Below are 144,179 nucleotides of genomic sequence, written 5' to 3'. Positions count from 1 at the left end.
AACTGCAAAGCATATATACATCTAATTATACAGAAAATCTTGTGCATCTAACCCATCAGAATGTGTGCCTGCTAACAAAGTCTAGAAGGGTAATTGATTCTTTAGGCTTGCAACTGGACAAGGGTAGGACAATACTCTTATTGACGAAGTAGTCCGACCTTATAACCTCTCTGGCTGTGACTTTTGTTCTGTCTGCTACTATCAAACATAGGAGTCTCCAAGCAGCTTTATGGGTTTTTTTGCCAGCATATTGTGCCTGTTAGGGTACTGTCTCACAGTGGCACTTTTGTCGCTACGACAGTACGATCCGTGACGTTCCAGTGATATCCATACGATATCGCAGTGTCTGACACGCAGCAGCGATCAGGGACCCTGCTGAGAATCGTACGTCGTAGCAGATCGTTTGGAACTTTCTTTCGTCGCTGGATCTCCCGCTGTCATCGCTGGATCGTTGTGTGTGACAGCGATCCAGCGATGCGTTCGCTTGTAACCAGGGTAAACATCGGGTTACTAAGCGCAGGGCCGCGCTTAGTAACCCGATGTTTACCGTGGTTACCAGCGTAAAAGTAAAAAAAAAACACTACATATTTACATTCCGGTGTCCGTCCCCCGGCGTTCTGCTTCTCCTCACTGTGAGCGCCGGCCGGCCGGAAAGCGAGCACAGCGGTGACGTCACCGCTGTGCTTTCCGGCTGGCAGACACAGTGGAGAGAAGCAGAACGCCGGGGGACAGACACCGGAATGTGAGTATGTACTGTTTTTTTTTTTTTTACTTTTACGCTGGTAACCACGGTAAACATCGGGTTACTAAGCGCGGCCCTGCGCTTAGTAACCCGATGTTTACCCTGGTTACCCGGGGACTTCGGCATCGTTGGTCGCTGGAGAGCTGACTGTGTGACAGCTCCCCAGCGACCACACAACGACTTACCAACGATCACGGCCAGGTCGTATCGCTGGTCGTGATCGTTGGTAAATCGTTTAGTGTGACAGTACCCTTAGCCTTTGTTTCCATGTCTTTAGCTCAGTTAATATTATGTATATACAGCCTACTACAACACATCAAGTCAGAAAGTGCAAATATTCTTTTATGATCTCACTTTTCACCATAATGGATTCTAGGAAAGTCTATGTTCTGATTATTTAGCCTGCATTTGGACTACAATTCTAACTTAAATATGTTCAGAAACATGCCTTAACATGATGCAATGTTTGCAGATAGCCCTAACAGGTCTAATAGTTAACCTCTGTTCGCACTTTGTACAGAGTATATATATAATTTGACATCTACAGTGCTATAGGAAAATTCTCCCACAGTATAGATGTAGGCTGATACAGCTGCGTGTACTAATAATAATAAGAATTAATAATAATTTTATTCATAAAGTGCCAACATATTCCACAGCACTTTACAATTAAGCAGGGACATGTACAAATAATAAAGAAAATACCAAGTAGTACATAGTTCAACAGTTACAGTAGAAGTAGGAGCCCTGCTCAAAAGCTTCAATCTTTATATACCATAGCTATGACTGACTCCCATTGTATTCAAAAATATGCATACAACGTGGCTTAAAGTGCAACTGTCAGTAAGATCAACCCACCTAAGGGTATTGTCACACATTGGCACTTTGATCGCTACGACGGTACGATCCATGACGTTCCAGCGATATCCATACGATCTCGCAGTGTCTGACACGCAGCAGCGATCAGGGATCCTGCTGAGAATCGTACATCGTAGCAGATCGTTTGGAACTTTCTTTCGTCACTGGATCTCCTGCTGTCATCGCTGGATCATTGTGTGTGACAGCGATCCAGCGATGCGTTCGCTTGTAACCAGGGTAAACATCAGGTTACTAAGCGCAGGGCCGCGCTTAGTAACCCGATGTTTACCGTGGTTACCAGCGTAAAAGTAAAAAAAAAACAAACAGTACATAATTACATTCCGGTGTCCGTCCCCCGGCGTTCTGCTTCTCTGCACTGTGAGCGCCGGCCGGAAAGCGAGCACAGCGGCGACGTCACCCCTGTGCTTTCCGGCTGGCGCAGACACAGTGGAGAGAAGCAGAACGCCGGGGGACAGACACCGGAATGTGAGTATGTACGGTTTGTTTTTTTTTACTTTTACGCTGGTAACCACGGTAAACATCGGGTTACTAAGCGCGGCCCTGCGCTTAGTAACCCGATGTTTACCCTGGTTACCCGGGAAATTCGGCATCGTTGGTCGCTGGAGAGCTGACTGTGTGACAGCTCCCCAGCGACCACACAACCACTTACCAACGATCACGGCCAGGTCGTATCGCTGGTCGTGATCGTTGGTAAATCGTTTAGTGTGACAGTACCCTAAGACATCTGTACAGGCATGTAGTGTAGAGTAAATCACGGCACTTATGGTGTATATGTGCCCAGTAAGATACAATGCTGTAATACAATGAATGTAAAACTTGACACTCAGAACGATTACTGATTAAAGCTTTACTTGTAGTTGCAATCCAAAAACATCATCAAATGTTTTGGTCCAAAAAGTGGACCTCCATCAGTAAGACTGTGGATATTAATTATATACTGAAGTGAGTAAATGTACAAAACCTGGTGTAACAGGCCAGATTAACCCGTGCCCACATTAAACCCAGGTATTGTTTGGCCCAGACCAGAATATACCCACGGGGATAAACTGTCCTAGACATAACTATAACTGGGGGTGTAAAATAGCCTAGGCCAAACTGTACCCCTCCAGGCTACAATATACCCCTCTATTTTATGAGTCCTTATAAATAAGATAGATTTTAGATGACATTTTTTAATAACTTAAAACTGACTTACACGGAGGGGGAAGGTACAGTATTTGTGTAATTTGCACTGGCTGTGTGTTTCGGGTCACTGTCATGCTGGAGGACCTAGCCATGACCCATCTGTTACGGATTTTCAACTCAGGACAAGGGTAGAAGGGGGAACAGCTGACTCTGTACTAGGACTAGGCTGAAACCCTACTATGGAGTGGACGACCTATTCCTTGTGAATAGACCCACCAACGTTTCCTAGGCTAAACTGGAATGAAGACCTACAGGTGGGGGGAAGGTTGTCCCTGAAGGATCTAGGGACTGGGAACAAAAACAGGTAACCTCCTAGTAGGAAAATAGAGGAAGCTGCAGAAACGAATGGAAAACCAAAAACAAAACTGGCAGAACTAGAGATCGCAGAACTGCACAATATCAAACACAGAAAGCTAACAAGGCACCAAGCCAGAACACTAGCAGATTAACACTGGGTAATAAAGGGTGATGCAATCACCTGACCTAGGACAAACCCAGCACCAGAAGAAAAAGACCAGCAGCCTGAAAACCACAACAAGATGGCAGACTGTCAAAATTAAATAGATTCTAACACCATCTTCAATGCTCTTACTGAGGGAAGGAGGTTTTGGCCAAAATCTCACGATACATGACCCCATCCATCCTCCCTTCAATACGGTGCAGGCATCTTGTCCACTTTGCAGAAAAGCACTGCAAATGTATGATGTTTCTCCCACCATGCTTCACGGTTGGGACGGTGTTCTTGGGGTTGTTCTCATCCTTCTTCTTGCTCCAAACACGAAGAGTGGAGTTGATACCAAAAAGTTTAATTTTGGTCTCATCTGACCATATGACCATCTACCATGCCTCCTTTAGATCATACAGATGGTTATTGGCAAACTTCAAACAGGCCTAGACATGTGCTGGCGTGAGCAGGGTGACCTTGCGTGCCCTACAGGGTTTTTTTATCCATGACGGCATAGTGTGTTACTAACAGTAATGTTTGAGCTTGTGGTCCAAGCTCTCGTCAGGTCATTGACCAGGTCCTCTCGTGTAGTTCTGGGCTGATTCCTGATCTTTCTCAGAATCTTCCTTACCTTACGAGGCGATATTTCGCGTGGAGACCCAAAGCGAAGAAGATTGACAGTCATCTTGTGTTTCTTCCATTTCTTAATAATTGAGCCAATAGTTGTTGCCTTCTTACCAAGCTGCTTGCCTGTTGTCCTGTAGCCCATCCCAGCAGATCTACAATTTTGTCCCCGATGTCCTTAGACAGCTCTTTGGTTTTGGCCAAGGTGGAGAGGTTGGAGTGTGATTGATTGAGTGTGTGGACAGGTGTCTTTTATACAGGTAACATGTTCAAACAGCTGCAATTAATACAGGTAATGAATGCAGAGAAGGAGGCTTCTTAAAGGAAAATTAACTGGTCTGTGAGAGCCAGAATTCTTGGTAGGTGATCAAATACTTATTTCATGCAATAAAATGATATATAATCACTTAAAAATCATACAATGTGATTTTTCTGTTTGTACCTATGATAAAAATTACAGACCTCTCCAATCTTTGTAGTTGGGAAAACTAGCAAAATCGACAGTGTATCAAATACTTTTTTTCGCCACTGTGTCTATATATCTATTCTATATATCTATCTATTCTACTCTGACTGTTCGGGCTGTGAATTTACTGTACTTGGCTGATGAAATGTCAGGTTTCCTTTGAGATGTGTGTGTAAAAATCGGACAGCAGACGCATGGCTTGTGTGCTGTGTGCTCAAACCTATTGACTTGCATTGGCAAGTGCGATAAGATTCTCGCATCCTCTCGAAGCATGCTTAGGCTACTTTCACACTTGCGTTTTTTTGAATCCGTCACAATCCGTCGTTTTTTGTGAATGCAGGATCCTGCAGAAAAATTTGCAGGATCCTGCATTTTCCCATAGACTTGTATTAGCGACGGATTGTGATGGATGGCCATCCGTTTCATCCGTCGTGCACTGGATCCGTAGTAAAATAGCGGTCCGTTGTGCCGAGAAAACGTTCATAGGAACATTTTTTGTGCACGTCGGAAAATCGGTCAGCGACGTATCCTGCGCTGCCCGTCGTCAGCTACAATGGAAGCTTATGGACGCAGGATCCGTCACTAACCGTCACACACTGGAATCCAGCGACGGATCCAGTTTTTCCACTCTGAGCATGCCCGGAAGGATTTTAAAGACCGGGAAAAAGTCTCTCTCTCTCTCTCTCTCTCTCCCTCGTCCCGGACATTTAATTTCCCGGAAATTTATTACACTGGATGCGTCACACACGTTTTCCCCCTATTTTCATGATGTCCGTCAATACGTCATTTTGCTGCACCACGACGGACAGCAGAAAACGCAAGTGTGAAAGTAGCCTTAGAACTGAGAAAAACTTTGCAGATGAGCACTGGCTCATTTGCTAACATTGCATTCTGACCAATGTGATGTTTTCTCGCATTGTACTCGTTTGATATATATGCTCGTATGAGTGCGCCCTAATTGTAAAGTGCTGTGGAATATGTTGGCACTATATAAATAAAATATGATTATTGTATGTTTTTTTATTTTAGGACTTGTTTGTATAGAAGCATATGCTTTTCAGTAGAGGTAAAAAAGTCATACTAACATAACAGCTAAATCCGTACTATTTTGGCATGCTTGGCTGATAAAGTGTATTGGAACATTACTTGGTACCTTGGGTACTTTCTAACACATAAATATATCAGTGTCAGTGCTAGCAGCTCCATTTCTCACCTGTAAGACAGATTCCTGTGTCAGTTCTGTGTGTGAAACAGGGCTAGCTGATTGATCTATTGAAATGAGCCAGTCAGCTCCCGGCCGATGCATATGTAAGGAGGAAGGTCGGGCTGCGGGCACCTGTGCTGCGCCGGTCCGGAACTGTCAAGGCTGTGTCCCAGGTTGTCCAGGGGAACGAATAGGGAACTGGACAGACCTTTTCACCCAGAAATGGGGGATGTGGCAGAGAGAAAAGCGTTCGTAGCTAAGGGCAGTTTCCCGCTGGCAGAGACTGAGGCAGACGGGGTGCGTGCACAGCATGCTCTGGCTTCCAGGGAGCAGAGGTGCGGCGGATTGCAGCTGACAACCCACGGGTGCGTAACTGGGACTGTGAGCAGAGACAGGCCCGTGGGCTCTGTTAGGCTTAGCGCCACGCTCGTGCAAAAAGATGTGGGCTGCATCAGTGTCAGACTGAAGAACATTGGGCCCACTGGAGGATTTGATTCTGAGGGCCCACCTTTCACCCCCACTGAAGAGCCCTACAGCAACTGCAAGGTTTGTACTATGAACTCCCCTGAAGGAGAAACCAGGGCCCACCGGAGGATTCTCCAGTTCTCTGGTGGGCCAATCCAACCCTGGGCTGCATACAGGATCCGGCTCTGAGGTTCCCTGTGCTGTCCCATACACCAGACACTTCATCTGATACTGGGGTTTTTTCTGCACCTGTGACTTTGGCTGCACCAGCTTATGGACTAGGGGCTCAGCAGAAGGTACTGGAGACCGAACGCTGCAGCCAGAAGATGGATCGCTAACTTTGGACCCTATTTGAGGACATTTCGCCGACAGCCACAAGGATTACAACCCTCATCGGAACATTTGCGGCTGAGGAAACCATAGAGACGATAAGTTTACTGAGTGAACTGTTACTATTTTCTTTGCTATTCTCCTTTATTCATTCCCAGTTTAACTGTTTCTCCCTGCAAGGAGTACTTTTACTGTTAAATTAAACTGTTAACCCTTGCTCTGCCTTTCTTGCGCTACTGCATCCCGCAAAATGTTTACACATAGATAGAGAAGAAAGGTTTCCCTAGTTGTATTTTGCCATCTAATTTGTCATAAATTGCATTATTTTGAATATATATCTCTGTAACCTTTGAAACATCATAGTTTTACTAACTGCACTATTTTCTATAGGTTTAACATATGAAACATGGAAATTAAATGTCAAGTAAATATGTCATAGACATCAATAAGTTTTTGGAGTCATGAACATTTACAGCTAATTTTCATTTCTGTGCTTTTGTTTTTTCCTCCCCTGCTTCAAAGAGGTGTAACCATTTTATTTTTCCATCAGGATAGCCATATGAGGGCTTGTTTTTTTTGCAAGATGAGTTGTAGCTTTTGTCGATTTCATTGACATAATACATATTAACATATAATGTACTGAAAAATACAAGAAACAAGTTCCAAATGACATGAAATGGTGAAAAAATGCAATTTTGCCCTCATTTTCCAGGTTTCGTTTTACAGCATCAATTGTGCAGTATAAATGGCCTAACAGCATTATTTTTTAGGTCAGTTTATGATTATGGCAGTAGTTCTTTTTACTGTTTCATTGTTTATTTTTAATTTCTGTTGATGGAGCTAGATGAGGATTTGTTTTTTGTACCACAACTTACACAGTTTTAGGCGCTCCCTAAAAACACATCTGTTTAGGGCGGCTTATCACAATCCCTAATCGAAGTCCTTTTTATATACCGTATTTTTCGGACTATAAGACACACCGGACCATAAGACAAACCCAAAATTTTCAGAAGGAAAATAGGGAAAAAAAATAATGTGTCAAATGGAGGTCCATCTTATAGTCAGAATTCAGCTCACCAGGGGGGGATTGGCACAGGTGGAGGAGTGGTCACAGGGGTTGTTCGTTGGTCCAGGCTGGTGCGGTGGCCTCCGGGAAATCCCGTTCCAGGCTGGTGCGGCGGTGGTGCTCTGTGGTGGTGCTCTTCTGTGGGGCGGCAGCGGTGGTGGTGCTCCTCTGTGGGGCGGCAGCGGTGGGGCTCCTCTGTGGGGCGGTGGTGCTCCTCTGTGGGGCGGCAGCGGTGGGGCTCCTCTGTGGGGCGGTGGTGCTCCTCTGTGGGGCAGCGGCGGTGGTGCTCCTCTGTGGGGCGGCGGCGGGGGTGCTCCTCTGTGGGGCGGCGGCGGGGGTGCTCCTCTGTGGGGCGGCGGCGGGGGTGCTCCTCTGTGGGGCAGCGGCAGTGGTGCTCCTGTGGGGCAGCGGCAGTGGTGCTCTGTATGGCTGGAAAAATGGCCACCGGGGCGGTGCATGCTCAGATTCAGATCTCGTTGCGGAGATCTGAATCTGAGCATGCGGTTGCCTCCGGGAAAATGGTCGCTGGGTGTGGCGCATGCTCAGATTCAGATCTCGTTGTCCATTTTCCCGGAGGTCACCGCATCGCAGCACTGGATCTGCAGAGGCCTCTGGGCTTTCACGAAATGCCGGCGGAGCCCCACCACCGAACAGAGCATCACCACCTCTGCCACCCGACAGAGGAGCACCCCCGCCGCCACCCCACAGCCGCACCAGCCTGGAAAGGGAGGCGGCATCGCCCTGCAGCGCCAGACCGGGATCGCGACCATAGTATTTGTAAGTATATTCCGACTATAAGACGCACCCCCATTTTCCCAAAACATTTTGAGGGAAAAAAAGTGCGTCTTATGGTTCGAAAAATATGGTAGCTCATTTACTATTTCTCTGAACATACTGTAATTCTCCATCAAACCTCACCGCACCCAAAAGCACAACAAATGTTGGCTGGTGACCAGCTCATGCAACCTTTATCTATCCCCCTAAGATGGCTGGACCATCATTGTAAATAAGCACCTGTACTTTGTGTCACCCCCACCTCATTGTAGATTGTAAGCTCCTACGAGCAGGTTTATCATTATTACCGCTTAATTTATTGTTTTACCTTTAACTACAGCATGAATTGTACAGCGCTGCGGAATATGTTGGCGCTATACTGTATAAATAAAGATTATTATTTCTTATCTGTCTTGTGTGGAGAAGGCTCAGCTCCTGAGCCTGTTCCATATAACTGCTCCATGATGTAATAGAAAGTCATGATAGCCCTATAATTTTAAAGGGAATCAATTTAATTTCCTCTTAATGAGCTCCCCTTCCCTTCGACCAAGGTGTGATATTATTCTATAGAAAACAACTGTAATTTAATTGTTCATTTAATCCATAGGGTTGCTGTGTATCCAACCAAAATATCCATCGGGATTCTCTTTGTAATATAGGGGTATAATTCCCTCTCTTCCCCCTGTTTTTCCCCTTTCAATAAATATAGAAAAAAAATTCTCCCCCTCATTCAACAAACCCTTTCATCCCCGTACTACCACCTTTCCTTTATCCCCCTTTATTTCATCTCATATTGGTCCGGTATTTGTGACGAAGTATTGGCTCTATACTCGGGAAATAAGGCCATTTAAAAACAGTTGATTAGGGTATACTGAAACCCTCCTTTTTTTGATAATACTGGACTGTATTTTCAGTAAAATCCAGTATGGTAGCTTCATTTTTTATGCAACTTATTGTTTTTTTTACCCATTGTGGAACATAAAGAAATATACACAATTTGGGAGAAATTAAGATACTTTGTCAATTGTACTAATATCGGATAGTCCCATAAAATTGTGGTATTCAGTTACTATAGGTGTCCCATAGGCTTTATGACACATCTCCTATTTAGGTTCTATTCGCCGGAGTGGGATGTATTTAGATACCTTTAGAACATATGCGGCGATCACGTGACTTATGAAGACAAATGCATATGGGTGTATGCGTCCTGACTGCAGGACCTAGCGGCAGGGGACCGGAAGTGACGCCACCTGGTACGCATGAGGCCCAGTGTGAACACCATGCGGTTCAGCAGCCAGAAGTGACGCAAGGAATGAGACATGCGTCGCATTGGCAAGATGCTGCGGCACATATGCCATAAGTGCAGATAGAGTTACACGCTGTAGGTCCGGATGCGGCAGTGCATGCATTCAAATGAGAGGGACCAATCAATTGGAAACCCGGATATGACGTCAGGCGCTGCATGAGTACAGGGACTACCCATCGTTCCTATATAAGGACAACAGATAGTATTTAGGGATGAAACCATTGTTCCCCAGATAGGGGCACTGACACAACTAGTCAGCCTGTTGGGCATTACTTGCCACTGCAAGTGCCCATATCAGATATTCTTCCCCTCCCCGATGAACCCCCTAAACAGAGGGAGAATACTTTGGTTTATACTGGGGTACTGCCCTTGTCAGGGCTGGAGTAATGCAGGGGCACGACAAGGAGTATTAGAGAGATTGGAACACACCCTTCCCCCTTTTTTTCTATCCCCCATTACTCAGAGATAACAATCGCCCCTCTTCTCTTCAATGGTGAATCTACAACAGAGGAGAAGAGTGAGAAACTGTGTTGGTGAGATCAAACTAATATTTTAACTTGAGCACTGTTGAACATGAGCACTTGCATTTGTGAATTTATTGTTTGTTTGTCCTGTGTACATATTGGCTGACAACCGTTTAGGTAATTATTAAAAGTTAGGTTTTAATTTATTTTTCTAATCCTGCTGAAATTTCATTTTAAAATTGCAAACTGCCATTGTAGTGAACAGTACGCTATTGTGAACAGTACATTTTGCCCAGCTCATGATTCTGGAGACATGCACCTGTTAATTAGGTGGGATCTCATCACTACAGAAATGCCAAACATGTGGGTGCTATATGCTGTTTAGGCACACTGGGGCTCAGAAGGGAGAGGGACATTTAGATTTGGGAGCGTAGAATTTGCTGAATTTCTTTTGGGGAGCAAGAAGCCATTTAGCTTTTCCAGAGCCTTTGTGCTACTAGCAATGTGGAAGCCCTATATTTCCAGTAACAGATGACGGACATGAGTGGGGACTTGCTTTTTTTGTGGATTGAATTGAAGCTTTTATTGTGAACAATTTACATAACGTTTCGGATCACATTTATCCGGCGCTCTACACTGAGCACTTACTTTGGGGTTTCTCTGAGTGACATGGTTCAGATGAAACCCCCAAGGGATCCATTCACTATACTGAGGCAGCAGATTTACTCTGGACTCTGTCTGGTTTCTGTTCAGCTGTGTCCTTTTCAGAAGTGCACAAAACTGTGGACGGCGGCAGTTTTATGCAATCCTGAAAAGACGGACACGCCGGATCACAGGTCCTATGGCATCCACAGTGCCTCCTTCTGCCTCATTATAGGGAATCTTCTGCCAGGGGTTCTGTCTGAATAACGTATTTCAGATATTTACACAGAAACCCCGGTGTAAGCGCTCAGCGCAGGATAAATGTGTGCTGAGCCTTACTGCGATCTTTGGGAGGCAGAATGAAAAAATCAACATCATGTGAAGAATTGGTTTTATTTATTTTTTATGCTGTTGATCGTGCTGTATCAGTGATTAGGCGACTTTATTTTTCGGGTTGGTGCAATTACAGCGATACCAGATTTATATCGGTTTTTATGTTTGGCTGCTGTCACACACTAAAAGACGCTTTTTATTGTGAAAACTAGTTTTTGCATCACTATATTTTGAGAGCTATAAGTTTTCCATATTTCGGCCAACGGAGTCATGTGAGGGATTGTTTTTATAGTACCATTTTTCGGGCACATGACATTTTTTGATCGCATTTTGGGAGACAGAATGAACAAAAAACAGCAATTCAGGAATCGCTTTTTGTTTTTTTTTTATACCGTTCTGCTTGTAATAAAATTGGTAAGACTGCTTTGATCTTTTGTTCTTTAGCGATACCTCAACCAACACCGACATACCATAAGGAAAAAACGTATGGATCTGCCAGTATCCATACATTTTGTTGAAAAATCGCATACAGAAAAACAACTGCGTTTTCGCATCATAGATATAATTCCTGTACAGAGGAGAGGGGGTGATCGTGTTCGATTACTCAAAAAAAGAGAATTGGAGTGGATCATGAAATTAAATACGCTAAAACCATATGGTCTTAATGTAGACTTCAAGATTAATCAGATTTTATAAAAGAATAGTGATAAGTTCAGCTATATCCTCATTGATATGACAATCCTCCTGTAAAATCTTACATGGATTTTAATTTCTTTTTCTCTTTTCAGATGTCCCAGTTTGTGAAATTAATTTTTTTTTGCAGTTTATGATGTTGATTAATAGATCTTGATATACTGTGGGAAGAGATGCATTAAATAATATTTGAGATTACACTCATCGTTTGTTGTGTATTATATTTAAAAAAAACTGTGGGCGTATACAATTGGTTTCTTGGTGTGTATGCAGGATGTGATTGACATATGGGGGGGGGGGATCTCCGCCTCCTATGTGTCTCTCTTTCCCTGTCTTGGTTCCTGACCCCTCATTTACCAATGGGGAGTTTTTGGGACTTTAACACACCATATATAGAGCTTATGCCTGAACCAATTATGTCCACTATAAATACTATGAAATAAATGAGTATAACCCTCCATTCATGGCTTTATAGCGATATTTGGCCTTTAATAAGTGACAAAAAAACTCAATCATTTTTTAGTTTGTTATACTATGCACTCTCTCCTACATATTGCTATTGCTTATATTATAATGCTGCGCAGATACAAGGTGTCAGATTTTTTTTTTTTCTGCCTGCCTGAAGTCTGTATGGCCATATACCTTTTCCAAGATGGCGCTTATGACTTCAAAGTACTATTGCACAGGTGCGGACCATAATGCTCTAGGTCCAGACTGCAGCTGCCATAGACATGTGCAGTTACAACAGGAGGACGCCGGAATCTCCAGCACCTGCTGTATTATCTTTGTAAGTGCGCGTTTTTTCTGTTTTCACAAACATGGGACACCTGAGGATATTAAATTGCTTATTAATATATTTTTAAAGTTTACCACTGTGCACTATATGGCACTTTTTTATATATAATGTATATGGTATAGATTTATCACAGTGGCACTGTTGCACTTTTTTGGTCAGATGACTATTGCTGATCTGATGTCCAAAATAACTTAATATGTTTAATTGTATACAATGAATGTTTTTTATATATACCCACCTTGTCTGTTGTCGGTTTTTTATATATACCCACACTGCTTGAAAAAGGATAAAGATATCCGAAACGTCGCCACGCCGTTCAGGCATTAAAGCCCCTTTTTTCTATTTTTTTGTGCTGTCTTTCTTTTTTTCATCTATTGCCAAAGACCATTTCAACAGTGGTTGGGAAGACGCTGCACTACAATTTGGTAATATAAGATGCTGTTCCGATTTTGAAATATATATATATATATATATATATATATATATATATATATATATATATATATACCGTATTTTCCGGCGTATAAGACGACTGGGCGTATAAGACGACCCCCCAACTTTTCCAGTTAAAATGTAAAATCTCCTTAAAAGTCGGGGGTCTTCTTATAAACCGTGTCGTCTTATAGGACCGGTAACTAATGTGCCTTTTGGGGGGGGGGGGAGTGGGCCTGATGATGACGAGGGGGCGTCTCACAGGAAAGTGAGTATCCCCCATTACCTCATTGTATCGCTGCAGCGTGGGGTCTCTGCTGGGAGCGGCGGCTGCTGCTCCTCATTGTGCAGCGTGGGTGCTGTGCTGTGGCGGCTCCTCTTCTTCAGTGTGGGGCCTCTGTGCAGCTGGGCGGCGGCTTATCTTCAGGCAGTCGGGGCTCCTCCGGTATCTCCTTAAAGCCCGGAGGCCCTGCCGGCAACTCCATCGGTGCAATGCAGTGGCCTTCAGGAACATGGCCGCTGCTCAGATTCAGATCTCGTCCCGAGATCTCGGGAGACGAGATCTGAATCTGAGCAGCGGCCATTTTCCCGGAGACAGCTCCATTGCTGCTATGCGGTGGCCCGGCCGCTGGGGGCTGCGCATGCTCAGATTCAGATCTCTGAATCTGAGCAGCGGCCATGTTCCCGGAGGCCACTGCATTGCACCGATGGAGTTGCCGGCAGGGCCTCCGGGCTTTAAGGAGATACCGGAGGAGCCCCGACTGCCTGAAGATAAGCCGCCGCCGCCGCCCAGCAGCATTGAGGCCCCACACTGAAGAAGAGGAGCCGCCGCCCCACGCACAGCACAGCAGCCGCCGCCGCTCCCAGCAGAGACCCCACGCTGCAATGATACAATGAGGTAATGGGGGATACTCACTTTCCTGTGAGACGCCCCCTCGTCGTCATCAGGCCCACTCCCCCCCCACCCACCATATACACCCGGCAATGCGATACCCGGCGTATAAGACGACCCCCGACTTTTAAGATGATTTTCAGGGGTTAAAAAGTCGTCTTATACGCCGGAAAATACGGTATATATATATATATATATATATATATATATATATATATACACACAGTACAGACCAAAAGTTTGGACACACCTTCTCATTTAAAGACTTTTCTGTATTTTCATGACTATGAAAATTGTAAATTCACACTGAAGGTATCAAAACTATGAATTAACACATGTGGAATTATATACTTAACAAAAAAGTGTGAAACAACTGAAATTATGTCTTATATTCTACGTTCTTCAAAGTAGCCACCTTTTGCTTTGATGACTACTTTTCACACTCTTGGCATTCTCTTGATGAGCTTCAAGAGGTAGTCACCGGGAATGGTTTTCGCTTCACAGGTGTGCTCTGTCATGTTTAATAAGCGGGATTTCTTGCCTTATAAATGGGGTTGGGACCATCAGTTGTGTTGTGCAGATGTCTGGTGGATACACAGCTGATAGTCCTTCTGAATAGACTGTTAGAATTTGTATTATGGCAAGAAAAAAAGCAGCTAAGTAAAGAAAAACAAGTGGCCATCATTACATTACATCAAGGTCAGTAAGTTTGAAAAATTTGGAAAACTTTGAAAGTGTCCCCAAGTGCAGTGGCAAAAACCATCAAGCGCTACAAAGAAACTGGCTCACATGAAGACCGCCCCAGGAAAGGAAGACCAAGAGTCACCTCTGCTTCTGAGGATAAGTTTATCCGAGTCACCAGCCTCAGAAATTGCAGGTTAACAGCAGCTCAGATTAGAGACCAGGTCAATGCAGCACAGAGTTCTAGCAACAGACACATCTCTACAACAACTGTTAAGAGGAGACCTTGTGCAGCAGGCCTTCATGGTAAAATAGCTGCTAGGAAACCACTGCTAAGTACAGGCAAGAAGCAGAAGAGACTTGTTTGGGCTAAAGAACACAAGGAATGGACATTAGACCAGTGGAAATCTGTGCTTTGGTCTGATGAGTCCAAATTTGAGATCTTTGGTTCCAACCACCGTGTCTTTGTGCGACGTAGAAAAGGTGAACGGATGGACTCTACATGCCTGGTTCCTACTGTGAAGCATGGAGGAGGAGGTGTGATGGTGTGGGGGTGCTTTGCTGGTGACACTGTTGGGGATTTATTCAAAATTGAAGGCATACTGAACCAGCATGGCTACCACAGCATCTTGCAGCGGCATGCTATTCCATCCGGTTTGCGTTTAGTTGGACCATCATTTATTTTTCAACAGGACAATGACCCCAAACAAACCTCCAGGCTGTGTAAGGGCTATTTGACCAAGAAGGTGTCACGCCGTTACCGGCAATAAAGGGGCAGGATGGCGTACTGGGACCCGCACCTGTCCCTGCCACTAAAATGGGGCCCTGGCTTTCCCTTATCTCAGGGGTACCTATGATGGTTAGGAGGCCTGAGCCGCCAGCGTATCCCTGTCTCCGGTGCAGGCCCTATCAGTGGCCCCCTCTCCCCCCCCCAAGGGAGGTGGACTGCACCAGTGTATTAATACAACAGTTAACAGGGTATACAGAAAAGGTAAAGGAAAACCAAACTTAGCTTAATGCGGCAGGACACAGCACAACAGGAAGAAACACCAGATTCACCGGACACAGCAGTAGAACAACAGTTCCCAGCAAGCTCCTACTCCCAGCTTGGTCGCTGAAGAATGAACTAACACCGACAGTCAGCTGATGAACCAGGTGACCTCTTAAAGGATGGAGGGAGTGGTCACCACAAACATCAGCTGACCCAGCAGCAATGCAATAACACCAGCGGCCACCAGAGGGGGAAAAACTGCATTAACCCCAGATGAGCAGAAGGGAAAAAAGGTCTTAAACTGAGGCAAACCAGATCTGCCACAAATCCAAAATTGGATCGTGACAGTACCCCCCTTTCAATGAGGGGCATCTGGACCCTCAACACTGGACCTCACCAGTAAACAGCCTACAGTGAGAAAGTCTCGATTCACCAGAGTTCACCTCCTCAGTCACCTGACCCTTAGGGTTATGGTGGACACAGCACGATGGAGATGACAACGTAGGCGGCACAAATCTCCAGAGCGCCGACCTGTGGAATGAGTTGTGTATGGGCATTACAGAGGGTAACTCCAACTGGTAAGTCTTCAGACCGACAATGGCTGACACCCGATATGGCCCGATTACCCTCGAACTCTAGATTCCAGATCCACACTTCCACCTGATCTTTTTGGTGGACACCCATATGTAATCACTCACACACAGGTCCGGACCTGAACGTTTATTTTCACGCATGCGTCTGCCACAAGATGATGAACTCTTTACAGAAGCGACAACAGAGGCGTCCCCCTGTGTCTCCAAACTCACACCCCCACAATGCACCGAGGGAACCCCCACCCTCCTCTGACCCCTCCTCCTAAGAGGTCTCTGAAATATCGGGTTAGAATGTAGTGAGGGTAGAGTCCTGCCCCTACTCCCTTCAAGCACCTCTACTGACCCCACTGGAGAAGAAGGGGTAGGTTGTAGAAGGACGGCAGAGATCGTAGCTCCCGGGCAGCAGTCCTTACATGACTGACCCCAGCTGACTACTTCTCTGGACTGCCAGTCTATGACCAGGTTGTGTTTTCTCAACCAAGGGAGACCTAAGACAATGGGAGTTGGTATGCTCTCCAAGACGTAGCATGACAGGGACTCTTCATGACAAGCCCCTATAGGCAGATGTATATTGTCTACGACTTGGGTAATGCTCCCCTGGCTGAGCGAGACAGAGTCAATGGCCTGAACGCTTAGGGGTCTAGCTAGCGACCTACTCATCAGGCCATGGGTCTGGACAAAATGAGCATCCACCAAATTGACTCCTGCTCCACTGTCCACAAGCACCGGAATATTCTCAGTTTCCCCACCTACAACCACCTCAGCAGGTAAGGTACACTGTGTTATGACCCCAATGGCGAGGGTCTCAGAGGAACGTGGAAGTCTGCAGAATACAAAAATCCAGCTCATAGGGCAGTGGTAACTGGGTTGACCATATATCTACTCCTAACGCCAACACTAGAAGTAGCCGGGGATCATTCCTACGTTGATTCTAGATGACACGCGCCAGCCGGAGAATCTAGCTACCCCTAGTAGAGGAAAACAAAGACCTTTCTTGCCTCCAGAGAAGGGGACCCCAAAGCTGGATAGAAGCCCCCCACAAATAATGACGGTGAGGTAAGAGGAAATGACAAACACAGAAATGAACCAGGTTTAGCACAGAGAGGCCCGCTTACTGATAGCAGAATAAAGAAAGGTAACTTATATGGTCAACAAAAACCCTATCAAAATCCACACTGGAAATTCAAGAACCCCCGAACCGTCTAACGGTCCGGGGGGAGAACACCAGCCCCCTAGAGCTTCCAGCAAAGGTCAGGATGTAGATTTGGAACAAGCTGGACAAAAATACAAAACCAAAACAAATAGCAAAAAGCAAAAGGCAGACTTAGCTGATATAACTGGAACCAGGATCAGTAGACAAGAGCACAGCAGACTAGCTCTGATAACTACGTTGCCAGGCATTGAACTGAAGGTCCAGGGAGCTTATATAGCAACACCCCTAACTAACGACCCAGGTGCGGATAAAAGGAATGACAGAAAAACCAGAGTCAAAAAACTAGTAACCACTAGAGGGAGCAAAAAGCAAATTCACAACACACTGAGACGAGAAAATGGAGGAAATATACACTCCCTGGTCGCTTTCTTCCACACAACCAGGGGGACGCGGCTTTTTAGATGGAACATGTTTCTTGGGGCGAGCTGGGCAGACATTGATAAAATGACCAGTCTGCCCACAGTAAAAACATGCCCCCACACCACGGCGAACCCCAGACAACCCTTTTTGGGAAGCAACTCCTCCCACCTGCATGGGTTCGTCCACCTGGTCAGGTGTGTCCTCCTCCCTAGCAAGGACTACCGGGGGCACATTTGGTGTATGCCTCTCCCTCAAACGTCTATCCACCCGGATGGCAAGGGACATGGCGGCCTCCAACGACTTGGGGGCGGCCTACTGTACCAGAGTATCTTGCAACCTAGGGGACAGACCCTGCACAAAATGACTCCTAAGGGCCGGATCATTCCACTGTGTGTCAGTGGCCCACCTCCTGAACTCTGAACAGTAGTCGTCCACCGGCCGACCCCCCTGCTTGATCTTGCGGAGTCGGGATTCCGCCAAGGAGACGCCGTCCGGGTCACCATATACCAGCGCCAAAGCTGCAAAAAACTCATCCACTGACCGTAGAGATGGAGAACCGGTCGGAAGGGAGAAGGCCCAGGATTGGGGATCACCTTTAAGAAGGGAAACTATGATTCCCACCCGTTGTTCCTCACTCCCTGATGAACGAGGGCAGAGCCTGAAGTATAAGTTGCAGGTCTCCTTATAAACCAAAAATGTATCTCTCCCTCCAGAGAACCTATCTGGGAGAGCCTGTACCTGAGCCGAGGCCCAAAACCCCAACAATTGCTGCAGCTGCTACACCACCTCACCACGCAGCACCTTACACTCATCGGTGAGAGTCTGCAGTAATTGGGCAAAGGCCTGCATTTGGGCCATGGCTCACCAGAAAAAATGTGACGGTCGGTGTTAATGTCACGCCGTTACCGGCAATAAAGGGGCAGGACGGCGTACTGGAACCCGCACCTGTCCCTGCCACTAAAATGGGGCCCTGGCTTTCCCTTATCTCAGGGGTACCTATGATGGTTAGGAGGCCTGAGCTGCCAGCGTATCCCTGTTTCCTGTGCAGGCCCTATCAGTGGCCCCCGCTCCCCCCCAAGGGAGGTGGACTGCACCAGTGTATTAATACAACAGTTAACAGGGTATACAGAAAAGATAAAGGAAAACCAAACTTAGCTTAATGCTCCAGGACACAGCACAACAGGAAGAAACACCAGATTCACTGGACACAGCAGTAGAACAACAGTTCCCAGCAAGCTCCTACTCCCAGCTTGGTCGCTGAAGAATGAACTAACACCGACAGTCAGCTGATGAACCAGGTGACCTCTTAAAGGATGGAGGGAGTGGTCACCACAAACATCAGCTGACCCAGCAGCAATGCAATAACACCAGCGGCCACCAGAGGGGGAAAAGCTGCATTAACCCCAGATGACCAGAAAGGAAAAAAGGTCTTAAAGGGAACCTGTCACCCCGTTTTTTCCGTATGAGATAAAAATACTGTTAAATAGGGCCTGAGCTGTGCATTACAATAGTGTATTTTGTGGACCCCGATTCCCCACCTATGCTGCCGAAATACGTTACCAAAGTAGCTGTTTTCGCCTGTCAATCAGGCTGGTCTGGTCAAAAGGGCGTGGTGTCTTCCCCCAGATCTTGCTTAGTTTTCCGTTGGTGGCGTAGTGGTGTGCGCATGCCCAAGGTCCCAAATCCACTGCACAGGGGAGTGAAAAGATTGCGATATGCTGTATTTCATTGGTGATCGGTGGGCGCGGCCATCTTCCTTTGGCCGCGCGTGCACAGAAGCGGCGCTCTGCTGGCCGCGGCTTCAGGAAAATGGCCGCGGGATGCCGCGTGTGCGCAGATGGAGATCTGTCATGATCTCAATGGCAAGAGATCATAGCATCAGCATATATAGGAACTAGCTCTTGGAAGATGGAAACTGAGCTGACCATGAACTAAACCTAACGCACAACTAGCAGTGGCCGGGTAGCATGCCTACGTTGATTCTAGATGCCCAGCACCAGCCGGAGGACTAAATAAAACTAGCAGAGGAAAATATTAGTCCTAGCTCACCTCTAGAGAAATACCCCGAAAGGAGACAGAGGGCCCCCACATGTATTGGCGGTGAATCAAGATGAAATAACAAACGTAGTATGAAAATAGGTTTAGCAAATTTGAGGTCCACTTACTACATAGCAGAAGACAGAAAGGACACTTTCATGGTCAGCTAAAAACCCTATCAAAACACCATCCAGAAATTACTTTAAAACTCTGGCATTAACTCATAACACCAGAGTGGCAATTCCTGTTCACAAGAGCTTTCCAGACACAGTAACGAAACTACAGCTGTGAACTGGAACAAAAATGCAAAAACAAACATGGACAAGAGTCCAACTTATCTAGTAGTTGTCTAGGAGCAGGAACAAGCACAGAGAGGCTTCTGATAACATTGTTGACCGGCAAGCAACTAACAGAGCAGCAAGGTTATATAGCGACTCCCACATCTTGATGGGAACAGGTGAACAGAGAAGATGAAGACACCAGTTCAATTCCACCAGTAGCCACCGGGGGAGCCCAGAATCCAAATTCACAACAGAGATCGCGGCGGCCATTTTCCTGAAGCAGAGTTCGCATCTCGGCTTCAGGAAAATGGCCACCGCGATCTCCATCTGCGCACGCGCTGCATCCCGCGGCCATTTTCCTGAAGCCGCGGCCAGCAGAGCGCCGCTTCTGCGCACGCACGGCCAAAGGAAGATGGCCGCGCCCACCGATCACCAATGAAATACAGCACATCGCGATCTTTTCACTCCCCTGTGACGTGGATTTGGGACCTTGGGCATGCGCACACCACTACGCCACCAACGGAAAACTAAGCAAGATCTGGGGGAAGACACCACGCCCTTTTGACCAGACCAGCCTGATTGACAGGCGAAAACGACTACTTTGGTAACGTATTTCGGCAGCATAGGTGGGGAATCGGGGTCCACAAAATACACTATTGTCCAGCACAGCTCAGGCCCTATTTAACAGTATTTTTTATCTCATACGGAAAAAACGGGGTGACAGGTTCCCTTTAAACTGAGGCAAACCAGATCTGCCACAAATCCAAAATTGGATCGTGACAGAAGGAGAGTGATGGGGTGCTACGCCAGATGACCTGGCCTCCACAGTCACCAGACCTGAACCCAATCGACATGGTTTGGGGTGAGCTGGACCGCAGAGTGAAGGCAAAAGGGCAAACAATTGCTAAACATCTCTGGGAACTCCTTCAAGATTGTTGAAAGACCATTCCCGGTGACTACCTCTTGAAGCTCATCAAGAGAATGCCAAGAGTGTGCAAAGCAGTCATCAAAGCAAAAGGTGGCTACTTTGAAGAACCTAGAATATAAGACATAATTTCATTTTTTTCACACTTTTTTGTTAAGCATGTACGTAATTCCACATGTGTTAATTCATAGTTTTGATGCTTTCAGTGTGAATGTACAATTTTCATAGTCATGAAAATATAGAAAAATCTTTAAATTAGAAGGTGTGTCCAAACTTTTGGTCTGTACTGTATCTGTATATGTATGTATATATATATATATATATATATATATATATATATATATACTGGAGCAGTATTGTGGCTTGTTATGCGGGACAACATGATGTTTCAGCAGTACCATTTTTATTAACATCTGTCTTTTTATCGCGTTTTATTGCACTTTTTGTTCGGCGGTATGATGATAAAGCATTTTTTTTTGCCTCGTTTTTTATTTATTTTTTTACGGTGTTCACTGAAGGGGTTAACTCGTGGGAATGTTTTATAGAATGTGTCATTACAGATGCAGTGGTACCAAATATGTGTACTTTTATTGTTTTTTTATTTACGGTACATAAATAAATGTATTAATTGGAAAAATATTTATTTCTTTATTTTTCCTTATTTAGGGATTTTTAAAAATATTTTTACACTTTGTAATATTTTTTTTACATTGTCCCAGGATGGGAGATTAGTGTATTACATCAAATCGCTGATCTGACACTCTGCACTGCAGAGCATCAGATCAGGATCTGACAGGCAGGGAAGGATGCATGTCAGCCCCTGAGAAGCCACCTTCCCTGCTGGACCCGGAAGGACCCCGCCGCCATCTTGTGGCCGGGGGTCTCCATGGAGACCATCAGGATAACGCAATTGCATCGCGTTGTCCTGATGGAAGCGCACAGGGAGCCCCCTCACTGCACGATGCCCCTCTATGTTGCTGTGACTACTGACAGCGGCATCAGAGGAGTTAAATGCCCGCGATCGGTGCTAGCACCGATCGTGGGCATTGCTGCGGGGTGTGAGCTGTCACATACTGTACAGCTGACACCTGCACCAGATTGCCACAACGCTCCGAGTGAGGCCGCGCGATCGGTGCGCCGTACTAGTACAGCTGTTTGCAGGAACGCAATTCCCACAGAGTAGTACTAATATGGCGCATGTCGGGAAGGGGTTAATATATCCTATCTGAGAAATGTGCTTCTTTCTCCTCCAAGACTGATCATTCATTCTCAAAATTCTCAATTCCTGCGTAAAATCTGTATTCAGTGAAGATAGATTGTTACACTATTGAGATAGACTCTCATCAGTAGTAACTGTAATCTCCTATGTACAGTAGGTGGGAGGAGGATGGGCTCTGCCTCTAGCTCCTACTCTTTCCCTCTACATAGAATCTTATCAGCACCAACTGCTATCTCCTATCTCAGTAATGTAACAATCGGTTTTCACTGAATACAGATTTTATCCAGGAATTGAGAATAGGAAAAATGAATGATCAGTCCTGGCAGAGAGAATCAGATTTCTCTGATAAGATATATTACATAGATCCTTATTTTCATGTGTACCACTGATTTACAAAATACAAATTAAAACGACAGTTACTGACCCAATCTACTGACTGGCTATACTTTCTTCTGCCATGCCTAACTTTCCTTATACAATGCCAGAGAATAGGATAGGGCCAGGACTTTATACAATATCTACCTTATCTGAATGTTATCCTAATCTTTGTTTGTCTATTGAACTTTCACATACAGACATATTCATCACATACAGTTTCTTTTACTCTAAAGGCCCATTTAACTGGACCATTAAATGACTGCCAATCGACTATATGCTATACTATATCAATTGTTCTGGGTCTCAACTATATGTGTTGAGACACAGAACAATTGATAATAAAGATCACCCTGTGAGCAAAGACTATTGTTATTATCGGCAGCAGGTCACCAAGATGATGTGCTGCAGAGTACAATGATTTTAATGCCACCATGATTTATCCAATCATCTGACGAACATACGTTTTTCTAAGGGTACCGTCTCACAAAACGATTTACCAACGATCACGACCAGCGATACGACCTGGCTGTGATCGTTGGTAAGTCGTTGTGTGATCGCTGGGGAGCTGTCACACAGACAGCTCTCCAGCGACCAACGATGCCGAGGTCCCCGGGTAACCAGGGTAAACATCGGGTTACTAAGCGCAGAGCCACGCTTAGTAACCCGATGTTTACCCTGGTTACCGTCGTAAATGTTAAAAAAAACAAACAGTACATACTCACATTCCGGTGTCCGTCAGGTCCCTTGCCGTCTGCTTCCCGCACTGACTGACTGCCGGCCGTAAAGTGAAAGCAGATCACAGCGGTCCTGCGCTTAGTAACCCGATGTTTACCCTGGTTACAAGCGAACGCATCGTTGGATCGCTGTCACACACACCGATCCAACGATGACAGCGGGAGATCCAGCGACGAAAGAAAGTTCCAAACGATCTGCTACGACGTACGATTCTCAGCAGGGTCCCTGATCGCTGCTGCGTGTCAGACACAGCGATATCGTATGGATATCGCTGGAACGTCAAGGATCGTACCATCGTAGCGACAAAAGTGCCACTGTGAGACGGTACCCTAAGTCTTCGGGTGATTGCCAGAATGTTTGCACAAGTGATAAGAACTCTAATGAAGCTTGTTCCAGATTATCGTCTCATCTAAATGACCATAACCGTTATGCCCAGAACAACCCAAAACTGACTGATCACACTCATATCACTGCACGCTGTTATAGCTGCTACAGAACTTAATGACTCCAGCTACTCGCTGAAGCCTGATATGTAGCCACCATAGCCTAAAAGTTAAAACATGTAAACATGGGGATTTCATCATATTAAGGCCGGCGTCACACTCGGCGTAAGACAATACGGTCCGTATTTTACGGCCGTAATACGGCCGAAATACGGTGAAATGTTCCCAAAATAGTGATCCGTAGGCAGGGTGTGTCAGCGTATTTTGCGCATGGCATCCTCCGTATGTAATCCGTATGGCATCCGTACTGCGAGATTTTCGCGCAGGCTTGCAAAACCGACATCTAATGGATTTATGTGCTCAAATGTTCATTAAAACATATATACAGTATATATATATATATATGTCATTGAGACACATATATATATATTCTGTATTTAGATTTCATTCTGCGCGATATCTGTGAACAGCCGGTAATTCAATTGCCGGCTTTTCATTTCTCCTGCACAAACCCGACAGGATATGAGACATGATTACATACAGTAAACCATCTCATATCCCCCTTTTTTTTGCATATTCCACACTACTGATGTTAGTAGTGTGTATGTGCAAAATTTCAGCGCTGTAGCTGCTAAAATAAAGGGTTAAATGGCGGAAAAAATTGGCGTGGGCTCCCGCGCAATTTTCTCCGCCAGAGCGGTAAAGCCAGTGACTGAGGGCAGATATTAATAGCCAGGAGAGGGTCCATGGTTATTGGCCCCCCCGTGGCTACAAACATCTGCCCCCAGCCACCCCAGAAAAGGCACATCTGGAAGATGCGCCTATTCTGGCACTTGGCCACTCTCTTCCCACTCCCTGTAGCGGTGGGATATGGGGTAATGAAGGGTTAATGCCACCTTGCTATTGTAAGGTGACATTAAGCCAGATTAATAATGGAGAGGCGTCAATTATGTCACCTATCCATTATTAATCCAATTGTAGGAAAGGGTTAAAAAACACACACACACATGATTAAAAAGGATTTTAATGAAATAAACACAGCGGTTGTTGTAATAATTTATTGTTCTCTCAAATCCATTTGCAGTCCCTCGCTTGGCAACATAATAAACGCACAAGATACATACCTTCTGATGTACTGTCAGGTCCAACGATGTAATCCATCTGAAGGGGTTAACTAATATTACAAGCAGGAGCCCTGCTATAATGCAGCTGTGCTCCGTGCTTGTAGTTCCCCTGCGAATGAATGAAATGTAGGTCATTGACCTACATTTCATTCATTCGCGGTGAGGCGCCCTCTGGTGGATGTTCTCATGAACTGCAGCCTGGGAACTTTTTCCCACGCTCCAGGTCATATGAGGACATCCACCAGGGGGCGCATCACCGTGAATGAATGAAATGTAGGTCAATGACCTACATTTCATTCATTCGCAGGGGAATTACAAGCACGGAGCACAGCTGCATTATAGCAGGGCTCCTGCTTGTAATATTAGTTAACCCCTTCAGATGGATTACATCGTTGGACCTGACAGTACATCAGAAGGTATGTATCTTGTGCGTTTATTATGTTGCCAAGCGAGGGACTGCAAATGGATTTGAGAGAGCAATAAATTATTACAACAACCGCTGTGTTTATTTCATTAAAATCCTTTTTAATCATGTGTGTGTGTGTTTTTTAACCCTTTCCTACAATTGGATTAATAATGGATAGGTGTCATAATTGACGCCTCTCCATTATTAATCTGGCTTAATGTCACCTTCCAATAGCAAGGTGGCATTAACCCTTCATTACCCCATATCCCACCGCTACAGGGAGTGGGAAGAGAGTGGCCAAGTGCCAGAATAGGCACATCTTCCAGATGTGCCTTTTCTGGGGTGGCTGGGGGCAGATGTTTTTAGCCACGGGGGGGCCAAAAACCATGGACCCTCTCCTGGCTATTAATATCTGCCCTCAGTCACTGGCTTTACCGCTCTGGCGGAGAAAATTGCGCGGGAGCCCACGCCAATTTTTTCCGCCATTTAACCCTTTATTTTAGCAGCTACAGCGCTGAAATTTTGCACATACACACTACTAACATTAGTAGTGTGGAATATGCAAAAAAAAGGGGGATATGAGATGGTTTACTGTATGTAAACCATGTCTCATATCCTGTCGGGTTTGTGCAGGAGAAATGAAAAGCCGGCAATTGAATTACCGACTTTTCACTAACAGCGCTGCGTATTTCTCGCAAGTCACACTGCTGGTCCGTGTGGAATCCGTATTTTTCTCGCCCCCATAGACTTTCATTGGCGATTTTTTTGCGCAGTACGCTGACAAACGCAGCATGCTGCGATTTTGTACGGCCGTAGAAAGCCGTATAATACTGAACCGTAATATACGGCTAATAGGAGCAGCCCCATTGAGAATAATTGTGCCGTATGTTATGCGAGTTTTACGGACGTAGTTTCTGCGCTCTTACGTCCGTAAAACTCGCCAGTGTGACGCCGGCCTTATGCACATCCAGGCTTGGACTGGTCCACAGGGGAACAGGAAAATCCTCCGGTAGGCACCTGTGAAGGAGTGCTAATGAGTAGTGCTATTACATTTGATTCACAATTTGCAGAAAAGGTATAATCTAATCATTTATTAAACAATCTAGCCAAATTAATATTACATAGAAGTAAAATTAAATTTGTGTACTAGGGTCAGGTTATTTTTGCATGCACCTGAACAGTGGACCCCATGAATCAATTTTACTGGTGTGCCTTTGTCAACCCAGTCCAAAACTGTGTACATCTGTCAGGTTCCCTATGCTCCACTATCTAAGGACAGCACTCAACAACACAGTGCAGATGTGAGCTTAAGGAATTGAACTTTTGAAATACTGCCATTTTCAGACTATAGGACATACAATGCCAGACCCCCTTATCACTTTCTTAACCCCTTTCTGACATTAGACGTACTATCCCGTCGAGGTGGTATGGGCCCGTATGACCACCGACGGGATAGTACGTATAACGCGATCAGCCGCGCTCACGGGAGAAGCGCGGCCGATCGCGGCCAGGTGTCAGCTGACTATCACAGCTGAAATCCGGCACTATGTGCCAGGAGTGGTCACAGACCGCTCCTGGCACATTAACCCCAGGAACACTGCGATCAAACATGATCGCAGCGTTCCAGCGGCATAGGGAAGCATCGCGCAGGGAGGGGGCTCCCGGCGTGCTTCCCTGAGACCCTTGGAGGAACGCGATGTTATCGCATTGCTCCGAGCGTCTCCTCCGTCCTCACTGCAGGCCCCGGATCCAAGATGGCCGCGGGGCTCCTTCCGGGTCCTGCAGGCTTGCAAGTGCCTGCTCAGAGCAGGCACCTGCAAGCCTCCTGCAGTGCCTGTCAGATTGCTGATCTGACACAGTGCACTGCAAAGTGTCAGATCAGCGATCTGACACTATAACATGATGTCCCACACTGGGACAAAGTAAAAAAAAAAATATTTAAATGTGTAAAAAAAAAAAAAAAAAAAAAAAATCCTAAATAAATAAATTAAAAAAATATATTGTTCCAATAAATACATCTCTTTATGTAAATAAAAAAACAAAACAATTAAAGTACACATATTTAGTATCGCCGCGTCCGTAACGACCCGACCTATAAAACTGTCCCACTAGTTAACCCCTTCAGTGAACACCATAAAAAAAAAAAAAAAAGTCAAAAAACAATGCTTTATCATACCGCTGAACAAAAAGTGGAATAACACACAATCAAAAAGGCGGATATAAATAAACATTGTACCGCCGAAAACGTCATCTTGTCCAGCAAAAAAAAAACAAGCTGCCATATGTTAGGAGTTGAGTTCCCGACGCTGCACAGGGGGAATCTCGAACCATGTCTGCTGCGGTCTCCCATTCTGCATCAGCCGCAGTGGAGCCTGCTCAGCGGAGATGTCGCTCCCAGCGTCTCACTGAATCTGGTACTGTGCAAAGGGTTACTGCTGCCTCTCCAGGCTCTGCTATTGTACCCTGCACTGGTCTGCGGCGAGCAGGCTTTTCTGGGACTAAAGTCCTGCTTTGCACACACTGAGCATGCCCAGGGTAAGATCTCTCAATGGAGATCAAGGGTCACATGCCCAGGTATTGCAGCAACTTCCATTGGTCCTCCAGGAAGGTCATGTACCTGATCAAGTTCTGTGGAAGTCTTCCATTGGTCCTTCTCGGAAGGTCCTGAAGTTGCTGCAGCCATAAAAGGTTCTCATGACCGCACGGCCATGCGCTAGTATCAAATATATACGAGCTCAGCACCAGTGTGGTCGTGTGTGTGGTCAGGGACCCGGCTGAAATAAGCCCATAGAATGCTGGCACCTCCGGCGAGGAGTTTCTTATGTGTGAATTCAGGGCTGGCTAATAGCCATTAGAATTCCGACTCCACCGGAGAGGAGCTGCGTGTTTGGTTCAGACTGCATGACCACTGTCGGCTCAACTCTGTAGCTATGTCTCCTGTAAGCTAAACAGGGCACAGCGTTCTCTTTTCTACGAGCTCTGTGAAGTAACAGAGTTCGTTTATTCTAATTTACTTCACCGCCTTGCTTAGCAGCAGGTACTTTCCTGCACGGTGGATCCCGGGTTGCGAACGCACCTATCTCACCTAATAAATATATTCGGTGCGTTCCGCCAACCCTAACACCATACAGCATCATCAGCAAAAAAATAAAAAAGTTATAGCCCTCAGAATAAAGCGATGCAAAAATAATTATTTTTCTATAAAATAGCTTTTATTGTATAAAAGCGCCAAAACATAAAAAATGATATAAATGAGGTATTGCTGTATTCATACTGACCCAAAGAATAAAACTGCTTTATCAATTTTACCAAACGCGGAACGGTATAAACGCCCCCCAAAAGAAATTCACAAATTGCAGATTTTTGATCATTCTGCCTAATAAAAATCAGAATAAAAAGTGATCAAAAAATGTCATGTGTCCGAAAATTATGCCAATAAAAATGTCAACTCGTCCCACAAAAACCAAGACCTCACATGACTCTGTGGACCAAAATATGGAAAAATTATAGCTCTCGGAATGTGGTAATGCAAAAAAATATTGTTTGCAATAAAAAGCGTCTTTTAGTGTGTGACAGCTTTCAATCATAAAAACCCAACATAAAAACCCGCTATAAATAGTAATTTAAACCCCCCCCCATTATCACCGCCTTAGTTAGGGAAAAATAATTTATTTCCATTTTCCCATTAGGGTTAGGGTTGGAGCTAAAGTTAGGGTTGGGGCTAAAGTTAGGGTTAGGGTTGGGGCTAAAGTTAGGGTTAGGGTTGGGGCTAAAGTTAGGGTTGGGGCTAAAGTTAGGGTTGGGGCTAGAGTTGGGGTTAGGGTTTGCATTACGTATACGGTTGGGTTAGGGGTGTGTTGGGGTTAGGGGTGTGGTTAGGGTTGGGATTAGGGTTAGGGGTGTGGTTAGGGTTGGGATTAGGCTTAGGGGTGTGTTGGGGTTAGGGTTGAAGTTAAAATTGGGAGGTTTCCACTGTTTAGGCACACCAGGGGCTCTGCAAATGCAACATGATGTCTGATCTCAATCCATACAATTCTGCGTTGAAAAAGTAAAACGGTGCTCCTTTCCTTAAAAGCGCTGCCGAGCACCCAAACAGTGGTTTGCCCCCACATATGGGATATCAGTGTACTCAGGACAAATTGGACAATAACTTTTGGGGTCTAATTTCTCCTGTTACACATAGGAATATACAAAACTGGGGGCTAAAAAAATCAATTTTGTGGAAAAAAAAGAGATTTTTTATTTTCACGGGTCTGCGTTATAAACTTTAATGAAACACTTGGGGGTTCAAAGTGATCACCACAATCTAGATAAGTTCCTTGGGCATCTAGTTTCCAATATGGGGTCACTTGTGGGGGGTTTCTATTGTTTAGGTACATCAGGGGCTCTGCAAACGCAACGTGACGCCCACAGACCATTCCATCAAAGTCTGCATTCCAAAACGCCACTTCTTCCCTTCCGAGCTCTGCCATGCGCCCAAACAGTAGTTTTCTCCCACATATGGGGTATCAGCGTACTCAGGACAAATTGGACAACAACTTTTGGGGTCCAATTTCTCTTGATACGCTTGGGAAAATACAAAACTGGGGGCTAAAACATCATTTTTGTGGAAAAAAAATATTTTATTTTCACGGCTTTGCGTTATAAACTTAAGTGAAGCACTTTGGGGTTCAAAGTGCCCATCACACATCTAGAGAAGTTCCTTGGGGGGTCTAGTTTCCAAAATGGGGTCACTTGTGGGGGGTTTCTACTGTTTAGGTACATCAGGGGCTCTGCAAACGCAACGTGACGCCGGCAGACCATTCCATCAAAGTCTGCATTCCAAAACGCCACTTCTTCCCTTCCGAGCTCTGCCATGCGCCCAAACAGTAGTCTTCTCCCACATATGGGGTATCAGCGTACTCAGGACAAATTGGACAATGACTTTTGGGGTCCAATTTCTCCTGTTACCCTTGGTTGGGAAAATACAATACTGGGGGCTAAAAAATCATTTTTGTGGAAAAAAAAAGATTTTTTATTTTCACGGCTCTACATTATAAACTTCTGTGAAGAGCTTGGGGGTTCAAAGTGCTCACCACATATCTAGATAAGTTCCTTAGGGGATCTACTTTCCGAAATGGGGCCACTTTTGGGGGGTTTCCTCTGTTTAGGCACATCAGGGGCTCTCCAAACGAGACATGGTGTCCCATCTCAATTCCAGCCAATTTTGCAATGAAAAGTCAAATGGCGCTCCTTCCCTTCAGAGCTCTGCCATGCGCTCAAACAGTGGTTACTCCCACATATGGGGTATCGGCGTACTCAGTACAAATTGTACAACAACTTTTGGGGTCCAATTTCTCCTGTTACCCTTGGTAAAATAAAACAAATTGGATCAGAAGTAAATTTTTTGTGAAAAAAAGTTAAATGTTCATTTTTTTTTAAACATTCCAAAAATTCCTGTGAAACACCAGAAGGGTTAATAAACTTCTTTAATGTGGTTTTGAGCTCCTTGAGGGGTGCAGTTTTTAGAATGGTGTCACACTGTTAGGGCTAGCGGAACGCACCAAATAATTAGAGAGATGGTATAAGGTGCGTTCGCAGCCCGGGGTCCACCGTGCAGAGATGGATCCTGCTGCTGAGTAATGACGGACTATATGGTGGTACACTGAGGATACACACACGGGTTAACTTCACCCTGTATGAAAGAAGCGAACCCTGTTGCGTCACAGGGCCACGGTACCGCACAAAGAGCGCAAGCCAGGAGTCACAGAACTCAATTCCAAGACTCAGGATTAGAGTTCGTCTAGACCACTTGCGCTTCGCATCTACTGGGTGTCAGAGTATAACTTAAAAAATAATTTTTATGCACAAGAGTGCAGGCAGTGCCACTCTGGCGGATGCCACTACCCACCCGGACTTGGGTCAGGAAAGCGCTCTAATAGCGCACGGCGCCGCACTGGCGGTCACAGCAATAGACGCTGTATCGTGTGTACTGATGGCTCTGTTGGGCACTAGATAGCAAACATCCACCTTACGCGAGCAGTCAAACACAAGGGAGGGGATGATTAATGAGCGACTTTCACACATCAACACACACACGTTTTCAAGTATACACTAGCGCATGGCCGAGTAGCCATGTGAACCTTTTATAGCAGCAGTGCTACAAGACCTTCCAGATGGTCCAATAGGAGCCGCAACAGGACCTGAGCATGTGACCCCTGACCTCCAATGGGTCAGTATCAGCCTGAGCCAGACGCTGAGACCGACATCTCCGCTGAGCTGGCTCCACTGCGGCTGGAAAAGAATGGGAAACTGCAGCGGAGATGGTTCGAGATTTCCCCTGTGCATAAGCGGGAACTCGACACCTAACACACACTTGGGTATTTTCTATCATATAGACCCCTCAAAGTGACTTCAAATGTGATGTGGTCCCTAAAAAAAATTGTGTTGTAGAAATTGCTGGTCAATTTTTAACCCCTTATAACTCCCTAACAAAAAAAAATGTTGGTTCCAAAATTGTGCTGATGTAAAGTAGACAAGTGGGAAATGTTACTTATTAAGTATTTTGTGTGACATATCTCTGTGATTTAAGGGCATGAAAATTCAAATTTGGAAAATCGCGAAATTTTCGCCAAATTTCCATTTTTCTCACAAATAAACTCAAGTAATGTCAAGGAAATTTTACCACTATCATGAAGTACAATATGTCATGAGAAAATATTGTCAGAATCACTGGGATCCGTTGAAGCGTTCCAGAGTTATAACCTCATAAAGGGACAGTGGTCAGAATTGTAAAAATTGGCCCGGTCATTAACATGAAAACCACCCTTGGGGTAAAGGGGTTAAAGGGGTTGGCTACTGGTGGACAACCCCTTGTTATTGACCCCAGGATGTTGCATAGATTAAAAAAAATCTATTTAAAAAAGACTTATGCTTACTTCTCAGTCCTGTCTTCTGACATAATCATGTCTCTATACTTACCTTCCCCGCTAATCTCCTGACATAAATGCCACATGACCACTGCAGCCAATTAGTGACCACTAATCAGTTGCAGCCTTCACAATTACATTCAAGTGGAAAAACTGTGTTTCCTCTGTTAGGCCGGCGTCACACTGGCGTTTTAAACAGACCAATGTTAAGCTATGGGGCAGCTCCCACCAGCCAATTTTTGTCGGCCGTTTTCCTCGGTCCGAGACAATCGCAGCATGCTGCGATTGTCTCAGACCGAGGAAAACTCTCGGCTCACTTGCACCCATATAAGCCTATAGGTGCGAGTGAGACAACGCACATCACTTGGATGTCATCCGAGTGATGTGCGTTATAAGTGGACGCCAGCAATGGAGGAGATGGAGAAATTCATTTCTCCGCCTCCTCCGCAGCTGTGCTCCGATCCTCCCTGTGCGAGAGAATCGGAGCACAGACGCATGACACAGGAGCCGAGTGTCATTAGCATATCGCATCCTATGCTCTTGCATCCGATGCAATATGCCAGTGTGACTCCGGCCGTAGGATGGAAAAGTCAAAGCTACAGCAAATCAGCAATCTATGATTGGCTGCAGTGGTCATAATATTGGTTATGCCAGGATAAAGGCGGGGGACACAGGACTGAAGGCAGAAGGTCGACGCCGATCTGGGAGGTAATTATAGATTTTATTTAAACTTATGCAGAACCCTGGTGCCATTATTAAGGGTTGTCCATAAGTATTTCAAAGAGCACTCATAAAGTGCTCTGCCTAACCAATGAAAGAACTGTCTCCATCTCCGACACTGAAATGTTTGATGAAACCAGGACAGAGAAAGAAGCTGAATGTGGACATGTAAGTTGAGTGCTGCTCTCCCATATCCATGGTGTCTGAATCATTAGGACCTGCTGGTGGGCTCCATCTAGCTCACTTTTGAGACCGAGCTAACTGGAGCTGCAGGTGAGAAATAAGGCCCTGGACCAATCGCAAATGGAAGCCAGTTCTTGAAGAAGCTGCAGTAGCCGAGGGCACATCAGTGATACAATACTTATTTCTAGGGAGGACTGTAGTAAATGATAGCATGGCTGTGCAGAGGTGGTTTTGTGCCATAGACAGTTCCCCGTGCTTAGTTGTAATTCTATGACCTTCGTAAACTATGCTTTCCATGGGATCTGTGCCCGGCTCTGTGCACGTCTATCTGCTCAGCACCTCTCGGGGGTGGCAGTAAGTGCTGAGTGATCTTGGGGGTCTTGGCCCTCAAAAATATGTTTGTAATTATAAGGCCACTGAAATATAAAAAAGTTTTGAAAGGTTTAGTTACTCTTTAAGTCTCTCCTTACAGTAAATCATTAATGTACGGTAATCATGGAAAAGTACATAAGACCAAGATAAGTGTCTCACCCTCTATTCTATGCTGCCCTCTGATCATTGGAAAACTAAGAAAGCTGCTTTAAGTAGAAAGTACAAACCAACAAGTCCAAGGTATTCAAGTTCTATATAAAGATTTCTGTTACTAAGCTAAGGTGTAAAAATGTCTGCAATAATAAAAAATAAAATAGATGCAATAATAGATTGAAGAATAAACTAGCTCAGCCATGTATGCAGTTTTACCAGAGGGCAAAATGGCCTAATTATTGTTTAATATGGCCACAAATATGGCTGAGGTGTCCAAAAACTTGATCAGTCAGATCCTGTTAGTGTAGTTACAAGATGACTAACAGAGGCCTTTACAGACTATGCGAGTAGTTCTTTTAAATTTAATGCCGTGACAAATAAACATAATGTTAATCCTTCATCATGAAGTCATCACATCAGATCTGCTCTGAACATTGCGAGAACAATAATAACCAAGTATGGACCAAAGAGAGAAGCTCTACACATGAGGTCAGTACTTCTATGGTGGCTTAAAGGGGTTAGCTCAAGTTCCTAAATAAATACTAAAGTAACTTTTGACAGTTACCTAGGTAAGATGTTTGCATGGCTCGCAGGTTCTAATCTTTATAGCCTGCAGATCTGGCCAGCTTTGGTCTTCTGATGCTTCTTCAATGCTGCAAAGGCAAAGCTGCCTCTGCTAGCAGCATGTTTGGTGCAGCCATGCCGCTGGTCAGAATCTTTAGGAGCACGCTGGCCCTGTCTACTAGGATGCCAGGGAGTGGTGAGCTCCTGAAAACCGAAGAGTAGACAACCCCTTAAAGGAGAGTACACTACCAATACACATTAAGGCCGGTTTCACACGTCAGTGGCTCCGGGACGTCTGGTGACAGTTTTCTCACGTACCGGAGACACTGACTCACGTAGACACATTAAAATAAATGTGTCTCTGCACATGTCAGCGTGTTTTCATGGACTGTGTGTCCGTTTGAAAAACACGGAGACATGTCAGTGTTCGTGGGAGCGCACGGATCACACGGACCCATTAAAGTCAATGGGTCCGTGTAAACACGTACCGCACACGGATGCTGTCCGTGTGCCGCCCGTGTGCTGACTGAGGACCACACGGACAGTGCAGGAGACAGCGCTAGAGTTAAGCGCTGTCTCCAGCGTGTGGTGCTGAAGCCGCCATTCATTCCTTCTCCCCAGCAGTGTTCACTGGGGAGAAGAAATGAAAAATCATGTTTTTTTATTTTTTTTGTTTTTAAAATAAAGTTCCCGGTCACCTCTCGCCTCCCACCCCCTGTGCGCCCACCCACTGGCATTAAAATACTCACCCAGCTCCCGCGATGCTTCCTCTCAGTGCCGCAGCTTGTCCTGTATGTCCCATAGGGGTGGAGCCGCATATTCATCATTGTAATGAGCGGTACCACGTGACCGCTCATATAGGACAAGCTGCGGCGCTGAGCGGAAGCATCGCGGGAGCTGGGTGAGTATTTTAATGCCAGCGGGCGGGCGCACAGGGGGTAGGAGGCGGGAGGTGACCGGGAACTTTATTTTAAAAACAAAAAAAATAAAAAAAACATGATTTTTCATTCCTTCTCTCCAGCGAACGCTGCTGGGGAGAAGGAATGAATGGCGGCTTCAGCACCACACGCAGGGTGGACAGCGCTTACTGTAGTGCTGTCTCCTGCACGGTCCGTGTGGTACTCAGTCGGCACACGGGCGGCCGACGGCTGCCGCATGTGTGCCACACTGTTGTGCCACGTGAGCTCACGGACACGGATAACTCCGGTACCGATTTTTCCGGTACCGGAATTATCTGGACGTGTGAGACTGGCCTAAAGTATGGTATGTCGCTGATTGAACAATCATTTAATGACCGTATTGCTGTCACAGTCTTACACACTTTAGTCGCTCATCCAGGCCATAAATGTTTTGTGACTTCAGGCAACAAACCAACAATCTTTCTTGGACTATTATTAATGGGCAAATGATCCTTCTTTTAACAAAGGATAAATTACCGTAAGGGTACGTGTCCACGATCAGGATGGCCGGCGGTTTCGTCGTAGCGGCAAACCCGCTCGGCGCTAAGCCCCGCCCCCTTCTGGGACGCTATGATGCCGTATGTGTTCATTGCACACATCCGGGATCATCGCACCCCACACATAGGGCCCTGTGTTATTCCTTGCGGCGGCGCAGCGGCGCCGCAAGGAACACGGACATGCTGCGATCTTAAAAGACGCACAGCATGTCCGGAGTCGCAGTGCCGATGGATGCGTGTTACCACGCATAGTGGAGATGGGATTTCATAAAATCCCCTCCACTATGCTGGAACATCTGGACGCTGCGTGTTTGACTCTGCGGCCCCACGCAGCGTCAAACATGCAGCGTTTCCTGAACGTGGACACACACCCTAATTCTCTTTCTCTACAGCTTAATATAAGATGACATTAGCAACATTTTCTGTGAACTGTAAAATTATGATCATTACAATAATTTCAAAACAATCATAGACACAATAAATATTTTTAACTGAAAAAAGCCCCAGGACAGTGCAAAAAAGGGTCCTGGAATTTCTGGACAGCTGTCCACCCTGTTTGAGGTCCTCGTGAGGTTTGTAACACCTTCACCCCCTTGGGATTTGCCATTTTCGTTTTTCGCTCCACTTCTTTTATTTTTTTGTCAATATAGCCATATGAGGGCTTGTTTTTTTTGCGGAATGAGTTTTATTTTTGAGTGACACCATTGATTCAACCACAAAGTGTACTGGGAAATGAGAAAAACAGTGAAATTGCAAATAATTTTTTTGAGGGGGGGTTATTTACCAAGTTCACCAAATGCTAAAGCTGAGTTGACAATATGATTCTCCAGGTCAGTACGAGTACGCAGACACCAAACATGTATAGGTTTATTTTTATTTAATTAGTGAAAAAAAAATATTGCCATATTCTGAGACCCGCAATGCCTCCATTTGGGATCTGGGGCAAGGTGATGGCTATTTTTTGTGCGCAGAGTTGATGTTTTATTGATACCATTTTGGGGTAGATCTGATGTTTTGATTGCCTATTATTGCATTTTACTGCAATGTTGCAGCAACGAAGACAACCCAAATTTTGGAGTTCTGATTTTTTTTTCTCGTTACACCATTTACCAATTGGATTAATTTACTTTATATTTTGATAGATCTGACATTTCAGAAAGCAGCAATTCTAGATACATGTGTATTTTTTTTATTCTGAATGGGGCAAAGGGAGGTTATTTGAACTATTTAGTTTAAATTTTTTTAATATTTTGATCAGATCAGCTGTGGTGTGCAGGGAAAGATGCGGGCTCAGCGTCAGACCCCGCATGAAATTCAGGGACATGACTTTGGACGTGTCTATACATCCAAGGTCATGAAGGGGTTCAATAGACCCTGACACCTTCTGCCCAATCTGTAGGCAGCATGTATCAAGCACTACTGTATGACCTCAGCCAGGTATGTCTTTGTGCGTATAGGCAGATACCTGTCAATCAAGGGCAGCAGGTGAGGAGAAGCCGCTGGGGACCAACCTGTCCAACTAGTCTACAGCACGGTCTCAGTCACAGATTGCTTTTAAAGTATGTTTGCATTTCAGAGTCAGAAATATTTGGCTGTGTTCATACAGCCAGTGCCTGATACATGATGCCCGTAGATTGGGCAGCATGTATCAGGTTCGTTTTAATTTGATGCAGGCACCATGGACACTTGTCAGACCATTCTGTTCACAAAACATATCTGCATCTGCAGTTTGAGGGGCACAACCCAAATCATTTCTTTCCCGGGAACTTGATAGTCAAGAATCATTTCACACCACCAGGAATAAACACTAAAAATGCATGAAATTATAATAAAGAGCATGATAATGCATATAAGATTTGTATGCATGTGCCTGATGTTTTTCGATATGTGCTGTAATATGACACCAACCACATTGTTGTAAAATATCGTGTATAATTTATACCTTGACCATACCAACCCATGTTTTGCTTTAAGGCACCATTCACGTTTACTATTGTAATGATAGGTTATGTGTTTATTATTCATCTACGTATTTTGGCCACAAGCATCATCTTAAATTCCTATCTAATTGCACCTTTCCCGTGAACGAGATGGCAAAAATGTTAATCACCTTAATACATAGTTCATTATTTATGAATAGCAAAGTGCACACCTTGACATACTGCCCGCATTCTTCTTACATGTCTGGTACCATGATCACATTTTTACCTTCTCGACATTTATAGATACTACTGTTGTGTATCTGTAAAGATTGAAAACTTAATCCTGAAAGTTATTTCTTAGCAAAGCTTCAGAATTACTGAGTGGAACTAAATCCTTCCATTGTGTTCCTCTTGATATATGAGCTGCACACTGGTCCTAAAACTGGAAACCATTTGACGAGGTTTTTAGGCTTCTCTGATAGGAATCCAATCAGTTCAGCTTCCATACTGAACATCAGTTTTAGGACTCACATCCACTATTTTATAATTGTTTTTAAAAGCATATAAAAAGCACTATGAGTTTCCCGCTATTTTCATAGTTTTATTTTAAAATACTATAAAGAAGTCCAAGGGTAATGCCACACAAAAAATAAAATATCAAAGAACATTGTACCACAAGCAAGCCACAAAAAAAACTATGAAGAAAAAAACAAACTGTTTATTTACTTTCAGTAATTTGCTAATGCTTGTCCACAGCTTTTTTTTTTAACAAAACAAGTAAAATGCTTTTAGAAAAGGCTAATTAAAACAAAATGAAAAAAATGCTACATAAAAAAAAAAAAAAAGAAAGAAAGAAAATCGCCGGTAAATGTAACTTCTTGAGTGACCTTCTTCTGTTGAGTTCTGAAAAATACCATATGGTGGCTCATTGTTTCTCAGAAAACGAGATTGCAAATAACATACAGTAGCTCCTCCTGGTACATAAATAAGCAGTTGCTTAAAAAGGCTTGTACAGGATGAGACAAACATGGAAGCTTTCTTCATAAAACAGTACTGCACCTGTTCATAGGTCATGTGCGACATTGCAGCTTAGTCCCTTTCACTTTAATGAGGTAGGGAGAAGGAGGAAGGACAGGAGTCACAGTGTCTGCCAGACAGCAACCATGATTTTCTACTAAAACGTAAAAATCAAAATGAGTGCAATCTCATACTGTAAGTGCTAAAACAAATACCGTGGAGGAAATTTATAGTATGGTAAGTTGGTGGAAATGCTGCAAATAGCATATTATGCCATGATACATTTTGCGCTAAGTGTGACACGATAGAAGACCTCATTCAGATATTTTCACATTCCGAAAACATATTTAGATTTTTGCCAGTGTTTTGGATGTTTCATCAGCATTTAGTCAAGTGTCAGTTTTTACCATCAGTGTTTGGTCAGTGTCAGTTTTTACCATCAGTGTTAGTTTTTACCATCAGTGTTTGGTCCCGTGTGTCAGTTTTTACCATCAGTGTTTAGTCCGTGTGTCAGTTTTTACCACCAGCGTTTGGTCAGTGTCAGTTTTTACCACCAGGGTTTGGTCAGTGTCAGTTTTTACCACCAGGGTTTGGTCAGTGTCAGTTTTTACCATCAGGGTTTAGACAGTGTCAGTTTTTACCACCAGGGTTTGGTTAGTGTCAGTTTTTACCATCAGGGTTTGGTCAGTGTCAGTTTATACCATCGGTGTTTGATCAGTGTCAGTTTTTACCATCGGTGTTTGATCAGTGTCAGTTTTTACCATCAGTGTTTGATCAGTGTCAGTTTTTACCATCAGTGTTTGATCAGTGTCAGTTTTTACCATCAGTGTTTGATCAGTGTCAGTTTTTACCATCAGTGTTTGATCAGTGTGAGTTTTTACCATCAGGGTTTGGTTAGTGTGAGTTTTTACCATCAATGTTTGGTGTCAAATTTTACCATCAGTGTTTGATCAGTGTCAGTTTATACCATCAGGGTTTGGTCAGTGTCAGTTTTTACCATCAGCGTTTGGTCGGAGTCAGTTTTTACCATCAGGGTTCGGTCGGTGTGGGTTTTTACCATCAGGGTTTGGTCAGTGTCAGTTTTACCATCAGGGTTTGGTCGGTGTCAGTTTTTACCATCAGCGTTTGGTCAGTTTCAGTTTTACCATCAGGGTTTGGTCGGTGTCAGTTTTTACCATCAGCGTTTGGTCCGTGTGTCAGTTTTTACCATCAGTGTTTGATCAGTATCAGTTTTCACCATCAGGGTTTGGTCGGTGTCAGTTTTTGCCATCAGTGTTTGGTCAGTGTCAGTTTTTATGCCATGAGTGTTTGGTCGGTGTCATTTTTTACCATCAGTGTTTGGTCAATGTCAGTTTTATCATCAGATTTTTATATATGAAAAACTATGTATTACAAAACTTTTCCTATCCATTGCAATGTTAACCATGGACATGTACACAGAAAATAAACTGATGCTCTGTATGGTGTGTGATTTTCACAGATTGTATGGGAAATTTTGATCCATGAAAAATGGACACATCTCTGTGATTTTTTTGTGTGCAGACATATGGTACGCAAAAATACACAAAAATGTGAATGGCACCATAGACTTGAATGGGCATGTGCTCTAACTGTAAATAGCACAGATAGAACTCGCAGGTGAAAAATTGACATCTGAATGATGCCTTAGCTCAATTCTCAGTGACTTCCTCCCTGTCTTTTGCCACACCTTATATTTCTGGGCATCTATTCTGCATTTCCTCAACCACATTTTCACGTTTATGACTTCATCAAGGCCTACAGTTGCATTCAAAATTATTCAACCTCTACTGCAAATTTTTATTGAAAAACTGTATAAACTTTCTGTTGTTTAAAATAAACTTATAAAACAAGTACAATTTAAATAGTATAACACAACTAATATAAGAAGTGTTTTTTCCAAATTCACTATAAAATACCACTTTTAGGAACTACTGCAGTCTCAGAATTATTCACCCCCCTCAATAGCATCCCCCATAAGGGCACACATTTCCAAATCAGTTATCGTCTCAAGCACACTTGATAAAACGAATCAAGAGCTTCTTCATCAATTGTTGGAGGTGTGGTTAATAAAAAAAAAAAACACATCAAATACCTGGACTTTTTGCATTGGTGCGAATAAAAACCTTAATTATACTCTCCGGATCTCATCCTTTCCATGAGTGCAGCGCGACACATCATGATAATCTCCACTATGGCAAACTGCTATCTGGATGATGCTCTACTCTGACCACAAAGCTGCAGTTGTGCACTTACACAACCTTACAGGTGAATGCTACCATCACTTACACCCCATTTTGTTAATTTCGGTACAACCCTATCTGCGCTCCTCTGTCCCATCCAGATCTTCCTTAAAGGGCTCATTTCCACTGGCGAGGAAAACGGACGAGTGCAATCCGATAAAAAATCGGATTGCACTCGGACCAATGTTATTCAATAGGTGTCTTTTCATTTGCGATTTTTTTCTCAGCCGAAATCGGACTGAGAAAAAAATCGCAGCATGCTGTGATTTGCTGCGAGTCTCGGACGAGACTCGCCAATGCAAGTCAATGGGTGCGAGAAAAAAATCGCACAGCACTCGCACCATGCGAGTTCTGTCCGATTTTTACGCACCGGTGTCCTTTGAAAAGCAGGTAATTCAGCGCGGTGTACAGTAAAATCACACTGACAGGTTAGAATAGAGTAGATATATACACATAGAATAGGTATATATACATATATATATATGTCAGTGAGACACCTATATATGTATATTTATATTTAATGCAGCACAAGATAGCATTAAAGCCGCTAATTCAATTACCGGCTTTTCATTTCTCCTTCCCAAACCCGACAGGATATGAGACATGGTTTACATACAGTAAACCATGTCATATCCCCCCTTTTTTTGCATATTCCACACTACTAATGTTAGTAGTGTGTATGTGCAAAATTTCGGCGCTGTAGCTATTAAATTTAAGGGTTAAATCGCTGAAAAAATTGGCGTGGGCTCCCGCGCAATTTTCTCCGCCAGAGTAGTAAAGCCAGTGACTGAGGGCAGATATTAATAGCCTAGAGAGGGTCCATGGTTATTGGCCCCCCCTGGCTACAAACATCTGCCCCCAGCCACCCCAGAAAAGGCACATCTGGAAGATGCGCCTATTCTGGCACTTGGCCACTCTCTTCCCACTCGCGTGTAGCGGTGGGATATGGGGTAATGAAGGGTTAATGCCACCTTGCTATTGTAAGGTGACATAAAGCCAGGTTAATAATGGAGAGGCGTCAATTATGACACCTATCCATTATTAATCAAATTGTATGAAAGGGTTAAAAAAACACACACACATGATTAAAAAGTATTTTAATGAAATAAACACACAGGTTGTTTTAATATTTTATTGCTCTCTCAATCCATGTGATGACCCTCGCTTGGAAAAATAATAAACCAACAATATACATACCTTCAGATGACCTGTCACGTCCCACGAGGTAATCCATCTGAAGGGGTTAAAATATTTTACAAGCAGGAGCCCTGCTAATGCAGCTGTGCTCGTGCTTGTAAGCCCCGGGGCATGAAGGAAATGTAGGTCAATGACCTATAGTTACCTTCAGTCACGGTGATGCGCCCCCTGGTGGATGTCCTCATGAACAGCAGCCTGGGAACTTTTTCTCACGCTCAAGGTCATATGAGGACAACCAGCAGGGGGCGCATCACCGCGACTGAAGGTAACTATAGGTCATTGACCTACATTTCCTTCATTCCCCGGGGCTTACAAGCACGAGCACAGCTGCATTATAGCAGGGCTCCTGCTTGTAAAATATTTTAACCCCTTCAGATGGATTACCTCGTGGGACGTGACAGGTCATCCGAAGGTATGTATATTGTTGGTTTATTATTTTTCCAAGCGAGGGTCTTCACATGGATTGAGAGAGCAATAAAATATTAAAACAACCTGTGTGTTTATTTCATTAAAATACTTTTTAATCATGTGTGTGTGTTTTTTTAACCCTTTCATACAATTGGATTAATAAGGGATAGGTATCATAATTGACGCCTCTCCATTATTAACCTGGCTTAATGTCACCTTACAATAGCAAGGTGGCATTAACCCTTCATTACCCCATATCCCACCGCTACACGCGAGTGGGAAGAGAGTGGCCAAGTGCCAGAATAGGCGCATCTTCCAGATGTGCCTTTTCTGGGTTGGCTGGGGGAGGATGTTTGTAGCCAGGGGGGGCCAATAACCATGGACCCTCTCCTGGCTATTAATATCTGCCCTCAGTCACTGGCTTTACTACTCTGGCGGAGAAAATTGCGCGGGAGCCCACGCCAATTTTTTCCGCGATTTAACCCTTAAATTTAATAGCTACAGCGCCGAAATTTTGCACATACACACTACTAACATTAGTAGTATGGAATATGCAAAAAAAAGGGGGATATGAGATGGTTTACTGTATGTAAACCATGTCTCATATCCTGTCGGGTTGGGGAAGGAGAAATGAAAAGCCGGCAATTGAATTAGCGGCTTTAATGCTATCTTGCGCTGCATTAAATATAAATATACATATATAGGTGTCTCACTGACATATATATATGTATATATACCTATTGTATGTGTATATATCTACTCTATTCTAACCTGTCAGTGTGATTTTACTGTACACAGCACTGATTTGCCGGCTTTTCAAAGGACACCGGTGCGTACAAATCGGACAGTAATACGGATGTCATACGGATGATGCGATTAAAAATCGCATTGCACTCGCATTGCACTCGCATGACACTTGCATGACAATCGCATACGTTACATCCGTTTTTTCGGTCCAGATTACGGACCGATTTGTCTCTCGCCAGTGGAAATGAGCCCAAAGACCCATTTACACTCAGCAATTGGCAGCACAAAGTGACTGCTGATCCGCTACTTGTTTGTTGATCTGTGCTTGTTTAACAGCCTATTTACACAAGCTGATCCAGCTTCTGGTGAGCACTGAATGATCTGTAACAAGGACTGTGTGCTGCCGAGAACGTTCATCGTGCAAATCAAAAGATTACTTAAAATAGGCTCGTTTGTCGGGTGATCAGCAACCAGTTTAGGCCGCACGATTATCTTGAAACGAGCGTCCTTGTGTGGCTGTCAATTATTTTCCTTTTATTTTAAATTCTAGTGGGTTGTAGTGGGTATGTAAAGAGAACTTAGGAAATTTGCTAAGCTAGTAATAGAACGCTACTGGACATTCGATATAAGTCAGCTGAACCTCTGGATTTCAGTGGGATCTGCCAACCATCTACTGTTTATGGGGGCCTCTCGACTTCTCAACTGTCCCCTAACAGATTATGTTGGAGGAACACAAGTATCAGAAGGTTGGAATTCAAGTGCCTGATTCTTTTGTTCTGTGAGGTGATAAGTTGCCTCCAATTGATTCTAGCAGCAGGTCTCTCATAGAAAACACAGCAACTCTCAGCCAACAGGTATGGTATCTAATGTAGCCAGCTTTTTTTTCCCCAATGTGGAGCTTACTTTTTGCCACATGGTTTTTTTTGCCTTCCTCTGGATCAACATGTTAGGGCATGTTAGGTTAGGCTATGGGTTGAACTAGATGGACTTAAAGGCTTCGTTCAACCTTAATAACAATGTTACTATGTTACTAAATTATACTTGCCCAAAATTGTTGCACTTAGGCTACTTTCACACTAGCGTTGGGCTCGGCCCGTCGCAGTGCGTCGGGCCGAGGTTACCGACGCTAGCGTTGTGTAAGCCGCACAACGGGGGCAGCGGATGCATTTTTCCAGCGCATCCGCTGCCCCATTGTGAGGTGCGGGGAGGTGGGGGCAGACCGTCGGCGGCAAAAAACATTACATGTAGCGTTTTTTTGTGCCGACGGTCCGCCACAACACGGCGCAACCGTCGCACGACGGTTGCGACGTGTGTCAATCCGTCGCAATACGTCGCGTAATGTTAGCCAATGGAGAAAAAACGCATCCTGCAAGCACTTTTGCAGGATGCGTTTTTTCTGCAAAACGACGCATTGTGACGGATTGCAGTTAACGCTAGTGTGAAAGTAGCCTTAATTGCTTCCCTTTTGTTACCCATCACAAAGGTTGTGAGCAAACTACAGTAAACTTATAGTTATGAACTTATGAGTGCCACATAATTCTGCCAGATTAGGAATTTTGGCTGTGTCAATTGTGATTTGTTTTCTCCTCTTCATGGATACAATTGACCAATAGCTCACAGATAATCTTGAGTGAATGGTCACCAGACACAGATTATCCAACAAAATATGCTCATAGAAAACCCGAAAAAAGCAACCCTATATACATGTTTGGGATGTTGATTGTCATGAATTTTGAAATAAATCTTGGTGCAAAATCTAATAAGAAATCTGCGTCAACTCCAACACGTATGAATGAAGCCTGATACAACAGCTTGAGATGTTTAATGGCACAACATGACTGCTGCCATGTTGTTTTTCTGCTTTTTGACTGTCAGGAATATCAACACAGCATTGAGGGGAACAGCTGAGTGTGTATGACAGTCAGGTTGCTAGCCACGCATTGCATAACAACTGGACTTATTAACAGGGCTGTCAGGCAAGGTCTCCCTGAAAACCAGTCTGTCTCAAATTACTCAGGTCTTCAGCTGAAGGTGGCCTATTCCTGAGTGCGGGGAAAGAACAAGATGTTTTTTCGTAAATATAGGGGCTTTCTTACTAAGAACATGTAGCAAAATAATATGACAGACGTATTTGATCACAGTTGTTAGGTGTCGAGTTCCAGCCGCTGCACAGGGGGAATCTCGAGCCATCTCCGCTGTGGTCTCCCATTCTCCTCCAGCCGCAGTAGAGCCTGCTCAGCAGAGGCATCGGTCCCAACATCTTGCTCGAGCTGATACTGTGCAGCTAGGTACTGCTGTCCTTCCAGGCTCAGCCATTGTAACCAGTACTGATCAGCGGCGAGCAGGCGTCCCTGGGACTAAGTCCTGCTTTTCTTCTTCTGAGCATGCCCAAGGGATGACCTCTCATTGGAGGTCGGGGGTCACATGCTCAGGTCCTGTAGTAGCTCCTATTGGACCACTAGGAAGGTCCTGGAGAGCTTCCGCTATAAAAGGTTTGCATGGCCGCACGGCCATGCGCTAGTATAAACTTATTATTGTGTGTGTGTGGATGTATACCTGTCGATGGATGAAAGCTCCGAATCATTCCCATCCCTAGTGTTGTTGACTGTTCACGAATGGTGGAAGCTACCTAGCGCCTGACAGTGCTATTCCGCACAGCTAGCACACGATACAGCGTCTGATAGCAGTGACCGCCAGTGCGGCGCCATGCGCTAATAGAGCACTTTCCTGACCCAAGTCTGGGTGGTTAGTGGCGTCCGCCAGAGTGGCACTGCACGCACTCTTGTGCAGAAAATTATTAGTTCTGTTTATCCCTGACACCCCAGTTACGGTGTCGAGCGCAAGAAGTCTAGAGTCCCTGAGTCTTGGGACAGAGCTCTGTGACTCTTTGTGCAGTACCACGGCCCTGTGACGCAACAGGGTTCGCTTCCTTCATACTGGGTGGAGCTAACCCGTGTGTGTATCCACATTATACCGCCATATAGTCCATCATTACTCAGCAGCAGGTTCCATCTCTGCACGGTGGACCCCGGTCTGCGAACGCACCTTATACCATCTTTATAATTGTTTGGTGCATTCCGCTAGCCCTAACATTATACTAGCGCCAGGGTCTGGCTAGTAATGGCGGACGAACAGCGACTGCAGTGGTACATCCAGCAGCTGGAGGGCAGGTTGGCGGCTCTCGAGCACAAAACCTCGGCTGTGGATGTTACCACAGTAGCTGTTCAGGCTGCTAGCGTGGCTGCAGCTAGTTTGTCCACTGCCACCCCTGTTCCGACCTTATCCCGCTGCCAGATATGTACTCTGGTGATAGCAAGTCATGCAGGGGATTCATGAACCAGTGTGTGCGAAACATCTTGAGCTTCTGGCTGCACGTTTCCCCTCAGAGAGGGCTAAGGTGGGATTCATAATGTCTCTCTTGTCGGACAGGGCGTTGGAGTGGGCTACACCGCTGTGGGAGCGTGACGATCATGTGGTGCAGAGTGCTCTGTGGTTCCTGAGCACTCTGAAACAGGTCTTTTTGGGACTTCAAGTCACCCATGATACGGCGCTCCAACTGCTGGCACTGACACAGGGCTCATCCTTGGTCAGCCATTTTTTCGCCCACTTCCGGACTTTAGCATCTGAGCTGGGGTGGCCGGATAAAGCCCTCATCCCTGTATTTTGAAGGGGGCTGGCTGACCTGTGAAGGACGCTCTGGCCACTAGGGAGATTCCCACCACACTGGAGGAGTTAATAGCTGTATCAACTTGCATCGACCTTCGTTTTAACGAGCGAAGGTTGAAGCGAGCCCAGTGTAGGCAGAGGTTTCGGCTGGCTCCCACCTTTGCCATACCTCAGGAATCTCGGGTCCAGGCATCTAAGCCACATGAGGCCATGGAGATGTCATGAGCGGGATCTAAGTTTCAGAACGCTCGTGCACTCAAGGTCTGTCAAGTCTGCCGGCGGTCAGGACATCTTGCCTCCAGATGTTCCCAGCGGTTGGGAAAACGTCATTGTCTAGTGGATGTAGGAGGTACACTAGACACGGCGACGTTTTCCTCCAAACTGTCCTTCAAAGGGACAATCACCTTTGGCCCGCCCACTCTTACAGTCGAGCTATGTGTGGTTTCCGGGGCGGAGGGGAATTTTATGTCCTCTGCCTTTGCCCAATGCCACGCAATACCCCTGGTGATTCTCGCCAAGCTGGTGACTGTACGAGTGGTGAATGGGTCGACTCTGCCCTCACAAATAACATACCAGACCATCCCATTTACTTTATCCATGTCTCCATCCCATCAGGAGATTATTTCCCTGCTAGTCATTCCCGAAGGAATTGATGAGGTTCTGTTAGGGATACCATGGCTACGCTACCACTCTCCTCATATAGAGTGGTCCTCTGGGAGAATTCTGGGATGGAGTGAATCTTGTGAGGGTAGATGTCTGAGGGAGTGCATTCAGGTTGCTACTACTGAGGTACCCGCTGATCTTTCTTCTCTCCCCAAGCACTATTGGCCCTATGTGTTCTTCAAGAGGGCTGTGGAGACCCTTCCACCCCATCGCCCCTATGACTGTCCTATTGACCTCTTGCATGGTGCAGAGCCTCCCCGGGGTCGAGTCTATCCCCTATCTCTCCTGGAGACAGAGGCGATGACCCAATACATTCAGGAGAATCTGGAAAGAGGATTCATTAGGAAGTCAGTGTCATCTGTAGGGATGGGGTTCTTCTTCGTGCAGAAGAACGGAGAACTACGTCCATGCATAGATTACAGGGGTTTTAACGCAATCACCGTTAAGAACAAATACCCTCTGCCTCTGATATCTGATCTATTCGATAGGTTGCCGGGAGCGAGGATACTTGCTAAGCTTGATCTGCGGGGTGCTTACAACCTGATTCGCATCCGTGAGGGGGACGAATGGAAGATGGCATTTAACACCAGGGACGGGCATTTTGAATACCTGGTGATGCCCTTCGGGCTCTGTAATGCTCCTGCCATTTTCCAAGACTTTATGAATGATATCTTTCAGGATATGCTCACCACCTCGGTCGTAGTCTATCTGGATGATATTCTCATCTACTCTCCAGATATAGACTGCCACCGGAGAGATGTTTGCAAAGTCTTCGACCTCCTATGGGCAAACTCCCTCTATGCCAAGTTGGAGAAGTGTGTGTTTGAGCAGGAGTCCTTGCCTTTCCTTGGCTATATCATCTCCACCCAGGGATTGGCTATGGATCCTGCCAAGTTACAGGCTGTGATGGACTGGCAGGAACCCTATTTTCTCAAAGCGGTGCAGCGCTTTATGGGGTTCATTACTATTATCGCCAGTTCATTCCCCACTTCTCAACTTTGGTAGCTCCCTTGGTAGCCCTCACCAAGAAGGGAGCAAATCACAAATTGTTGTCGGAGGAGGTCTCCAAGGCCTTCCTCTCTATTAAGTTTCATTTTGCTAGCGCACCCCTCTTACATCGCCCCGATGTAGATAAACCATTTATAATGGAGGTGGATGCCTTATCTGTCGGTGCTGGAGCAGTCCTCTTCCAAAAGGATGCTCAAGGTCGGAAGCATCCTTGCTTCTTTTTCTACAAGACCTTCACACCAGCAGAGAGGAATTATTCCATCGAGGACAGGGAGTTGCTAGCTATGAAGTTGGCCTTCTCAGAGTGGAGACACCTCCTGGAGGGGGCTCATTTTCCCTTCCAAGTGTATACCGACCCAAAAAATTTGCTTTATTTACAGACTGCCCAGAAGCTAAACTCTCCCCAGGCTAGATGGTCCTTGTTCTTCTCCCACTTCCACTTCACCCTCCATTATCTTTCCAGAAGAACATCCGTGCTGACGCTCTCTCCCGCTCCGTAGTGTCAATAGAGAAGGAGGAGGAGCCTCGGGCTAATTGTCCCTTCGGAGAGCCTGAGGACCATGGCCCCAGTTTCGCTAGAGTCTCTGCTCCCGGGCAAGACCTTTGTGCCATCTAATTTGCGACAAGAGGTTCTCTCTTGGGCTCACTCGTCCAGGGTGGGTGGACACTTTGGGACCAAGAGGACATCTGAGCTTCTGGCGAGGACGTACTTGTGGCCGCATATGACCCGTGACATCGGAGACTATATTCAGGCATGTGTCTCCAGCGGCAAGAATAAGTCTCCTCGACAACGGCCTGCTGGGCTACTTTACCCACTGCCGGTGGCGGACAGGCCCTGGGAAATGGTTGGGATGGACTTTGTGGTGGGATTACCCAAGTCCCGTAGCTGCACCATTATTTGGGTAGTCATTGACCATTTTTCCAAAATGGTGCACTTGGTGCCTCTTCCACGACTACCTTCTGCACGGGCCTTGATGGTGTTGTTTATTAAGCATGTTTTCCACCTACATGGTATGCCAGACAAAATTGTCAGTGATTGGGGTCCCCAGTTTGCATCTCAGTTCTGGAGAGAGCTTTGTCATCTTCTCAGCATCGAGCTGAATCTCTCTTCAGCATACCATCCTGAGACGAATGGGTTGGTAGAGAGGGCCAACCAGACCCTGGTCACATACCTGCGACATTTTGTCTCAGCCAAGCAGGATAATTGGGCATCCTTGCTACCATGGGCGGAGTTTGTGCTGAACAACGCCGTAGCTGACTCCGCTGGGCAGACCTCATTCCTCCTTAATTATGGCCAGCATCCGCGGGTTCCTGTACCCATGCCCGTGTCTTCCGCCGACTCCAGGGTGGCAGACTGGGCTGTAGAGGCACGAGACATTTGGGACCGCACACAGGATGCTATCCGGGCCCCCAAGGAGAGAATAAGGGTCTCCGACGATGCACATCGGCGGCCCGCTCCGACCTTTGCTCCTGGCGATTTAGTGTGGCTCTCCGCCCGTAACATCAGGCTGCGAGTTGAGTCCACTAAGTCCTCGCTACCTAGGTCCCTTCAAGGTCCTGGAACAGGTTAATCCTGTGGTCTACTGTCTGGCCCTTCCTCCATGCCTAGGCATCACTGACACCTTTCATGTGTCCCTCCTAAAGCCCGTCCACATGTCCCGGTTTTCCGAGTCATCTGCCGGGACATCGGGCTCGTCTACGGACGAATACGAGGTGAATGCCATCATGGGGTATAAGGTGGTATGTGGCAAAAAATTCTATTTGGTGGATTGGAAGGGTCATGGCCCAGAGAACAGGTCCTGGGAGCCTGTTGAGCACATTCGGGCTCCGCAGCTCATTGCTGACTTCGAGCGTAGCGAGGCCCAAGGAGGGGGTAATGTTAGTTGTCGAGTTCCCGCCGCTGCACAGGGGGAATCTCGAACCATCTCCGCTGCGGTCTCCCATTCTCCTCCAGCTGCAGTGGAGCCTGCTCAGCAGAGACGTCGGTCCCAGCATCTGGCTCGAGCTGATACTGTGTGGCTGGTTACTGCTGTCCTTCCAGGCTCAGCCATTGCAACCAGTACTGATCAGCGGCGAGCAGGCGTCCCTGGGACTAAGTCCTGCTTTTCTTCTTCTGAGCATGCACAAGGGACGACCATTGGAAGTTGGGGGTCACATGCTCAGGTCCTGTAGCAGCTCCTATTGGACCACTAGGAAGGTCCTGGAGAGCTTCCGCTATAAAAGGTTTGCATGGCCGCACGGCCATGCGCTAGTATAAACTTATTATTGTGTGTGTGTGCATGTATGCCTGTCGATGGATGAAAGCTCCGAATCATTCCCATTCCTAGTGTTAACTGCTCGCGAATGGTGGAAGCTACCTAGCGTCTGACAGTGCTATCCCGCACAGCAAGCACACGATACAGCGTCTGATAGCAGTGACCGCCAGTGCGGCGCCATGCGCTAATAGAGCGCTTTCCTGACCCAAGTCAGGGTGGTTAGTAGCGTCCGCCAGAGCGGCACTGCACGCACTCTTGTGCAGAAAATTATTTGTTCTGTTTATCTCTGACAGCCCAGTAGCGTTGTCGAGCACAAGAGGTCTAGAGGAACTCTTTCCCTGAGTCTTGGGACAGAGTTCTGTGACTCTTTGCTTGCGCTCTTTGTGCGGTACCACAGCCCGGGATTAGCTTCATACCGGGTGAAGCTAATCCTTGTGTGTATCCACATTATACCGCCGTATAGTCCGTCATTACTCAGCAGCAGGTTCCATCTCTGCACGGTGGACCCCGGGCTACGAATGCACCTTATACTATCCTTATAATTATTTTGGTGTGTTCCGCTAGCCCTAACAACAGTGATCCCAAAAAAGGGTGACCTGTCCACCCTTTCTGTTGAAAATGTCTCTTTATTATACAGTGTGGGCCATTTATATGGATACACCTGGGTGGGCCATTTATAAAGTTGCATTCAAAAATGTCTGACTTCAAAATGGCCGCCATGGTGACCACCCATCTTGAAAAGTTTTCCCCCTCCCATATACTAATGTGCCACAAACAGGAAGTTGATATCACCAACCATTCCCATTTTATTTAGGTGTATCCATATAAATGGCCCACCCTGTAATCTAAGGAAAATACAAGACATCAGAGCACTTGCTTACACTGTTCTACATATTTTCAAAAGTTGTCAGGTTCAGTTATGGAATGAGCCATTTATTTATGATTTTGACTTCTGAATTCAAATCTGACAATGAAAATTTGTAGTTGGCTCTTGTTTCTATGATAGCAAAGAGTTTTCATTTTACTGCTACATATAACTAATGTATAAAAGTTTCAATACTTTGAAATATTATTTTTGCAAATATAAAAATGCAGAATATTTTGTTATGCCAATTTTCTGATATTTATTTAGAGGAAATTTAGCAACAATTCAATTAACTAAAACATGTCTAAACACTATTACAAATTATAAACAATTACAGAAATTGCTCTACAAAATTTGGTCCTCCTTCAGTGACAACTTTTTTGCTTGTCTCTTGCATCCCTGCATCGGATCATCTCTTACTATAATTGTCCAACAGTAATCGCCAAGTATTGATGGATTCCATTTTCCTTGATATCTTTTCTCCACAGCTGCAATATCTTGGGAAAATCTCTCACTGTGCTCGACGCTCACTGCTCTGCAGTTTGGTGGAAAAAGTCTAGATGCGAATGTAAGAAATGAATACCTAAAAACATTTTACATCCAAGATCCTTATATGTTTTGAGATTTTCCACCAACTTCATCAACAATCATAGTTATCTGCGTTTGAGTTGCCCCAAAAATTAGTTACCACTAATGCGAATGCTACCCATGCAGCCTATTCCTTGCCCTGCAACAAACAGAGAGACTCCTCATCTTGAAGAAGCTTACGAATCTGAAATCCAATAAAGACTCCTTCTTTTATCTTTGCTTTACTCAACCTTGGAAATTTATCAATAAGACATTTGAATGCTTCTGCATTTTTATTCATTGCCTTTACAAAGTTCTTCATTACGCCCAACTTGATATGCAATGGTGGTTAACAAAATCTTATGTGGGTCAACAAGTGCTGGATGCAAGACATTTTTACTCCCTCGCTGAAGAGAATGTCAGAGAGGTAAGTCTATTACTGCAGTGATATTCTCTTGCACACCTATCTCACACAGAAAACAGCAGCACTTTGTGTGTCCACCCTGGAAACCAAGCGCTTTCACTGAGTTTTCCATGTAAATCTCTAAAATACCTGATTCAGACGGAACCCCCAGCAGAAGATTCCCTAAAATGAAGCAAATGGGGACACTGTACCGCATCTGGCCTTTGATCCGGCGGTGTCTGTCTTTTTAAGCACAGTCAGCCACAGTTTTGTGCACCTCTGAAAAGAAGGACATCACTGAACAGAGGCCAGATGGAGTCCAGGTAACTATGTTGCCTTTTTATAGTGAATGAGTCCCCTCAGGGGTTTCATCTGAATCACATCACTGGGGGATTTAGATGGAAACCCAATGCACAGTAAGTGCTCAGCATAGAGCGCAGGATAAATGTGATCTGAAATGTTATGTAAAATGTTCCAAATAAAAGATTCAACTCATTCCACAAAAAAAAGTCCCTACTCAGCTCCGTCATCTGTTAATGGAAATATAGGGGGCTTTCACGTTACTAGTAGCACAAAGGCTCTGGAAAAGCACTATGGCTCCTCGTCCCCCCAAAAGAAATCCAGTGAATTCTGTGGTCCCAAATCCAAATGATCCCTTCCTTTCTGTGCCCCAGTGTGCCTAAACCACATATAGTATATATGTTTGGTATTTCTATAGTGAAGAGAGCCTGCCTAATTTACGAGGTGTATGTCTCCAGAATCACAAGCTGGGCACTACAAAGTACTGGGCACTACAATGGCATATTTTTAATTTTCACTCAGCAACATCCACTGCTGCTTGTTTCTGGAAAACACTCAAAGAGTCAAAATCGTCACTACACCTGTATATAAATTCACAGAGGTGTGTAATTTCCAAAATTAGGTCACTTGAGGGGTGATTCTACTCTTCCTGCACTTAAGGGCTCTGTAATATTCTATGATAATTTGTTCTCTTGAGAGTCAAATAGCACTCAGTTCCTCCCAAGTCTCGCCGGCTAAGCGGTACTGTACAGCCACATGCAGGGAATTTCCACATTCAGCAGATATTGTGTGACAAAGTTTTGTGCCATATTTACCCATTTCCCCATGTGAAAATGCAATTTTTTTTTTTGTGGTAAAAATGTATTTTTTTTTTCACTGCCCAATGGTATAAAATTGTATGACACACCTGTGGTGTTAATATGATCACTGGACCCTTACGTGAATTCATTGAGAGGTGTAGTTTGTAAAATGAGATCTTTCATGGGAGGTTCTGTTGTTCTGGCACCTCAGGGGCTCTACAAATGTGACATGTCATCCTCAAACCATTCCACCAAAATCTGAACTACAATATGGTGCTCCTTCCCTTCTGAGCTTTGCACTGTGCTTCAAAAGTAGTTTTTGACCACAAATGGAGTATTCGCGTACTCAGGAGACATTGAGTAATAAATTGTATGGTCCATTTCCTCCTTTTATCCCTTTTGAAAATGGAAAACTTGGGGCCAAATCAACATTTTAGTGGAAAATTTTTCCAATGACTCAACCCAATGTTAAACAGTTCAGTGAATTGCCTAAGGGTTAAAAAAGCTCACTACACCACTAGATGAATTCCTCGAGCAGTGTAGTTTCAAAAATGGGCTCACTTGTGGGGTTTGTTCTGTTTTGGCATGTCAAGGATTCTTCAAATGTGACATGGTATCCGCAACCTATTCCAGCCAAAATTGAGCTCCAGAATTCCGTTTGGAGACCTGCCGTACAGTAGCGTAGCTACCGGGGGCAAAGGGTGCGGGCGCCCCGGGCCCGGTGCTCTGAGGGGGCCCACCCGGAGCTACGCTACTGTAACTGTGTCGGTGTATGCAGCGCACCGATAGTTACATTCTGGTGCAAAGCAGGGAGATTCGATTTCCCTGCTCTGCCGCTGTGCAGCCCCTGAGCAGGCGGGGAGCCCGATGCCAGCAGTGGCCCCCCCGCCATCATCGGAAGATCAGCTGTACCAGCATTTAGCGGATACAGCTGATTGCATTGATTGGAGAAGGAGTGCTGCGCTCCTTCTCCCATCATCTCCTTGTCAGTGTCGGCGTCTGACGTCGCCGACACTGACAGTGGGCGTGATGACGTCACTGCCCGGCGCCCGCTGTCAGGAGATCAGCCGGAGCAGCACAGGAACCAGGAAGAAGAGAGGTATTTTATTTTTTTATGGAGGGGCTGCCTTATTACAGGGTCTGCCTATGGGACGGCTGCCTTATTACAGGGTCTGCCTATGGAGGGGCTGCCTTATTACAGGGTCTGCCTATGGGGGAGATGCCTTATTACAGGGTCTGACTATGGGGCTGCCTTATTATAGGGTCTGACTATAGGGGTGCTGCCTTATTACAGGTTCTGCCTATGGGGGTGCTGCCTTATTACAGGGTCTGACTATGGGGGTGCTGACTTATCACAGGGTCTGAATAAGGGGGCTGCCTTATCACAGGGTCTGGCTATGGGGGTGCTGCCTTATTACAGGGTCTGATTATGGGGGCTGCCTTATTAGAGTTTGACTATGGGGGTGCTGCCTTATTACAGGGTCTGACTATGGGGGCTGCCTTTTTAGTCTGACTATGGGGGTGCTGCCTTATTACAGGGTCTGACTATGGGGGCTGCCTTATTATAGGGTCTGCCTATGGGGGTGCTGCCTTATTACAGGGTCTGACTATGGGGGGCTGCCTTATTACAGGGTCTGACTATGGGGGCTGCCTTATTACAGTCTGACTATGGGGGTGCTGCCTCATTACAGGGTCTGCCTATGGGGGTTGCCTTTTTACAGGGTCTGACTATGGGAGTGCTGCCTTATTACAGGGTCTGACTAAGGGGGGTGCCTTATTACAGAGTCTGACTATGGGGTGCTGCCTTATTACAGGCTCTGACTATGGGGGCTGCCTAATTACAAAGTCTGACTCTGGGGGTGCTGCCTTATTACAGGGTCTGACTATGGGGGCTGCCTTATTACAGAGTCTGACTATGGGGGTGCTGCCTCATTACAGGGTCTGACTATGGGGGTGCTGCCTTATTACAGGGTCTGACTATGGGGGCTGCCTTATTACAGGGTCTGACTATGGGGGGGCTGCCTTATTACAGGGTCTGACTATGGGGGCTGCCTTATTATAGGGTCTGACTATGGGGGTGCTGCCTTATTACAGGGTCTGACTATGGGGGCTGCCTTATTACAGAGTCTGACTATGGGGGTGCTGCCTCATTACAGGGTCTGACTATGGGGGTGCTGCCTTATTACAGGGTCTGACTATGGGGGCTGCCTTATTACAGGGTCTGACTATGGGGGGGCTGCCTTATTACAGGGTCTGACTATGGGGGCTGCCTTATTATAGGGTCTGACTATGGGGGTGCTGCCTTATTACAGGGTCTGACAATGGGGGCTGCCTTATTACAGTCTGACTATGGGGGTGCTGCCTTATTACAGGGTCTGCCTATGGGGGCTGCCTTTTTACAAGGTCTGACTATGGGGGTGCTGCCTTATTACAGGGTCTGACTAAGGGGGCTGCCTTATTATAGGGTCTGACTATGGGGGTGCTGCCTTATTACAGGGTCTGCCGCCTTATTACAGGGTCTGCCTATGGGGGTGCTTCCTTATTACAGAGTCTGCCTATAGGTGCAGTAATAGGGACACATACGGCAGCAGCGGCTCAGTATTTGGGTGTTAGGAGCAGTAATAGGGACACATACTGTAGCAGCGGCTCAGTATTGGGGTATCAGGTGTAGTAATAGGGACACATACGGCAGGAGAGACTCAGTATTTAGGTATCAGGGGCAGTAATAGGGACACATACGGCAGCAGCGGCTCAGTATTGGGGTATCCGGGGCCGTAATAGGGACACATACGGCAGCAGCGGCTCAGTATTGGGGTATCGGGCAGTAATAGCGACACATACGGCAGCAGCAGCTCAGTATTGGGGTATCAGGTGCAGTAATAGGGACACATACGGCAGCAGCGGCTCAGTATTGGGGTATCAGGTTCAGTGATAGGGACACGTACAGCAGCAGCAGCTCAGTATTGGGGTATCAGGTGCAGTAATAGGGACACATACGGCAGCAGCGGCTCAGTATTGGGGTATCAGGGGCAGTAATAGGGACACATACGGCAGCAGCGGCTCAGTATTGGGGTATCCGGGGCAGTAATAGGGACACATACGGCAGCAGCGGCTCCTTATTGGAGTATCGGGCAGTAATAGGGACACATACGGCAGCAGCGGCTCAGTATTGGGTATCAGGTTCAGTAATAGGGACACATACGGCAGCAGCGGCTCAGTATTGGGGTATTAGGAGCAGTAATAGGGACACATACGGCAGCAGCAGCAGCAGCTCAGTATTGGGGTATCAGGTGCAGTAATAGGGACACGTACGGCAGCAGCGGCTCAGTATTGCGGTATCAGGTGCAGTAATAAGGACACATACGGCAGCAGCGGCTCAGTATTTGGGTATCAGGTGTAGGAATAGGGACACATACGGCAGCAGCGGCTCAGTATTGGGGTATCAGGGGCAGTAATAGGGGCACATACGGCAGCAGCAGCTCAGTATTGGGGTATCAGGTGCAGTAATAGGGACACATACGGCAGCAGTGGCTCAGTATTGGGGTATCAGCAGGATGAGGAGTTTGTGCAGGTTGGGAATAGATGGTGATGGGGCTGGAATGTGAGAAGTGAAATGTGTCTTTGTTGTATTCTCTGCAGACGAGTCGAGGCTGGAAGAAGTTGTCATGTCGGTCTGGGCCAGATGGAAAAGACGGGAAAAATGAACGACTCCATCAGAGAACGTCAGCGGTAAGTCATTATCTGTAACTGTGCTGTGATCTCTTATATGTCCTGCAGGGCTGGTATCTACCACTGACGATATGGCTGTAATATCCATGTTGGTCTTTATATAGAGATTATCTTCAGTAACAGCGCGGTCATCTGCTGAGGTTCTCCTCCACTATTACGGTGCGTCACCCAGCTGTAATCAAGGTTACCTGGTTAGGGGCCCACTCATAAGCTTCGCCTCCCCCTGAACCAAAACCCTAGCCACGCCTCTCCTGCCATGTGTCCAAACAGTAAGGTTCCACCACATATGGGGTATGATAAAACTCAGAAGAAATCACACAACAGATTTTGGGGTCTTTTTTCTCCTGTTAACCTTGTGAAAAAAAATTGGGGGCTAAAGCAACATTTTTGAGGGAAAATGTATTTTTCATTTTCACGGTTCAAAGTTATAAACTTCTGGGAAGCACCTGTGGGTTCAAGGTGCTCACCACAAATCTAGATAAGTTCATTGAGGGGTGTAGTTTCCAAAATAGTGTTAAGTTTACACTGGTTACACTGTTTGGGCTCTGGAAACATGACATGGTGTCCACTATCTATGCCATCCAATTTTGCACTCCATAAGTCAATTGGTGACCCTTTTCTGCCGTGCCCTCAAACAGTAGTTTCCCACCACATATGGGGTATCAGTGTAGTCAGAAGTTTATCATTCTTAGGCCAGCGTCACACTAGAGAGTTTTACGGACGTATGAGAGGCGCAAAAACTTCGCATTGCACACGGACCAATGATTTTCTATGGGGCAGCTCCTATCTGCCGCATACTTCGCAGCTGTATTTTACAGGCTGAGAAAATCGCAGCATGCTGCGTTTGTCAGCGTATTACGCAAAAAAATCCGCCAATGAAAGTCTATGGGGCGAGAAAAATACGGATTACACACGAACCAACAGTGTGACTTGCGAGAAATACGCCCTGGTGTTCTAGAGAAAAGCCGGCAATTCAGTGCGGTGTACAGTAAAATCACACTGACAGGTTAGAATAGATCAAATAAATGTCTACACATAGTATAGGTATATATATATATATATATATATATATATATATATATATCAGTGAGACACATATATATATATATATTTCATATAGTGCTAGATAGCATAAAAGCCGGTAATTCAATTGCCGGCTTTTGCTATCTCCTTATCAAACCCGACAGGATATGAAACATGGTTTACATACAGTAAACCATTTCATATCTCTTTTTTTTTTTTTGCATATTCCTTGCTAATAATGTTAGTAGTGTGTGTGTGCAAAATTTGGGGGATCTAGCTGTTAAAATAAAGGGTTAAATCACGGAAAAAACTGGCATGGGCTCCTGCGCAATTTTCTCCACCAGAGTGGGAACGCCAGTGACTGGGGGCAGATATTAATAGCCTAGAGAGGGACCATGGTTATTGCCCCCCCCCCCCCAGCTAAAAACATCGGCCCCCAGCCACCCCAGAAAAGGCACATCTGTAAAATGCGCCTATTCTGGCACTTAGCCACTCTCTTCCCACTCCCCTGTAGCGGTGGGATATGGGGTAATAAGGGGGTTAATGGCACCTTGCTATTATAAGGTGACATTAAGCCTGGTTAATAATGGAGAGGTGTCAATGAGACACCTATCCATTATTAATCCAATAATATTAAAGGGTTAATAATACACACACAATAAGAATAAAGTATTTTATTGAAATAAAAACACACAAGGAGTTGTAAAATCTTTATTATACACTTAATCCACCTGAAGACCCTCGTTCTATAAAAGAAAAAAGCAATAATATCCCATACCTTTCCAGCGTTCAGTCACGTCACACGCTGTAAATCCATCAGAAGGGGTTAAATAATTTTACAAGCAGGAGCTCTGCTAATGCAGCTGTGCTCCTGGCTGTAAAATCTGGGGAATGAATGGAATGCAGGGGAACATAGCATTGTAGACTTGCGGTGCTGCGCCCCCTGCTGGTATAAACTCATATGAACTCGAGCGTGAGAAAATAGGAAAATTGCCACTAGAACTAGAGTTCATATGAGTTTATACCAGCAGGGGGCGCAGCACCGCAAGTCTACAATGCTACATTCCCCTGCATTCCATTTATTCCCCAGATTTTACAGCCAGGATCACACTGCATTAGCAGAGCTCCTGCTTGTAAAATTATTTAACCCCTTCTGATGGATTTACAGCGGGGGACGTGACTGAGCGCTGGAAAGGTATGGGATATTGTTGCTTTTTTCTTTTTTTTCTTTTACAGAACGAGGGTCTTCAGGTGGATTAAGTGTATAATAAAAATTTTACAACCCCTTGTGTTTTTATTTAAATAAAATACTTTATTCTTATTGCGTGTGTATTATTAACCCTTTAATATTATTGGATTAATAATGGATAGGTGTCTTATTGACGCCTCTGCATTATTACCCTGGCTTAATGTCACCTTACAATAGCAAGGCAACATTAACCCTTTATTACCCCATATCCCACCGCTACAGGGGAGTGGGAAGAGAGGCTAAGGCTACGTTCACATTAGCGTTAAGCTAATGTGCGTCGGGTTTGCGTCGGCGACGCAGCGGCGACGCATGCGTCATGCGCCCCTATACTTAACATGGGGGACGCATGCGGTTTTTTTTGTTGCGTTGTGCGACACATGCGTCTTTTTTGCCGCAAGCATCGGACCAAGAAAACGCAACAAGTTGCATTTTTCTTGCGTCCGATTTTCGGCAAAAACCGACGCATGCGTCGCAAAACGCAGCGTTTTTGCGTGCGTTTTGACGCGTTTTTGCGTGCGTTGTGCATTGCGTCGCCGACGCAGCGGCGCACAACGCTAGTGTGAACGTAGCCTAAGTGCCCATCTTACAGATGTGCCTTTTCTGGGGTGGCTGGGGGCAGATGTTTTTAGCTGGGGGAGGGGGGCAATAACCATGGTCCCTCTCTAGGGTATTAATATCTGCCCTCAGTCACTGGCTTTCTCACTCTGGCTGAGAAAATTGCACAGGAGCCCACGCCAGTTTTTTCCGTGAATTAACCCTTTATTTTTAAAAGCTAGAGCCCCCAAATTTTGCACACACACACACTACTAACATTATTAGTGAGGAATATGCAAAAAAAAAAAAAAAAAAGGGATATGAAATGGTTTACTGTATGTAAACCATGTCTCATATCCTGTCGGGTTTGATAAGGAGATAGCAAAAGTCGGCAATTGAATTACCGGCTTTTATGTTATCTAGCGCTATATGAAATATAAATATATGTATATATGTGTCTCACTGATATAGAGATAGATATATAGATATATGTAGACTAGATGGTGGCCCGATTCTAACGCATTGGGTATTCTAGAATATGCATGTCCACGTAGTACATTGCCCAGTCACGTAGTATATTACCCAGCCACGTAGTATATTGCCCAGCCACGTAGTATATTGCCCAGCCACGTAGTATATTGCCCAGCCACGTAGTATATTGCCCAGCCACGTAGTATATTGCCCAGCCACGTAGTATATTGCCCAGCCACGTAGTATATTGCCCAGCCACGTAGTATATTGCCCAGCCACGTAGTATATTGCCCAGTAGCGTAGTATATTGCCCAGCTACGTAGTATTTTGCCCAGCCACGTAGTATATTGCCCAGCCACGTAGTATACAGCACAGAGCCACATAGTATACACACTTAAGATAAAAAATAAACATATACTCACCTTCCGAAGGCCCTTTGAAGTCCTGGCCCTGTGTGCGGTGCACGGTCCCAGGGTTGGTATGAGCGCAGGACTTGTGATGACGTCGCGGTCACATGACCGTGACGTCATGGCAGGTCCTTCTCGCAGGACCTGTGATGACGTCGCGGTCACATGACCGTGACGTCATGGCAGGTCCTTCTCACATACCATCCTTGCCACCGGAACCTGCCGCTTGCATGGAGCGGTCACCGGAGCGTTGCGAGAAGCGGGAAAGGCGGCGGAAGGTGAGTATATAATGATTTTTAATTTTTTTTATTATTTTTAACATTAGATCTTTTTACTATTGACGCTGCATAGGCAGCATCAATAGTAAAAACTTGGTCACACGGGGTTAATAGCGGCGGTAATGGAGTGAGTTACCCGCAGCATAACACGGTCCGTTACCGCTGGCATTAACCCTGTGTGAGCGGTGACTGCGGGGAGTATGGAGCGGGCGCCGGGCACTGACTGCAGGGGAGTAGGGAGGGACTAATCGGACTGTGGCCGTCACTGATTGGTCGCGGCAGCCATGACAGGCAGCTGGCGAGACCAATCAGCGACTTGGATTCCATGACAGAGGCCGCGACCAATGAATATCTGTGACAGACAGACAGAAGTGACCCTTAGACAATTATATAGTAGATAGATATATATATATACACTGTATATATGTTTTCAGGAATATTTGAGCCCATGGATCCATTATATGTCTATTTTGCAAGGTTGCGAGAAAAAAACCGCAGTACGGATGCCATACGGATTACATACGGAGGATGACATGCGTAAAATACGCAGCCACACCCTGCCTATGGATGACATACGGATCACTGTTTTGGGTTCATTTCTGCGTATTACGCCTGTAAAAAACGGACCGTATTTCCCTACGCTGAGTGTGACGCCGGCCTTAGTTTGTATGTATTTTGTGCTTGTATTTTGTATGTAACCCCTTCTCATGTACCGCACGATGGAATCACTGGTGCTATATAAATAATAATAATAACACAGTGCATTTTCTCCTGTTACTCTTGTGAAAATAAAAAATTTGGAGCTAAAGCAACATTTTCGTGGAAAAAAGTTAAATTTCCATTTATTCCTTCCACATTGCTTTAATTCCAGTGAAACCCTTAAAGGGTTAATAAACTTATTGAATGTTGTTTTGAGCATTTTGAGGAGTACAGTTTTTAAAATAGTGTTACTTTTGGGTATTTTCTGTCACAAAATCACTGCAAATGTGAGGTGGTCCCTAAAAAAAATTGGTTTTGTAAATTTTGTTAGAAAAATTAGGAAATGCTGATAAATTTTAAACCCTTCTAACTTCCTAACAAAAAAAATTATGTTTAAAAAATTGTTGATGCAAAGTAGATACTGTATGTGGGCTTATTATTTTTTCCCATTTTCCAGTACATTGTACGGTAGGTAACATGGATGTGTCACTCAAAGCTCCAACTCATCTAATACGGTGACGTGGACAGGAAAATAACAAAAGAAGGTGAGGAAAAAACGAAAGAGCAAAGATGAACCATGGAAGGGGTTAATGCCCACTATACCCGTGCAGGGAGTGGCGTTTACACCTGTGGACTCCGGTGCGGGTGATAACTACAGAAGTGGGGACGTGTGCGCTGGTCTCTCGCCGCCGCAGTACCCGGCACAGCCGCCGGCACTCAGGACCGGAGCGTGCAGCGGCTGCATGTAATTCTATGCTGCTGACGCTCCTCTCCCGAGTGCCGGCGGCAGTGCCGGGTATTGATGCGAGTTTCTCACATTGTACTCGCAATTGTGACACCAGCGTAATGTAAAAAAAACCGGACCAGCTACTGAACATATGAACGAGGCCTTATGTGAGGCGCCCTGAACTCTGCATCCCCGTGACCCAGCACAATACCACCACTCAGACCGCAGCCTCCCAGCAGCACCTGGCACGCATGCGCAGCCCATCACTCTAGCTTCTGTGACCGTGCACTATAGCCCTGAGCCTCAGTGTGCCGCCTCCGTGTAGAAGGTGCATACATCCTTTATCTGCGCCAGGCGCAGCGCTGTGGGCCCCGCTCACTGCTCGTAGCACCGAAGGGTTCTCACGGCCTCGTTACCACGGCAACGCGGTTCCTGGCGGAGCCTCAAGTGCCAGAGGAAGTGACGACGGGGGATTGGCTGTTGTTGGGACACGTGACCCGTCGGGCTGCAGCATAGACAGTGTTGTGACAGTCGGGAGACAGTGAGGAGGTGGTGGGGTCAGCGGGTGACAGCAGGCGGCTGTGCGGACCCTCGCTGACAAGTTGATGAGTGGAGGCTCCCGACTCCTCTGTAACTTCCCATGTCCCAGGGGGGCGCTCATGGTCCGGGCAGTGGCCCTTCGCAGTGAGGCCAGGGGGAGAGGAGGACAGGCGGGGGCCCCACAGTGCCGGGCAGGGGAGATGGTGCAGCGGATCGAGCCTTGGGAAGGCATTGGGCAGAGGCTGGCTTACATGTAGCGGGAGGGGAGACGATGCCGGGAGAGGGAGGATGGCAGTGGGATTAGCCGGGTGGGGGAAGCGGGGCCGGGGCACCGAGGTTAGCACCGAGGATAGCACCGAGGTTGGCGGGCGGCGGGGTTACCCCGAGGGGCGGCACTGAGGCCCTGTGACCGATCCTTCCAGCCGCCAGTGACCCGATTGATCGGCGCCCTTGCTGATCGCTTATTGATTAACTGGAGTGACAATGTGTCAGCTGTGACCTGGCGGGGAGGAGGAGGAGGGGGCAGGAATCAGCTGTGCGGATGGCAGGGTCCGCCTTGTAGGCACTAACCAGACGAGCAGCGTCTGGCGGTGACCCTATCGGGTGCGTCACCCGCCGATCGCACAGCCCGCGGCTCCCCTGTCTGTGTGTGATGAGCGCTGCCCGCAGTGTATAAATAGGCTGGGAAGGGGCAGTGTGGGCACAGGGGGCAGCTGTCTGCTGGGCACAGGCCTGCACCGATGTGCGACTGCTCCTAACAAAAGTGCCCCCCACAGAGGAGGAGGAGGACGAGCCGGCATGAAGGCCTCCTGTGACACCGCCGAGAGGATGAAGCCAGACAGAGGTAATCAGCATTGTCTGCGGCTGGCGAGGAGGCTCCCCTGCTCCAGCACTGTCTGGGCTCTGGGCCCCCAACCCTACTACTCCTCTTGTCTCTGTGCCCCCCAGGATTTCTCTCCCCCCAGTATTGATGTCTCTGTGCCCCCCATCCCTAGTACTCTTGTCTCTATGCCCCCTGAGTATTGTCTCTGTGCCCCCAAACCCCCAGTATTGTTGTTGTCCCTGTGCCCCCCAGTATTTCTCTCCCCTCAGTACTCCTCTTGTCTGTGCCCCCCAGTATTTCTCTCCCACCAATACTCTTGTCTTTGTTCCCCCAGTATTGTTGTTGTCTCTGTGCCCCCCTCTCCCCATATTGCTCTCGTCTCTGTGCCCCCAGTACTCATCTTGTCTGTATGCCCCCTTGTCCTAATAGTGCTCCCCCAAGTACTGCCCTACTCTATACTGTGCCCCCTTCTCCCAACATTGCTCTTGTCTGTGTGCCCCCCCCCAGTATTGTTGTTGTCTTTGGGCCCCCTTTTCTTAATATTGCTCTCCCCCAGTACTCCTCTACTCTCTGTGCTCCCCCCAGTATTTTTCCCATCTGTGTCCCCCTCCTCAGTATTGCTCTAGTCTCAGTGCCCCCCTATGCTTGCTGTCTCTATGCCCCCCCCCTTTTTCCCAGTATTGCTCGCCTTTGTGCTCCAGCCCCCCTATATGGTTGCTGTCCTTGTGCCCCCCCATTCCCTTCTCTGTAGCATTGCTCCTGTCTGTGTGCCTTTCTCCCCAGAATTGCTCTTGTCTCTGTGCCCCCCGGTTCTCCGGGTCTGTATGTGGTCTGGCAGTCGCACACTTCCCCCGGCTGATCCTGTGCCTATGAGCTTACAGTCAGCTGGACATGGCAGCATTAGTGGTGCACGTCTACACCTGCTGCCATGTGAGTCAGTGGCATCTGGGTGCTGGGCACCTAGTACATGGGCACGGTCTCCTGCCTGGGCCTTCATCCTTCCCTTTGTCTCCACTCCTGACTGTGCACAGTGTACAGTAATGGTTTATGACTCCATTGTAGTCCCACATTATCTCCTGCTGTCCCTTCCTGTGGATAGAATGTCACCTAACATGAAGGACAGCGTATACATATATACATGGCTATATCCTCCTTGTATGCGATGTACCCCGATCCCCAGTACGGTGTCGCGGTAGCAGTGTCTGGCTTTGTCCTGTGGCTTGTATACCTCAAGCGTTTATTATGTATTTTTGTTTATTGTAAATAAGCTTTCTTTGTCTTTTCCACATTAAACACAAACAATGGTGCAGCAGCAGACCCCAGTGTGACTGTCTGGGCTGGTGCAGTGCTATGTCTGTACACCCCCAGATTTCAGCCTGTAACTCTGGGCACACATTGTAATGATTAGTGTCAGTGCAGGTTCCCCAGAACAGTCGGGCTTTTCTTTATAGGGTGTCGGGTTACTTGTGATTGAGATGCCAGGCAGGGAAGAGTTAAGCCAATGAATAGCTGAGCTGGCAGGTTGTGTAGTATTCTGAGGAGCAGCTGATCTGTACAAAAGCAAGCTTGTCTTGGGTGGAATATAGATCCTATTACAGCCTGAAGAGTTGTATCTCCCCAAGCTTCCACTCCAGAAATAACCCGGTGTTTACACTGGAGCGGCTCCTGTGCCCGGATCACGGAGTGGACTGTTATATGGCAGCACACAATGGCTCGTGACCACTTTATCAGCGCTGGTATAGCTTGGTTTTGTGCGATCTTTCTATCCGGAGCACTGCAGTCAGACTCCCTTTGTCTGTGCTGCATTCCATCACATAATGGTGTTTAGGACATTGGTTATGAGTAAATGAAAATAGACAGAACTGACAGCATTAAAGAAATGTTACATCCCAGTGTGAATATTTATGCACCATTCGTTTTATTGTCTTGTAGGACGTGTCGCTCAGCAATAAGTGCAGGCTTTTTGCTGTCCAGTTGTGCTGCAGCCCAGCGTCTCCTCTGGACTTATTCAGAGGAACTTATTAATAGTGTCGCTCTATAAATATTCCGGGTAACATGACCAGAACATGTAAACTTCCTTACCTAATAATTCTGGCCTATATTAGGCAGCGGTTGATATTAGGCTGGCCTACCTTGGCTCGCTTTGGTGAGGTTGTGCATTCACTCTTTTTGTCTGTTTAGACGAGCCAATTTCGTCCTGTTAACGAGTGATAAAAAACTATATATTAGATTGGTGGTTGTTTATACAGGGCAAGGAACACTGACGGGAGCAGTGACTGTTCGTACTATTGTTCTGTCCACAAACAACTTCATGTTTTTGGCAAAAGATCCCGTTTACTCAGTGATGTGCTGATTTTTATACCAACCTACACAATCCAATCACTGGCATGTGTACAAGGGCCAATAAAGGTGTTCTTGTGAACGGTAGCACGTTGTTGGCTTGTCTAAATGTCATCTTTGCCTCAAAGAAAAAAATAAAACCTCCATGTGTGCATACCCTTAGAATTGAACATCTGTAATTTTGTCATCAAGCGTTCAGAACTTTCAAAAGCTGAAGGCATTTCTTTGTGTATCCAAGGTTGTATTTATTATTATTATTATTATTATTATTATTGCGCCATTTATTGCATGGCGCTTTACACGTGAGGAGGGGTATATATATATATATAAAAAAAAAAAACAAGTAGAATAATATTAATCAATACAGGTCACGACTGGTACAGGAGGAGCAAAGACCCTGACCACGAGGGCTCACAATCTACAAGGGATGGATGAGGATGCAATAGGTGAGGGTAGAGCTGGTCGTGCAGTGGTTTGGTGGATCGGTGGTTACTGCAGGTTGTAGGCTTGTCGGATGAGGTGGGTCTTCAGGTTCCTTTTGAAGGTTTCCATGGTAGGCGAGAGTCTGATATGTTGTGGTAGAGCGTTCCATAGGAGGGGGGATGCGCGTGTCAATCAATCTAAGACCGGACTGCAATGCACAAACTGGCTTTGGGTCTCCCCACTCCAGGGTGATGGCATCATGTGTGTCTATGAGGCTTTAACGCTCAGATCAGCCTACATGCATTATGGTCTGATCTCGGACCTGTTTGCACCGTAAAGGTTCACTCACACTAACGTATAACAGGGCCGAGTGCTGTGCAATCATTTTTCAGATAGCACTCGGCCCAATGTTATACTATGGGGCAGTGCAGATCAGCGATTATTTCCTCATGCCGATTTGGCATTAGAACAATCACAACATGCTGTGAGTTCATCTGATCGGACCACATGCACCAATGCAAGTCTATGTGTGCATGTGAGACATCGGACTGCACAGGGATGACATAAGCCAAGACCGGCAATGGAGGAAAGGGAGAAATTACCGTACTTTCTCTGTCTCCTCCACATCTGTGCTATGGTTCTCTCATGCGAGAAGATCGGAGCACAGAGGATGAACACTCGTCTCACGTTTGCAGCCAGTGTCTGACTGGGTTGCCAAGGGCCCACCAGTAACACTGACTTTGGGGGGCCAACTATTAACCTGCATACAAATATTACACTACCCTCGTTCACAAACGTCCCTATATCGCTATATAATAATGAACGGGGTAGTTTGGTTAATGAATGATGAGATGCTGCTTTTACTGTACAGAGTGAATCAAGTGAATTATGCTAAGTACTGCCCATACAGTGAGGTTGGGGGCCCATCGGGGGATTCCTATGCTTGTCCTATGGGCCAATCCGAGCCTGTTTGCAGCAGAACAGGAGGCAAGTGTCATTAGCATTTCGCATCTGATGTGATACGCTATTGGGATTCCAGCATAAAATTGATGTTCTTCAGCACAAAGATGGCATTTTATGTGTTTTAAATCATAGCGTCATACAAGATAAGTCGGCTGAAATTATTATTTATTATAGCGCCATTTATTCCATGGCGCTTTACATGTGAGGAGGGGTATACATAATAAAAACAAGTACAATAATCTTGAACAATACAAGTCACAACTGGTACAGGAGGAGAGAGGACCCTGCCCATGAGGACTCACAATCTACAAAGGATGGGTGAGGATACAGTAGGTGAGGGTATAGCTGGTCGTGCAGCGGTTTGGTCGATCGGTGGTTACCGCAGGTTGTAGGCTTGCTGGAAGAGGTGGGTCTTCAGGTTCTTTTTGAAGGTTTCGATGGTAGGCGAGAGTCTGATGTGTTGCGGTAGAGAGTTCCAGAGTAGGGGTGATACGCGAAAGAAATCTTGTATGCGATTGTGGGAAGAGGAGATAAGAGGGGAGTAGAGAAGGAGATCTTGTGAGGATCTGAGGTTGCGTGCAGGAAAGTACCGGGAGACGAGGTCACAGGTGTATGGAGCGACACGGTGGCGCAGTGGTTAGCACAGCAGCCTTGCAGCACTGGAGTCCTGGGTTCTAATTCCACCTTGGACAACATCTGCAAAGAGTTTGTATGTTTTCTCCGTGTTTGCGTGGGTTTCCTCCGGGTTCTCTGGTTTCCTCCCACATTCCAAAGACATACTGATAGGGAATTTAGATTGTGAGCCCCATCGGGCACAACGATGATAATGTGTGCAAACTGTAAAGCGCTGCGTAATATGTTAGCGCTATATAAAAATAAAGATTATTATTATGGAGGACAGAGGTTGTGGATGGCCTTGTATGTCATGGTTAGGCTTTTGTACTGGAGTCTCTGGGTAATGGGGAGCCAGTGAAGGGATTGATAGAGGGGAGAGGCCGGGGAATAGTGGGGGGACAGGTGGATTAGTCGGGCAGCAGAGTTTAGAATAGATTGGAGGGGTGCGAGAGTGTTAGAGGGGAGGCCACAGAGCAGGAGGTTGCAGTAGTCGAGGCGGGAGATGATGAGGGCATGGACTAGGGTTTTTGCAGATTCTTGGTTTAGGAATGTACGGATCCGTGAAATATTTTTGAGTTGAAGGCGGCAGGAAATGGAAAGGGCTTGGATATGCGGTTTGAAGAAGAGATCAGTGTCAAGGATTACCCCGAGGCAGCGAGCTTGTGGGACTGGGGAGAGTGGGCAGCCGTTTACTGTCATGGATAGGTTCGCTGGGGGGGTCGCGTGAGATGGGAGGGGGGGGGGGGGAAAGACAATGAATTCTGTTTTGTCCATGTTAAGTTTTAGAAATCTCTGAAATGTCTGACTTGTATGCAAATTAATTTTTGCGATGATAATTGTTAGTCACTTTTACATGAGTCCATTTTTGCTTTTTCCATATGCATACATATGTGGTGTCTGCTTTCTGAATTTGAGGCAATCATTTGGAGGTTTCCAAACTAAAACCTAGTAAAAATGGGTTGGATTTGGGCCCTGTTACTGCTTTCCATGTACTTTAGCCCTTTTCTGATAAAGTAATATATAAGCGACATATGCTATTTATTGATTTACTAGATGGTGGCCCGATTCTAACGTATCGGGTATTCTAGAATATGCATGCACACGTAGTATATTGCACAGCCCACGTAGTATAATGCACAGCCCACGTAGTATATTGCACAGAGCCACGTAGTATATTGCACAGAGCCACGTAGTATATTGCACAGAGCCACGTAGTATATTGCACAGAGCCACGTAGTATATTGCACAGAGCCACGTAGTATACCGCAAAGAGCCACGTAGTATATTGCCCAGCCACGTATGTCACAGGTTAAAAAAAATAAATAAACATATACTCACTTTCCGAGGGCCTCTTGTAGTCCTGTCGCCTGTGTGCTGTGCACGCGGCAGCTTCCGGTCCCAGGGTTGGTATGAGCGCAGGACCTATGATGATGTCGCTGTCACATGACCGTGACGTCATGGCAGGTCCTTCTCGCATAGCATCCTTAGCACCGGAACCTGCAGGCGCGAGCGCATCGGACTACGGAAGGTGAGAATAGCAGGGTTTTTTTTTTAATTATTTTTAACATTAGATCTTTTTACTATTGATGCTGCATAGGCTGCATCAATAGTAAAAACTTGGTGACACAGGGTTAATAGCGGCGGTAACGGGGTGCGTAACCCGCGGCATAACGCGGTCCGTTACCGCTGGCATTAACCCTGTGTGAGCGGTGACTGACTGACTGGAGGGGAGTATGCGGGCGCCTGGCACTGACTGCAGGGGAGTAGGGAGGGACTAATCAGACTGTGCCCACCGCTGATTGGTCGCGGCAGCCATGACAGGCAGCTGGCGAGACCAATCAGCGACGCGGGATTTCCGTGACGGAAGTTGCCGACAGAAAGACGGAAGTACCCCTTAGACAAATATAAATATATATATATATATAATTTTTTTTTTTTTTGCTCACTTAGGCTAGGTTCACATTTGCGTTCAGGAGGGCTGTGGGTTGCTGCGTTCATCCTCCCTGAAGCTCCGCCCAGGCTTCACCTACTTCTGTATGCATCCTGCGTACCTATCTTTAACATTGGGTACACAGAGACATGCTTTGTATGCGGATGCACCCGCATGTGGTGATTTGGAGCCCTCCTACTCTGCACTCATTACCTGTATTAATTGCACCTGTTTGAACTCATTACCTGTATAAAAGACACCTAAACACAATCACACTCCAACCTCTCCACCATGGCCAAGGCCAAAGACCTGTCTAAGGGTATGTGCACAAGCTGCGGATTTTGCTGCAGATCCGCAGCGGATTGGCAGCAGTTTTCCATGCGTTTACAGTACCATGTAAACCTATGGAAAACAAAATCCGCAGTGCACATGCTGTAGAAAATACCGCGCGCAAACACAGCGTTGTTTATTCCGCAGCATGTCAATTTTTTTGTGCGGATTCCACAGTGGTTTACACCTGCTGCTTAATAGGAATTCGCGCAAGAACCGCGGTAAATCCGCAGTACGGATTTCCTGTGGATTACCAAAATCAGTGCGGAAGAATCCACACACCATTCCGCAATGTGTGCACATAACCTAAAGACACCAGGGACAATAGGCAAGCAGCTTGGTGAAAAGGCAACAATTGTTGGAGCAATTATTAAAAATTATAAGAAACACAAGATGACTGTCAATCTTCCTTGGTCTGGGCTCCATACAAGATCTCATTTTGTGGGGTAAGGATGATTCTGAGAAAGATCAGGCATAGGCCCAAAACTACACAGGAGGACCTGATCAATGACCTGAAGAGAGCTGGGACCACAGTCTCAAACATTAGCGTTAGTAACACACTACGGAGTCATGGATTAAAATCCTACAAGACATGCAAGGTCCGCTGTTCACGCCAGCACATGTCCATGCCCACTTAGTTTACCAATGACTATCTGGATGATCCAGAGGAGGTATGGAAGAAGGTCATGAGGTCAGATGAGACCAAAATAGAACTTTTTGGTATCCACTCCACTCGCCCTGTTTGGAGGAAGAGGGATGAGTACAACTCCCAAGAACACCATCCCAACCGTGAAGCATAATGTAGGCAACCTCATTCTTTGGAGGTACTTTTCTAGAAAGGGGACAGGACGACTGGACTGTATTGAAGGGAAGATGGATGGGGCATATAGCATGAGATTTTGGGCAATAACCTCCTTCCCTCAGTAAGGGCATTGAAGATGGGTCATGGCCGGTTCTTCCAGCATGACAGTGACCTGAAACACAGCCAGAGCAGCTAAGGAGTGGCTTCGTAAGAAGCATTTCAAAGTCCTGGAGTGGATTAGCCAGTCTCCAGACCTGAACCCAATAGAAAATCCTTGGAGGGAGCTGAAACTCAATGTTGCCCAGCGACAGCCCCGAAATCTAAAATTATATGGAGGTGTGGGCCAAAATCTCTACTGCAGTGTGTGCAATCTTGATCAAGAACTGCAGGAAATATCTGATGTCTGTAATGCAAAGAAAGGTTTCTGTACCAAATATTAAGTACTGTTTTTCTATTGTATCAAATAATTATTTCATGCAATAAAATGCAAATTAATTATTTCAAATTCATACAATGTGATTTTTTTCTTTTCTTTTTAAGATTGTCTCTCACAGTTGAAATGTACCTATGATAAAAATTACAGACCTCTCCATTTTTTTGTAAGTGGGAAAACTTGCAAAAGCGTCAGTGTATCAAATACTTATTTTCCCCTAGTAGCGCCGACATAGTCAGTTGTTGGCAGTTATTTCTTGCTCTGCTGCCCTGTAGCTCATGCCAGCAGTACTGCTCAGGTGTTAAGTCGAATACAGGCTTTCGTTGTGGCCTAGCACTGGATGTAGGTAATGTTTGGTAAGTCATAGTTTTATGTAGATTTAGTTTGACTAGACTTTCTCTGGTAATTTACTAAATGTTTTAGACGGAGTACGGGCTGGACGCATGTCTCCTGACCCAAACTCAACACCTCATCTATACCTGAGACTGTTGGGTAAGGAGACCAAGCGCCAGTCTGTGGACCTAGGCACATACTCAAACCGTAGTTTAATGGATATCTGAATGAGGCCTAGGAACCCATTTAGATGGTTGCTAGTTAGTTTGGACCTTTTGTAAATATCTCTTTTAAAACATGTTTACTACATCAACTCCTAATGGGCTGTTCCCATCATGGTATAGTGATATGAAATCACTTAATAAATGGGTTCAAGCCTTTAAACCCCCCCCCCCCCCCCACTAAGCTTAAAGGGAACTTGACAGGAGATCCATGCTGCCCAAACCACAGGCAACATGAATCAGACACTGGTCGCATTACTGCAGCCGTGTGTATTGGTCTTTGAAACGCTGGTGCGGACCAGAGAAGGCATACTTTGAAAAGCCGGCCAGAGCCCCTGTGTCTTGGACGACTAGTCAAAGAGGCAGCTGCTTCTTGCTCCGCTCCATTAGACTGACACATATCGCTATGCACACACGGAGAGAACCTGTGTGTCCATGGGAGAGGGGAAGGGAAAAGCCACCTGTGACCCTCCTCAGAGTAGTCATCCAAGACTCCTAGTCCCAGGTCCGCCTTTCAAAGTATGGTATGTTCTCTCTGAAATGCTTCAACATAACATGGGGAAAATAAGTATTTGATACACTGATCATTTTGTAGGTTTTCCCACCTACAAAGAATGGAGAGGTCTGTAATTTTTATCGTAGGTGCTTTTCAACTGTGAGAGACAGAATCTTAAAACAAAAAGAAAAATCACATTGCATGATTTTTAGATAATTAATTTGCATTTTCTTGCATGAACTAAGTATTCGATACAGTAGAAAAGCAGAACTAAATATTTGGTACAGAAACCTTTGTTTGCAATTGCAGAGATCAGACGTTTCCTGTAGTTTTTGACCAAGGTTGCACACACTGCAGCAGGGATTTTATATTACTCCTCCATACAGATCTTATCCAGATCTTTCCGGTTTTGGGGCTGTCGCTGGGCAATGTTGAGTTTCAGCTCCCTCCAAAGATTTTCTGTTTGGTTCATGACTGGAGACTGGCTGGGCTGCTCCAGGACCTTGAAATGCTTTTTATGGAGCCACTCCTTGGTTGTCTTGGCTGTGTTTCGGGTCACTGTCATGCTGAAGACCCAGCCACGACTCCTCTTCAACGCTCTTACTGAGGGAAGGAAGTTGTTAGACAAAATCTCATGATACATGACCCCATCCATCTTCCCTTCAATAAGTTGCTGTCATCCTGTCCCCTTTGCAGAAAAACACCCCCAAAATGTTTTTCCCACCATGCTTCACATTCTTGGGGTTGTACTCATCCATCTTCTTCCTCCAAACACAGGGAGTGGAGTTGAGACCTAAATAGACCTTTTGGGTTTCATCTGATCACATGACCTTCTCCCATACCTCCTCTGGATCATCCAGATGGTCATTGGCAAACTTCAATCAGGCCTAGACATATGCTGGCGTGAGCAGGGAGACCTTGCGTGCCCTGCAGGATTTTAACCCATGACAGCGTATTGTGTTACTAATGGTAATGTTTGAGACTGTGGTCCCAGCTAGCTTCAGGTCATTGAGCAGGTCCTCCCGTGTAGTTCTGGGCTGATTCCTGACCTTTCTCAGAAACATTCGTTCTCCAAGAGGTGAAATCCTGCATGCAGCCCCAGACTGAGGAAGACTGACAGTCATCTTGTGTTTCTTCCATTCTCTAATAATTGTGCCAACAATTGTTGCTTTCTCAACAAGCTGCCTGCCTATTGTCCTGTAGCCTATCTCATCCTCGTGCAGGTCTACAATTTTCTCTGGTATCCCTAGACAGCTCTTTGGTCTTGGCCATGGTGGAGAGGTTGGAGTGTGATTGAGTGTGTGGACAGGTGTTTTTCATACAGGTAACGAGTTCAAACAGGCGCAATTAATACAGGTTACGAGTGCAGAGTAGGAGGGCTTTTAAAAAAAACAAAAAAAACAAAAAACCTACCCGGTCTGTGAGGGCCAGAATGTTTACTGGTTGGTAGGTGACCAAATACTTATTTCATGCAATAAAATGCAATTTAATTATGTACAAATTAGACAATGGGATTCTGTTTTGTTTTTCTAAGATTCTGTGTCTCACAGTTGAAACTTACCTATGATAACAATGACAAACTTCTCCATTCTATGTAGGTGGGAAAACTTGCAAAATCGGCAGTGTATCAAATAACTTTTTCCCGAGTGTATATGGCTGCAATAATGCTCTTTGTGTTTGATTTATACTGTCCCCCCCAGGATGCTGTATGAGGCCGGGGCCACACTCAGCGTAGGGAAATACGGTCCGTATTTTACATGCGTAATACGCAGAAATGTTCCCAAAATAGTGATCCGTAGGCAGGGTGTGGCAGCGTATTTTGCGCATGTAAACCTCCGTATGGCATCCGTACAGCGAGATTTTCTCGCCGGCTTGCAAAACGGACATACAATGGATCCATGGGCTGAAATATTCATGAAAATATATGTGTGCGTGTGTGTATATATATATATATATACTGTGTATATATATATATATATATACTGTGTATGTGTATATATATATATATATATATATATATATATATATATATATATATATATATATATATATATATATATATATATATATATATATATATATATATATATACTGTATATATATTTAATACAGTGCTAGATAGCTTAAAAGCCGGTAATTCAATTGCCGGCTTTTGCCATCTCCTTCCAAAACCCGACAGGATATGAGACATGGTTTACATACGGTAAACCATTTCATATCCCTTATTTTTTTACATATTCCCCATTAGTAATGTTCCAAGTGTCTGTGTGCAAAATTTTGGGGCTCTAGCTGTTAAAATAAAGTGTTAAATCACGGAAAAAATTGGCGTGGGCTCCTGCGCAATTTTCTCCGCCAGAGTGGGAAAGCCGGTGACTGAGGGCAAATATTAATAGCATAGAGAGGGTCCATGGTTATTGGCCCCCCTGGCTAAAAACATCTGCCCCCAGCCACCCCAGAAGAGGCACATCTGTAAGATGCGCCTGTTCTGGCACTTAGCCTCTCTCTTCCCACTCCCCTGTAGCGCTGGGATATGGGGTAATGAAGGGTTAATGTCACCTTGCTATTGTAAGGTGACATTAAGCCAGGTTAATAATGGAGAGGTGTCAATTATGACACCTATCCATTATTAATCCAATAGTACGAAATGGTTAATAAGACACACACACATTATTAAAAAGTATTTTAATGAAATAAAGACACATGGTGTTTTAATATTTTATTATACTCTTAATCCTCCTGAAGACCCTTGTCACCTGAAACAAAGTTAAAAAAACAAACAACAACATTTCATACCTTCCGTCGTTCAGTCTTGTCCCATGCTGTAAATCCTTCTGAAGGGGTTAAATCATTTTACACCCAGGAGGTCTGCTAATGCAGCTGTGCTCCTGACTGTAAAACTTGGTGAATGAATAGAATGCAGGGGAACGTACTGTAGTTACCTCGAGTCGCGGTGATGCGCCCTCTGCTAGATGAACTCATATGAACTCGAGCGTGGGAAAATATTCTGAAAAGTCCCCACGCTCGAGTTCATATGAGTTTGGACCTGGAGGATGTTTGGACCTGGAGGTAGACACATGTGATGTCGAAACATGTCGTCCATAAGGGATTGAATGTATGCAATATTGTAACTGAAGAAATCTGGAACTTTTTAATGTAAAAATAAAAGGTATATTTTACTCTACCATTGGACTGATCGCTGGAGAAACAAGAAGTTTTTTCTTTACATGTGTGGATTTGTCCCAATCCGTTTTTCGTGCGAACTGTAACCACAGGTTGGATGTATTCCAGTTTCTTCAAAGCGGTAAGCTGGTTTTGCCAAATTTGCCAAAAACTTATATCCATCTTCCTAAATTGGGCAGTTCTTTAAATATCAGACACTCACCTTGTACTTACTGGAGAGAAGGAGTTAATTGCCTAACATTTTGGGCGCTGGACTCATTCCCCCCACTTCTCTTGGAAGCTGAGCCCTCTTATAAAGGGTCTTTATTTTGCTTTCTCCCTGTGAGCTTTGCTAATTACAAGCACCCAATGGCTGAGCCCCATGGCTGCGCTGTGCCCACCTCCTCCCCCTACTTGGAGATAATTCTGAATGTTTTCTTTCCATCAGCCTGCATATTTAACATAGATCTGCTGAAAATAGCACAGACCTTGGGTTCTGATCTTCAAGGATTCTTTCTAAGTGTGTAGGTTTTCTGGTTTAGTCAGTGTTGGTAGATGTGGTCCTCTGGTAACTAAACACTCGGGGCTTGGGCTGTTGTTACAGGGAAACATATGACTGTTGCATCACAGTGAGATTTTTCTCATGGCTTCATGTAACTTTTTGTTCATTGTTCTGACTCCCCAATTTCCTGATTCCTGTGCTCGCTGAGTGTTTGTTACTATGTGACGTCAATAGCCGAGGAGCAGCAGCCAGTAGGTCACTGATTTTTGACCGATGTTACAAATCGATTTTGTGCTTGGAAGAATCTGGACAGAAAACCTTCAGCATGGGCTGTTGTGTACAAGGCTTTCATGTAGAAGACGAGGCCAGGGGCCGAGCCGCAGCTTCTCACAATGCTCCAGGATTTCCTGTGTGTCTGCATACAAGCGTCAGATACCTAGTCCTGTGCAGTGATGGGGCCTTGAGCATTTGTCTCCATTTTCTATACTATTTCGCCACCCCTTATACACCGCCTTCACTCACACTAGTCCCTCTCCCCATTAGTGCTCAGACTATAATCTGATTACTGGAGTCGGTGGTGCTAGGACTATGGACCCACCGGTGTGTTACTGCGATATGTGCGGAAGCTGCTGACACATGGCTGGAAAATACAAATCCATGCAAATAAAATACCCGCTATCCACACTACGTCTGACCCGCTGCAAGTGTATGACAAGCAACCATATGCCACACACTGATCAGCCTGGGCAGGTATTTAAAGTGCTGCGGAACTGATGGCGCTATATAAACGAGTAAAGTAAATATTAGGATGAGCATTTTGAGTCCAGCAATTGATTGAAATAGTTAATGAGTCTTAGGGTATGTTTCCACGGTCAGGAAACGCTGCTTGTTTGACGCTGCGCAGAGCTGCAGCGTCAAACATGCAGCGTCCAGATGTTCCAGCATAGTGGAGGGGATTTTATGAAATCCCGTCTCCACTATGCGTGGAAACCCGCACGCGGCGGCCCTGCGACTCCGGACATGCTGCGCGTCTTTTCAGATCGCAGCATGTCCGTACACCTTGCGGGGACGCAGCGTCCCCGCAAGGCATATCACAGGGCGCTATGGGAGAGAGCGATCATCCCGGATGTGAAGAGTTAACACATCCGGCATGATCGCGTCCCAGAAAGGGCGATACCGCCGGCCATCCTGACCGTGGAAACATAGCCTTAGGGTATGTGTCCACGTTCAGGAAACGCTGCGTTTTTCCGCAGCGTCAAAAACGCAGCGTCCAGATGTTACAGCATAGTGGAGGGGATTTCATGAAATCCAGACTCCACTATGCGTTAAACGCATGCGTTTTTGCCGCGAAAACGCATGCGCGGTGCGTTTTTTCAAAACGCAGCATGTTGCTACAATGAGCAAAACACGCAGGAACAACGCAGGTGACCTGCCAGTGACCTCAGGTGCAGTTTTGGTCAGGATTTTACTTGCATAAAATCCTGACCAAAGCCTGAAGCAAACCTGAACGTGGACACATACCCTTAGGGTATGTTTCCACTGTCAGGATGGCCGGCGGTATCGCCGCAGCGGCGAAGCCGCTTGGCGCTAAGCCCCGCCCCCTTTCTGGGACGCGATCATGCCGGATGTGTTAACTCCACATCCGGGATGATTGCTCTCTCCCATAGGGCCCTGTGATATGCCTTGCGGGGACGCTGCGTCCCCACAAGGTGTACGGACATGCTGCGCGATCTGAAAAGACGCGCAGCATGTCCGTAGTCGCAGGGCCGCCGCATGCAGGTTTCCACGCATAGTGGAGACGGAATTTCATAAAATCCCCTCCACTATGCTGGAACATCTGGACGCTGCTTGTTTGACGCTGCAGCTCTGCGCAGCGTCAAACAAGCAGCGTTTCCTGACCGTGGAAACATACCCTTAGAGTCTCCTCCTCCTCTCCAGCCTGACTGTCATCTGCAGCTTATACCGCGCAGCGCGAGATCCCCGCAGCAGGACGCTGAGGACCTGTCCATAAAGGCTTGATGGGCAGAGAACGCGTTACTTTTTCATAAAGCATTAAGGTAAATACACCAGCCTCATCAGGTGTAGGATTCATGTGTGGGTTGTCTCTATTTGACAGATGATGACATGGTGGAGTTTTGGGCGCTGACTTGAGTATGTTACAGTTCAATACCTGATCCTTCTGTTCCTAGAAGAGAGAATCTGCAGCGCCTTACTCATCTCCCCCACAATGGACACAAGCATGCTCTGCCAGGTCAAACGCGCATGTATATGGGTCTATGGAGGGGTTGGGAAAGATGGCTTTTGGCTGATAATTAGCTAAGGTGTACTTACTATTTTGTGGAATGAAACCTGTGCTTAATGGCAGCCAATAACATTTTTCTTAGTAGCCTTGAAGCCGAACACACAAGAAAATGTTTTCACTTGAATATGCAGGGTGTCCTTGTACGGAAGCAGATGAACGTTTCATGGAACCCCTTCATGATAAATGTCTGAGTTCCACAAGACAAATGCTGCGTCTTACTGCGCGTACAATGTCGCCGTTCTCGGCAGCACGTTTGGGTACACAGGACGATGTGCTGCCGGTATAAACCATCCAGTCAAACAACCTAGGAGGATTCAGCTTGTTGGTTATGGGGTGATTACTGCCATTCATGCCTGTAGCCGGCAAGAGAACGTTCTAAGCACTACTCGTTATCCATTCTGAGCGCCCGTATTTCTAGTTCTTGTAGTAATGCTATTATTGATGATTGATAAACATTTACTGATTCAGCTTTTTTATTTATTTTTTGCCTCCAAAATGCAGTGTAGTGTGTTTTATGGGATTTTTCTTATTTTTGCTTAGACAATATATACAAATTGCCAATGAAAATGCCATGAAAAGTACAGCGAAAGGCTATGGTTCGCCATACACAATCGATGGCTGTTGGCCGAACAATGCTTCGACTGACCGCCATCTTGGAGGACTCTCTCATGCACGAGCGCTGAGTAAGCCGCCAGGTGACATGTGGGGCGGTGGCTTATCTCAGGGCGATCGACATCTCTCCCGACCATCAGTCGGCCGGCGCCCCCACACACAGACCTTCGGCTGACCTCTGTCGATATCGGTACAGCAAAGTGAATTAGATCCTGAAGTCTCATGTGCACCCTGCTTATTTCTGATCACCATCATTAATTTCACTAGTGATCATTTGCGATGGGTGAAATTGGCCTTTTTGTCCAACTTCTGTCTTTACACTCCAGGAAGCTGTGATGAATGGTTTGTTGGGGTCCTCACTCTGGAGCTAATTCAGCTGTGGCCTAATGGCGACTACTGGCGTCACATGAAGAGGTTGTGCAGCAGCCCTGCTTTCCACAACAGGGCCAGAACAATGGGCAGATGTAGGCCCCTCATCTCTCCGACACTTATGGCATACTACATATGACACAAATGTGTAAGGAGGGAATAAGCCTTTAACATCCTATTATTCTTCATGGCAGAGCTTCTGACTGAGGCCGAGTAACATAAATGTGAAGAGCGCCTTTATCGTTTCCTGTAGAGCCGCCCTGCTCGGTGTACTCCCTGGTAACAGGCCCTCACGGGTTTATTATGTTAGGACTTTGGTGGATGTTCTTTCTTCATATCCTGAAGTGGAGCAGTCTCCAGCTGAGGAGACACAAACGGCTCTGCGGCTGCCTGAGGAGCAGGAAACCACAGCAGCCATGTCTGTCGGAGGACGCCCTGTCCAATCAGAAAGCTCAGTGTGTTGCTATGTGCATTTTATTCTCTGCCTCCTTTGTGAATGTCTTGGAGCAGAAGATGCTGAGCTCCGCACAGGGCACTGTTGTGTGCTATGGTAACACAACAAAGGTGTGCGCTGTGTGGGAAGTATGCGTTACCTTTTACTCCGCAGTGTGCAGACGATGATCGCTCATGCTCATCAGCACAGGCCATTCCTGGAAAGAAACTGGAGAAAATTCGTTCCTAACAATAGTATGTGTAATATCAGCTCTCCTGGAGAAGGGTAGAACACTCACTTGGGAGGATAAGTAATCTGGGCGAGCGCAAAATAAAGAGCTAGTGTGGCATCCGCTACAATGCCTATGGCCTGATGTCACTGCGGATTGTAAGACTAGGTTCCCACCGTGCGCGTTTGGTGCGGTCATGACATTGCCTTTTTACCGCTTACATCTTATACAGCCAAGTTTCTGGGATTTACAGAGATCTCGTACCCACCATGCGGTTTTTTTTTTTTTTTTTTTTCTTTATACAAGATCCTTGTTTCTTGAGGGTATGTGCACATGATGGTTCTATTTTTTTTCCAGATGGATTCCTCCTATAATCGACCTGAAAAAGTGCCACAAAACCACGTAAAAAATTAACATCTTGCACAACAAAAACGACATTGCTGTGCTCATGTTCAGGGTTTATTATTATTTTTTTTTTTTTACTTTTTATTTAATCTCTTCAGGGTTCGGAAACAGTGAATCCATTAAAATAAGTAGCAGGTGCATTTCTCCATTAGGAAATTTCTCACTCATTATATATACCGCTAGGTTAAATATATTGAAAAAAGATGTCAGCAGCAGTTCTGCCGCAAAACCAGCGGCGTTGTGGCTTCAGAAAAAGACCGCTAGGCTTATTCTGAATTGCCTTTCCTATGAAAACCCAAAACCTGAACCAGGTGGTGGTGAGACTGACCGCTTCAAAGTGTCAAAGTCCTGTGCACACTACCTCCCCCGTAATGTTGATCATTACAATCCACTTTGAATGTGTAATGTTTAATTTCCCCTGCGATGGCGCTGCAGGGATATTGAACAGTTAGGCCATATGCACACGTTGCGGAAAGTGGTGTGGATTTTTCCGGACTGATTTTGGTAAATCCACAGGTAAACCGCACTGTGGAATTACCGCGGATTTACCGCGTTTTTTTTTTTTTTTGCGGATTTCACCTGCGGTTTAACACCTGCGGATTCCTGTTATGGAACAGGTGTAAACCGCTGCGGAATCCGCACAAAAAATTGACATGCTGCGGAATAAACCGCTCTATTTCCACACGTTTTGTTCCGCAGCATGTGCACTGCGGATTTTGTTTTCCATAGGTTTACATGGTACTGTAAACGCATGGAAAACTGCTGTGAATCCGCAGCATCAAATCCACAACGTGTACACATAGCCTTACTGTCAGGTTTGAGTGTAGATCCCAGAAGAGGGACACTTTGTGATTAGCTTATTATTTCGGGACCCTTCTAAGGGTATGTTTCCACGGTCAGTAGACGCTGTATACATCCGCAGCGTCCAACCCACAGCAGCCACTTGTTACAGCATAGTGGCGGGTATTTTATGAAATCCCATCTCCACTATTCATGCACAGACACCCGCGGCTTCCCTGCGTAGACCCACATGTGTCACGTCTTTCCAGACCGCAGCATGTCTATTTAGCTTGCATAGATGCTCAGTCTCCACAAGATAAATATCACCAGTCCAATGTATAGGACGCGGTGATTCTGCACGGTTCAATGAACACATAAGGAATCACCGCGCGTACAAATGCCGGCAGCGCTTTGGACACAGCACATGTCCGCTCCGTCCAAAGCGCTGCCGTATCCTGGACATGGAAACAACCCTAAGAAGTAGGGATTGTGCCCAGTGGAGACTTCAGCTCCCTTCTCTGCATCTCCCATTCCCATTCAGCTTTGTGCCGCGCTTCCTGCCAGGTCCTATTGTGCAGTGCTGGAAAGTTGTGCGTTTCTGTATGACTCTCGTGTCCTTTGCAGCAGACAGGAAGGCTTCTTCTGTATAGCGTGCAGACAGCTCACACTTAGATCAGGACCAGAAGTCGTTTGGAAATAAAAATAGCATTTTTCCAACCCATTCCCACTTAATCCTCACCTGCCAATTTACTACAATATATATATTTTATTTTTACCGTACACATCTGTTTTGTTTTTAGTTATTGGGTGACAATGACCACTAATAGATATGCCATTACAACTCCCATAGGGGTTGTCGCCCAGCTTTCCCAAACTTCTGCATGGCAGAGCTGGCTACTTGTAGGGACACTACTGTCCTGTGATCATTGCACTGAATCTTTCCAGGCCAGGCTCCTGTAATAATGCTGATTCTTGTGGTGCGGGCCTCGCTGTGCCGTGATGAATGTGGTTATGTGAACTAGCTAGAACTGGCCTGGAAATGCTACTGCGCTGACTGCTTAGCTGGATTAGAGATGATGCTGAAGGTGGCGTCGGATAGATCCTCACACATAACTATCCTTTTCTTCAGATTGTTTCTTATCAGGTGGAATTCTGGACTATCAATATAAAATGGTGATCTGCAGATATGTGTATTAGAGCGTTGTACCCTACATCCTTGTATATTTAGAAGGGAACAAAGACGGTCGTAATGCGGGTCATTCAGGGCCGCTGCCCTTGGCTCAGCCACGGAGGGGACGCACAGCTGCTCAGCCAGCCTAAATGGGGAATCTGGCACTTTCTGCAAAATCAGGGGACAGCAGCTCATTCAGGGCAAGGGCAGCCAGTTCTGCTTCCTAAACCCTGTTGTGTAAGTAATGCAATATCCTAGTCCTGTGCTCATCAGTAAAATACTTGGGGGTGAAATGATCTGCGTGCCATTGATAACCCTATTTCCTTCTATAATTGACTATTAGCGGTGTTGTAGCTCTGATTCTGATACATGTTGTGAATGTAACATCCAAAACTAGGTTGTCCCTCACCACACAGCCTGATAAAACAGCACGTAGACAGTGATGACACATCACATCTGGGACTGTACTGTATCATAATATTATACTGTGCTGCACTACATTTACACAAATTGGAGCTACATTATGAGACTAAACTGCTCACAAAGGTACCTTCACACTAAACAGCTTTACAACGAGAACGACGACGATCCGTGACGTTGCAGCGTCCTGGATAGCGATGTCGTTGTGTTTGACACGCAGCAGCGATCTGGATCCCGCTGTGATATCGCTGATCGGAGCTAGAAGTCCAGAACTTTATTTGGTCGTCAGATCGGCGTTTATCGTCGTGTTTGACAGCAAAAGCAACGATGTCAGCAATGTTAAATATGGAGAGAACGATAAGTGCGTCACCGCTACGTCTCAGGATCGCTCCTGCATCGTTGTGGAGCTGCTGTGTTTGACGTCTCTACAGCGATGTAAACAGCGACGCTGCAGCGATCGGCTCGTTGTCTATATCGCTGCAGCGTCGCTGAGTGTGACGGTACCTAAAGTCTGTAACAATACATATTGTGTGCTGCTCAAAAGTGGTTCAGTATGGCGCAGGCAGCAAAGTCCAAGAGCGAGGATATCGGTCATACATCACACCCTCAGCTCTGCACTATATGATGAGGGGCACCAATAAGCAAGTCGTGTTTCTGAAGGTGGGCTTTCAGTAGTATTGCTGCTGGTATTCCTTCACGTGCTTTTTGCTTTTTCCGCTTCTGTTGTGGCGCGGCGGTGTCCTTGCTTGCACTATTGATTACACAGGACCTACTGTGTCTTGTCATCCATAACTTGCCTGCTCAGTCTTAATTGCTTACATGAACAAACGGTCCAGGCAAAGATGGATTATCCTAGGCTGTGCATAACTCTAATAATGCTCTGAGCAGGCAATTTCTTACTCTGAAGTTATTTTATAAACTTTTCAGAATATCTGCCGACTATATTGCTCTTGTATTTCAGCTTAAGCTGCCCAGATATAGGTGTGATGTTAGCAGTGTTCCCGTAGTAGTTAAGCCCCCATACACATTAGACCATGGATGTCAAACTCTGGAAAATTCTCAGCTGATTCTAGCCCGTAGTGTCACTACATTTGGCTTACGAAAAAATATCAACTGTCTACTAGAGCTGGCCTGCCAGTAGTCAGCGCATGCGCCGCTAATACTACAAATCCCACCTTTCCAGTCTGGCAGGATCCCTGGTTACTCCAAGGCTCTTTACAACATGCCCCATCAGAGGTGTCAAACTGCATTCCTCGAGGGCCGCCAACAGGTCATGTTTTCAGGATTTCCTTAGCATTCCACAAGGTGCTGGAATCATTCTGTGCAGGTGATTAAATTATCACCTGTGCAATACAAGGAAATCCTGAAAACATGACCTGTTGGCGGCCCTCGAGGAATGCAGTTTGACACCTCTGCGCCCCATAGTAACGCACTGCCCGAACTGACGCACTTCCTGACCGGCCTTCACCTGAGCCGGAAGCTCCCTCCTCCTCCTCCATCAGCGTGTGCTCCCGTACTCCTCAGCGCTACTACCCTCTGTCCCCTCCACTAGCCGGGCACACATATGGTATTGGGCCAGGGTCTTCATGCCATGATTTATTTTATGGCTCGATTTGGTCATGTATTTTCCATTCTGTATTTTGTACATTGCTATTCTTTCCCTCTGTATTGAGACTTTACCCTTTCTGTCCACTCCCTACCATCTTGACCCTGCCAATATTATTGTTTCCGTGCTGTTTATGTACTATTGATCTCTGCTTTCTTATATTTTTTCTATTTGAGGCACCACATCCTTTGGATCCCATGTATACTGCCATCTAACTTCCCCACAACCCTAACTTCTCCTGCAGTATTTGGGTTTTCCCTACCTTATGCAGATTCCTTTTCTATCCCCCTTCTTCTCTCTTTTTTTTTTTTTTTTGAGATTTTTATTTCTTGACATGTCTTAATCCCGTTTATGGGAATTTCTCCATTTTATCATTATTTATTGTCTATGTTGTTCAGCACTTTCTTATACCTTCTAATTTTTGGCCACCAACTTTGTCCAGGTTTGAAATTTTGTCCTACTCTGTATTTTGTGTTTGACATCCCTGCAGTAGACTGTCAGCCAACTCCGCCAATATCTATGGGGTCTGACAGTCTAATGTGTATGGGAACCCCAGAATATTTGTCGGGGAGAAATGTTAATCCAGCATGTTAGATTTTGGCCTTCCAATTGTATGGTCTCCTGGAGATATGCTGTCGCCAGGCAGTGGTCTCGTAAAGGACACAGGAACACTTGGCTGAACGAGCTATCCCGTATTAGGGAGATCCATTCCAGACGAGATGATTATCATTCGGTTGACAGCCATCTAATATGTATGGCGTGCCTTAAACAGTGTACAACCATCTTTCAGTCACACACCCTTTTTCAGGATCTCTACTTTTCAATTAATTGAAATATTGTGTGCCTTCAGAAGTCAACACTGGTCCTGAGATAGAGCTTTCACAGCTGCCACGTCATAGTGCGGAGCAATTGTCAATTACAGATCGATCATCATGAGGAAGTCCGGGCTGCGGCTGCTCTCGCTTCCTCTTGATGTTCGATTTCTGTGGAAACAGTGACGACAACACTGATTGGGGGCCATGCTCGCGTATTCTAACACTGCTGGAACGGCGTGGGCAAGGGAGGGAAGTATACTGTTTTTATCTTGTTGGCACCAAACATTTAGATCAAGAAGGGGTTGTCCTAGTATTGAAGAACCCCATTGTAAGTCATTTTTCTTTTGTCTTGGATATGTTTACCTATTAATTTTAATTATTTTTTTGTGCCAAATTCTTCAACTCGTCCAGGAATCCCGTGCAAAGATCTTTATTTCAGTCTTTTAAACTTTTTTTTTTTTTTACAACTTTTTAGCACAAAGTCACACGTTTCGCAAAATTGTGCAAAAATTGCATTGTGTACATAAAATTACTCCAAAGGGGGACAGGAATACATTTGTGAAAAGTTTTGTGACTCATCCAAAACAACTTAGAAGTGATGAAACTGGTGAAAACCTTGAAATCACGACCATATACATTGGACGAGTGCAATCAAATTAAAAGAATGTTTTGCATGCGGACCAATGATATCCATTGAGGCAGTGCTGATCATCCTTTTTTTTTTTTTTTTCTCACCTGTATTCAGCTTGAGGAAAAAAAATCACTCCATGCAGTGATTTCACTCCGAAATCATATGGATGCGAGAAAAGAATCTGATACCATCAGAGTGGCATCGAAATTATTTATTTTTTTATGGATACATTGCAGTTAAAGAAGGCATGACTAGGTCTGCTTCAGGTACAAATAAAATAATCTAAACTAGAATCACATGGAATGTTTTTAAAGGGGTTTTCCAGGACAGGCATAAATTGTGGCAGTGACTCTATCATGTTGATCTTAAGTGTGTGTAATATACAAACTGTAAGGATGCTCCCTCGTGAAAAAAAAATTACTAGCTGATATGTGAGAAACCCTTAAGCTCGGGTCGCTACCGCATTTTCTCTCACCCGAGAGAATCTGGACGATTATGGAAATGATACTGATCAGTGTGCTTCAATTTTCTCAGATGACGTCTAAGTGCAGTCAGATTTTCATGGACTGTCATAGTCTCACCCGAGTGCAGTGTGATGATTTTCACGGACTCCTTGACATGCATGGTTGGCTACGGTCCAATAAGTGCATCCAACTCTGACATGCTGCTACTATCTTTATCCTCAGACCAGCTCAGTCCGAGAAAAATATTGGACACTAGATTTTGGCCCGATTCTAACGCATCGGGTATTCTAGAATATGCATGTCCACGGAGTATATTGCCCAGCCCACGGAGTATATTGCCCAGAGCCACGGAGTATATAGCACAGAGCCACGGAGTATATAGCACAGAGCCACGGAGTATATAGCACAGAGCCACGGAGTATATAGCACAGAGCCACGGAGTATATAGCACAGAGCCACGGAGTATATAGCACAGAGCCACGGAGTATATAGCACAGAGCCACGGAGTATATAGCACAGAGCCACGGAGTATATAGCACAGAGCCACGGAGTATATAGCACAGAGCCACGGAGTATATAGCACAGAGCCACGGAGTATATAGCACAGAGCCACGGAGTATATAGCACAGAGCCACGGAGTATATAGCACAGAGCCACGGAGTATATAGCACAGAGCCACGGAGTATATAGCACAGAGCCACGGAGTATATAGCACAGAGCCACGGAGTATATAGCACAGAGCCACGGAGTATATAGCACAGAGCCACGGAGTATATAGCACAGAGCCACGGAGTATATAGCACAGAGCCACGGAGTATATAGCACAGCTACGTAGGCCCACGTAGTATATAGCAATGTTGGCACTATATGCGTGGTTAAAAAAGAATTAAAATAAAAAATAAACATATGCTCGCCTTCCGAAGGCCCCTTGAAGTCCTGGCGCCTGGTATGAGTGCAGGACCTGTGATGACGTCGCGATCACATGACCGTGACGTCCTGGCAGGTCCTCGCATAGCATCCTTGGCACTGGAACCTGCCGCTTGCACTGCCGAGGACAGCGCGCCACGTCGGAGGGTGAGAATAACGCTTTTTTTTATTATTATTATTTGTAACATTAGATCTTTTTACTATTGATGCTGCATATGCAGCATCAATAGTAAAAAGTTGGTCACACAGGGTTAATAGCTGCGTTAACGGAGTGCGTTACACCGCGATCCATGAACGCTGGCATTAACCCTGTGTGAGCGCTCAGCGCTGACTGCAGGGCAGTAAAGCAGCGGCCATTTCGCTGCCAGACTATGGCCGTCGCTGATTGGTCGTGGCAAAACGCCCAATCAGCGACTTGGTTTCCATGACAGACAGAGGCCGCGACCAATGAATATCCCAGACAGACAGACGGACGGACGGAAGTGACCCTTAGACAGTTATATAGTAGATGTGCACAGCCTCATAGAATAACATTGGCCCAAATGCGATCCCCTTATTTTTCTGATCGCACTCCGACCGAAAATACGGTCATATGCCTGAGCCTCCCTCGAAAACAATCCTCACATTGGATCAAACCATACACGCGTCTGTCCATCGAGCCGGGTAGATGTGTGGGGTACAATTTACATTTGCATAGTAACACACACTTGTGCTCTCTCTCGCGCGCCCACTCTCTTGCGCGCCCACTCTTGTCATGAGAACATCATTTTTATAGTGGGTATTTATACAAAATATGGCCAAATTAAGGGCTAAAACCAAAATACCCAATTTAGCTAGAGCTTTCTGTGTGATGCAGGATTACCACCACTGCCTTATATACAGGTTGGCAGGGAGAAAGTTTATCTAACCTTAAATTTGTGTCTATATTTTGTTTTCTTTTTGGCTTGTAGATGTGTATGCTTTTCCATTACACACCTTGTAACTCCAGATCCTCCTGCCGCTAACAGTGTGTTTTACTGTGTAAATGCCTCAGGGAATGAAGTGAGTGGATTAATTACTTCACTCCCAATCCATCCATAGTATCCACAATTATGAGACTTCATGCCCCAGCTGCACTCTAATCTCCAGTGGAGAATTAGTGCAGCTTGTGAGGTTAATGCCTCTCTGCCCTGTTTATCGCATTTCTCTTCTCCATAGAACTTGCCTTTCCATTATCTTTCCCTTCAGCGACACTTTGCTGCTCATTTCCTTTCCCCCTCCCATTCCTGTTTGCAGCCTGAATATAACAGCGCCCGCTCTGCACTTTCTATATGTTTAGATGTTTTTAAATATTTAATCATGTAGTAATTGTGTACAGACATGAGGTGCGATATTTCACTTTCTGTAGTAGTTTTGAGTGGCTGTGCAGCCATACTGTCTAGTATGTGTGTGTGTATGGGCTGTAATGCAGCGCTATCATATGTGCTGACCTAGTGCACCGCTGTTTTATGAGCGCCTGTGAGACTGGGGCACAGCTGTAGGATTTGCAGTTCCCCATGAGTGTGCTGAGCATTTACCAGGACTATAAATGACACATGATGGTTCCTGGATCTCACTACAGATTTTGTAAGGGAGCCAGAGTGATGTGACCAAAACAGTGCAATTACCGTTAGGGTATGTTCCCACATTCAGGGATTGCGGATTTGATGCTGCGTACTTATGCATCATGGCGGATGGGATTCCTAGAATCGTGTGTGTGCGCCTGCGGATCACCCACGGACACTGTAATCAATAGAATGTATTGGATGCCGTAAATCCGCATGGTTCAGTGAACACATGCGGATTTACCTGCGTCCAATAGATGGCAGCAGCGAACGTACGCCGCATCTAAAGCGCTGCTCATTTTGGGTCATGGGAACATAGCCTTAGGAGGATTAAATGAGCACCGATTAGCTAAGACGAGGCCACTTTTGCTGCATTTTATTTTAATAATAATAAATAATCTTTTTTTTATATAGCGCTAACATATTCCGCAGCGCTTTACAGTTTGCACACATTATCATCATTGTCCCCGATAGGGCTCACAATCTAAATTCCCTATCAGTATGTCTTTGCGTGGGTTTCCTCTGGGTACTCCGGTTTCCTCCCACATTCCAAACACAGGGAGAACATACAGACTCCTTGGTGGAACTTGAACCCGGGACCCCAGCACTGCAAGGCTGCAGTGCTAAAGGCCCATTGTGTGTAAATGCCACTAGGCCAGTATTAGGGTATGTTCACACACAGAGTATTTGGTGTGTCAAATACGCAGCATTTTACAGTACCAAAAAAATATCAACATGAACTAGAAAACAAAGGTGCAATTATAGATGAGGGGCTAAAGCGTAACTTTTAATATACTAAAGCCATCAGCTAATAGACAACTTGTATAAACATCTAACCTCAGGCAGCGAAAATCACTGTGTAAGGGTACCGTCTCACAGTGGCACTTTGGTCGCTACGATGGCACAATCCGTGACGTTCCAGCGTTATCCATACGATCTCGCTGTGTCTGACATGCTACTGCGATCAGGGACCCCGCTGAGAATCGTACGTCGTAGCAGATCGTTTGAAACTTTCTTTCGTCGTCAAGCGTCCCGCTGTGGCATGATCGCATCGTGTAACAAAGGTGTACACGATATTGTATACGATGTAATGGGTGGAGGAGCTTGATACGTAGGAGCGCCAAATTCTCCACCTCCTGTGTGCTGATTGGGCGGTACAATACTGTGCGCTCATTCGACAGACGTGGTACTATTGTTCCCGGCCGATAAAACAGCGGCTCTCGAGCGTTGTATTCTTTTCTCTCCAACCAATGCGCTCACAGTAACCAACGGCCAATCGGCACATTACAGGTGTAGTTAGCTAGCAGCACAACACGCCCCTCGTGAACAACGTCACGCATAGATTATGCAAAATGTGCTCTGAATTGTGAGAGCACCTCCTGTGTGACATGCCCGTATGACTGTCCCGTACGACTTCTACATCGCAAATACGTCATGAAATTATCGCTCCAGCGCCGTGCATTGCGAAGTGTGACCGCAGTCTACGACGCTGGAGCGACGCTGGAGCGTCACGGATCGTGCCGTCGTAGCGACCAAAGTGCCACTGTGAGACGGTACCTTAATTCAGTCGGAATAATGAGTCCTCATATCCAATGAGGTACTGTGCAAAAGTAGCACAATATAAGCGATATATTATGGAATAATCTCACCGTATGTCCTTAGTGGGGTCCTAATAATATGAATCCAGGTTAACGATCCCTTCTATAGAAAAGGGGGGGCCCAGTCACAGTAACGCCGCACCATACCCGCATGTGGTTTATACAGGCATCATCGCCAAGTTCATACCAGGCATGCCGTCTGTGTTGTGGCATTTATTTCAGCCCTTGCGGCTGACACTTTCCCCTGTCCGGTTTTCATCTCCCCTGAAGTCCATAGATGAAACGCGTTGGGGGTACCGTAGGACATATGATTGTCTGATCCCTGGAAGAAAACTGCGGGTATTGTTGCTTTTCTGTGACTGAGCCCCCCTTCTTCTTTCCTATAAAAGGGATCGTTTACCTGGATTCTTATTTTTGGGACCCCACTAAGCACCTAGGGTGAGATTGTGCCATAATATACCATATCTCTTATCTGTCTGTGTTACTTCTGCACAGTCCCTCATTGGATATGGGGACTCATTATTCCGATTGAATTACACAGTGATATTTGCTGCCTGACGTTAGATGTTTATAGACGTTGTCTATTAGCCTATGGATTTTTATCTTCCATAAGTATGTTAAATTGTTTTAGCCCCCTAGATTTACAGTACCAGCATAATCAATGATATTTTTGAAGTCTCATACAGTTTTTTTCCCCCTGCTCTTATTTTAAGCCCTGCTGCATTTGTCGGAGACGCAGCTTGTCAATTCTTTCAGTATTTTTCTAGTGCTTTTCACCCATTCAAATGAACGGAGGATAAAAAAAAGACAAAACACTCGTATTGTACAGGGCATTTTTGCTGCATGGGTTTTTCTGGTGCAATGGGGAAAAAATGTGAACATACCCTTAAGGTTTTGTCAAAATATAATGTAAAACTGGTCCTTCCATCTGTTGGCTCTTGATAAGTTATCTTATACTATTCGGACCCCTTACAGGGAATGACTGTTCATCGGTGCAGCACAGTGGGTCCCATCATTTATATACACCTTCCCCCACCTCCTTCTAACTTGATTGACAGCTCTGGCTTCATAGAGCTAGAGACATGGAAGCCAAGCGGGTGAGAGGGTGTCGTTAAATGTTTGGCTCCGCCATGATTTACCGAGCGCCTGTGTGGTTTGAACAGTCGTTCTGTGCTGACAGTCCCTTTAAGGCCCTGGTTACACGGTATTCCTCTGCACCGCTCTATCTACCCCACCGGTAGCGTGTCCTTCTGTTTGTGGAGCAGGGAGGGTGGCATAAATGGCTGTCACATGTGCTCTGTGCCTGGTTGATGGCTTTACTCCATAATCAATACTGGATGGACTTTGACTACGGTGTGTGTCTGCACTTCGCTCTCCCAATAGGGGTTATGTTCGTATTTTGGGCTCGGCATTGCATTTTAATGAGCAAAGTTTTACTGCCCCTCTCCTAGCTCTTATACAGGCCACTTTCTCCTACTTCTTTCTGTCTGACAAGTCCCCTTGTGAAACCCTATAAAGAGCGCTCTGTTTTCACCCTGAACCTGTGTATGGTCTTTACAGTAGAAGCAACCATCTGTTGTTTGTAGAGGCACAGAAGGGGTTAAGCCACAGGCAGCCTTCTGCCCCCAGGTAACAGATGGGTTAACCAGGCCTGTGCAGCATTTTCCATTATTTGTGTAATGAGTGACCCGTTCTGTGCTGTATATGACCGTGTTCACACCTTCGCCAGATCTGAGGGCATTTCCCATAAAACCCGAGCAGTTGGGATTGGTTTGTCGCTCGCTCCCAGCACGGTTCTGCAGGTTTCTATACAAGACATCTTTGTAGGTGACATCTGATATATTGCGCTCTTTATGGAGAACATTCCCATATCTGTGAGCTGGAAACGTCTGCAGTCTTTTATCACTGAAAAATCGAGCACCTGGGCCTGAAAACCTGCTGGCCCTGTGCCATCCTTACATCCTCCCTGGCACCGCATGCTCAATACTATGCCAACATTGGAGACCAGTTGGGAAAGCACTGGAACCCGCTGCCTGTTTTTTTTTTTTTTTTCTCCAGTTTTACAAACTTTCTGAGAAAGTAAAGAAAACTGCGTGTGTGAATGAGACCTTACAATGAAGGACTTTGCATTGCTGTAAGGCTGCTCACATGTCATGTATCTCTTTTAAGCTGCATAAAAAAAATCTGCACTTTTTTTTTTTTTTCACCCAAATATAATAAAAAAAACTTGCAGCAATGTTTTTTTTTTTTTTTTTTTTAAATATACACTGAAGTTTGTAGGAAGCAGATCATGACGGATGGTCATCCGTTCTGTCCTCCATTAGCAGATCCGTCACTGCACACAAGAACATGAGGTGTTCAGAGAAACCTCGAATAAAAAAAATCACATTTTTTTTCTCTCCGTTTGGACCTGACTTTTTTTTCTACACTGGATCCATTACAGATGACATGTGAATATAGCGTAAGCCCTAGAAATCAATATCTGATGCAACGCCTGAGTAATGGTCACTCTCCGTGTGGTCCTCTCTGCTCCAATGTAGAAATTGCAGCACTTTTCTAAGAGTCTGTCCACACTGACATGGCCTGGTAGGCAGTGGAAATGTCACCATGGATTTACGTGTGAAAAATCTGCTATATAACACCGTGCCAGTGAGGTTCATCCAGCGCTACCAAATAGTAACCAGCATTATGGACACTTATGCTTGGGTTTTCACACTTTGCAAGGCCAAATCATCAGCAAATCTTTATTTAACAACATTCATACACCTGAGTTTCTATGAAATTCAAGGTGTCACTTGGTTCTCCCCACCCCCGTTTTTCCCCCTTTCTGGATTCTATGGACATCTGCATGATGGCAAACACATTGAGATTGTAAATCCTCAGCCCTCTTCCTATGTAAATAAAGATGTCCTCGCATTTAGATTGGCCGTCCTGTGGAAGTGATGCCCCTCCTGTACTACTAAAGCTCAGAGCTGCACGTCCCTCCACCTTACAGGATGGCTCCAGGTGCTGAGACCAGTAAGTTTCCTTTCCATGGTATTTCTATCACTAATGCAGCATGAGTAAGGTAATGGTCAGTGCTTGTAGGATCCTTGTAATGCAGAACAGGCTGTGTGACGCTATCATGGCTCATCCCTGGAGATGGAGAACCTGCAGGTCATCCTAGAACTACCAAAAGCCCTAAAACCAGTCTGAGATTACAAGATTATATTGAAATAAGATACCGTACTCTCTTTTTTTTTTTTTTCTTTAATTCAATATAATCTTGTAATCTCAGACTGGTTTTAGGGCTTTCTGTAGTTCTAGGATGACCTGCAGGTTCTCTAACCAGTGGCTTTGGTTCCTGTGATTACTTTTCTCGCACTGACCATTGCTGCTAGTAGTTTAGGGATGTTACTTTATGCTTCTGAGTAGCCTCTGCACAGCTGTACACATTTGCCATCAATTCATCAAAATATATATATTTTTTTTTCATGCCAGTCTTGATGAGGGCCTGGGGTGGAGTGCGAGGCTCCTGATTAATTAAGAGGCTTGTTCTTCCTAATGAATCACGCGAGGCGTGAAGTGGGGTACACATCCATGTGCACCTCTCTCAAATCTTACCCCAGTCAGAGACTATAGTAAAATTTGTAGCAGAAGGAATTCCGCCTCTTGATATGGGGTTGACAAACGGCAGTCACCTCACCCCCTTCCTGTCCCAGCTTCTCCCACTTTGTTGGAGCAGGGCAAAATTAGTGTGAAAATACCGAAGTCTTGGGCTGTGCCCAAATTTTGCTACTTTTTAAAGCTTTTTACTCCACAATCTTGGCATAAAAGTTTTGCTCAGCTGGGGCCCGAGTGCCTGTAGGTGCATATGAGGTACGCATAGTCTCTGCCGTATAGTGCCTCCATAGGTACAGTATAGGCCTGGAGATTTGTTAGCCCCATACGTGTAATCCATGTGGCACTAACCATAAATATGTTCACTTTGCGTTTGAGTGTCGGCAGGCACTGCTGCATTATGTGCATTTTTTTTTATCTTAATGGGTAAAATAAAACACTGACAGAGGGTACTTACATGGCCATTACCTTAGCTGTGTGTACAGGCACTAATTCCCCTTTTATTTTAGTAGTATGTCTCCAACTGCACTCACTGCGCTAGGCTTATAGAGGGGTTGTCCCACAGTTACAACTTTTGATCTATCCTGTGCGATTGGTGGAGAATCCCACAGCTGAGATGTCCCAACGTTTACAGGAACTGGGTCCTGTGTCCCCTATTTAGATGGCGTGGTGGTCATGCATGTACACCATATCTTTCTTCATATCATTGTACTGACAAATGGCCCTGAATCATCATTAGAATTTTTCTTGAAATCACTTTCCTTCTTTGTCTTGTGGTATTCGCTTCAATTCTTGGCAGCAAATTCTTCAAAATGGAATACGCAATTTATGAAGTCCCAACTGATAAATTGGGCAATAACATCTGGAAGCGTTTAATTCAATTCCACCCACCACGTGGAAGCAAAGTGGGTGCAAACAATAAAAATCACAACTATGGCGCAATGACCTATGATGAATCGGGGCCATAGGGTACCAGCAATGTACGGCATTTGCCCATTTAGTCCCGTGCGAGTTTATCATTGCTTAGATTGTCCAACCAGTTGTTGCTGCCTCTGCATCACAGTAAGGCTACTTTCACACTAGCGTCGGGAACAACCCGTCGCTGTGCGTCGGGCCGACGTTCCCGACGCTAGCGTGGTCTCCGCCGCACAACGGGGGCAGCGGATGCATTTTTCCCACGCATCCGCTGCCCCATTGTGAGGTGCGGGGAAGTGCGGGGAGGTGGGGGCGGAGTTCCGGCCGCGCATGCGCGGTCGGAAAAAGCGGACCGTCGGGAGCAAAAAAACGTTACATGTAACGTTTTTTTTTCCCGACGGTCCGCTACCACACGCCCAAGCGTCGCAAAACGGACGCAACGTTTTGCAATGCGTCGCAAATGCGTCGCTAATGTTAGTCTATGACGAAAAAACGTATCCAGCAAGAACTTTTGCTGGATGCGTATTTTCGGCAAAACGACGCATTTGCGACGTATTGCAGTTAACGCTAGTGTGAAACTAGCCTAAGACTACTGGAAGAATGATAATGAATCTGATATTTATAAATGGCTTTCTTTGTTTTAATGACCACCCACTTTCTGCAGAACTTTGGTCCATTAGAAACTTAAAGCACTTTGTATCTCGTTGTTAATAATGCAGCGGAAAGTTCCTGCGGCTTTTATGAAGCGGCTGCTCAGCTGGTGACTGGACGTGCGTCAATGACTATATGGGAACTCAGCCCCAGTAATGACATGGAATGGCCTACAAGCCACTGATTGTAATTGGGCTTCCTGCTGGATATTGTGGCCGCTGTTGTGATGTGACTCGTATCTACAACGTTCTGCCTCCCAGTTACACCAGTAAATGTGAATCGTGCTCTGTGTAGGATGAATGACGTCGTCATGTGTCACCTCCATGACTTGCCTCCACCACTGCGCTATTATTCCTCCCATAGGCTTCACCCGAGTTGGACATTTGATTTATTGCAATGAATGAAGCATTATATAAATGTTGTCATAAATGTAAACCTGTAACAGAGCAGGGAGTCCTATTGTGTCCAGCCATAGGAGCTGGAGCCCTGTGTAATAATGTGAGCTGTCCGGGCAGCTGCCGCTTCGTCTGCTGGTGATTGTTACTGTACGCGCTCCAGGACAATGAGATCTCTGTAGTTCCTTAGGAATTCTTCATAAAGCAACAAATGATTCCACCCCAGTGCGTCAGTATGCATAACATTTACCAGCTGAGGGGGGACCTTTAACTATTCATATGTGGGAGGTTCTCCTTCCTATTTGCATTTCTCTGCTGGATCCTTCTCTTAAGTCTGCCATACACATTAGATGGGCGACACTCGAACAATGCTTCAGCCAGCCATTTAACTGACAGCCATCTCCACCGACTTGCCCTTATACAGGAGCGCTTGTTTGGCTGAGAAAGCAGCAGATTGGTACATCAACCAGCGGTATATCTCCGTAAGAAGAATGCGATCTGCAGACCGAAGTGGGACGTGCGCTATCAGCCTCTCTCCCGACCATCAGCTGAATATACATTTTTGCCTTATAATACAAAGGAAACGTGTCATCTTTAACTTCAGGCCTTTTAGAGATCATTTCATCTTCATCTTGCTTAACTGTTCACAATAACAGTAATTTTGACCAGGGGTGCCCAGACTTTTACATGCCACTGTATGCGGATCTTTTCTTCAAAGTTTGGCAAAATGTCATGGGATTTGTATTGATGGGAAAAGCGGTCTTTCCTTGACCCAAGCTTGAGTGCCTGCTGTGTAACACTTGGCTATTGATCCTGGTGTTTGTGGAGGGTTTACCCAACAGTACAAACCCTGCAGGCGACCCAAGTATATGCGCAATGACAAAGGCCGCAGTCAGCACTGCTTTCACCATGATCTCCAAATGCTAATGCCTGTGATTTTTATCTCCTTGTAAGATAACATTTACTTTGCATTAACATTTGACCTTAAACAGGCCCTTTTAACCCCCATATACACGTTGATGATGGGGTCTGCTGCCTTCACAGAAACGCAAGGACTGTAACATCTAAAAGTTCAGTTAGAATTTTACGTTGGTGAAATCGGGTCACTAAAATGTTGCGGTGTCACTAGTATTCCTGACGCTCTCGTCTGTAAAATGACAAAACACATGGTCTGATTGCTTTCTGGCGGTAATTCAGCTTCTGATCCGTCTGTGGATTTCCAGCCTTGCTAGGTATAGATGAAGTAATACCAGATGTTTGGTTACAGTAGTAATGCCAGGAACATATTTGGGGTGTGCAGGCTTTACAATAGTACAATGTGGATGGAAAAGTCCTGCTTTCTCAGTTTTGCCACTTTTGATCATGCTGGATCCTGTTAACCTTATGTTTTCTGATTCTCGTAGATTCGCTGGATGAGTTCTTTGAGTATGAGGCTGAGGATTTCCTGGCGTATCTGGCGTTGCTGATTACAGAAGGTCGCACTCCTGAGCATTCGGTGAAAGGCAGGACAGAAGGTCTCCATTGCCCTCCAGCCAAATCGAGTCAGCCTGGGGCCAGTAAGCATGAATGCAGTGATAAGGTGGCGCAGGTAAGACTCAATGCAGGTGGCCAGGGTGTGTCTTCTTTATTAGGCTATATTCAGACTGCAGTGTTGGATCAGCACTTAAAGGGGTTGTCCAGTACTATTGTTGGCCTATCCTTAGAGTAGGTTATTATTACCAGGTTGGGGACTTCTGACGCACCTCACCCCCACGATCAACTGTTTCTTGGTGCCGGCAGCAGTCGGGAGCGCTTTGTTGCGGAGCTGATTAGAATGAATAGGGGTGAATCTGCAACACCCTACTGTACAGCGCTGTGCCACTCCACAACTGATCACATCCGGCTGACACTAGGACAGCTCATCAGTGGGGGGCTGGCTTTTGCACCCCCATCAATTATTGATTACATATCATTAGGATATGCCATCAATATTAAAGTACCAGACAACTCCTTTAAGCCATAACCAGTAAAGAATCGTGATCATGGCAAATATGTAATGGATTACTCTATATACCACAATTACTATTTTAAATCCATTCTCTTGATTCTGGCTGATAAAAAGTACATGTGACACAGATGGGCATCAAAGATCAGTGAAGATAACCTACTTGTTGGCTATAAAGCCTCCATTTTACATGCCAGTATTTGTACAACTAGCATATTCAGCTGGTTCAGGGAAAGGATTAGTTCATTTCGACCAGCAATTGGCCAATGAACCTTTCTAATTGTCAAAACCTTGATCTGGGGTGTTGTATTTTTTAGGACTGTAGTAATCACTGGTTGGATCAACCAAACCCATTATTGGCAGGTGCAGTTTGTCAATGACTACTAAAGGTACCTTCACACGAAGCGACGCTGCAGCGATAGCGACAACGATGTCGATCGCTGCAGCGTCGCTGTTTGGTCGCTGGAGAGCTGTCACACAGACCGCTCTCCAGCGATCAACTATGCCGAGGTCCCCTGGTAACCAGGGTAAACATCGGGTAACTAAGCGCAGGGCCGCGCTTAGTAACCCGATGTTTACCCTGGTTACCAGCGTAAAATCTAAAAAAAACAAACAGCACATACTTACATTCACGTCCCCCTGCATCCACTTCCTGACTGACTGAGCGCCGTACAGTGAGAGCAGAGCGGTGACGTCACCGCTGTGCTGCTTTCACTTTCACTTTGCGGCGCTGAGTCAGAGGAGGAAGCAGACTGCAGGGGACGCAATGTGAGTATGTGCTGTTTGTTTTTTTTACATTTTACGCTAGTAACCAGGGTAAACATCGGGTAACTAAGCGCGGCCCTGCGCTTAGTAACCCGATGTTTACCCTGGTTACCAGTGTAAAATATCGCTGGTATCGTTGCTTTTGCTTTCAAACACAACGATACACAGCGATCGGACGACCAAATAAAGTTCTGGACTTTATTCAGCGACCAGCGACATCACAGCAGGATCCTGATCGCTGCTGCGTGTCAAACGAAACGATATCGCTAGCGAGGACGCTGCAACGTCACGGATTGCTAGCGATATCGTTATAATGTCGTTTCGTGTGAAGGTACCTTTAGACCTCACAATTGATTGTTCGTCGGCCTGTTTTCATCTCCTATTTGCTAGAGGTTATCACTGTCCCAACGCTTATGATCCGTAGAGTCGAACAAAGCTGTTTGTAGAAGAGGGATGTCCTGTCCCAACCCCAACAAACAGGAAGTTGTGTGACAGGTGGGCTGTTCGCTCTTGAAGATAGGTGTGGGGATAACCCCCTTTAAATATTTAAAGATCTTTTCTTAATGCTAGGATCCAATCCTTCTCTCTATTAACCCTTGAGATATTTTGATTATGGGATAGCCACTATAAATATTTTGTGAATCCCCAGAACAGCTCACCACATAAAACTAATGTGACCATGTGCATCGGCTATGACTGCATTCTCCAAGCCAAAGCATGCAGCAGCACTCTGTGTGCACCAAGATGTATGCAAATATCAAAGTTGTAGATTTTAAATGGTTATTTTAAAATATAACATTTATCTTCATGCACAGTCTGCTGCTTTATTCTTTGATATATATATATATTCAGATATACTTTTTTGTGGTGGCTTCTGGATAGTAAATCTGTCTGCTGTGCTTTCATAGTTAAAGAAACAATATGTATATGCATATTGGACAGGTCTGTCCCTATATGTGCACACAGGGAGAGACCTGTCACTGGCAGCGGCTAGTAGGAAGCCACCAGGGACCCTGTTGACTAGTCTCCCCATTACACTAGGTTTATCTCCGAAACACTCCAGCTTTATAGAGCTCCTCATTTATGCAACCCTCAGCTGTCGGCTTTAGCAAGGTTGGTTATCAAGAATAGAGTGGTCCACACGCCGTAGTATTTAATTTTTAACCCCTTTCTGACCTCGGACGGGATAGTACGTCCGAGGTCAGATCCCCTGCTTTGATGTGGGCTCCGGCGGTGAGCCCACATCAAAGCCGCGACATGTCAGCTGTTTTGAACAGCTGACATGTGCGCACAATTGCGGCGAGTGGAATCGCGATCCATCCGTCGCTATTAACTACAGTAGTTAAATGCCGCTGAGAAACGCTGACAGCGGCATTTAACTACCACTTCTGGCTGCGCGGCCGGAAATGCGTGCATCGACCACCCCCGTCACATGATCGGGGGTCAACGATGCGTCAGGATAGTATAGAGGTCCTTGAGACCTTGAAACTCCAAAATTACGTTTTTTTTGATCGCTGTGACATTGCATTAAAATGCAATAACGGGCGATCAAAAGAACGTATCTGCAGCAATATGGTATCATTAAAAACGTCAGCTCGGCATGCAAAAAATAAGCCCCTACCTGACCCCAGATCACGAAAAATGGAGACGCTACCGGTGTCGGAAAATGGCACAATTATTTTTTTTTATTTATTTATTTTTTTAAAGCAAAGTTTGGAATTTTTTTTTCACCACTTGGATAAAAAATAACCTAGACATATTTGGTGTCTATGAACTCGTACTGACCTGGTGAATCATAATGGCTGGTCAGTTTTAGCATTTAGTGAACCTAGCAAAAAAGCCAAACAAAAAACACGCATGGGATTGCACTTTTTTTTTGCAATTTCACCGCACTTGCAATTTTTTTTCCCTTTTCTAGTACACGACATGGTAAAACCAATGATTTCGTTCAATAGTACAACTCGTCCCGCAAAAAATAAGCCCTCACATGGCCATATTGACGGAAAAATAAAAAAGTTATGGCTCTGGGAAGGAGGGGAGTGAAAAACGAACACGGAAAAGCAGAAAATCCCAAGGTCATGAAGGAGTTAAATAAGTAATAATAATAATAAAAAAACAACCAGCCAAGCTGAAGCAGATCGCTGGGGGCTAGTATTCTCAGTCTGGTAAGGTGCCATGGATATTGCCCCCGCCTCAGCTTAAAAATAGCCAGCCCAGAAAAGGCACATCGATTAGATGCGACAATTCTGGCGCTTTGCCCTGCTCTTCCCACTTGAACTGTAGCGGTGCCAAGTGGGGTTAATATTTGTGGGGTTGATGTCACCTTTGTATTGTCTGACATCAAGCCCACAGCTTATTAATGGAGAGGAGTCTATAAGACACCTAACCATTAATAATACTATATTTGTATTGTAAATGAACACACACCCAGAATAAAGTCTTTTATTTGAAATAAAACAAAAGACACGTTCCTTTTTTATTTAAAAGTAACAAACACAGTTAGGTGAGTATAACGCACATTCTATTGAAGTCCTCGTCATGCTGAACTGCAGTGAACTCACTGACTTTTTCCTCACAGTGCTGAGGTTACCGCAGTTCAGCCTGGCTGGAACGCAGCCTCAATGACCCATGGTAACCTCAATGAGGTCACTGATGCTGCAGCCGCAGCAGCTCGTACCTCAGTGGTTCTCAGTCTGGACAGTTGCATCTTCGCACCGTCCAGGTTGAAAATTCCCAGACATGGATTACGGCATAGAACAGAACAACTTTTTTATTTTTGTTTTATTACAGGTGATGAAGGCTTCAGTGGTCTGGGTGTTAAGTAAATATAACTTTGTTATTTTTAAATAAAAAAGGATAAGTCTGTTTTGTTTTTATTTCAAATAAAGGACTTTATTCTGGCTCTCTGTTTATTTACAATACAACTATAGGGTTAGTAATGTCTTATAGACGCCTCTCAATACAATACAAAGGTGACATCAACCCCACAAATATGAACCCCACTTTCCACTGCAACAGGGCGAGTGGAAAAGCCGGGCAAAGCAATAGATGTGCCTTTTCTGGGAGGCTGAGTGGGGCCCAATATCTATGACGGCCTTACCAGCCTGAGAATACCAGCCTCCTGCTGTCTACTTTAACTTGGCTGGTTGTCACAAAGTAGGGGGATCCCACGCCATTTAAAAATAAATAAATAAATATTTAACTATTTATATAACAGTGTGGGGGCCCCTCTATTCTTGATAACCAACTTTGCTAAAGCTGACAGCTGAGGGATGAAGCCCGCAGCTGACAGTTTTGCCTGGCTGGTTATCAAAACTACAGCGGAACGCCATGTCATTTTTTTATTATTATTTATAGCTCAGGCGGCGGCTGATGAATACTTCCTGATCTTGCTGGTATCAGCTGAATACAGCTCTCAACATCGTCCCCTGCTAGCGCTGAACACAGAGCAAGCAGGGGAGAATAATGACAGCTGTTATCAGCACCCAGCACTGGGGAACAGCATGAACAGTACTGCTGATTCCCAGGTGCCAGTACGTATGGTACTAATGCAGCACACTGTTGCCACACGTATGCCACAAGTATTACACACACAGACACTGATATCTCTTGTACTAGTTTTTCCAGTATTGTAAATATTAGGACGTGTGAAAGAGCCCTTATGGTGACATTTTATTTATTTATAAGTAATGTGTTATATATTTAAATCATGTTTTTATCAATCATTTTGTGAAAAAAATTTAGTTTACTTTTCTATTGGAATCCTTTTAAAAATATTGCAGTCTTCATGTAATTGTCTGGAAGATGTGGCTGTAGATCACCACTCTCATGATACAGTAATGAAAAATTATGTTCCTGACAATTTATTGTCAGCTGCCATAAAGCGCACACATCCTGTTACACAACTATAAAAACAATCTGCTAAGGAAATGTTTATCTCCAATATGATTGCAAAAAAGTTTTTTTTCCCCATTAGAAATGTCTGCAACTTTAAAAATTACAAATATATTATGATTTTTTTTCTTTTAGGGCATGTGCACACAACGTCTTTTTCCACCATAGAAGACTGAGCATGTTACTTCTTAACCATTTAAGGATTCAGAAACCGTAAAGCGTTTAAAAGTAGTAGCACAAGACGGAAGTTGTGCACAGCACTGTGGTTCTTGTATTGCTGTGCACTTTTTCGGACGTTGCGTGCACATACCTTAGCACACTTCTATTTCATTCTAAAAGCATAAATAAAAAAGACAACATATTCTCTAATAAGCTCTTCCAAAAAATGACGCAGCAGATTATCCTCCTACACTTGACTCTTCAGTTCTTATGTGTAGTCCAAATACTAAATTGCATTTTTTTTTTGTGTTTTTTAGTGCCGGCAAGCCAGAAAAACCAGGTCTGAGGTCACCCTGTTGTGGAGAAATAATATTCCCATCATGGTTGAGGTGATGCTGCTTCCCGACTGCTGTTACAGTGATGAAGCATCTGGCACGGAAGTGAATGATTTCAATGATCCTGCCATGAAGCAAGATGCCCTTTTGCTGGAGAGGTGGACGCTGGAGCCGGTGCCCAGACAGTACGTTCCCTTTTCCTGAAGTGATCTGTGTACATTGTTCTTGTAGGGTTGAGCGTGGATGTGCATTGAGGTCTTTATTTATGTTGGTTTGCTTTTCATTGCCAGGCACCCCCAGGAAATAGATTAAATATCACGCCGGCTACTTTCTTCCTAAGCTCCCATTGTGTTTGTTACATTTAGATCTGTGGACGTTTCACCTATTTTAGTGAACACCTAAATGAAGTCTTGTCTTCTAAGTAATTCAAGGTTTTTAAATGTCTACTGGACGACTCTTGCTTCTCTTCTGATCTCAACGTCCATTTCATTGAGCTAACGATAGAATATTTCATAACTGGTTTGCTATAGATAACCATTTTTAACACTTCTATTAGTTAAAGGGACATATTGGAAAAGCAAATATTTTTTATTTTTTAAAACATTTTTTAGTAAGTGGAAGCCTCTCTGCGGATGCCTGCCATCACTGCTATGGCAATGTAGTATTACCTACTGCTTATTAAAGGAAATATATATTGCAAAAAAAGAGCTATAAGCTTAAATGTAACAATTTATTAATACTTCTTATATAGAGTACAAAAATACATAAAATTCAAAAAGATGGGAAGACAGTAAATAACCTCGCAGCACAAACACAATATGACAAAGTGAATGGGACACCTATAGCTGCATACAAAATACTCCACATATAACAGGCACAATAGTCAGGAATATGTAAGCAAATATACAAACGTCACCATAAACCTATATTATGTTATATTATATAGGCTCATACCCATAATTAGAAGTATAAACAGTCTGCAAGGTTACAGAAGAACAGACCCCAACGCTCGTTTCGCGTTTTCATTGCTTCCTCAGGGGGTCTGGTAAATTTAATCCATTTGACAGGACCTTAAGTATTTTCGGCCCCAATACCGTGATTGAGACGTTGACCAACAGATTAAAGTAGGCGGCACATGCATGCCCCGCCGCACACACCCACCAATCACAACCCAGGCCATCAAGGTGTCATCACGCAGGAGCGAGGGCGTGTCACCATGGCTTTCGAGCATACGCGAGCATCATAGGGATGTCGCACGCCCACATCAATACTCACAGGTTTGCATGATAATGTATCAAGCACCAACGTATATAAGCCCCTATTGTACCGTACAGAGGAATATAAAGTGCTCAATGCTTGAAAGGTGCTTATTACCATAAACAAGGGGGCAAAGAATATACATTTATAAATGTATTGTAAATCTTCTTTTAATCTTTCCATGCCATTCTTTATATTAAAAAAAAAAATCCTGAAATGTTGCCGTTTTCACTTCAGTGAGCCTCCCAATAGTCTGCCTTTTCCTGTTCTGTGTAGATCACTTCTCAGCAGTCATGTCATCACAGCCGGGATTACAATGAATGGTGGCACCTCCATACTCTACATATTCATAACTCGGAGTCATACCCTAGCTGAAGGAAGAGGGATCTCTATATACAGTGACAGTAAAATAGGTTTAGTGGCTTAAAAATAATGCTCTTTATTACCATTACTAAATATTTGTGTTTTTTTTGTTTTTTATTCTACAGGAGTGGAGACCGTTTCATCGAAGAGAAGACTCTCTTGTTGGCTGTCCGTTCATTTGTTTTCTTTTCTCAGTTAAGCGCCTGGTTAAGTGTCTCGCATGGAGCTGTACCCCGAAACATTATCTACCGGTGAGCTGGCCTCTCTAAAAACTTAAACTAGCTATTTGTTTTTTAAATGGCTAATTTTTTTTTTTTTCCAAAAGTGCTTCATATTCAGTATAGGGCAGACAACGGCTTCCCTCTCTGTTTCCTCTTTACTCTTGTGCAATTATTCTACATAGTAGGGAATTGCATGTATGCAGTTATTGAATTGAGTTCCTTGTATCCCTACAACTTAATCCATACAATGTTACTCATTAGTCCTGCAATATTTAGTTCCTAGAATTCTGATTTTAATTTCATAGCAATTTATAGTTTTGCACTTTTACCAAACCTCTGGTAGAAGACATGTTAGCAGGACGTGGTGGTTTTCTCCTTTCTTGTTTGCCTTTCTCAATAGCTGAGGCAGTTGTCTCCTTATTGTTGACTTAACAACCTTAACTGTCACATGGGGTGCTAACATGTACCTAAAATCCACACTGAGGATAAATATGGTAAAGCCTGTTGATTTTTGTTAATGATCCTACACATGAAAATAAAACACCCTCTTAATTAAAAAGAAACTTCAATTAATATGCCAATTTATAATTTTATTGTACCATAGCAAAGTTTCCCTAATACCACGTGGGCTTAAATTTAGCCGCTTGTAGTATGCATTTCATTGACAAATTCCCAAAACCGCATTTTGCATTCTGAGTGTAGACACTGATACATGGACTGGCTGCAGATCTCGAATTCGATAGCCTCAGATATGCCTATAATGCCGCTGTGTTGGGGTCAAGAGACCGATGGCTGGTCCGTGCATCATAGTCCATACTCGAAACACAAAGTGCTGATCTGTGAATCCGGCCTTAATCAAACTTTTCCAGAACTTGACTATTCGAGCCTGATGCAAAAAAACCTCTGTGATGATCTCTGAAATACATCTCCTACTTCACTCTATTGACCCAAGAAGGTAGATGAATTGCAGGGGGCATGTTGCGTCTCATGAAGAACTGGTAGGTGCGTCATTAATTGCGTCATTTTTAGATTTTTAGAAGCACTGTACTAAACAATACAGTCCGTGGCTGATCTGCAAGGTAAATGTTTTGCATATGACTGGGTCCTAATGTGACTTAAGAGAAGACCTTGCCCTAACCATGAGAATACCTTTTCAATCTCTTCTATCTTGTGTGTTTTCTACAGAGTGAGTGCAGCTGATGGTGAGCTCCAGTGGAATTTTACTCATTCACCAACTGAACATGTGTTTCCCGTCCCCAATGTGTCTCACAACGTGGCCTTGAAAGTCAGTGTCCAGTCATTGCCTAGACAATCCAGTTATCCGGTGTTGAACTGCAGCATCCACAGTAGTTTTGGCTTCTATGAAAAGAGATTTTCTTCACATGAGCAGATTGGTCCTCCACCTCGAGAAAATCAAGAGAGTGGCCAGCAGAATGCGCCCAGTTCTCAGCATACATGTAGCAAGCAGACTTGGACTGTTGGATCTGATGGACTACTGCAGGCGAGAACGAGTCTTAGCATGAATCTTACTCTCCCTGGTAGAAACGTTAAGTTAATTTCTGGATGTGGCAATAGCTGTGACGTTGGAACATCACCATCTAAAATTCAGTGTTTCAGTATAAGTGATCCTAAAACAAGCCTACAAGGCTCACCTGTCAGAAACTTTAAATCCTTATCTTTGGTTGACATGCCCCTCAATTCCCCCATACACCAGCCACCAGAGACCAATCCTTTAATAGGCTCCCTAATCCAGGAACGTCAAGAAGTCATAGCAAGAATTGCACAGCACTTGCTGCAGTGTGATCAGACAACATCACACATAACTAGTCGCTCCTTTAAATTGCACGACCCCAACCCCTTGAGCTCCAAAATATTCAGAAACCCATGTGAAGATGAAAGCTTCAATAGGAATGAAACACCTGTTTTATATGCACCCACTTCAGATTTGACTCTCACCTCTGAAACCAGTGACAGAAAACTAAAAGCTGCTACAGAAACACCCATAACTTCCTCCCGACATAGTCCTGATGGTAGATCCTCTCCGAAACCACAAGCTAGACGGAAACTAGTTCTAGTTCAAGCTCATGAACCCATTTCAAACATATATCAACACACAGTAAATAAACCAAGCCCACCAGCTTTCTCATTGTCCAGCAAGGAAAATCTATTCATGTCCCCTGATAGGGGAGACTTAACATACAGTGAACAGACTGAAAAGTGTGTCAGCAAAGGAACGTTACATCACCTCTCAAATCATAGCACCTCGAACATCCATACCATCAGCTACAAACAGGCCAACGCCACTGAGAACAGGAGTAGTGACAGCATCCATCTTGATAACCGCAAAAACTGTTCTCGAAGCGCTGTGGCATTTAAAACCTGTAGTGTTTCTCAAACACTAGAACCGAAATGTACAGAGATCAACGCAAGGAAAGCACAAGGGACTGATCATACCAATCAACTTCACAGCATTGAAAATTATGTTATAAAGGACAGAGACAGTCAGAAGGTTAAAGAGACCCAGGAGAAGCAGAAGCCAACTCGTGATGAGAATGAGGATCCAGCAAAATGTGACTGTGGTGCACAAGAACAGGGCAGAAGCATTGGGAGCTGTCCGAGATGTGAGCGGCTGAAGTTCATAGACCAAGCGGTACGTATATATATGGTACATTCTTAGAGAGGTTATCCACTGCTCGGACTATCCCTTTTCAAAATGGTATATTCACCAGTTGAAAATGCATTTGTCTCCACTTCTCGCATGGAGTAACAATCAGCGGGAGCGAAGTGTCTGATATTTTCATTTAACACTTAGAAATGTAGTATTTAAGAATGGTTGACCGAATAGCGGACAGCCCTCTTTAGCTGGCCATACATAACCAATAGCTGTTGTCAAAAAGGCTGCTCCTCCGACCGCTGTCTCTTCTGACTCCATACACAGCCAGACATTTGTGTTTTCAATGCATAGAAGGGAGAATGAAGCTGTCCGATAGCTCTTGTGGGGGTGTACATCCTAGGGGAGGAAAGGATTGGGAGGTCTCCATACATATTAGATATTCATCCGATAGTGATTGATTCAGCCATGTGTAAAAGGCACCTGTCATTGATCATGGTATTTGATCTGCAGGCAGAATGTTATACATCAATGTGAGCTAATGAGATTGATGTACATTTTTTAGGGGGGGGGGGGATATATGTCGGTAAAATGTGCATTTTATTCATTTGCTTCCCTGGTGTTTGTATGTCTTGGATTCCGGTGGGCAGTCCTCTTCAGGGATTGATAATGTTTCCTGTATGACTGCATGTAGACATACCTTTCAGTCCCTGAGTAGGACAGTCCACTGGACTTTTGGAGACAAATGTTAGGGTTTTCAATGCATAACATTCATGATATACTGAATCTTTTCCAACAACCCTATGTGCCATTCTGCTCTGCTTTTCCTTTTCTACACCATCCTGTCCACACATTGGACTACCTGTACAATATGACAGGTCCCCGTTAATCTAATGTGTATTGTAACCTATAAAACATGTTTATTAACAAATGCATACTAGCTTTTTATCAGGTATTTATGGTAGGGCTATCATCACCGCTATTACAGTGCCTTGCGAAAGTATTCGGCTCCCTCGAACTTTTCAACCTTTTCCCACATATCACACTTCACAAAAAATTTACATTTGGTATCTTTATGTTTGAAGAATCAACAACAAATGGAACACAATTGTGAAGTTGAACGAAATTTATTGGTTATTTTAAATTTTTGTGGAAATGCAAAAACTGAAAAGTGGGGCGTGCAATATTATTCGGCCCCTTTACTTTCAGTGCAGCAAACTCACTCCAGAAGTTCATTGTGGATCTCTGAATGATCCAGTGTTGTCCTAAATGCCTAATGATGATAAATATAATCCACCTGTGTGTAATCAAGTCTCCATATAAATGCACCTGCTCTGTGATAGTCTCAGGGTTCTGTTTGAAGCACAGAGCGCATCATGAAGACCAAGGAACACAACAGGCAGGTCCGTGATACTGTTGTGGAGAAGTTTAAAACTGGATTTGGATACAAAATGATTTCCAAAACTTTAAACATCCCAAGGAGCACTGTGCAAGCGATCATATTGAAATGGAAGGAGTATCATACCACTGCAAATCTACCAAGACCCGGCCGTCCCTCTAAACTTTCATCTCAAACAAGGAGAAGACTGATCAGAGATGCAGCCAAGAGGCCCATGATCACTCTGGATGAACTGCAGAGATCTACAGCTGAGGTGGGACAGTCTGTCCATAGGACAACAATCAGTCATACACTGCACAAATCTGGTCTTTATGGAAGAGTGGCAAGAAGAAAGCCATTTCTCAAAGATATTCATAAAAAGTGTTGTTTAAAGTTTGCAACAAGCCACCTGGGAGACACACCAAACATGTGGAAGAAGGTGCTCTGGTCAAATGAAACCAAAATCGAACTTTTTGGCAACAATGCTAAACGATATGTTGGGCGTAAAGGCAACACAGCTCATCACCCTGAACACACCGTCCCTACTGTCAAACATAATGGAGGCAGCATCATGGTTTGGGCCTGCTTTTCTTCAGCAGGGACAGGGAAGATGGTTAAAATTGATGGGAAGATAGATGGAGCCAAATACAGGACCATTCTTGAAGAAAACCTGTTGGAGTCTGCAAAAGACCTGAGACTGGGATGGAGATTTGTCTTCCAACAAGGCAATGATCCCAAACATAAAGCAAAATCTACAATGGAATGGTTCACAAATAAATGTATCCAGGTGTTAGACTGGCCAAGTCAAAGTCCAGACCTCAATCCAATTGAGAATCTGTGGAAAGAGCTGAAAACTGCTGTTCACAAACGATCTCCATCAAACCTCACTGAGCTCTAGCTGTTTGCCAAGGAATAAATGGGCAAGAATTTCAGTCTCTCGATGTACAAAACTGATAGAGACATACCCCAAGCGACTTGCAGCTGTAATCGCAGCAAAAGGTGGCGCAACAAAGTATTAAGTTAAAGGGGCTGAATAATATTGCACGCCCCACTTTTCAGTTTTTGAATTTCCACAAAAATTAAAAATAACCAATAAATGTCGTTCAACTTCACAACTGTGTTCCACTTGTTGTTGATTCTTTAACAAAAATTTACATTTGGTATCTTTATGTTTGAAGCATGATATGTGGGAAAAGGTTGAAAAGTCCCACGGGGCCGAATACCGAGTACTTTTGCAAGGCACTGTATGTATGCAAATACACCCAAAATGCTTTGTTTTGTTTAGAGCTTATATGGACATATGTTCCTATGGTAACAGACTACTAAGAAACTGTAGTCTGAACTTAAGTCATATTACCATCTGTCCCCAAATTGTTGCTAACCTACTAAATATGAATTAGTAAGAATTCAGGGACAGATAGAAGGCCATATGACTGCTGGACCTGACTGCAAAGTGTTTTTTCTTCTTTGTTACCATGGAAATACAAATAGGTGCTGTGTACCTGATCCTTACAGTAACACTACATTGTATGGCTGGGCACAACCTTTCCTGACGGTAACTGCAGATCTCTATGGTTTTGGAAGTTAGAATCCTTTGCAGTATAGTTTGTTGCTATGTGATAACTCTTAAAAGGACTCTCTGCGCAGAATGACTGTTAAAACCAAGTACAGGCACTCGGTGCATCATGGCGGGGCAGACATTTACCATAACTTCACTTTCCCACCTGCTTGTTTTCCCTCAATCTCAACACCCCTTTTCTTTGACTGCTGCGCTGGCTTGATAGAGGTTGGCAAAACATGGAAAACAAGCAGGTGTAGTTAAGTTTGGCCACATCATGGTGCACTGAGCGCCTGTACTTGGTTTAAACAGTCATTCTGTGCTGACCGAGTCCTTTTAAGGGTCTGTAGAGACTGTCTTGGTGTTGGATAGTTGGCTATATTGTGGTCACCCTGGGAAATTGCAGCAAAAACACTTGGCTGTGTAAGAAGTCTTTGAACACTAGAAGGAGTAAAGCCCGCATTTCACAGTATTTATTTTTGTGTTTGAGCGAACGTGCTCGGATATGGTGAAAAGGTACCCGATGGTATTAGTACATATATCCTCTAAATTATAATGTACTGAGGTACTGCTATATAAAGTTTAACAATAGTGATGAGTGAGCATGTCTCGCGGCTATTAGCCGCAATAATACAGGGATTGTCGAACAAACAGGCAATCCCTACATGCGTTGCGTCGAACATCTGTGAGACATGCAGCCTCGGGGACTCGAACATATTATTCGAGCATGCTGAAGTCACTCTGCTAGCACACGAGCATGCTCGCTCATCACTATTGTTAATCTGTATGTAGCAGGGCCTCAGTACATTATAATTTAGAGGGTATATGTACTAATACCATTGGGTATTAGAGTGAAATGCTAATTAAAAACTCAGATTGTGTGCTCTATATAAATACTAATCATACAGGACCAAACGTAATATTTACTGAGCTATATCCAGCTCATCAAATATGTATCAATACAACATAGGCTTTGAGTATTGTGTTTGTATATAGATGTTTACAAAGCTCAGTATGACATGCTGTCTTCTGTGTTCCCAGAAGTTTGTTCCTCTACGACCTTCAAATAATTGGAAGAAAAAGGGTTTTCACTCTCTTGATGGGATCTCTACCAAGGCCTTTCACCCTTGCACAGGTTTACCTTTACTCTCCAGTCCGGTAAGTTCGTTCTTGATTTTTCATGTGACCACAAACTTTGTGCCTACAGCCGTACTACTGTTAGATACAACTAGTGTGGTGGTGTGTAAAACCTATACAGATAATATCACATTGTCAAAACTGTCAAAAGTTCACACAAACATCTCAATAGTAGTAAAAGCCCTGAATATCTATACAAAATAATGGTGTCTTGCACCCACTGGTTTGGTGACATTTGTCTGAGGCTTGGATTAATGCTGGACTAGCACTAGTGGCATAGTAAAAAACATGGCACTTGTAGTGAAGTCGGAGAAGTTGATTTTTTATGTTTGAATAACTTATTTGAAGTGCAGGCAATCCAAAAGGTTAGACGTTTCGGTCAAGCGACCTTTATCAGTATAGCCGCACATGAGCAAAAATAAATAAATGTGTACCGTATATTATTCTTAATGCAAAATCCACAAATCAAATGAAGTATATACAAATTAAAGTCCAATAAGCATGCAAAACAATCCATAATGGATATATATAGACTGAGAATGTGTAGGCTGAGAAATCCATAGAGCCCATATAATGTTAGATGTGGTACATCAATAGTAATAATACACGAATGTTGGCTTCAGAGGTACAATACAACAGGAGCTTTTAGTCAGAGGTGTCATTGTATAGCAAGAGAAATGAAGAAAAAGAATCTGCTTCCAAGCCCCAGGCGCCTGTGGCCAAATTGGATGTAAATGCATTGGTATAGTGAAGGAGCCAAGAAGCCGTGTAAAATAAAGCCATATAACAGAGCAACGCGTAACTTACCGGACTGCAAGTGTCAGAACGAATGTAATGACGCTGTGGGAGAGCAGTGCGATTACGGGAAGCGTCGGGGATGCACGGGGCGGGCTGTTTAGAAAGCCGAATGCCGGAAGTGGCTCTGTCACATGGGATGGTGCGTTCGGTTGTGGCCATCGGCGTTATGGTAACTAGGCGATATGGAAACGGCTGAATGCCGCTGTGAAGACAATAGACTGGCTCCATCGGAGGGTGTGCAGGAGGAGGCTGAGTGTGATATTGGAGCAATGCAGACATGACGGTGAAAGAAGGCAGGTGGATAGGAAGTGGATTGGACACAGAGATTCACTTGACAAGTTGGTGGATGAACAAGAGTGAACCAGCAATAAAGTGTGAGCACATGTTAATGGATCTGTGAAAGAGCCAAAGTGTTAATAAGCTACAAACAATACTGATCAGCAACATCAGCAAATAAAGTATATGGCAAGCCTATAAAGCAAACAACAAGTCTTGCTAAAATACATAGATGTCTCATACAAACGCTATGGTCAACAGCGGTTTGTATTCCAATATGTAAGTTATAAAGTTAAAAGGCATGAACTATATAAAAATGTCCAAAGGGGGAGAAGAAAGAGGTTAATGTTATGAGGAGAGGAAAGCTCCCTACTCAGACCTTTTGGAGATAATGATTGTACTTCATGGATCCAAAATGCCTCCCGTAGTTTGAGGAGGCATTGTCAGCAGGGCTGTGGAGTCGGTAGCCAAACCTCCGACTCCTCAATTTCCCTGACTCCCGACTCCAAGCACTAGTCACTACTGAGCATGTGCATAAAGTGCAGCACAGATTCATCTCAGCTCCCACCCCACAGCACTGGTCACTACTGAGCATGTGCATAAAGTGCAGCACAGATTCATCTCAGCTAAAAGGCGAGATCCTTAGATCAGGAACAGAACAGACATTTATAGGACATTTCATAACTTTCCCAAATTCTTATGAAAACGTTTACAGCTCATCCTGCATTGTACTACTGCACCCAATGTATTATATATATTTTAGAAGATGATCCATTTTATTCAGACTCCACGACTGACTCCACATCCCTAGTTGTCTGTCACCCCCACGTCATGGCTCCGGAACATGCTCTAAGTCCTGGAATCAGAGTTAGGAGACCAAATGGCCTTGAGTGTGGAATTGATAGCCAAAGATTATTGTATCTGATAGTAGTTTTAAGCTTAGGGTACCGTCACACATTGAAATTTCCATCGCTACGACGTTACGATTCGTGACGTTCTAGCGATATCGTTACGATATCGCAGTGTCTGACACGCAGCAGCGATCAGGGATCCTGCTGAGAATCGTACGTCGTAGCAGATCGTATGGAACTTTCTTTCGTCGCTTGATCACCCGCTGACATCGCTGGATCGTTGTGTGTGACAGCGATCCAGCGATGTCTTCGCTTGTAACCAGGGTAAACATCGGGTAACTAAGCGCAGGGCTGCGCTTAGTAACCCGATGTTTACCCTGGTTACAAGCGTAAACGTAAAAAAACAAACCGTACATGCTCACCCGTCGGTGTCCTTCAGGTCCCTTGCTGTCTGCTTCCTGCTCTGAGTGCCGGCCGGAAAGTGAGAGCAGATCACAGCGGTGCTGCGATCTGCTCTCACTGTACGGCTGCACTCAGAGCAGGAAGCAGACGGCAAGGGACCTGAAGGACACCGACGGGTGAGCATGTACGGTTTGTTTTTTTACGTTTACGCTTGTAACCAGGGTAAAAATCGGGTTACTAAGCGCGGCCCTGCGCTTAGTTACCCGATGTTTACCCTGGTTACCCGGGGACTTCGGCATCGCTCCAGCGCCGTGATTGCAACGTGTGACCGCAGTCTACGACGCTGGAGCGATGATTATACGACGCTGCGACGTCACGAATCGTGCCGTCGCAGCGATGAAAATTTCAATGTGTGACGGTACCCTTAGACTTTTTCTTTATTTCTTTTGCTATACAATGACCCCTACGACTGTAAGCTCCTGTTGTATTGTACTTCTTATGCCAACATTCATGTATTATTACTATTGATATGCCACATCTAACATTGTATGGGCTCTATTGATTACTGGTGCCACTCATTTGTCAGTCTATTTATATCCATTATGGATTGCTTTCCATGCATATTGGACTTTAGTTTATTTAGACTTCATTAAATTTGTGGATTTTGTATTATTAGTAATTTATTTTATTTATTTTTTTCTATTCTGATGAAGTTCGCTTGACCAAAACCAGGATTGTCTTCACTTAAAATAAATGATTCAAACATAAAAAATTGTGTTCTCTGACTTCATGAATGCCAAGGTTTTTTTCACGACTTCACAAGGGATAGGACCCTACTTGTGCACCATGCATAGTTGTAGCACGGCACTCCTATCAGCACTAGTGGCACACTGTGTTTCCTAGACCAGTAGACTTCTGTAGAGAAACTTGTGATTTAAAGTTGATACAAATCAATTTGCAGGACCTGGTTCATCAGCCATGTCCCTAATCTGTGTTTGTTGGATGGCTGCTCTGAAAACGACAGCATCACAAGCTCTTCTTTTGATTAGCCAGGCTCGCACTACTTCAGATGTGTGTCTCGCCACAATTATGATGTCGTACCAGGCCGGCTGATCAAAAGAGGAGCTGGGGATGCCGTCAGGTCACAGATTATTGACGTGGTCGATGAACTGGGTCCTGCAAATCAATTCACACTAAATGTAATTGAGATGTATGTCCAATTATTACTATGCAGGAAGAGGCCCGCGTTGATGACCTAAATTTCGTGTAAATGTATGATGCAAAAACTTGTCATTGTATTAGAGCAAGATAGTTTAGTGTCTTGTTCTTATTGGCCGCCTAGATAAATGGCTATATGTACAGTTCCTTCTATTTATGAAAGGTGGTTCTGGAACCTAGACCGTCCCGAGCATGGAGATGGGCTAGATGAACATTCTGCTGTTGTGTGCGGCACACGTCTCCGCTCTGCCATGTGTAATGCCACTGTAGGTCTACCAGATGACAGAACGTGTTTTTTATCTAGGTACCACAAAGAAAGAGCCAGTCAGGGTATTTTGATCTGGACACTTCCTTACTGCAATTCAAAGTTCTATCCACAAAGAGGTATTAATTCAGTATTTTCCCATTTTCCCCATTTGTTTGTATATGTTATTCTGTTGGTAGAATTATTGTAGCTGTATTTCTGTAGATAAAATGAATAGGGCCCTAAGCCTTTACATTATAGCTTTTACATCAGAATTCTGTCCCAAAAAGCTTTGTAAAGTTACAAAAGTTTGTTGCAAATTGAGGGGCGTTCCAAAATTTTGGGACACTTTGTGTTCTTACTTTGTTTTTGCCCAGCTCCAACAAAATGAGCCGAGGTGGGATGGGGCAAATTAATGATGAGCAACTGTGTTCTTTAACGCCACAAATTTTTACTCCAGTCACAGACTGGGGAAGACATGTGGCGAGGCGCACCCCACATTTCGGATGCTACAGATTTATTAAGACTATTGCGCCTCTTATTGATTCAGGAGTGTTTTACTCCAGAAATCCTCCTTGTCAAGGTCAACGACAAACACTGGTGTCGCTGAAGTAGAGTCTATGGATTTATTACATGCGCAAAAAGAAGAAACTGGACATAACTCGCCAATGGCATTTATCAGAAATAGAGATGCATACGCCAAGAATATGGGGAATAGCCAGACTCCCCTCGAGAAACGGCTGTTTCGCATCTTTTCAATGTTTCTTCTTGCCAGAGGAGGTGTCAGAAAACCTGTGCACCTCTGTTATTGGCTACAGCTCTTGTGTTTTATACATGCTTATGAAAGAACTGATTACTTCGATGGGTATTGTCAACCTTCTTATTCTTGAAAGTGTTAGTATTTACCCCATCTTTTCATGGGACCTATTTTGAATGCTCCAGCACCAATGCTTTTCTGGTCCCTATTTGTTTTCCTGGAGCGATTTATGTGGTGGCATCCATGGGACCTCAGCAGTGGGCCCATTCTATCGCCACTGGAGCCAATTTTAGGCTGCTGTGGTCAGCTTCCTGGAGCGTTGACATTTCATACATCCTTGTGAAAATATAGCCTATGACGTACTAAGAAACGCTAATCTGTTAACATGGCCAAAACCTTCTGAATCCTGACACTGTCTCAGGGTCATTCAATATAAGATTGCTATATCCCACTGCTCAAACTGCAACCATCGATGGTGAAAGTGGTGGGCAAAAATCCAGGAGGTCTGGATGTCTGCAGATTGTTCTCACAGCTCTTGGTCTCCGAACAACCATATCCACTATTAGCTATTATGTAGCTGCGCCACGTTGCCATCTTATATCATGTAGCCACAAGTCATCGTGAATCCCAGCCATAAGGTGACATGCCACTTGATTGACTGAACATGATGATGTTGACCTGTTCATTTACTTTTAACAGGCAACGTCACTGTGAGAAAACAGAAGATGGTGTAGAGTTCACAGACAGACAGCTAAGTTGCAGTGCTCCGCCGGCCCCTTGTCTGAGCCTTCTTGGAAACTTTGAGGTATTTAATTTATATATCCTAATTAGCAATGACATTTTTTTTTTACCACTTTAGAGGAGGACTGCACAACCTACAGCCTGGGGGGCTACATGCAGGCCATAGTGCCATTTTGCCCGGTCTCCAGCCATCTGGATACAGAATAGTTTGTTTGTATCTGGCGCTCACTTGCAGTTTCCATGTTTAGAAGAGGGATGTGTAATTACTATGTAACCATCTTTGACCCCATTCTCCTGACAAATGGGGAAAGCAGAGTTAGAAGTAACCCCTCACCATTGTAGTGTGAATGGTGACTGTAGCCGCATCGACACGACTATATGAATGAAAGCTGGCGGCTCCCTAGAGACATGGAGGTAATGTTTTCCCTGGTGCAGCGATCAGTGTCAGATTGCCTTTAAGGCTTAAAGGGTTTATTAGCTGCTCTATTTGTATGTCACTTGTATATAGTTCTATTAGTTGTGCCTCTCAATGACTAAATCCCATTACCCGTCTTCCTTGATCACCTTCAGGAGTCCGTCTTGAATTATCGATTGGAGCCTCTGGGCACAGTTAAAGGTTTTACAGCAGACGTTGGTGCAAGTGGTGTATTCTGTCCAACCCACATGACGTTGCCTGTCAGAGTTTCGTTCTTCAGTGTTTCAGAGGACAATGCTCCGTCCCCTTACATGGTAAAGAGCGCGCTTTCTCTAAAAACTCTATTTTAACCCTAAACAGTTGATTTTTCTGCTACGATACATAGAAACTTCATGGAAAAGGATTTAAGGACTATAAAAAATATAGAAGTTAATTAGATAATGCCAATAAATAAAATCCAAGATAATAAAAAAACATGGTAAAAAATAAATCCGCACAGATGGCATAACACATCATGGATCCATAAGTGTCTACAACGAGGGGTCACATATGAGACCGTGCCTGTTGTGGTGGGCCGAACCAATATCCAGAAATTAATTCTGCTCAATATTAATATAGAATTATTTAATATTAATTTTTTCACTTAATATTGAGCAGAATTAAGTATGCTGACATTACTGCATGAACCCACACAGCCCCCTACATGCCATAAGTCCCAACACACAACCCCCTACATACCGTGGGAGCCCTCACATAGCCTCTTATATAGCGTATGAACTCCCATATAGCTTTATATATACAGGATGAGCCCCCACATAGCCTCCTGTATATAGTATGCCCCCTATAGCGCCTCCTGTGTGCATTAACACGAAAGTGTCCACTTATCTAAAGGGAATGGCACTTCAAATCAATTGTAGCAACCCATTATGGTACTTAATAACACCAGAGATTTTGAAAAGATCCATGATATTAAAATTAATATAACTTTATTAATTTTTCTTAAAGAATAAATAAATAAATACAAACAACACAGTTTTAAAATAAAAGCGTGCCTCGCAGGGGAGCACCACATAAACTATATGATAAACATTTAATAGAGTAAAAAACTGCAATATGAGGTAGGGAAATATGATCGGCCAGTGTAATTAGGTGGTATAATTAAAATAACTAAGCTAAATATAGGGTACTATGTGGACATATTTATGCAATGTAATATGCTATTAGTCCTATTACCCAGTATAATGCCTGTATGTAAGTCTCCTAATAAACAAGATATATTACTGCCGGTATATACATCAGGTAAAATTGTCTCCACAGCCAGACGGGGGTGTGGGGAAACCACTCTGCTACATTTCAGGTAAACTTTAATGAGTTTAACATTTTAGGATAATTTTAAGTTTTCTCACCTCACTGTTGGGCATCAGCCGTCTGGCTGTAGAGGCAATTTGCAGTTTTTTACTCTATTAAATGTTTATCATATATGCTAATAGTTTGTGGCGCTCCCCTGTGAGGCACTCTGTTATATTAAAACTGTGTTGTTTTTTTAAGAACAATTATTAATGAAGTTATATTTAATTTATTATTATGGTTCTCTTCAGAATCTCTGGTGTTAAGTAGCAGAATGGGTTGCTGCATTCTGTATACAGTATCAGCCCCTGCAGCTCCTCCTGTATGGAGTATGAGTAGCCTCCTGTATGCAGTGAGACCCCCGCAGTGCCCCCTGTGTGCAGTGTGAGTAGCCCCCTGTGTGCAGTGTGAGTAGCCCCCTGTGTGCAGTGTGAGTAGCCCCCTGTGTGCAGTGTGAGTAGCCCCCTGTGTGCAGTGTGAGTAGCCCCCTGTGTGCAGTGTGAGTAGCCCCCTGTGTGCAGTGTGAGTAGCCCCCTGTGTGCAGTGTGAGTAGCCCCCTGGGTGCAGTGTGAGTAGCCCCCTGGGTGCAGTGTGAGTAGCCCCCTGGGTGCAGTGTGAGTAGCCCCCTGGGTGCAGTGTGAGTAGCCCCCTGGGTGCAGTGTGAGTAGCCCCCTGTGTGCAGTGTGAGTAGCCCCCTGGGTGCAGTGTGAGTAGCCCCCTGGGTGCAGTGTGAGTAGCCCCCTGGGTGCAGTGTGAGTAGCCCCCTGGGTGCAGTGTGAGTAGCCCCGTGGGTACAGTGAGTGTAGCCCCCTGGGTACTGTGTGAACCCCTCAGCGCCTCTTGCAGACATGCAAACATCCCATACACACATGGGGAAAAACCATCCTCGCTCCCTTCCCCCTGTACTGTGCTCCGGTGCACTGACTCTCCACTCAGCTGACATCATGAAGTAACCGTCATCGCATCACATTGCTCCTTTACACACGCTGATCAGTAGATAAAGGAGCCAGCAGCTCCATCTTCCACCAATATAATCACTGCTGTCTGCAACCCAAAGATGCGGATCATGGTGACATTTGGCGGCCGACAGCGCGGTGTGACCTGTGGGCCACAGTTTCAGCCCTTTGACTGTTTCGGTCTGTTGGCCGGACTGGAACAGCCAGAGGGACGGATGTGTCCCATGGGCTGCAGTTTGCCCAGCTCCGGTATATAACATGTTTTCAAACCAAATAATACAAGTAGAATGAGCAAACGATTGATACAATTCACACTTGTAATTTAGTGTTTACATCCATCTTTTCACACTTTGTATTATCTATATATAATCATCTTGTCCGCGACCAATCAGCGACGGGCACAGTCCAGCCGCAAATTCACCCCTTCCTACTCTGTCAGTGCCCCCTCCAGTCAGCGCTCACACAGGGTTAATGGCTGCATTACACCGCGTTATGCCGCGGTGTAACGCAGTCCGTTACCGCTGCTATTAACCCTGTGTGACCAACATTTTACTATTGATGCTGCCTATGCAGCATCAATAGTAAAAAGATCTAATGTTAAAAATAAAAAAAATCATTATATACTCACCGTCCGGCGCCTTTCCCGCTCCTCGCGATGCTCCGGGCCATGCATTGCGGTCTCACGAGATGATGACGACGTAGCGGTCTCGCGAGACCGCTACGTCATCATCTCACGAGACCACAATGCATTCTTGGGACCGGAGCGTCGCGAGGAGCATCGCTAAACGCCTCGCCTGGATCCGGGGGCCAACAGAAGTTGAGTATATAACTATTTTTTATTTTAATTTTTTTTTTTTTTTTAACAGGGATATGGTGCCCACATTGCTATATACTGCGTGGGCTGTGTTATATACTACGTCTCTGTGCTATATACGACGTGGGCTGTGCTATATACTACATCGCTGTGCTATATACTACGTGGGCTGTGTTGTATACTGCATCTTTGTGCTATATACTACGTGGGCTGTACAGTATATTACGTGGCTGGGCAATATACTACGTGGCTGTGTTATATACTCCGTGAGCTGGGCTATATACTCCGTGAGCTGGGCTATATACTCCGTGAGCTGGGCTATATACTCCGTGAGCTGGGCTATATACTCCGTGAGCTGGGCTATATACTCCGTGAGCTGGGCTATATACTCCGTGGGCCGTGTTGTACGCCGCGTGGGCCGTGTTGTACGCCGCGTGGGCCGTGTTGTGCGCCGCGTGGGCCGTGTTGTGCGCCGCGTGGGCCGTGTTGTGCGCCGCGTGGGCCGTGTTGTGCGCCGCGTGGGCCGTGTTGTGCGCCGCGTGGGCCGTGTTGTGCGCCGCGTGGGCCGTGTTGTGCGCCGCGTGGGCCGTGGTATATTTCTCTGCTATATCTGTGCATCATGAATCGTGGTATGTGTTAAAGAGGGGGCCCACTGAGACTCTTTCGCCCGGGGCCCTCAAAAACCTGGAGCAGGCCCTGGCTACACTGATTGTGGGGTCAATCAGGGACAGGCGCAGTCCGGCCGCAAATTGGCGCGGAATTTGAAGCATGCTTCACTAATTGGTCATGCCCGGCCGGCCGAATCCTGTGTATAAATTGCATTATTCTGAAAATGTCAAAAATAAACTACATACATAGTCTAGAATACCAACTAGTATATAATATTCAGCTTGGAATTTGTTATATTTTACCTTCAGGGATCTATGATGTTTCTCCTGTGTGGATTCAGTATTTAGCAATGTTTTTTCAATGCTCTTGGAATATTTTTTTTTTTTTTTTTTAATGGACAATATCTAAAACTTAAAAAAAAAAAAAATTACCTAATCCTCCTGTTAGTTCATGCTTGTTTGCCTATGGGGGTTGTTTTTATAAACAGGCGACTCAAGATAACAAACCTATAACACAGCAGGATTACCTGGAAGGGCAACTCTGTATTCGCACCACACATGAGATTGGGTAACTTTTTGGCTAGGACTCCACAACCTCGATGGTTCTCTATTGAGAAGAGTCTCCTCACAATCCCAAGAATTTCTCACATGGGCAATTAGCAGGAGTTTCTTATGTTTTTTTTCACCCATAACAAAACATTGGTGTCTCTCAACAATCGTGTGGATTTTTGTTTTGTCGCATTGTATGATCAAAGACTAATCTAACACCATTTACCTGCTGCGTGGAATGCCCTTATGATTTTGAGATTTTTCTATATGATGATTATATATTTTTTATCTTAGGGTAACATCACACTGGAATCTCTTGGCAAAAGGGGATATCGCATACCTCCATCTGGAACGATTCAAGTGGTATGTACAGATGTATATACTATCTAAACTGCAAAACAAGCGATAGGTACCATATTTGTAAGATCAACCTTGGTTGAACTTTCTATTTTCATTTGGTTTTGCTGACCATCTAATGTATATGGCCGATATCGGGGTGATGGTGGGGGGGATAAGGAATGGACAGGTTGCATTTCTGTAGCTGATTATTTTCCTCTTCCCTTGAGAACCAGAACATGTATTTGTATGGGAGAGTTCAGGATGAATGGCTGTACAAGTTTCAGCCAATGGCTATGTTACATTTGTGGTCATTTGTGGAAATATGTAGAAACTTTTCAATATTGGTTACTGTCAAGAAAGCTGATCATAATTCTTAATCATATAGCTCGCCTGTAATGAGACAGTCTTTATTGTAATCTGCACTGTCTGCTCACCTGGGCATTTTCCCGTATGAGCCCCAAACTGAAATGATGGATTATTATTTGTGGGGGGAGTTTATGCCTCCGAGTAGCACAATGGAGTTTGACCAGGAGGCATGCAAGCTTTTTGGATATGGCTCTTGATGGGTGAACATCAACCCTATAATGCCTGCCCAATTTTTCATTTTTGTGCCTATATTTTTTTTTCCTCCTTTTTTTCCAAGATCCATAACATTATTATTATTCTATCAACATAGCCATATGATGACTTTTTTTTTTTTTTCTGAAGTTGTACTTTTCAATGTCCTCATTAATTTCCCTAGATTAATGTACTAAACAAAAAAGAAAAAATAATAAGTGTAATAAAATGGAGAAGACGATGATAAAATGCAATTCTACCATGATTTTTGGTGGTTTGTTTTCACGGTGTTCATTACATGTTAAAAATTACCTAGCAATCCTTATCTGATGATGACCCATGTTTTGGGATTAAAAGTTATAATTTTTCAGGATTGCCAACAATAATAATAAAAAAACCTGTGCTTTTTATATATCTTTGATTTTCTACTTTATCATAGAGTGCCAAGTATTTAAAAATTTTGCTTGAGCCCTTCCTTTTTATATACGGGTGCTGTATATCCACAACACTATATAATCGTTTAGTTCCCTTAGGGGACCTGAAGATAATCTGATTGCTTACTGTACGGCAATGCCACAGTGTTAGTATACAGTGAAAGTCTGTCTCCTCAGCGCGTGTCTAAGCTTCATTGCAGGCGTAAGCTAGCAGTGACGGGGCTCACAGCAGGCACCAGGCTGCAGTGGTAACCTTTGGGTTCCCTGCGATCTCATCGTGTGACCTCCTGAGAGTCGCTGCCAGACTACTCCAGACGTGGCTTATTTCCAGTGAGAACAAAAGGATCAACCATTAAAATCTCAGTTTGGATCCTTCTCTCTCCCGACGTCATTTGTCGAGGGGAGTTGGCAGGCCCCTATACAACTTAGACTTGTCAAACCGATAACGGCGGGTTAAAGTGACTTCAGTCTAGTTTGCAGTTTGACACTGAAGTCCACAACAATTCTTGTTATTGTGTTGATTTGTTGTGTTTCTTTAAACTATTTTTGGATTAAGGTCACATATGTAACATCATTTTCTTTGCATTTTAGACCTTATTTAATCCAAACAAGACTGTGGTGAAGATGTTTGTGGTAAAATATAACCTGCAAGAAATGCCACCCAATCACCAGACATTCCTGCGGCAGAGAACATTTTCTGTTCCTGGGAAGCGAGATAAGAAAGTGACAGTCCCAGAGAACATCATGAGGGCAGAAGAGCGGACACTGCGCTACCTCATCCACCTGAGGTAACATGAACTTCCTCTGCAAAGCTATTTACCACCAGTTTATCCCAACTGGAAGTACAAATCTATTTTAAATTTATATCTATTTATTAGGTTTTTGTATCCCACACTGATCTAATCTATGTAATGTTGAGGTAATCTAGAATAGATCCATACCTGTGATCAATCTGTGATTCCACTGCAGAGAAATCCTGTTTTGATTAATAAGTGCAGGAGGCCGGCCCTGAACTTCCATCTATCTGGCCTTTCTCACTCGCTTCCCACTGGCCACCATCCTTCTGTCAGTAAGTGAAAGGACACTCTTCTGTGACCTGCTTTCCTGGCTGAGATGTTGCACGTGTGCGGTCATACCCAAAGATGGCGCATGTGTAGATCAATGGTTCTCGCAGTGTCGTCAAGAACTTGCTGTGCATGCACCACACTCAGGAAGGTCTGCGCAGATCTCGCTTAAGAATTGTTAGCAAAAAATTGCAATCGGGATTTCACTGCAACAGAATCAAGAAATCCTATAATCCATGTTGGGCTGCTGTAATTCAGAATAAATCCATACCGTTTGTCATCAGCTGGGAATACAAAAGTCTGCTGACAGGTTTCCTTTAACAAAAACTAAGCACATGAAACCCACCCAAAGCATCTTTAATCAAAAATTAAAGGGGTTTTCCCACTAACAAAAGTTCATTTCTCCTTCGCCACATTGGGGGACACAGGACCCTGGGTGTTATGCTGCTGTCACTAGGAGGCTGACACTAAGTTGAGACAAAAAAGAGTTAGCTCCTCCCCTGCAGTATACACCCTCATGCTGGCTTCCAGAGACCCAGTTCAAGCTTAGTGTCCGTAGGAGGCACACTGGATTTAAACCTTCTTTTCTGGACGAAGGGGCGACGGATTCGTTCATGTTCCGATCTCCCCGAACCAACAACAGGCGAGCACGGGTGTTTAACCTCTCCGTATCCTCTCCTGCGACGTGGGATGCCACTACCTGAGCTGACTTTTGGGGCGACAGGCCCCTTCAAGGGCACCGATCTCCCCCCTCCCTTATCAGACGAGCACTGGAGTGTCACCTCCAGTATCCTCTTCTGCAGCCAGGCCTTATTGCCGGACATCTGCCCTGCCCACCAGGTCTCACCCTCGGCTGTTCAGAGGCACTCTTCCACTGTGGCGTCCGTGCAGCCCCCACTGCATCACCACTGAAAAAGCGGATGATGGAAGGAGGCGGACGTTTCCTCTCCACCCCCCTTTAACCCCTTCACCCCCAAGGGTGGTTTGCACGTTACTGACCGGGCCAATTTTTACAATTCTGACCACTGTCCCTTTATGAGGTTATAACTCTGGAACGCTTCAACGGATCTTGGCGATTCTGACATTGTTTTCTCGTGACATATTGTACTTCATGATAGTGGTAAAATTTCTTTGATATTACCTGCGTTTATTTGCGAAAAAAATGGAAATTTGGCGAAAATTTTTAAAATTTAGCAATTTTGCAACTTTGAATTTTTATGCCCTTAAATCACAGAGATATGTCACACAAAATACTTAATAAGTAACATTTCCCACATGTCTACTTTACATCAGCACAATTTTGGAACCAAATTTTTTTTTTGTTAGGGAGTTATAAGGGTTAAAAGTTGACCAGCAATTTCTCATTTTTACAACACCATTTTTTTTTAGGGACCACATCTCATTTGAAGTCATTTTGAGGGGTCTATATGATAGAAAATACCCAAGTGTGACACCATTCTAAAAACTGCACCCCTCAAGGTGCTCAAAACCATATTCAAGAAGTTTATTAACCCTTCTGGTGCTTCACAGGAATTTTTGGAATGTTTAAATAAAAATGAACATTTAACTTTTTTTCACAAAAAATTTACTTCAGCTCCAATTTGTTTTATTTTACCAAGGGTAACAGGAGAAAATGGACCCCAAAAGTTGTTGTACAATTTGTCCTGAGTACGCCGATACCCCATATGTGGGGGTAAACCACTGTTTGTGCGCATGACCGAGCTCGGAAGCGAAGGAGCGCCATTTGACTTTTCAATGCAAAATTGACTGGAATTGAGATGGGACGCCATGTTGCGTTTGGGGAGCCCCTGATGTGCCTAAACATTGAAACCCCCCACAAGTGACACCATTTTGGAAAGTAGACTCCCTAAGGAACTTATCTAGAGGTGTGGTGAGCACTTTGACCCACCAAGTGCTTCACAGAAGTTTATAATGCAGAGCCGTAAAAATAAAACAAAAATTTTTTCCCACAAAAATTATTTTTTTAGCCCTCAGTTTTGTATTTTCCCGAGGGTAACAGGAGAAATTGGACCCCAAAAGTTGTTGTCCAATTTGTCGTGAGTGCGCTGATACCCCATATGTGGGGGGGAACCACCGTTTGGACGCATGGAAGGGCTCGGAAGTGAAGGAGCGCCATTTGGAATGCAGACTTAGATGGAATGGTCTGCAGGCGTCACATTGCGTTTGCAGAGCCCCTAATGTACCTAAACAGTAGAAACCCCCCACAAGTGACACCATGTTGGAAAGTAGACCCCCTAAGGAACTTATCTAGATGTGTGGTGAGCGCTTTGACCCACCAAGGGCTTCACAGAAGTTTACAATGCAGAGCCGTAAAAATAAAACTAAAATTTTTTCCCACAAAAATTATTTTTCAGCCCCCAGTTTTGTATTTTCCCGAGGGTAACAGGAGAAATTGGACCCCAAAAGTTGTTGTCCAATTTGTCCTGAGTGCGCTGATACCCCATATGTTGGGGTAAACCCCTGTTTGGGCACACGGGAAAGCTCGGAAGGGAAGGAGCACCGTTTTACTTTTTCAACGCAGAATTGGCTGGAATTGAGATCGGACGCCATGTCGCGTTTGGAGAGCCCCTGATGTGCCGAAACAGTGGAAACCCCCCAATTATAACTGAAACCCTAATCCAAACACACCCCTAACCCTAATCCCAACAGTAACCCTAACCACTCCTCTAACCCAGACACACCCCTAACCCTAATCCCAACCCTATTCCCAACCGTAAATGTAATCTAAACCCTAACCGTAACTTTAGCCCCAACCCTAACTGTAGCCTTAACCCTAGCTCCAACCCTAGCCCTAATGGGAAAATGGAAATAAATACATTTTTTTTTTTTCCCTAACTAAGGGGGTGATGAAGGGGGGTTTGATTTACTTTTATAGCGAGTTTTTTAGCGGATTTTTATGATTGGCAGCTGTCACACACTGAAAGACGCTTTTCATTGCAAAAAATATTTTTTGCGTTACCACATTTTGAGAGCTATAAATTTTCCATATTTTGGTCCACAGAGTCATGTGAGGTCTTGTTTTTTGCGGGACGAGTTGACGTTTTTATTGGTAACATTTTCGGACATGTGACAGTTTTTGATCGCTTTTTATTCCGATTTTTGTGAGGCAGAATGACCAAAAACCAGCTATTCATGAATTTCTTTTGGGTGAGGCGTTTATACCGTTCCGCGTTTGGTAAAATTGGTAAGCAGTTTTATTCTTCGGGTCAGTACGATTACAGTGATACCTCATTTATATTATTTTTTTATGTTTTGGCGCTTTTATATGATAAAAACTATTTTATGGAAAAAATAATTATTTTTGCATCGCTTTATTCTCAGGACTATAATTTTTTTATTTTTTTGCTGATCATGCTGTATGGCGGCTCGTTATTTGCGGGACAAGATGACGCTTTCAGCGGTACCATGGTTATTTATATCTGTCTTTTTGATCGCGTGTTATTCCACTTTTTGTTCGGCGGTATGATAATAAAGCGTTGTTTTTTGCCTCGGGTTTTTTTTTTTTATCTTACGGTGTTTACTGAAGGGGTTAACTAGTGGGCCAGTTTTATAGGTCGGGTCGTTACGGACGCGGCGATACTAAATACGTGTACTTTGATTGTTTTTTTTATTTTATTTAGATAAAGAAATGTATTTATGGGAATAATATATATATTTTTTTTTCATTATTTTGGAATATTTTTTTTTTTTTTTTACACATTTGGAAATTTTTTTTTTTACTTTTTGACTTTGCCCCAGGGGGGGACAATACAGATCGGTGATCTGCCAGTTTGCATAGCACTCTGACAGATCACCGATCTGAGAGAAGTGCAGGCTGCTTCACAGTGCCTGCTCTGAGCAGGCTTCTGTGAAGCCACCTCCCTCCCTGCAGGACCCGGATCCGTGGCCATCTTGGATCCGGGTCTGGAGCCGGCAGGGAGGGAGGTAAGACCCTCGCAGCAACGCGATCACATCACGTTGCTGCGGGGGGCTCAGGGAAGCCCGCAGGGAACCCCCTCCCTGTGCGATGCTTCCCTGCACCGCCGGCACATCGCGATCATGTTTGATCGCGGTGTGCCGGGGGTTAATGTGCCGGGAGCGGTCCGTGACCGCTCCTGGCACATAGTGCCGGATGTCAGCTGCGATAGGCAGCTGACACTCGGCCGCGCTCCCCCCGTGAGCGCCGCCGATCGCGCTGGACGTACTATCCCGTCCGTGGTCATGGGGGCCCACCCCACCTCGACGGGATAGTACGTCTGATGTCAGGAAGGGGTTAAAGGGGATGGTGGATGGAGGCTCCCCTAACCCTGCACTGTCCTTTCTACCTGGAGTCACTTCAGCAGGCTGGTAAGGAGACCCGACGTTTTCAGGCCGGCGGTCCGCCCCTCCCCCTCAATATGGGTAAGCGCAGATAAGGGGTCGTGTTTTCCGGCGTTTTGGGGAGGGCTCCATGGCGGTAAGGGCTCTGCGACGTCTTTCCGGTGGTCCGCGGGTGCGCGCAGGCCGAAGCCGAAAATTTAGTCCCCGGCTTCGGCCTAGTACAGGCCGCATCCCGATAAGCCCCGCCTACGCTCGCGTCATTCTTGCGGCTCCGCCTCCGGTCCTGGCGCTTCTCGCTCCCTGCGAGACTGCCCCACAAACTCTCGGCAGCCATCTTCCCTCTGCACAGCAGCGCCGGCCGGCTTCTTCCACACGCCAGCAGCTCTGGAGGTTCTTTTCCACGCCACCTATCCAACTTGCGGGGCACAGGACCTGGGTAAGGAGTTGGCACTTAGTGCTTCCCTGCAGCGTTACCCCTCAGCTTCCACTAGCAGCCTCTTTTTTTTTTCTCATATTGGGGTACAGCATGTCACAGTCAAGAGTTAAAAAGGCCACTAAGGTACACACCACCTTTTTTACTGCGTGTACCACCTGCCAGGCTCCTCTCCCTCGGCCTCAAAGCTCCCCTCTCTGCCCTGCCTGTGATGCCCAATGTTCTCAGGAGCCCTCCGCTGCTACTGACCCCAGTGTACCTAGCCCCCCTGAGTGGGCCGCGTCACTGTCTCAATCCATGGCTAAGCTAGCCAAAGCGATTGAATCCCTTCATGACCCCTCTGGGGAGCGGGGCGTTCGTTTTCCTGGGTTAAGAGACCCCTCTATAACAGGGGAATCATCGGCCAGCAGGGGCCGCTCTCTCCCGAAAGAGGTACGACCATCCAAAAAACGGATCCGCACTACCTCTCCCAAGCATTCACCACGCCATTCAGCCTCTGGTAGCTCCACTTCTCGCTCGCCCTCTCCAGGGGCTCGAAGCGATCACGACTCTGAGTATGAGTCTGAGGCATCCCTGGACCCGGATTCTCCGGAGTTCCGTTCAACTGTTGACTCCCTCATTGAGGCTGTCAATCACGCGTTAAAGGTTGACGATGACCCTAATTCAGCTCCGGATCACGCAGTTTCCTTTACGAGAACCAAGCGATCCCATAAGGTGTTCGCCTCCCATCCAGACTTCCTAGAGATAGTTCGGCGGCACATGGAGCGACCTTATAAACGCTCTATGGGTAAAAAGGCCCTGGAATCAAAGTATCCCTTCTCCGCAGATCTGGTCAAAGATTGGACGGAACCACCGCTGGTAGATCCTCCGGTATCGCGTTTGGCTACCAAAACGCTTTTATCAGTACCTGACGGGGCTTCAATCAAAAATCCGACAGAACGCCAGCTAGATTCTCTGGCGCGGTCAGTGTATGAAGCCTCAGGTTCCTCCCTATCTCCCTCCTTCACTGCGGCATGGGTCGCCAAAGCAATGGTTTTCTGGGCAGATGCCCTTGCAAAATCCTTTCAGGACCAGGCTCTTCCGTCTGAGGCGGCGGACCTCGCCAAACAAATTGCTATGGCTGCAGATTATGTGATGTACGCGTCATTAGACGCAGCGGACTGTGCGGCAACCGCGGCTTCAAACGCCATCACCATCAGGAGAGCTATTTGGCTTAGAGAGTGGCATGCGGATTCCTCCTTAAAAAAGTCTGATTTCCCTTCCCTTTCAGAGCGGGCGTCTGTTTGGAGAAAAATTGGACCAGCTTATTTCTGATGCTACAGGAGGGAAAAGCAAGTTCCTCCCTTAACACAGGCCTAAAGCTGCCTTTCAGCGCCAACAGCATTTTCGTTTTCGCCCCTTTCGCAGTAGCCCTTTCTGGTCCAACTCCACAGCATCGTCCAGATCTGATCGATCTACACGCACAGACAGAGACTCTCGGCCTTCTTACAGACCGAATCAGTCCTGGCGAGGAAAACCTAGACCACCCAGAACCAGAGGTTCCAGGCCTTCCAGATTTCCTTCACAATGACTCGGGGGGGCATTCCAGTCGACACCACTGAGGTAGGCGGACGCCTGCTTCTTTTTTGACACGTCTGGCTTTCCGTCATTCACGACGAATGGGTCAGAGACCTAGTGTCTTCTGGTTACAAAATAGAATTCTCCGCCTCCCCTCCGGCACGTTTTTTCCCCTCTCGTCTCCCAAGTTCGGGAGCTCAGTCTCACGCTCTTCACTGCACCATCGAATCCCTCCGCCAAAACGGGGTCATCGTTCCGGTTCTGGAACACGAGAGATTCAGAGGTTTTTACTCTTCGCCGTGCCAAAAAAGGACGGGACGGTGCGCCCCATTTTGGACCTGAAGCTCCTAAACAAGTACGTAAAAGTACGGCACTTCAGGATGGAATCCCTCCAGTCGGTCATCTCCTCGTTGGAGAGAGGCGAGTTCCTAGCATCAATAGACATCAAAGATGCTTATCTTCATATCCCAATCTTTCCGCCACATTAAAGGTTCCTCCGTTTCGCCATCCTAGAGGACCATTTTCAATTCACGGCCTTACCCTTCGGTCTTGCCACTGTGCCCAGGGTATTCACGAAGGTCATGGCGGCTGTCATGGCCATTCTACACTCCCGGGGAGTGGTCATGTTGCCATACTTAGACGACCTTCTGGTCAAAGGTCCGTCTTATCATGGCTGCGAAGACAGCGGCCGCATTACGGTGGATTCCCTTTCGCGCCTGGGCTGGTTAATCAACTTGGACAAGTCCTTCCCTGTTCCAGCTCGTCGGATCTCTTTCCTAGGCATGATCCTGGACACGTCCAAAGGGCTGGTTTTACTTCCTTGGTCCAAGGCCCAAGCGCTTCAGCAGGGAGCCCGGACGCTCTGTCGCCCTTGTCCGCAGTCCATTCAGTTTGCCATGAAGATCCTGGGGAAGATGGTGGCCGCAATGGAAGCGGTCCCCTTCGCTCAACTGCATCTCCGTCCCCTCCAACAGGCCCTGCTAGACAATTGGGACAGGAGTCCCTTAACTCTCGACCGGCCATGTCCTCTGACCCTGCGGATCAGGCAAGCGCTGAAATGGTGGACTTTGGAATCATCTCTCAACCAGGGGAGGTCTTTTCTCCCGATCCATTGGCTGGTGGTGACTACCAATGCCAGTCTCCTCGGTTAGGGAGCGTTGTTTCGCCGCCACACTGCCCAGGGGCGTTGGACGATTCGGGAGTCGAAACTCCCAATAAACATCTTGGAGATCCGAGCTATCAGATTGGCCCTGAGACGCTTTCACTTCCTGCTTGCGGGTCACCCAATCCGAATTCAATAGGACAACGTAACAGCGGTGGCGTACATAAACCATCAGGGGGGTACCCGCAGCAGGGCGACGATGGAGGAAGTCTCCCACATTCTCCGTTGGGCCGAGACCAACCACTCCACCATTTCTGCAGTGCACATTCCAGGCGTCGAGGACTGGGCGGCGGACTTTCTCAGCCGTCAGGGTCTCGCCTCGGTGGAGTGGGAACTCCATCCAGAGGTTTTTCAACAAATCTGCTTTCGCTGGGGAACTCCGGACGTGGACCTGATGGGATCCAGACTGAATGCCAAGGTCCCCAACTTCATAGCACGTTCTCGGGATCCCCGGGCCATCGGGGTGGATGCACTGATATCCCCATGGCACCGTTTCCAATTCCCGTACGTGTTCCCTCCACTTCCCTTGTTGCCGAAAGTGATCTGAAAAATCAAGATGGAGGGGGGTTCCGGTGATTCTTATCGCCCCGGATTGGCCACGTTGCGTATGGTATGCGGAGCTCGTTCATCTCGTATCCGACGTCCACTGGCGGTTACTAGACCGCCCAGATCTGCTTCGCCAAGGGCTGATCTTCCACCAGAGCTCAGGGGCCCTACGTTTAACGGCGTGGCTGTTGAAACCTGGATCCTAACTCAAGCAGGTTTCTCCCAGCAGGTCATCGCCACCATGATCAGCGCTCGCAAGACGTCTTCGCTCGCATCTATCACCGCACCTGGAAAGCCTTCTTCTCATGGTGCAGGCTCCGCGGTCGCCCTCCTCTCGTTTTTTTCCATTCCCTCCATTCTGGAATTTCTCCAGTCCGGCTTGGATTCCGGCCTGGCGCTCAGTTCCCTCATCAAGGGTCAGATCTCCGCGTTATCGGTGTTGTTCCAGCGTAAGATTGCTGCTAACTTGCAAGTCAGGACCTTTTATTCAAGGGGTCTCCCACGTGGTACCCCCCTACAGAATGCCGTTAGAGACCTGAGATCTCAATTTGGTCCTAAGCGTCCTTCAGGAATCTCCGTTTGAACCTCTGCAGGATGTCTCGCTGACCATCCTCTCCTGGAAGGTTGCCTTCCTTGTCGCAGTAACATCTATCAGGCGCTTCTCGGAGTTGGCCGCACTATCCTGCCGGGCGCCTTTCCTTTCCTTCCACCAGGACAAAGTAGTCCTACGCCCATCTCTGTTTTTTTTTTCTCCCTAAGGTGGTTTCATCCTTCCACCTTAATGAAGACATCATTCTTCCCTCCTTCTGCCCTCAGCCGAGACATAGGGTCGAAAAGGCCCTTCACACCTTGGACGTGGTACGGGCCCTCAGGAGGTACGTTTCTAGGACTGCTCCCTTCCGCAAGTCGGACTCCCTCTTTGTCCTCCTGGAGGGTCACAGGAAGGGTTCAGCCGCGTCTAAGGCCACGATAGCCAGATGGATCCGATCGGCTATCCAAGAATCTTATCGGGTCAGGGGCAGACCTATCCCGGCGGGGATTAGGGCACACTCTACTCGGTCGATGGGTGCTTCCTGGGCCATTCGGCACCAGGCAACGGCGGAGCAAGGCCGCAACATGGTCTAGCCTGCATACTTTCACAAAGCACTACAATGTCTACACTCTATCTTCCGCAGACGCGGCCCTTGGCAGACGTATTCTGCAGGCGGCCGTTGTGCATTTATAGTCAGATGGTACACAGAGTTATTTGGTTATATTGTTCCCCACCCAGGGACTGCTTTGGGACGTCCCATGGTCCTGTGACCCCCAATGTGGCGAAGGAGAAATAGGGATTTTTGTGTACTCACCGTAAAATCCTTTTCTCCGAGCCACTCATTGGGGGACACAGCACCCACCCTGTTAGCCTTATGGCTCGTTACCTTTTTGGTTCTTAACTTTCTCTGACATGTTATACTCTAATGTTATGTAATGTATTGTTATTAATCTCCTACTGCTTTTGCACTGAACTGGGTCTCTGGAAGCCAGCATGAGGGTGTATACTGCAGGGGAGGAGCTAACTCTTTTTGTCTCAACTTAGTGTCAGCCTCCTAGTGACAGCAGCATAACACCCATGGTCCGGTGTCCCCCAATCAGTGGCTCGGAGAAAAGGATTTTACGGTGAGTACACAAAAATCCCTATTTTAATCAATAGATCTTGGAATAATAAGTTCCACAATTGGATATGTTTAAATAAAATGTTCCTGTGCTGATATAATCTTATAAATGTGCCCTTGCTGTGTACTGTGTAATGGCTGTGTCTGACCGTACAGGAACATGGTCTGATCACACCACAGCTAATGGACGCACTAAAGTATAAAGACATTACAACATGGGATTGAGGCTGATTCTTTCTGTGAAGTAAAAAATTGTTTAAAACCAGACAGAATGCTTTACCTCACAGAAAGAATCAGCTGTGACCCCATGCTGTCCTGTCTGTATACTCTTTTGCATCTTCCCCTGCCCAGGAGCTGTGGTATGATGAGACCATGTTCCTGTATGGTCAGACACGGCCATTACACAGCACACAGCAGGGACACATTTATAAGATTATCTCGGCACAGGAACGTTTTATTTAAACACATCCAATTGTGGAAATTATTATTATTATTCCAGGATCTAGTGATTAAAATTAACTTTTGTTTGTGGGAAAACCCATTTAAATCAACCTTGCACATTGATAAATTCCAAAGCCCCTTAACTTCCTACCTCTAAGGAGGTTAAAAACAATAAAGGTAATGGCATGTTATGCAGCCTTAAAATTTAAAAAACAAAAGTTCCATTTTGTCATGCTACATATTACCCATTTTTACTGGATTTTTAAGACTGTTCACTTAGGGTGTGCAGTGTATTTTCGTTGTATACTTTGGGCTGTACTGCTGATGTATACCTCCAATGTATGCTACTGTTTAGGCATGCAAGCTTCATTTAAGAAAATGCCAACACTTATCCTTTTTGTATGCCAAAAGGACCCTTATTTTGAAAACATCTTATCAATGCGATCCTGTAGATTCATTCATTCATGAAATATGCTGGAATCTTCCCTGGTACATATTCAATTGTACCCTGCATATGCAGTTTGGACTCAGACTTGATGTAAACCGGCTGTCTGATCTTATTTTTAATGATAGTATAAGAAGTCGTACAACCTTCTAATATACATGTGTTTAAAGGGGTTGTCGCCTGTCAAAAAAACCTTTTTCATAGAAACGGTAGACAACGCTGCACCTCTGCACTGGTATCTGTTTGGCTTCAGCACCACAGCAAATCATTGAGCTCAGTGGCTCGGCCCGTGTAGACAGGACTTTGTAAGTGATTGCAGTTCATCTCATCATATGTCCAAGCAGCTCTTGCATTCTTCTCCCAGTGAATAAGTTGTTGCAATCATCATAAAATGTATTTTACTTACCGTAACCCCTCTGCAAACTCCATATCATGGGCCAAGTGTTCTTTTTTTTTTTTTCTTCTTAGACTCTATTTCTAAACTTTAGTGTTTGAACCGAAGTGTTTAGTTGCTATAATGTGACACTTACCTATCCTTGTTCACTCATGGGAACATTCATTACTAAGGTTTGGGGAATGGAGTAAAAGCCGCATAGTTCATGCAATGCTCAATATGCTGAAAGATTAGTTTAAAAGTTTCTGAAAGTTTAAGTCTGCAAAGGGTTAAACAGACTTCACTAGGTTTTTAGCAATTTATTGGGCCTGAGTGAGTCATTATCTCCAAATGGAAACTTTAAACAGCAAATCTCCTGAGGAGTGACCGGCCTACCAAAATGACTCAAAGGCGCAGTCCCAACTCATTCAGGAAGCGACAAAATGCACCATGACTGTGAACTGGTCTATGTAAGCAACCAGGCGTGCATGTAGTCCATGGTCTTCATGTGGTCTCATGGACAGTTTGGATGGATGGATCTGCAAACTGAGTTTTTATTTCTTACGTCTCTAAATATATGTGATTGTTGAATACCTGTATTCTGTAGATGTGTTTTCTAACCTGTGGCTCTTTCCACTTTTGCTAAACCAAAGCTCCCATCATATCCCGCTGTTACAGCATGACAAGGAGTTAGATCTCCACACCTGCCGTCTTACGTAAATGCAGACATTACGATTTTACTCAAGTCATATTAGTCTAATATTACTTTTTATTATCGGATACCATTCAGTGGTACCAACGTGCTCCAGGAAGGGAGAAATCTTTAAATCCTTTTGCACAGTTCTGTACATGGTGTTATACATCTGGATGGTTTGATTCTTCCAACTCTTCATTTTCTTTACAGGTTCCAAAGTTCTAAGTCTGGGAAGATCTACCTCCACAAAGATGTCAGGCTTCTTTTCTCTCGGAAGTCCATGGAAGTCGACAGTGGGGCAGCATACGAACTGAAATCTTACATAGATACTCCAACAAACCCTCAGTTTTCGCCCAGATGCTGAGCTAGCCACAGCAGAGAGAGTCTTTGGCAAAACAAACAAATATATACAGTATATATTAGCTTGACATCAGTGACTCTGGTCTTCATAGATGTGACCCAAGAGTAGACCAGCTCCAGAGATTTTCTTCAGTGCGTTCTATGTATTTCGTGTAGACTGGAAAAAAAAAATTAGTTCTAATCCATTTTTTTTCTACTCTGTAATACCACTTGATTAGGTGTGTGCTGCATTAGCGATTCTCCCTGTTAGTTTAGTGTTTACACTTTATTTTATTTTCTTTATTTAATATTTAATGTTTCCTTTACTACAGTGATCTGTTTTGTCTGTGTTCTAATGTAGCACAAAGCCTATGTAAATCATACAATGTATTTTTGACAGTAATATTGAATTCTAAACTATATATAAATCTATAGTTTGGTGTGAATTTATTATACGGATACAGTTTTGCTTTCATATCTTATTTATGAGCAATTTGAAGATAGATGAAAGAACATGTATCGCCAGACCTAGATCTCTGTCCTTTTTGATCTACATTTTACAGAACAACATCTGGGCATTTTTCGATTTCTTGCATATAGTCAGGTAGGCTCCTACAGACTTTAATGGCACTAAAAAAGTATAAACTGGTATTGGCAGGAAATTCTTTGCCAATTTTCAATGTTATTCTAACACCACTTTTCATACACTAAATCCAAGTTAATTAGGACTGGGATGATGCTGCCTAAAATAATTACTGGCCTATTGAGTGCTATGTAAAATATGTGACTTCTGGAGTCGCAGCCAAAAAAGGTCACATTTACAAAGTTGTTTTAGTCCTCGCACTGCCCTGGTGTTCTAAAGAAAATACACTTTGAAGATCCGGCGCAGCCAGACTAGTATTTTCTTTAGCACACCAGGGCATTTCAGAGAATATACCTGGCTGCCATTGTGCTTGTGCTGCCAGGCTGCGACTTATGCTGTCCGCATTTTGGCCAGTATGAATCACCTTATTTTTATTTTTTTTTTTAACTTTACTGTTCTATGTAAATATAAAGGAATTTGATTTTCCTGAAAAACCTACAGTATCCACTTTTTTTTTCCCCACACCAGGATAGTTACAATTTACATGAACCTTACCATTTGAATTTTTTTTTTTATAAACCGTACATGAATATCTGCTTATCTTGTTTTTAAAAAGCAATGTTAAGATTTCTAACTGGTTTTTACTGTTTCAGCTTTCATTGTAAAAAGATCCAGGGCAGCTGTGTATATCATCTTTTGAATGTCTAAGGGTTAAACTTGCACTGACAGCTGCAGCATAAGTTGGTAAGCTGCGGATGTCAAACTTACAGCTGCGGTTGACTTGCACTGCATATTTTTTATATTTGTCCCCACAGCGTGTGCATGAATTTTCTTTAAATTTCATGCATTTTGTTGGCACTGTAAAATGTAACAGATTTCCCCAAATCAGCAGCACTACTTCACTAAATTTTCCGAATTTTTGCTCTATTGGTATGTAGGTTAATACAGGCGTGCAAACCAATATTGACTGCCGGTATTGTGGCCAAACACTGAAGTACATTCGCTCCCTCCCCACCCCAAAAAAAAGTACTTTATCTCTTTTCTAAAATTGTGCAATACCTTTAAGTAACAGAACTTGCCTATAATAAGACAAGTTAACATTTATTACATCAGACAAGGTCCACCCAAAATACCCTCTGAAGTGCGCTATTGTGCATCAGTACTGGTAATGCTAACCTATGTCGGAGCATGAAATCACAGGTGTGGAGCTCTGACCTTAGGCAGCGAGAATTACTATTATTATTATTATTTATTAATATATCACCATTAATTCCATGGTGCTGTACATGAGAAAAGGGGTTACATACGGGGTTATAGATATTAACAGAAAATAAATTTACAATGACAGACTGATAGAGGGGAGAGGACCTTAATCACATTCTCACAGCATCAGTGATCAAGTCACATGTTCATGGCTGTGATAGTCAGCTGTGATAGCCAACAACTGTCTCATGTCTGCGCTCCTCATAAATCACAGCAATGTACTATGTAATTAAGTACCGTGTGAAGCACTGAAAACTCATTGTGAAACTTTAATTGTTCCCGATGGGGGAAAAAAATTACTTGTGACCATATCAGAGATTTTGAAACATTCAGAACAATTCAAGCAATTCTGTGGGCAAAGTCTGAAATTGGCCATAGCCATTAAATGAATGTTGGCTGCACGCGACGATCATGTAATGGTTATAGGAGTTTACTGACTGTCTCCAGATGGCAGGTATCTGAGAACAAACAGTCTGACATGTTCCCATGAAAGACAATCCACCGCCAGATGTCTGGTACCAGATTACGCACCTCTCCCTGTTGAGAAAACTGCATGCTTGGCTGAAGGTTCATGTGTATAGGGGATTAGGAATAAATTAAAAAAAGAAGGCAGCACTCCATCATCTTAGTAAAAACGTGCAGGATTTAATTGACCCATATGTCTGGGCTATGTTTCGAAAGGTACCAATAAACTGCATAGACTTATTAGCGACGCATTGCGACGCAGTGCCACACGTCGCAACTGTCGTGCGATGGTTGCGCCGTGTTTTGGCGCACCGCCGCCACAAAAAGTTACATGTAACGTTTTTTGTGCGTCGAGACCGCCATTTTTGACCACGCATGCGCGGCCGAAACTCCGCCCCCTCCTCCCCGGACCTTGCAATGGGGCAGCGGAAGCGTCGTGCTGCCCACGTCGGGCATTTTTTGCACAGTATGCGTCGGTACGTCGGGCCGACACAGCGTGACGGCCCCGTACCGACGCCAGTGTGAAAGCAGCCTAAGGCCTCTTTCACACTTCCATCTTTTTCCTCCCGTCAAAATCCGTCAAATTTTGAAAAAACAGGGTCCTGCTAATTTTTCTGCAGGATCCTGTTTTTTCCCATAGACTTGTATTAGCGACGGATTGTGATGGATGGCCATCCGTTTCATCCATCGTGCACTGGATCCGTCGGGAAATAGCGGTCCGTCGTCTGGAAAAAACGTTCAATGAAACGTTTTTTGTCACCGTCGGAAAAACGTGCAACGACGCATCCTGCGGCATACGTCGTTGGCTATAATGGAAGCCTATGGACGCAGGGTGTGTCGTTGCCTGTGAAAAGCAGGAATCCAGCGACGTATTGCGTTGTTCTATTCTGAGCATGCCTGGAAAGATTTTCTAATCTGGGGAAAATATTCATTCTCTCTCGTCTCCCCGGAAATTTCTCCATTGAAATTCAGGCAACAACACAAACAACGCATCCGTCAAAACACTGGATGCGTTACACACGTTTTTCATGACGTCCGTCAATACGTCACAACAATGCATTACGACGCCTGCCAGCAGACGGAAGTGTGAAAGAGGCCTAAGCCCAAATCCTTCTGGGAAAGCGTCTCATGGAAAGACCAAGTTACAGCTTTTTTTGTAAATCACATTTTACTGTTTACCGAAAACAGAATGAGGCCTGCAAAGAAAAGGACACAGTACTTGCAGTCAACTATGGTGGAGCTTCAAAGATGTTTTGGGGTTGTTTTGCTGCCTCTGGCACTGGGTGCCTTGATTGTGCGCAAGGCATCAAGAAGTCTGAAGATTACCAAAGGATTTTGGGTTGCAATGTAATGCCCCGTGTCAGAAAGCTGGGTTTGCGTCCTAGGTCGGGGTCTTCCAGCAGGACAATGACCCCAAACATACTTCAAGAGGCATCCAGAAATGGATGGAAACAAAGCGATGCAGAGTTCTGAAGTGGCCAGAATGAGTCCAGATATAAATCCTATTGAACACCTAAGGAGATTTTTTTTTTTTAAATTGGGGTTAGGAGAAGGCTCCCTTCAAACATGCGAGATCTGGAGAAGTTTGCAAAAGAAGAGTGGGCCAAAATTCCAGTTGAGAGGTGTATGAAGCTTGTTGATTGTTAAAGGAAGAGATTGATTGCAGTTATTTATTCTAAAGGGTGTGCAATTAAATATTAAGTTGAGGGTGCTAACAATTTTGTCTGGACCATTTTGGGGGTTTTGTGTGAAAATATGTCCAATTTTCCTTTGTGTGTACTGGAACAACACACACACAAAAAACCAAATACACATGTATAACAAAATGTGTAATTGTGACATTTTCTGGGAGAAATACTTCATTTTGTGGAACAATTTAAAGGGTGCCAACACTTTTGCCCATGATTGTATGTAGGTCACAACATTAGAGCTTCCTATTACCCATGCATACAGGCTTCTTTCCTGACAATTTAGGACCGGTTTCTGTCAATGTAACAAATCAGTGACCTTGATATCTTTTAGAATTTTTTTTTTTACAATGGCATGTCCTTTTTAGTATTTTTTTTTTTTTTTTCTCTTTCAAGAGAACACTTTTAGGCTATGTGCACACGATGCGGATTTTGCTGCGGATCCGCAGCGTTTCTGCAGCAGTTTCCCATGAGTTTACATTACAATGTAAACCTATGGGAAACAGAAAACGCTGTGCCCATGCTGCGGAAAAAAAACGAGCGGAAACGCAGCAGTTTACATTCCGCAGCACGTCACTTCTTTCTGCGGATTCCGCAGCGGTTTTACACCTGCTCCAATAGAAAACCGCGGTAAATCCGCGATAAATCTGCAGCAAAAACGCAGTGTTTTTGCCCTGCAGATTTATCAAATCCAGAGGACCATTCTACGTGTGCACATAGCCTTATGATACCTGTCAAATAAAAGCCATCTTTTGCTCACCACCACTTCATACGCTTAAAGCAGCTGTGCATATGTTCTCAACAGGAACGCTCTTCAGGACAAAGGGATCAGACGAGCTGAAATCCATATGACTTTGGGGGGGGGGAGAGTGGAGACACCACTGTATAAGTTATGGAGTCAATCATAGATTGACCACGTAATATAGTTGTCTGGTTCTGCCAACAACGGGGGCACTGCTAGACCTAATATGGGGGCACTGCTAGACCTAATATTAACCAACAGGCCAGACCGCATATCAAATATAAGGGTTGGGGGTCACTTGGGGAATAGTGATCACAAAATAATAAGTTTTCATGTAACCTTTAATAAGATGGGTAGTAGGGGGGTGACAAGGACACTAAACTTCAGGAGGGCAAATTTCCAACGGATGAGAGGATCTTGGTGCAATTAACTGGGACGATATCCTGAGACACAAAAATACACAAAGAAAATGGGAGACATTTATTAGCATCCTGGATAGGACCTGTGCACAGTATATACCGTATGGGAATAAACATACTAGAAATAGGAGGAAACCAATATGGCTAAATAGAGCTGTAAGGGGCGCAATAAGGGACAAAAAGAAAGCATTTAGAGAATTAAAGGAAGTAGGTAGTGAGGAGGCATTAAATAAATACAGAAAATTAAATACATTCTATAAAAAGCAAATCAAGGCAGCAAAGATTGAGACAGAGAGACTCATTGCCAGAGAGAGTAAAAATAATCCCAAAATATTCTTTAACTATATAAATAGTAAGAAACTAAAAAATGACAGTGTTGGCCCCCTTAAAAATAGTCTGGGTGAAATGGTGGATGAGGATGAGGAAAAAGCCAATATGCTAAATGACTTTTTTTCATCAGTATTTACAAAAGAAAATCCCATGGCAGACAAAATGACTAGTGATAAAAATTCCCCATTAAATGTCACCTGCTTAACCCAGCAGGAAGTACAGCGGCGTCTAAAAATAACTAAAATTGACAAATCTCCGGGCCCGGATGGGATACACCCCCGAGTACTGCAGGAACTAAGTACAGTCATTGATAGACCATTATTTTTAAGCTTTAAAGACTCCATAATAACTGGGTCTGTACCACAGGACTGGCGTATAGCAAATGTGGTGCCAATATTCAAAAAAGGGGCAAAAACTGAACTCGGTAATTATAGGCCAGTAAGTTTAACCTCTACTGTGGGTAAAATCCTGGAGGGCATTCTAAGGGATGCTATGCTGGAGTATCTGAAGAGGAATAACCTTATGACCCAGTATCAGCACGGGTTTACTAGGGACCGTTCATGTCAGACTAATTTGATCAGCTTCTATGAAGAGGTAAGTTCCGGACTGGACCAAGGGAACCCAGTGGACGTAGTGTATATGGACTTTTCCAAAGCTTTTGATACGGTGCCACACAAAAGGTTGTTACATAAAATGAGAGTAATGGGGATAGGGGAAAATATGTGTAAGTGGGTTGAGAGCTGGCTCAGGGATAGGAAACAAAGGGTGGTTATTAATGGAGCACACTCGGACTGGGTCGCGGTTAGCAGTGGGGTACCACAGGGGTCAGTATTGGGCCCTCTTCTTTTTAACATATTTATTAATGACCTTGTAGGGGGCATTCAGAGTAGAATTTCAATATTTGCAGATGACACTAAACTCTGCAGGGTAATCAATACAGGGGAGGACAATTTTATATTACAGGATGATTTATGTAAACTAGAAGCTTGGGCTGATAAATGGCAAATGAGCTTTAATGGGGATAAATGTAAGGTCATGCACTTGGGTAGAAGTAATAAGATGTATAACTATGTGCTTAATTCTAAAACTCTGGGCAAAACCGTCAATGAAAAAGACCTGGGTGTATGGGTGGATGACAAACTCATATTCAGTGGCCAGTGTCAGGCAGCTGCTACAAAGGCAAATAAAATAATGGGATGTATTAAAAGAGGCATAGATGCTCATGAGGAGAACATAATTTTACCTCTATACAAGTCACTAGTTCGACCACACTTAGAATACTGTGCACAGTTCTGGTCTCCGGGGTATAAGAAAGACATAGCTGAACTGGAGCGGGTGCAGAGAAGAGCGACCAAGGTTATTAGAGGACTGAGGGGTCTGCAATACCAAGATAGGTTATTACACTTGGGGCTATTTAGTTTGGAAAAACGAAGACTAAGGGGTGATCTTATGTTAATGTATAAATATATGAGGGGACAGTACAAAGACCTTTCTGATGATCTTTTTAATCATAGACCTGAGACAGGGACAAGGGGGCATCCTCTACGTCTGGAGGAAAGAAGGTTTAAGCATAATAACAGACGCGGATTCTTTACTGTAAGAGCAGTGAGACTATGGAACTCTCTGCCGTATGATGTTGTAATGAGTGATTCATTAATTAAATTTAAGAGGGGACTGGATACCTTTCTGGAAAAGTATAATGTTACAGGGTATATACACTAGATTCCTTGATAAGGCGTTGATCCAGGGAACTAGTCTGATTGCCGTATGTGGAGTCGGGAAGGAATTTTTTTCCCCATGGTGGAGTTACTCTTTGCCACATGGGGTTTTTTTGCCTTCCCCTGGATCAACATGTTAGGGCATGTTAGGTTAGGCTATGGGTTGAACTAGATGGACTTACAGTCTTCTTTCAACCTTAATAACTATGTAACTATGTAACATCTGTGAGTTTAACTAATAAATAAGTATGTCTACTAGTGATGAGCGAAAGAGCTTGGATAAGAATGCTCATGCGCTAAACAAGCGTCTTCAGCATTCTCAAATAATATGTTCGAGCCCCCGCAGCTGCATGTCTCATGGCTGTTTGATAGTCACAACTCAAGCAGGGATTGCATGTGTTGCGGCTGTTGAACAGCTGTGAGACATGCAGGCGTGGGAACTCGAAACATTATTTGAGCACGCCTGAGACACTCGGTTAGTACC

The 144,179-nt window shown here is 45.0% G+C and overlaps 1 protein-coding gene across 2 annotated transcripts; it reads left to right on the top strand.

The window, feature by feature from the left end:
- The first annotated feature begins 63,162 nt into the window (after nucleotides 1–63,162).
- On the top strand, nucleotides 63,163–136,937 carry ATOSA (atos homolog A). 2 transcript variants are annotated; one of them, XM_077263763.1, is made up of 12 exons: nucleotides 63,163–64,060; nucleotides 97,896–98,080; nucleotides 103,612–103,814; nucleotides 105,375–105,500; nucleotides 106,656–108,120; nucleotides 112,059–112,175; nucleotides 116,004–116,083; nucleotides 117,400–117,505; nucleotides 118,012–118,170; nucleotides 122,425–122,493; nucleotides 124,053–124,249; nucleotides 136,359–136,937. In XM_077263763.1, the coding sequence occupies exons 1-12, from the start codon at nucleotides 64,015–64,017 to the stop codon at nucleotides 136,510–136,512; spliced, it is 2,907 nt and encodes a 968-aa protein (XP_077119878.1). In that variant the 5' UTR covers nucleotides 63,163–64,014; the 3' UTR covers nucleotides 136,513–136,937. The 2 variants fall into 2 exon arrangements, with proteins under 2 accessions (XP_077119878.1, XP_077119879.1); XM_077263764.1 differs by having other exon boundaries at nucleotides 63,870–64,060; nucleotides 112,062–112,175.
- The last annotated feature ends 7,242 nt before the right edge of the window (nucleotides 136,938–144,179 follow it).

The sequence above is a fragment of the Ranitomeya variabilis genome, chromosome 5 (genome assembly GCF_051348905.1).
Source record: "Ranitomeya variabilis isolate aRanVar5 chromosome 5, aRanVar5.hap1, whole genome shotgun sequence".
Classification (NCBI taxonomy): Eukaryota; Metazoa; Chordata; class Amphibia; order Anura; family Dendrobatidae; genus Ranitomeya; species Ranitomeya variabilis.
The sequence above is the reverse complement of the archived record's forward strand: the minus strand, read 5'-3'. Positions and strand labels throughout refer to the sequence as shown.

Bases quoted from the DNA above. Each gene is read 5' to 3' on its own strand.
- ATOSA (XM_077263763.1), top strand. From the start codon at position 64,015: ATGAAGGCCTCCTGTGACACCGCCGAGAGGATGAAGCCAGACAGAG. The intron at 116,084-117,399 runs GTATTAATTCAG...TACTTTTAACAG, and splicing joins AAAGTTCTATCCACAAAGAG to GCAACGTCACTGTGAGAAAA. The intron at 118,171-122,424 runs GTAAAGAGCGCG...TTTTTATCTTAG, and splicing joins ATGCTCCGTCCCCTTACATG to GGTAACATCACACTGGAATC.